Here is a 144,179-nt window from a genome sequence, read left to right on the forward strand (position 1 = left end):
TTTGCCCCGAGCTACAAACCTCCCCATGTTAAGATGTTTTCCTCAAACACAGGTGCCGTCACTGCTTCATCCCAGGGATATGAAATATTCGGGCATCATGTTGCAAAGGGGAGGAAAAACCCCTTTCCAGGGTGTCCTCCGTCTCTGTGGCAGTGCAAGCCCTGGCTCTAGAGCATGGATTTGAGCACATACTGGAGTCCTGGTGGTTTCAGTGCTCAAGCACTTTGCTGAACAGATTTGCCTTAAATATATGTTTAAGGTTAGGTATTTTCCCACCTGGGACCTGGCACTAACAGACACATCAGCACCTGGCAAAGGGTTTTTCTCACCAGGATCTCACAGCGCCTTGCAAAATGGGAAAGAGGCACTGATTTGCTTTCAGTGGAAGGTGAAGAAAGGAAGAAAAAGGGAAAGAAAAAATTAAAAAAGACAAAAGGAAAAGAAAAAAGGAAAAGGAGGAGAAGAAGAAAAAGAAGAAAGAGAGAAAAGGAAGACTGATGGCCTTTTGCATGATGCCTTCATGGTTGGTTGGCAGATATGAAAGATGTTGGTGATGGGAAGATCAGACCTAAACCTTTAGGGCTCATTTGCCCTTAAAAAACAACCGGGAGGTGTGGTCAGGTGTGAACTAGGAGCCCTGAAGCTACTTAGTTCACACTCAGGGCTAGTCAGGAACAGCCTGGAAATGCTCTCCTGGACCTCAAATCCTTCTCTAGCTGCGGGGAAGATGTTGCCCAGCTCCGATACCAGGCTGTGACACCTCTGAACTCCTCACCAAGTGGGTTTCCTTGCAAAGAAAAATCTGTTTTCTTTCTTTATTAAGCAACATTGTTCCTTTTTCTTCAGCCTTGCCGTTTCTTTTTCATTATGGCTGGGAAAAGGGAAGGGAACTGTAGACGCAGGAGAAACCTGCCAGCATTCCACTTGGTGGGGAATCTGGGGCAGTGTTTTGCTCTTAGATCTGTACCGCAACTCTCATCTTTATTAGAGAGGTTGACAACTGGGCTTATTTCTCTGTGTGATAAATCTACTGTAGTAAAAGGCTGTTCCCAGCTGATAATGGCTGGCATATGGGAGTATACACATATATAAGCAAAACAGCAGTACCCCCAACAGAAACCGTCAGCAGGCTGGGCAGAAATTCTTCAATTTTAATGGTGTGTGAAACGTCACGTGAAACGCATTTGCTCAGTAAAAATCACGGGGAATGTTATTTTCAAATGAACTCTTTAATTAAGAATTTTTTCTTTAGTCAAAAATGTTTATTTGGTCCTGGAAAAGCAAAAAAAAGAAAAGCCAACACAGCCGATCTCAGCAAGATGAAACAAGAGTATTGGAGAACTGGGGGAGGGGGAAGGAAGAGATAATTTAGGTTGTAAAATGCTAATTAACTCCTGGGATTGCAAAACCATTTGTTTGGGGTTTTTTTGGCCGCAGAGACACTTTCTGTGAACACATACCACTGCGTTAGAGCTGGGGGAGATGAGGCCAGGTGCCGAGGAGGTGCTTGGGGAGGAGATGGGGCAGGATGAACCCTTTTCTCCCCGAGGCGCGGAGATGAAGCTGTCGCAGCTGTAACGTATCTCTCAAAGCAGGTTAAACCTCCTGCTCTTTATTACCCTGTGATCTAGAGGAAGGTGCTGGCGTTTGCCCATTTGTTCCGCATCTGGCTGGCGTGGCTCGTGTTGGCACCTGCGATGGGAGGCATGCAGGACTGGGAAGTCGCGCCGCGTCCTCCCCTCCTTCCCTCTTGCTGTGAACTTTTTTCTCCTTCTGGCTGCAAATCTAATAAACCACCAACCCCGTGCATTTTGCAAAGCCTTTAATTGAAAATACTATCCCTAAATCTGGCCAGCTTTATTTTGAAATGGATGTTTTCTTAGTTATATTTGCCTCTTTTGCATCTTTCCTGGGGTCTCTGCTCTGAATCCCTTTAGACCCAGAGTCAGGGTTTGCTTTAGTGACCAAATCTGCCCTCGCCCTCCTGCCTTCCTTCTCCTTCCCTGCATGAGATCTTCGACGCAGCCACAGAAATGTGCTATATATTGCCTATGTACTATATATTGTCTGCTATGTGTGGTCTGTGTGCTATATATTGTCTATGTGCTATATCTGGTCTATGTGCTACATAGCTATATATTAGTGTTCCAAAAACACTTGCATACAGTAATTGTTATATGCACTTTTTGTGTAGAATCACCCAAGTTTGCTTTATTTTACAAAGCCAGCTCCCTAAGCCTGTCTTTCAGGGACACCCCAGTCTCCAGCCTGCAGGCGGGAGGGTTGTTTTCCCGAGGTAAACACTCTGATATCCACGCTGGCTCCTGCTCAGAATGTATTAGCCTATGGATTACATGTAATGCAACCCGTTATGCAATGCAGCCCGGATTACAGCCCGATAAACTCCGTGTAAGCGCGAAGCTTTGCAAAGCCAAAGCCGTCTTTAGCAGCCCTTGAGTGATAGTTACCGATGTGAGGCTGCTCCCGCATGGAGGTGTTTAAAGGCTCAAGCCCCGCGGTTTTTAGCTTTCCATTTCAAATAACCCAGGGAGCTGAGCCTCTCCCAGAGGAGGACACCTCGGTACGGGGTACCTGTAACCCGGGGGGAGGCATTTGCAGGGTTTCGGCTCATGGGCCACATCCCGGTGGGGATGGAGGGGGGGTGCATCCCTTCCGCGGGGTGCGATGCCTTTTTGCAGCATCCTCTTGTCCTTGGCAATTCCTCGCTCCACTCAAACACTGTCTGCCTGACCCAGAATTACACAGCTGGGGTGAGGTCTGCTGTAGGGTTATGATGTCCCCATGACCTTTTGTTTTCTTCTTTTCCCCCAATCCAACAACACTTTCTGCTTTTTTCCCCCGAGCTATAATAGCGCCGTCCTTTGCCTTTTCGGAGTATCATGCTAATTGGGTTGGAACAGAGGCTTTCATTACAGAAAGCAATAGCTCGCAAACAGAGTAGCACCAATTATTTTTCTACTGAACACAGAATTATTTAATCCGGGGCTGGATTTTGAAGCCAGCGGTAGAGGGGGATGGGGATGCCCCACAAGCCCAGCCGTAAGGACATGGGGCTGCTGACGATTATCTGGGAGAGGGGCATGGGCAGGGTATCCCCTGCTTTTCAGGTGGGTTTTGGGGGGCTGAGGAGGTGTCAGATCTGCCAAAAGGTGACCCACTACAGGAGCGAGCCGATGCCAGGATTTCCCGGGGCCGAGGTTTAGCCGGTTTGAAGCGGCGTGTGTCTGTCGTGGAAAATGAGAGAACCTGGAACTGCAACGGTCATTCATAACAAGAGAGCTGGTGGGGATATTAATCTTCCTGCTTTCAAGGTTAAGCTTAATTAACCTCCCACTATTAGATGCCAGGATGAAGCCTCGCAGCAGGGACGGAGCACCCGAGGGCTGCCAGTTTCCATCCCTTGGAGCACCGGGGATTTTTTCCAGCCTTACCCAGGCGATTTCAGCAACGTGCCTGCCCGGTCAGCCCAGCAGCACTTGGGATCCCTGTCCTTCCCTTCCCGAGCTGGGACCAAAGGATGCAAATACCGATGAATATAGGAAAAGCAAGATTTCCTACAGGAGAGGGGGGAATTCGGGGTTGCCACCTCCTCTCCGGGTTTGCCACAGCCAGCAGAAGCTGCAGAACAGATGCAGTAAAATATGCTTGGTCCAGGGGAAATACTGCTCCAAGCTGTTGTAGGGTATTAGGGCCGTCCAAAGCCAGGCTGTGCAATAGGGATAGAAACCTCGGGGTTGTACGGTGCCTGCAGAGCGAGACCTTTTCTAATCCCTGCTCTCCGTGCAGCTAATGCAGGAGATTAAGGGCGTGAGGACAGATGCTCCGCTCCCGCAGAAGCACCCGGTTCGGCTGCCGCGCCACGCGTCGGGTTCTGTCCTCCCAGAGAGCTGCTGTTGAAGAGGAGGAGAGAGGGAAAGCAGCAAGGAATCATCTCGGATTAATCAAATAGGAGCACACACGTCCGCGGGGATCAGATCAGCCCCGCACAGGAATGTGGGCGCTGCCGTGCCGGATTCAGCCCCCGTCCATCTCCTTCAGCATCTCGTACTGATACTGGCCAGGGCCAGATGTTTCTGGGGAAGGTGTAAGAAAGTCCCAGAGCAGTCAGACCCCCCCCCAATATTTTCTCTCCTCTGTCTCTCTGCCCTATTTCTCTACCACGCAAAGGGAACTGCGGTGGCTGTGTTGCTCCGGGCTGCAGGACAGGCTCTGTGTGCTCGGGGGTTTCTTTATTTCTTTTTTTTTTTTTTTTTTTTTTGTTTGAGTTGCTATTCTTCGCCATGCAACTGGCAGAAAACGCTGCATTTGTGGCTGGCAGTTGCAATGTGACCCATGACGCCCTGCCAAAAGCCACTGGGGACATGGTGGGGACAGCAGGCTCCAAGGCTGTGCCCTGGGCTGTGCCGCTCGCTCCCGGGGACACCGCAGTGCCCCAGCCCCTTGTCCAGCAGCACGGACACGGCCTTACGAAGTCCAGCCAGCTCAGGGAGGGGAGCAAGGCAGTGGCTGGAAACACTTTGTGGCATTTCATTTTGTATTTGAAGTTGTTCCTGTCCCCTGGCAGCTCGTTCTCAGCATGTTCAATCGCTTTGCCTCCGTCTCCTGGCACTAAGCTCGCTGCAGGCAGAGTCGTGGCCTCTGCTCCGTCCTGTCACGGTCCCAGAGGACATGGGACATGGATTTTTCTGAGCCGTTCCCTCCAGCAAAGGCAAACGATGGGCGAAGCCCAGGAGGGGTCAGCTGGGGACAGGCGCTGTGTCCCTGACATATATCCCTTGGTGGGCCTTGGTGGATAACTTCCCCACCTCCCGAGCCTGGGGGCAGGACCTTGTCTTCACCTGCCCCTGCTCTCACCTTGTTGCCCTCTGTGCCACCTGGGTCCTGTTGGTCTTTGCAGGGCGAAGGGCTGGTGCCCCCCACGCTGCTGCAGACGCATCTTGTGTTGAGCCCCCACAAGCGCAGCCGTGCTGCAGAGAGGCTGATTTTTTAATTTTTTTATTTTTCTCCAGAAATAAGGCCCATCTTTTCTTAGACCTGCAAGGCTAATTGAGCAGAGGAATTGATTACCATGGGCATGAAAAATTTCTTATCTCTTTAAATGCATAAATGACTCGCGCTGGTTTAGTTCAAAATTCCTGTAAAGTGCCGGTGGTGTGTTCTGCCAGAGAGCAGAGATGCTCGTGCGCTCCCTTCCCTTGGGAAACACCATATCCAGGGAGCGATGCCCCGTTGCCTCATGTTTCTTCAGAGGGGAGCTGTGATTTTTGTCTCAGGCTTTCCCGTGTTGCTCCAGCCAGCAGGGCTTTTCACCAGACCATGAGGCAGCTTGTTTTTCACTGAGGATGGGGCTGATGCAGGTACATCTCAGCTCACCAATGTTGTTCACCCTTGGTTTGCCGTGACCCACTGGCCTGAGATGCACAGGACTTGCTAATCCTAAACACACTGAAAGCAATGAGGTACGCTTGGTGTCAGGAAACTTGTGACAGCAAAAGACCGTGGTGCTGGTTATCTAATATCACAGAATCATGGAATGCTTTGCGTTGGAAGGGACCTTAAGGACCATCTTGTTCCACCCCGCTGCCCTGGGCAGGGACAGCTCCCACCAGACCACGTTGCTCAAAGCCCCGTCCAACCTGGCCTTGAACACCTCCAGGGATGGGGCACCCACAGCTTCTCTGGGCAACGCGGGCCAGGGGCTCACCACCCTCAGCATAAAAAATTTCTTCCTTATATCCAGTCTAAAACTTCCCTCTTTTAGTTTAAAACCATTCCCTCTTGTCCTATGGCTCCCCTCCCTGATCCAGAGTCCCTCCCAAGATTTCCTGGAGCCCCTTTAGGTACTGGAAGGGGCTCTAAGGTCTCCCTGGAGCCTTCTCTTCTCCAGGCTGAACCCCCCCAGCTCTCTCAGCCTGTCCTCACAGCAGAGGGGCTTCAGCCCTCCCAGCATCTCCGGGGCCTCCTCTGGCCCCGTTCCAACAGGTCTATGTCCTTTATATATAGACATATATATAAAATTATATTTAAAATATTATAATATATTATATTATTTTATATATATAATGTATTTTAAAGGTGTATATGTATTTTAATGTATGCTTTCAACATTTTTCAAATGTATTTTAACCCATGCAAAGCGTCTGAGCTCCAGGAGGAAATACGACGAGAGGCGCCATCCCCTGACGCATTCAAACAGCTCTGACGTTTGAACTCTGCCCTTTGCGGTGAACCTCAGCATCCCTGGCTGCCACGCGTGTCTGCAGACTCACAGAGAGTATCACAGGCACCAAGCGTTACGGTTTCAAGCCAGGCTTTGGGAGACTTGGTGTGTTTGTGATGAATCCCGGGCCATTAGCGATTGCTTCATTTATTTTTTTTTCCCACCAGGACACTACCAGCAGCCTAAATGGATGCTTTCTGTATCTTTTTCATGTACCCTTCTTTGTGGGCAGGACCGCGTAGTGAGCAATCTGTGCGCTCCAAACAAGATAATGCGATGATACAGTGGGACCCCTGCTTGGCTGGAGATTGCCAGATAATATATGGTATTCTGGTGAGATAATAACCCGAAACGGAGTGAGTATTTCTCCCTGCAGCGTTTACATCAAATACTTAAGGTAGCCCTTTGTGGACAGAGAAGTCAGAGGTAGTATCATCTGACTGGAGAACAGAAAATACTTGAAAAGGGGGGAAAAAAAAGAGCTAGTCATTGAGATGATTTTATTTTCTTGAGCTTGCAAGGCTGGGAGGCTGCGGGATGAAAGGGGATGGAGGGAATAATTGGAGTTATAAAGCGTGGGCAGCAAGCTCGCTGCTGGGTGAGTTAATGAGCTATATGAAAATTAAATCCCCGGCCGGAGAGCCCTGTGTGAAGAGGCTCTCCCTTGTGTTTCTTCTCACTGGCTGTCAGCAGGTACTAGAAAAAGGGATGCATGGTGGCATGGATTTCGCCGTAGATGGTGCCAGGCCAACCCGCTGTCACCCGGTTTCTTTCTTTGAAAGGCAGGGAACTTTGTAGGCAAGGAAAATACGGCGGCTGTGGTCTGCCTGCCTTCCCGAAAGCATCGCCCGTGTGCTGAGAGGAGATTGCAGCGTGAGTTTAAGGGTCCATGTCATTATTGTGGGCTGGGGAAGGGCTGGAAAAGCAAGAGGATGGGTTAGAGGTGGTATAAAATAGGGGAAAATGCCATATTGCAAAGGGTAAGCACATGAATTGGGGGGATGGAGCAGATTTTCCGCTACACTCAGGGCTCATGAGTGGGAATTGAAAGGAGGAGAAAGACCTCGATGCATTTGACCTTGGTGCGTTCCCTGTGTTCAATTTATGTGCGATGCTGCTGGGGAAAAGGAAAATATGACCCTAAAGTGTCATCAGCAAAATAGATATGAGGAAATATTTAAACGCCCCGTGAAACGCTGGGGAAACCTCTTTGGGAGTGTGCTGTGGGGTTCTGGTCTTTGCCCCAAAAAGGCCGAGTTTAAATCGCAGCAGGTGCCGCAAAGGGTTGCTGGGGAGAAGGGGCCTATTTTAGGCAAGACCATGAAAAATATCCTCTGTGTTTGGCCCCGGAGGTTGGGAGAGGACGTGATGCCTGTCTATAAATACAGCGGGAATGTAAACACCAGGGAGGGAAGCAATCTGATTTAACTCGAAGGGCGATGTCAGCAGAAAAACAAATCGCTCTGAACTGGGCAGGAATAAATCTGCGAGGAGATGGGCACACAATTATAGGATCCTGGGATGACTGGGGCTAATAGGATTGTTGGGGGTGAAAGACCTGAAAACGAATTTTGAGGCAGAGCTTGTTAAACTGATGAAAGATCTGACAGGGCCGTTCCTGCCAGCAGCAAACTGGGGGCTGAGCTGGGAAATCCCTTTCGGTGCATATTACCGTGAGCTCCCTGACTTTGCATCCCAGTGACCCGGAGCTCATGGTGATATTAATAGTGACTATTAATAGCATCGCATGATTTTAAAATATTTTTTTTTCCATGCCTAAACCATGAAAAAAAAAAATAAAAATTTTAGAATATCTGAAAATACTTCCTTGGACCAGACTGGAGCCAGCTCCTTTCAGCTGGGCGGGGGGGCTGAGCCGTGCCCTGGTGATGCTGGGAGGTCCCAGGGCTGATTTTAGGAGCTCGCAGAGGGTGATAAAACCAGTATGGCTTCAACTGGTGAGGCAGGCACGGAATGGAGGGTTTGGTGGGGTCTGGACATTGCAAAAGTGGGGGGAGCAGGCTGTGTGGTGCCCTGCCCCAGGGACAGGGGAGGCAGCGGGAGCTTGGGGGGACCGGGATGAAGGATGCTCATGGTGGGGGATGCTCAGATCTGCCTGAGAGAAGGATGAGTGGGGGAATGCAGGCACAGCAAAACCGTTCTGGGCTGTTGTGTGCTGCCCCTGTTATGGGAACAACATTATTGCATTAGTGCTTTATAAAACAGCAGCCCAGGAATGGGGAAAAATTGACTTTTTTGATCTTTTTTTTCCCCCCCAGTTAGTCTGAATAATTCCCGCAAGCTGAGAGCCTCCAGACAGATGAATTGTCAAGTCCTCCTGGTGCTTTTTGGGATAGGCCCTCGCAGGGACCTTCGTGGGCTGCCAGCCACACTTGGGATTTTGGAAAGGGTCATGCGAGGGAAGCAGGAGAGGCTTCCCCGGGGGGAAAGGGCGTTTGTTCCACAGCAGGAACAGACCTAGGAATGATTTCCCTATTTTTTTCCCCTAGGCATTTCAGTTTTGTTAATTGGACGAAGCTTGCAGATCTGTTAATTTGTTGGACTGGAATATGCTTAACCTCGTGATGAGGGTGTTTGGATAAAGCGTTCGGCAGGCTGTGCTGTTTTGGACACAAAGGGGTTTGCTAAAGCTTATATGGGGTCACAGTGACCTAATTACGATTTAAGGGAAACGCTGGTTCTGTAAATGGGCTGGGTTTCAGATAAAGGAAGGAGGTACCTGGAATGTGCTGTCAGATGTAGGATATAGCGTTAAATGAGCATGCAAATTAGATGGCTCTCATTATAAAAGGGCAAGTTTGATGAACAGTTCCTGAGAGCTTTCCCCAGAATGACGCCTTTGACTTCTGCCGCTCGCCTTATTACGGCAGGACGAGGAGGCCGGGCGGGCGGGCGGGATAATGAACTGCTGATAACGCTGTGCCTTGGAACAGCATGGCTTTGATGCCGGCAATAAAGAGCGATCATTTCGCCTCTGTGCCAGTAAATCTCTGCATCGTCACAAAGTTTAGCCCAGCGGCTCGGGAACACGGCAAAAGCCACCATCAGGCCCTGGGGAGCTGGGGTTTGTTTGAAAATGAAGGTCAACATGGAGTTGGTGAAGGTTTTTGGCAGGTCTTGTGCCTTGTGTCCTGCTGGGGCTGGCATGGGCAGGTGACTCTCCCCTGGGTGTATTTACAGTCAGAGTCAAGGTCGCATGAGAAGTTCCACCCAGCATCTCCCCAAATTCTCCCCAGGAGCACCCCAGCGCCCAGTGCCTAGGTGGAGATCAAGTCAAGACTCATCTCCCTGCACTTGGATAAGTCCTGGGGATGAAGCAGCTGCTTTTTTCCTGCCTAAAATAATCTTCACTATTAAACCTCAAGCCCTAGACCTTCTCAGCCTGATAGTATCACTTCAGAGGCATAAGATCATTCCCCTTGAGCTTCCTACTTGCTGGAACAACTGGGTTTCAGCTCAGCCTGTGTGTGCTCTTTTGTGGAAGCAAAATCCCATTTATCTTTTCTGAACACCAACAGTTGGGTGATCAGAAATGTCTATCACATTTGGGTTAGAGCAATTCCCACATGCAGGGGATAGATTTTGCTGAATAAGGTGGTTTTTGTTACCAGTCCTGAAACTGAAGATGAAAAGCCTGCTTCTCACCAGCCATGTTCCTGGCTTCAGTGGCCATGTCCTTTGGTTTATCAGAAATGGGCTAACAGACAGGAGAGCTTCGGGGGTTAACAGAGTGAATCTGTCTTTAGGGATCTGTGCTGGATCCACCAAGTGAGGCTGCAAAGGGTTTCCTCAACTCCTCTGCCCTGCTGGAAGAGGTATTAGGCTCGGAGATGCATCTCCATCCAAATGTCCCCAAGTGATGTAGATGTTCATGGTTCTCCTGGATAAGTTTTCCCTGGGACAAGGAGACTGATACCTTGAGCACCTGTGAGTATGTCAGACCCAAAGCATTTTCCTTTTGGACTCATGTTCTTCTGGACCAGAAATGAAAAGCTGTCCCGCACATCCTCCCTGCTGCTTTCCTTCACCTCTCTTGCACCCTTGATCTTTAGCCGTGGGTTTGTCAGGGCCAGGACTACCCCTCGCGGTGTGTCTCTGCAGGTTTGGGCAATGAGGTCCTGGTGGTGGTGACATCCCTCATCAGGAATCCGAATTCCCTTAAGCTGGAAACTACACGAATAAACCCTTAAATTGCAGCAGACCCTACACTGCTTTCCTGACTCCGCCAACAGCCGTTAGCAAGCCCTGTAATTGTCACCGTAATTGTAGGGGACTTGAAAACCCTGAGCCCTGCCAGAAACATAACTTAATCTTTTCTGAGATGTTGCTTTTGAGGGCTGAGCATGGGGATTTGCTCTTCTCACGCTGGCAGGGGACCAACCCCGAGCCCAGGACTGGCAGGGAGGGTCCAGGGGCTGCTGCACACCCCTGTTACCTAACGAAGAGCTCAGGTAAGGGTAGTACATAAGCTTGTTACAGGGGCTTATTCACCAGATGGACGAGCCGTTCCCAGGTAGATCTTTTTTTTCATTGATATGCCATTAGCCTTATTTGTGTGCCCTGCTCACCTCCCCATATCGTGTTCCTTCCCCCATCTGGCGGAGGGATTGTGTTTCCAGCTCAGCTTGTCCTTGGCACCGTGTTGCCGTGGTTCCTCACCTCTCCAGCTGAAAACAAGCATTGAGGGAGCTCAGACCAACTGGCTACAGCCATGCCAGCCTGCCTGGGGCTTAGGAGGGGTCCCGAATGTGGCACTGGGTGACAGTCCCAAGGTGATGGGGAAAGGCACTGGTCCCAGTGTGGGAGCATGGCTCTGCCATGCCCTCCCTGGCTGCGGGCACAAGCAGCCCCGGGTGACGTTCCATGGGGTGAGAGGGACGCTGCACCGGCAGGGACACCTCCTCCTCACTCCCCCTGCAGCCGAAATGGAGAGGTGACAAGCAGAGAGTGGAAAACCACCATTAAAAATGAATTAACTACATTGCCCAGAGAGGTGGGAGATGCCCCATCCCTGGAAACATTCCAGGCCAGGTTGGACGGGGCTCTGAGCAACCTGATCTAGTTGAAGATGTCCCTGCTCATGGCAGGGGCAGTTGAAGTAGGTGGGCTTTAAAGGTCCCTTCCCACCCAAACCATTCTGTGATTCTATGATTTGACTGCAAGAGATGCCCAAGGTTTCCATGGCTTCTCCAGGTGCGCTCTCCTAGCATTACAAAAATTCCTGGGAGCTCGGAGCCCCTGGAAAGGTGTTTGTGAGCTTTGCGATGTCGGGGTGAGGACGGGTGGGTTACACAGAACACCTCGACCTACGGCGCAGGGGAGGGCGATTCGGGGCGGGGAACCTGCTGGGTTCATCTGTAGCATCTATCAAACGCCTCAGAAAAACTGAAGCCTGGCAAAATCCCCCCTCCTGTGACATTCTTTCTTAAATGTTTTCTGTCAGTACATTTTGTTCTCCATTTTCCTCGGTACGTACTGAAGTGGGAGATTTTATAATGATTCACAGTGTTCTGCCGAGCGGCTTCAAGCAGCAACCGGGGAGTCTGTTAAATAGGCATCCAGCCCGGAATATTTTGTACACTATCTAAATGCAGTGCTGTAATTAAAAGACATGCTTGAAATAAATGACAGAGGGCTTGGGGTTGGGTGGGGGTTTTTTTCCCCCCCTTTTTTTTTTATCCCCAAGGGAGATGGAAAGGGGGAGTTGAAGTTGCACTGAAGTATCAAAAGGCTCAACAAGCATATTTGAACAAATAGTAGCCAACAATGCAGGCCGACGCAATTACTTTCAAATGCTAGATGTTCAGTTATCACCCAGGGAACTTTCTGTCTGATTAAAAATAATTATTGCTGGCGTTAAATCTGTTTAGAATTACTCGGCGCAATTCATCTCCTATTGCACGCCGCTACCATATGCCTGGTTTGTTGAGTGGAAAAATGTCTCTTTCGTTCAGATAAATAATGCTTTGTAAATATTTAGAGATGAATGTTCTGGATCAGCGAGCGGCTATTTTTTTCTGGCGATAAATATGTGCAAATGAGCTTGGTTTTGGCGGCGGCTGGGTTTGAGGCAGGCGCTATATGGGGCCAGATTAATCCCTATGTAGTTGCACAGAGGCCGTGCCAAGATGACTTACCACAGGGATGGCGGAAGGGACATTGCTGTTGCCCAGCAAGTGGGGTGAAAGCAACTCTTTTAAGATTTTAAGTCTATTAAGAGCAGTATCTGCAATGCCTTGTGGCCAGCCGTGGTCACAGGTATGTGGATATTTGGCAAATGCTGTGAATTTCTCTTCTTCCCACTGCCAAAGTCCCAGTCATGTCCAGATCTGACCCTGCTCCCCAATGCCTGGAAGAAGGGGCTGCTCGACGAGGGGGACACACAAATCCCTCCGCATGCTCCGGACTCCCTGTTTGCCGTGTCACAGGCTCGTGGGGCTGGATGGGACTGTGGGTTATTGCTCCTGAACCCCTGTGACAGGAAGGCAGCTGAGGCTTTGCATCTTTCCCCTTTTGCGCATCAAAACCGCCCAGCTCAGTGCCAAAGAACATATTTGCTGAGGACATATAACCACCAGTACAGCTGCTCTGGCTGGGTCTTGGTGATTCATGGAAAGGGAATACAGCGAGGGCTGTCAGAGGGTGCATGAAGTATTTAAAGAAATATGGTTTTCACATGTAGTGCTTTGTCCAGAGGCTTTAAATGGGATGAAAACTCTCCCACCAGTAAGACAACGGGCTTTGCGAAGGGTGGGAGTTCAGCCGAACACATCTCTCCACTCCTGAGATGCTTCCCAAGGAACAGGGGTCTCGGACAGCACATCCAAAAGATGAATTTCTTTCCCTTGGGATATGCATAGCAGAGGAGACGCAAGTCCCAAGCTTGCTGGTCATCTTCGCTGAGGTCCTGACACCTCTTCATCTCCATCTCCTCTTTCTTCCAGGCAAATTAAAACCGGCAGGAGATCTCAGTCCTGTCTGACTCGGGCTGACTGTCTCAGCAAACACTCTTTGGATGTATATTTGCTTTGCATTCGATTAAAACACGAAGGCAAACAATGGGCATTAATGAATTCATTCGTTTATGATGACAATACGCTTTCGAGTCCTCCAATTGATTTGCCGAGCAAGCTGATAAAAAGAGCAAACCTTGCATTATTTACCACCCTGCGTCTAAATGTAATGTCTGAATCAACAGAGCTTGTTTGCTTTTTAAAATTCAAATGAGGACGACAATAATCTCCTTTCCAGGGGGCTGGCAGTCCCCTGCAGGAGGGGTTTCACCCACCTCCCTCAAAAAGACGTCACGGCTTGAGGCCAGCTTGAAGGACCTGGGTTAACTCGTATTTCCCTGAGCTCCAAGGTCTGCACACGGGACAGGCGCAGGGTCAAGTTGCGAAAGCTCAAAACCAGAGCAAAAAGGCTTTTTGACAGTCTGCTGAGTCATCAACTCCTCGCGGTTAATTAGACACAGTTTCTAATTAAAGTCATTATTTACCTTGGAAAGCAGGGAGGCTGGGCTGCTCCAGTCCTCGTTGGGTGCAGGGCTTGGATTTGCCGTGTTTCCTGTGGATGCCGAGAGGGATGATGGGTGGGAAACGGGGGTACGTGGATCCTCTAGGTGTCTGGAGGCAAAGAAAAAAAAGAAATGAAGGAATAGGGGCCACTGGGGGGGTCCGTGTCACCTCGGGTTCTCCAGGGTTTCTTCCACACTGTCCCATGTGCAGCTTCAGCTGTGGGATGGAGGGGGATGAGCGATGGGAACCCGGCTGACCGTAGGCTGGATCAAAACCACCCCTGTGCAGGTTAACAAAAAAAAAGTAAAATAAAATAAGGAGGATTAAAGGAATTCCTTTCTCTCTCTGGAAGATCGGAGACCGTAGGCCATGCCTCTGCCTCCACGCTCGCTCCGAGAGCAGACAGACCAAACCCATCCTCTCCTTTCCACTCCAAAATGCAGCAGCATGTTCAAGCCTTGACCAATGAGGCCATCACAAAAGCAAGTCAAAACCTTGATTTAAACCAGCTTGTTTAAATATTTTCACGCTCCCTGTGGTTAGAGTCCAGGCTTTTCCTCCCTGATTACTTTAGCCTGGAAAAAAAAGCGATATGTCAGAGGGCGAAAAGAAAGGCCTGATTCATTGATGAGGGCATGGCACTGCTGAACACAGGGTGCTACAGTTTTCCCAGGAATGATTTCGGGTCTTAAAATGCCCTGTAGTAAATAAAAACAACCAAAGGTTGCCAAGGAGCAGGGGAGATAATTTTTCCTGACCAAATGAGTTACAGGGTGCTGTTTGGGTGAGTGGTGATACTCCCCGGCTCCAATTAGCAATCAGTTGTGGTTGCTAATGAACAGCCCTTTTTGGATTATTTTTGTTGAGGATCCTGAAGGGACTTTGGATTTCCTGGGCACCCTCTTTCCCACGTGCCCTGCAGGGGTTGGGAGGACCATTCCCACCTTGTTTCTCCCCCTGAAGTGGCGGCTCTGAGGGCAGGGGGGGTCTGGGGGCTCCACGATCAGCTCCGGCCTCACCCACAAATTGTTTATGGTCATTACTGGCTTCCTGCTGCAGCCAGCTCCTGGAATCTTTGGGGCATCTGGTGCCGTGGAGATGCTCAGCAAGCAAAAACCTCCCAGCGCATTTGTCTTGATGTCCAGACCTTATTCTTCCCGCAGCCAGGGATGTTCTTGCAGGAACCCCTTCAAAAGCCACAAACTCTGATGTCTGGGGAAGAGACTGGGAGATCTCCCTCATACCCTACATCTGACGGACATTTGTGTCCTTCTTCCCCTTCCTTGGTGACATCAGGCCTGGCTGAAAGCCCATCACAGCCATGAGTATCTCTCCAGGGCCATAGACCAGGCACAGGATCAATGTTTTTTGCAGAAGATGATTTTTAGGAGGAAGGAGGCAGCTGATGGCAGCGTGCGCCCTTTCCAAACAAAGATAAACAAGGGTGCCCCAAATATCTCCGTTCTTGCTGGCAAGGGGTATTTTTAACTAGCAACACGACACAAAAATAACACAGACGGCTGGAAAAAAATGGAACGGCTGCTTTGCAGGGAGAGGAGCTTGCTGTGTTTCATGGGGAAAGCAAGAAGCATCTTTTCTGCAGCCCTCTCCCAGCTCTCCATTAGCCACGCCATTCCCAAGAGGTGTCACCCATGGGGTTTGTATGAACATGGTGGATGTTTTTAAGTGGCTGCTATAAAGTAATCAAAGTTGAAAGGTCAGGCTTGAGTAAAAACAGCTCCCAGGAGCCTGCTTTTATACCATGGCCATGCCCTAAACCGAGAAAGAACTGGTCAACTTTATGGGTCTGTTCATCCAGAGACACCTTGGACATCTGGATGCTCTGGCTAACGCTGTCAGAAGGCAGAAAATACAGCTCTGACTCAGTCCCATGTGAAGAAATGACATTTTTGCGACACACCTGCCTGCAGCCTGCCTTCCCCATCATGCAGCAGAGCTGAGGTTCCCCTGGACAACGCCAGGAGCAGGACTGAGCCTGCCCATGGCAGGGACAGGGCTCTGACACCTCCTTCAGTGTGACCAGGGGTTTCTAGCTGTGATAAGAACCTTCGTGGCTTTGGGGTAATTTACGTACGTGCCTGTCAGCTGGCTTTTCCCTTAGTAAAGAGCAGGAAATGAGCTGGGGTAAGGATGGGATGCACAGCGCATGGGGGAAGTTTTGGGAAGAGGCTTAGACCCCTAGGCTACGCGAGGCGTGTGGAGGCCACCAGAGATGTTATAAATTCACGTGGAAAAGCAGGCATAGCCCCATGCAGATACACGCACACATGCGCATATGGGAAATTAAGCCTCTCTCCTGCTTGTCAGAGCTTCGTTTGCTGAGATCAGTCAGGAAAAAGAGCAGTTACGGAGGAAAATCCTGGCCCATGCTCACATAGCAGCCCCGTGCCGGGAGAAAATCAGGGCTCTGGTCTCGCCGGCCCCTCTCCGTGTTGCCATGATGTGAGTCAGCTGCTTCCCTCCGCCTTCCCCTCCAGGATGAGTAATTCAGCCGTGATAACCTTTAACGAGTCCCGGGGACTGTCACAGCTTCATATTTAAATGCAGGCTTGTGTTTTATTAGCAGAGCCCAGGATGGAGACAAAGTGCCGGTGTGGGAAATGTGGAGGTGTCTGCTGGGGGCTCAAAGGACACCCCCTCAAGAAATGCATTCAGTTCCGATAGCAGCATCTGCATTCGGTGGGGAGGCAGCCCCGTAACTCAGCCTTGTTGAAATTGCAGCAACTTACAGTAAATCTTATTTGTGTTTTAATGCTTAAAAGCTCCTGCAGCTGCGAGAGCCCTTGCCACAGCATTGCAGCACCTGAAGCCAGCCTTTGCCGAGCAGATCCTTGCAGTGCTGGGGCCGTGCTTGGAAGGGGAGGTCTGGCTGCAGCATGTCCCTGGAGCAACCCGGCAATTCGGCCACCAAAATGCACATATCTAGCTCAAAACTGGTCCCTCGGTTTGCTTAGGCTGTAGGGTCTTTGCAGGACAGATTGCTTTCATAGAACTATTTAGGTTGAAAAAGACCCTTAAGATCATCAAGCCCAACCGTTAACCTAACACTGCCAAGTCCACCATGAAACCATGTCCCTCAGCACCATGTTTCTGGCTCCTTTTATTTGTACAGAAGCTTGGAGAGGTGAGTCCTGGCCTGTCAGTGGGACCTTTGGTGGTTCTGGGGTGCAAATAATGACCCCAAGCATGATGGGCTGAGTCTGGTGGGCTCTGAGATTTCCCTGAGCAGGTCCTGCACCGCAGACGAGGGGAGCAAAACTCAGACCCAGCCCTCTCCCTTTTTGACTGGCACATGAAGTGTCCATACCACATAACTGATCTGCCTTAACTGCACTCAGGTTGCTGAATCAGGGAGGGAAGATGTCAAGAAGATTCCCCCCACCCCTTGCAAACTATAACGTACTATGTTGCCATTATAGGAGTATGATTATGTCTAATAAGTAGGAATTACGGGTGCTTTGTCCCGTGGCAAAGGCAGATGGCAAAGTCATGCGGACTGTGTGGAGGGCTGCAGGCCACCCAAAAGGAGATGGCTTTTGGAGGCCAGGATGAAAGAAGCCGTTGTGCATGCACGTCTGCTGCCCAGCATGGGAAAGGCTTGGCAGTCAGCAGGGCTCATCATGTGTCAGCTCTAAGCACAGTTGCTGCCCTTTGGTTTTGGAACTGAGGGGTTGGTTTGATCCCCTGAGGTAACGCTCAGTGCTGTGTTGGCCACCACGTAGACCAAGGGTGCTTCGGGCTTTGAAGTCATGGGGTTTTGCAGAAGTGTGTGATCATTCAAGGCAGTGCAAGACGTTCGTTGTGGTCTTCTCTCTGCACAAAGGGCCTAGAAAGATGCTGGTAGTGATGCAGATGGTGAAAAAGCAGATGTAAAGAGAGCAGGATAAGATGATAGCCACAGGTGAGATGTTTTAAAACCACTCCTGCTCCTAGCTGGCTTGTGCACGCTGGCCATGTTGTGCCTCTCTCATATGTTATAGGTCCTATGCTGCAAGGGCCTGTTCCCAAAGACGATGGGCACACGTGAGTCGTGTCACTTGGCCAGTGGCTGGTTGACTCCTTGGCATCTCTCACTGCCCATGAGCTGTCCTGGTTAGGGAAAATAACACAGGTGCTATCTGATACGTTAAAATATAAAAAGCCTTTTGGGTACCTGGGCAACAGGTTTCCCAGAGCTTCTTACCTAACTCAGTTCCTCCACTACCCGCAAAACAGCCCTGGATGGGTTATTTAAATGTAAAATTCATTTTTTCATGAGTAATGAGCAGTTTCAAAATACGAAATCTCAAAACACCAATGCCAAATTTAAAAAAAAAGAATAAAAAAAAAGGGAGTGCTTTCTGTAATCCAATTTTTTCAGTGTTGGTCTCAAGATTTTGGGGGGCTTGGTCTATACTTGAACAATTGCAGTTGGTAAGACTGATTTGAAGGACTATTACCTGTATATTAAATCTCTGGTATTCACTTACATGTCATTTGTGTGAAAATTGAAGCCACCTTCTCCCTCGGATCTCCTGCTAATAGCGTTGTTTTAATTTGGGCTTGTTAATGGGCTGTGTAATTTAAGGACAAACCCCTGTGTTTGAAGCATTCCCAATCACTTCAAGTTACTCATCAGTGCTAAGGACTGTGCTGCCTTTGCAGAAGGAGGCAGCTGGAAAAAATAGGGGTCTCCAGATCCAAACTACAGGTGGATGTCTCCATCTCAAAGAAGGGGTTATGTACATGTACATTTGAGTGTCCAAAAAATCAGGGGGCTGTGCATGCTTGCGAAGACACAGATGTCTTTGGGAACATCTATCTCCTTGCTGGAACAGCCCTCAAAACCCATGGTGTTGGAGTAAAGAGCTGGGGCAAAGGATCGAGTTAGTCATGCCCAGTTCAGCAGCTTGATGCTCCAGCTAGGATTTCTTCTTTGGAGATGTTATATCTCCTGGGTTTTTTCTCCCACTGCCTCCCTGATGGTCTGCTGGGCTCCTTAAGCAGGAGAAGGAAAAGGAGGAGGAGGAGGTGGAGGAGAAGGAGGAAAAGAAGGAGGAGGAGGAGAAAGTGGAGGAGAAGGAGGAGGCCAAGGAGAAGGAGAAGGCCTATCACACAGTGCTTGCTCTTCTGGGGATTTTACAGCACCCATGCCTGCTCCCTGAGCTTCCTGCCATGTCCTTCTCCTCTACAGAAGGATCTCAGTCTCTGTGCTGCTGTCTGGTCTTGTTCTTCCCCCACGGCTCCTACCTCACTCTTGGAAGAGAGGTCCTATATCTACTACAGCTTTAATTCATCCACCTCTCACCGTGCAAGACACAAGAGCAACGTTAAGCACATACACGCGTCTCTGCTAATTTACGGTCCAGCCTGGGAACTCCGTGGCTTCTGGATGTTGTTGAGTGGTTTTGCAAGCAAAATAAATATCATCCCTCCAGGATTCGGGCTGATAGCTTTATTTTAGGCATTTTCCCCACGGGGGAAATATAGAACCCACCCTTTAATTCCTTGCTGATACTGGTTCCTTCTGAAAAATGTTGCTCAACTGAGTCATGGGGAGAAGAAATACATCTAGTTGCAGAGTCAGTTCCCACCACTTGGAATTTAAGTCACAGACAACGTCATTCCACCAGGGTGTAGCTGCTGTGGGCACCTCGCTGGCGAGATGGGAAGTTGCATTGATCCTGTTGTGTGCATGCAGAACAGGTATCTTCACGATAAATCCAGTGCCAGTGCCTCACTGCAGGATTTCGTTTCTGTGGTGGGAGGAATCTTATTAGCACGAACTTCAGAGGAATCCAGCACTGCCAGCCAGAAGACAAATGCAGCAGTGCTGTTGCCATTTATCAAATGGAGAATGACCTTTGCCATCCATTAGGATGAAATGAAAAGCTCTGGGCTTTAACTTTGTTAAAATGCACGTGGCTGTCTTTTTCAGATCTCGGCGTAGGCGCATTGCTGAGATTAATCAAATTGTGCATTTTACTCGTGTTTAAATGGTATTGTTATATAATTCAATCTCTGCGTGATTTCAAGACAGCAGGCAGAAGAATTACACTGAGCCTGGCTGCAAAATCACCCCGCTGTGGTCAATGGCTGAGGAGGCAGAAGGGGTTTGGAGCCAAGTGCCAACCTAACGTTTTTAAATTACATTGCCCAAATTCAAGTTACTTTTGGTCAAAATTAAATATGTGTGTCTATAAAGCTGTGTGTGCATGCTTGGGAGAGCTCAACTGAAGGCAATGGGTGCAGCTCGCTCTGATCCGCATCTCACTTCCCGTGGGAAGAGGGTGTAGGGATGGTTTTTTTCTTGTATTTCACTTTGAAAAATTCTGATGTCCCAAGGAAAGGTGGCCATGCTGAAAAGAGGGAGAAGAAGGCATTGCTGTGCTGGCTTTGGCCATCAGAAAGGGGACCCACAGAAGGAAGCGGGGTAGGGGGGAGGTGGGTGTCTGTGCCGCTATGCCCCTTCCCTCCAAGGGGTGGGTGGGTGGAAGGGGCTGCCACACCAGTGCACAGCAAATCTGGAAAATCCTCTTTCCAATAGCTATTGAAGCAGGAGACCTCAGGACATCAGTCTCTCTTCTTTACTCACACCTTGTATCTGACAGTCATCCACCAACACAAATTTGACTGCTCCCTATGAGAAGGAATCAGCTGAATGGCCATGTCCAAAGAGTCACAGTCAACAGTTCAATGTCCAAATGGAGATCATTTGGTGGTGTCCCTCAATGGTCTGTATTGGGACCGGTGCTGTTCAGTATCTTTTTTAATGACACAGACAGCGGGATTGAGTGCACCCTCAACAAGTTTGCAGATGACACCAAGCTGAGTGCTGCAGTTGATACACTTGAGGGAGGGGATGCTATCCAGAGGGACCTTGACAGGTGAGGACTGGGCCCACATGAATCTCATGAAGTTCAACAAGACCAAGTGCAAGGTCTGCACCTGGATTGTGGCAATCCCCAGTATCAGTACAGACTGGGGGATGAATGGGTTGAGAGCAGCCCTGCCGAGAAGGACTTGGGGGTACTGGTGGACAAAAAATTGAACATGAGTTGGCAATGTGTGCTTGCAGCCCAGAAAGCCAACCGCATCCTGGGCTGCATCAAAAGAAGCGTGGCCAGCAGGTTGAGGGAGGGGATTCTCCCCCTCTGCTCCACTTTGGTGAGACCGCACCTGGAGTCCTGTGTCCAGCTCTGGGGCCCTCAGCACAAGAAAGAGGTGGACCTGAAAAACTATGATTCTGGTTAGAAAAACTATCATGTTTATAGGTTGTAATCCAACACGGATTTATTTCAGCGTAGGTCTGTGCAGATGCTTTATGTAAGTCTAGAAAGATCTTTTTTTTTTCTGCTTAATGTATCTGCTTATTTACAAACATAAATTAAAACTAGTTTACAGCATATGATGTAACAGGGTCTTATATTGAAATGATGGCATGTTTTGTGTTCCAGCTGGTGTAGCTCAGCTTGCAGATAAGATCATAATATTTTTGCATATAGACAAGCCCAGAAGCAAATTTATATGTATTTGTAGCTTCCATGCAAAAAGCAAGAAAAAGCAATGACCATGAGTGCTGGAGCTTTGTAAATCAACTGAGCACCATCAGCTGGATGACAATAGCCGGACAAAGAGAGGCCGATACCTGAGTGGAAATCAATCCGTTAATGGACAGGTTTTCTTGTCTCTTCCTAGAGTTAATGTGAGTCTCTGCAAGAGAGAGGATCTAAAACGATTAGCTGGAAATACATACGTTGTTTGAGAAGGGTCTTCGGGAAGCGTCTCTTTATCTAAAGGTATGTGAACTTTCAGTCTGCCGGTGACACTGATGTAAATCACCTCTAAAGTGGACTCGATCCTGGATTTTTGTTATACCAAATATCATGGATATCGGTATACAGGATGTGGCATTTATTTCTGGGTGCTTGTAATCAGAAAGTTTGCATCACTCAATTGTGAATCCATGTGTAAAAGTCATTCCCATTGTGGACCGTGAATACCTGGAGGAGCTGCGTGGCACCGGATCCATGTCTTGCTTGGGCCCAGCTCCCCCCTGGGAATGTCTCTGCTCTGAGAAACTGAGCTAGGAGGCTTGAATGGGGAACAAGTGACTAAATATTGACTCAGAAAAAACAAAGATCCCATTTAGATGTAAATGGAAAAGGTGGGGGGGGTGGGGGTGGAGAAGGAGGAAGGAAACAGAAATACATAGAATAAGAGTCTACAAGCAGAATTATCTTGTTGCAGAATCCGTTTTCCAGACTTCCCTTGGTGAGTTATTGGCAACACTCCACATATTTGTGTAGCCGAATAGCTGCAAGGCACAAGTACATTCTCCAGTAGCAAGTAATTCCCTTTCCTGATAACATCTTCAGCAGGGCTTGGCTGCAACGTGCAAGTGTAACGGCAAGGATTTTGCTCTGAAGGTGGGGGGGACCCAGCGTACTGTTTGTCAGGCAGCTCAAATTCAAAGCAAAAGCAATATCTGCACCCAGGTGGGGAAGCTTTCAAAGGCACTGAGGTTTTCCCGTGGGAGACAGGCACAGCGGTGGCTGGGGGACCTTTAAGCACCTGCCTTCGCCCTGTCTACATAGTCTGCATTCAAACTGCGAAGATGACAACCAAGAGGTGATGGGAGCGTTTCGGTTCTTAGCAGGATGGTGCTTGGGTACCAGCTCCACACACAATGAATTTTTTGGATGTGGAGAAGGCTGGGGAATGAGCTGCTTTGAGCAGACTGGTCTAGCGGGAGGTGTCCCTGCCCAGGGCAGGGGGGTTGGAACTAGATGACCTTTAAGGTCCTTTCCAACCCAAACCATTCTATGATTCTATGAAGAGGTACAGGGCAGGAAAATACATTATTTTTCGTCTTGCTTCCCAGCTGTGGTGTGGATCTGGGCTGCTCATAGGGTCCTCTAGCAATACCGGGATTTGGGCCTGAGATGTGTCAGGTGTTGGTGCTGCCGGAGCCAGGTCTGGACGCTGGCCTTTCCCATGACCAACCAAGTCCAGCCTCCCCCAGCTCTCCTCACCTGTCCACCCTCTCCGTTGCTGACTTTGGTCATCTGCAAGCAGACTGTAGCTGTATTGATAATTAAACGCAAGTGCTCCATTGCAGATATTAGCATAGACATCAGCGCCGGGCTGCTTCTGAGTTAGAGCAAGGGGAAGGTCTACCAGGGACAGCCTGCGAATTTAACAGAGTGGTTTCTTCTTTGCCAATAGCACAAGATGCACCTTGGTGGGAAGTGTCAACACTTCAGCATTTGCAAAACAGGGTCTGTCAGACCTCTCAGCATGAACATTAATTGCTTATACGTGGTGAGGCAGTGCAGCCCAACAGAGAGACCCAAATGATTCTGGTCCTGGTTCAGCTCCTCTGTGACCGTCCTGTCTTTGAAAGACAGGTTGTCCATCGGTGCCGCCCATCTGCCTTACTTTGGTCAGGGGGTTGTTACCCCTGGGTCTGAGAGTGCGTGGCTCCAGGAAAGGCTACAGCCAAGTTGGAGTAGATCAGATCTGGAAAGGTGGAGCTCACCCATCTCCCCAGCCAGCACGATGAGCACTCAGGACGTGCAAAATCAGGTTAAAACAATGTGATATCCATTGGTTCGGCTTGTTATTTCTCTTCTGTTGGTGTCACTAGCAGTAACTGACCAAGACAAAGTGGAGTACGTGAAGAGAAGGATAACTGCGCTTTCAAGGTCAATGGTTTTTCTGAGCTCCAGCGGGATAATAAAACACGAAGGAACAAAAGTCAAATCTCTGCTACAAAGCCCTGAGCCCACGTCGCAAAACTGTGCCACTAGCAGGGGCTCCTCCACTGCTGCTCATATCAGTCCAAGTTTCCCATCAAGGCGTCAAGCCTTGCTTGCCCACATTGGATTGGCTGCAGACGTGAGAGGTTACACGGGGTTACATGTATCCTACCCTCACCAAGCAGAAACACCTCTTTTTTCTTTCTTTATTTTTTCCACTTGCTGGAAAACGGGGGGAAACCCAAGAGTCTGTCATCCCGGAGCACGGGATTCAGCTGCTGCTCCGCACTGGAAGTACCAACACAAGAAAGATCGGTGGAAGAGCTCAGCCAAGGCACCCAGCTCCCAGCGAGTGCTGTTTATTCCTGTCTTGAATTTTCTTGCAAGATGACGAGCACGTTATCCTGGGAGATATGAGCCAGAGCCGTGCTTGCAAATTGAAATCCTGGGCCCTGCACACTTTCTGGGAAGCGGCACATCGGTGATGAGCGCCCGCAGCAGGCTGTGCTTCACGGGGGCACATCTGCAGGGGCTTCGCTGCTTGCAAGGGTCTCTTGCTCCACAGTGGGAGGAAAATGTGATTTTTCCTGTACGGTTTTTTTTGTGTTTTTTTTTTTTCTTTTTTTAGGGGAAGGCTTTACAGGCTGGGATTTGGAAGCTTTCCCAGTTTTTGCAAATAAAACTGCGAGTCTGTCTGTGGAGCGTTGGAGGAAGAATCTCAGGAACGTGGGAGCGTTCTCCCCGGAGCCGCTCTGGAGTTTCTCCTCTTGCTGCCTTGAAATACTCCTAAGGCGGTGGTTGTTTTGCACTTCTCCATGTGCTGGAAACAAAGGAAAAGTGGGACCTAACAGCAGTTTTATTTGAAATGGGCTCCAAAAATTGCAGAATTAGACCCTGCAGTTGCAGAATAAAAAGAAGGAAATACCGAGCTCATATTCTGCACAGGGCAAAATTAATACCAGCAGCAGTCCCGACAGCAGTCATTGCAGTTTGTAGAAGAGCTCAGGGCATCCTTGTATCCTGTTTTTCATGTCACCACACAACGGAGGCTGTCTATCGGGGCAGCTAACCAGCTTCCCAAACCTAATGGGACTTGAGCAAGCCAAGAGATATTCAATGAGCTGAGAAAAAAGGCTACAGCTGTCTCCCAGGCTGTATATATTAAAATGAGAGATGTTCCTCTCTTGTTGTTCCCCATCTATATGATGACTAATCATAGAATTTTACAGAACAAAAGCTTACGGGCATTGTATTCCCTATTTGTGAGTTAGGAGTCACAGCCAGTTCAGGAATGTGACGAACCCTGAAAAGAAGTTTTATCTTCTTAACCAAGGACTGGAGCCGCGCGGTGACACCAGTGGGATAATCTATTTCCTCCAGGCTGCTGCCTTAAAAATGTCAAGAAGTTAAAGGGATTTGAGTAAAAATAGAAAACGACATCCTGGATGACGAGTGAAGGCTTCGCGTCCGGCAGGGAGCTGGGAAAGGCAGGAAGGCACCAGGCAAAGCCCGGCACCAGGCAAAGCCCAGCACCAGCGAGGAGCCTGGATCACATGGGGATCTCTGGGCTGGGATGAGACGAGGGCGAAAAAACCCTGTGGAAAGTCAAAAATCCACCCTGGCCATTTTCCTGGAGGAAACATGGAGTTGCTTCTGCTTCTTCTTGCTACTCTGCCAAGCACATGGGGTTAAAATGAGACGGGGCCAGGGCTCAGGCAGGCTCTGGGGGCCGGTGGGGTGGAGGTGGAGGGTGAAGCACCTTCTTCTTCCCATGGCAGCGCCGGCATGCACGGCAACCCCCTTGATTTATTGTACGCAGACCATTTCGGCAAACAGGAGCTCTTGAAATTTCCTTTCCGGTAGCAGCCGACAGGCAATGGTGGCAACCCCGGGACAGAGATGTGGGGACACGGAGAGCTGAGCGGTGGCACTTTTCCAGGGCTCGGTGCTGAAATATCGTCTCGGTATAATTGAGTGAAGAAGACTCTGTCTGTCCTCTAACAGCAAATTAAACATAACTTTGTGGGTTTGGTGGTTTGCTGCCAAGTGCCAATACAGCTCCATATTAATAGCTTATGACAGGATTATTCTCCCTGTTTTTGGCAGGAAGGAGCTCTTTGGCCTTAATCCTGCTTGTGGCTAAGGGAAGAAACCCAGCACGTCCCCTGTATTTACCAATGGCGTAACTCTTCACTCCCAAATATCGTTTCCATCCCAAATTTTCAGAGATGAACAGTGTAGAATGACCCTACATCAACCCAAAAATGCTGCTGAGTGATGAGGAGGGGCGAGGACCCTTCAGATGTGTCCCAGATATTGTGCTCAGGCTTCCCCATGAAGATGGATTCCCCTGTGTCACCGTGGGCACCCATCCTCACCCAAAAATATAATATAATTCATCAGGTTGTTAAATCAAGGGATCTTTAAATATTTGTTTATACCTGTAGCAAGCTCAGCATTTAAATGCCTGAAAGAGGGGGAAAATAATAATAATAATAATAAAAGAATAGGGCTGGAAATAGAGATGTGAAAGGGATTTGAAGTGGTAGGTTTAGGTAAAGTACTCAGCACACAACCAGGTCAAAACCTCTTTGGGGGGCAACTGGATGAAAGCTCCCACTGCATTAATCCTTTTTAAAAATCACAGACTCCAGCCAGGGACCTCAGTGGTCACGCAGAATATATTTAAATGAAAATCTCCGAATTGCACATGTAAAATAGTTTCCTGGAAAGCCCAGCATCCCACCCTTCCCTGTGCTTGCAGAGATGAGGAACCGGCCAGAGACGCTTCAAGGGCTTGATTTTTGGGAAAAGCTGAGTTGTCGGTGCTAGAAACTGAGCTTTCCTGAATTGAACTGGCAGCAGCGCTGGAAATAAAAGCAGGGTTTTTCTCCAAGAAGGAATTTTCAAAGTTTGTCAAAGTTTTGACTGGGTAGGTCAGGATTTGCTGGTTTCTGTGTGGGCAGCAGGGCTGGGCTGGCACTGGAGGCTTTTGGACTGTGTGGGGGGGTGTACAACAAAGATACGTGTGTGCAAACCACCAAAAACCTCCAGGAAAAATGAGGACAGCCTTGAATTTTTATAAGGAGGTCAGTACAGCCATGGCTTTGTGCTTCCCACGGACCTGCGGACAATGTTCCTTCTCACTGTTACACATTTGCAAAGAGGAGGAGAGGAAAAAAAAAACTAAAAAAGTCAAACTTTGTCTCCTTCGCCCTGAGGGTGCCAGCCATACCCTGTGGGCACGGAGGAGGTGGTGGGGTGGCCGGGGTGGAGGTGACATCCTGCAGCACCGAGCTCCCATCCGTGCGGCACAGAGACAACGAGAATTTTGGGAGACAGAAGTATTTATCTCGACTTCACGCTGGAAACCATGGAGAGTAACCAGGAGTCAAAGCAGGAATAAATAACTACGGGGTGGGGGCGGGGGAAAGGCAACCCAAAGCCCCCAAGATGCTTGAGTCTGCTTTAAAGCTCTCACGTGGCACAAAACAGAGACATCTGCACTTTTTCTGTGTCCCCTTATCCTACCAAAAACACAGAGGAGCATGTACCCACCCGCACGCAAACATTTCTGAGAGAATCCAGGCAAAGACACACTAAAATATTTAAATGTAGCACCACGCTCAGTCCATGACCTTTGCATAATTAGAAACTCTTTCTCTTTCTGATCATGGAAATGCCCTGTGGCTTCTGCCTTTGTTTGGCTTGCTTATAGTCTCCATATGCTCCATTTGCATCCTGAAATTATCGATCGGCTGCGCGTCTCAAATGTAAAGATTTATAAGCGGCGGTGGTGGGGCTGGAGGTCCCAGGTGGTGGGTTTGCAGGTCACCGAGGCTTTGGCTGCTGCAGATGGGACAAGCAGAGGGGTTGAGCTGCGTCGGGCCTCGTTAACGAGTTGCAAGTTGGGCCAGTTCTTGAACGAGGAGGCTTCCTATGGCTCTGTTTCCATCTGTTCCCAAAAATCAGGCGAGCAGAACCACAAAATAACTCCCGGCTCGCACACAGGGCTGTCACAGCCTGTTCTTCCTTGTAAAGGTGTCAGCGTGTTCCCACCGATGGCTTCATCATGTGCCTGGAAATCAGTGGGTTTAAGAGCCTGTGGAGAAGAAAATGGTACGTGTCTTTTTCCCCAAGCAGGTCTGGGATGCTCGTCATATAATCAGCCTGGCAGGGGGCTGTGAATGTGGCCACAGGGCCCTCTCGCATTGCTTTCACCCTTTGGAGAACTGGAGCCGTAAGACCCCGTCCTTCCCCTATTAAGTCAATGAGATTTCGCCACCAGCTCTACCGTTCCTTTCTATCCAGCTGGGGATTTATAAGGTTGCTTTTGCTTTCCTGGACGCTTTGGTTTGACTAAAACATCTGAACCAAGGAGTCCTTCGTTCCAGAAGGCAGATGGCGATTTTTATCAGCAAGTGGTTTCCTCTTCGTTCTATTCCTTCAATAACGTATTTTCTGTGGCTGTAGTTGGTTGTATGCTATATATACATGATCGCTAACACTTTGTGTTATTCATGTTGATTTTCTTTCAGCTCAAAGGCTTTTTTCATTCATCTTCTGTCTCTTAATGGCAACAGCAGGTATATGTGTGCTCTTTTTGCACAAAAAAATGTCTCACAGTCTTTTCATAGCTTCTTCTACTGTTTCCATACAAAAACTTCCCTAATTTAACATAACTAGTAAATCTCAGCAACACATAACTGTGCCTTTTCCCTGTCCGAAAGGCAAGGAGCTCTCAACCTCTTCCAAGATAACTCGGCTCCTTTGTTAAGGAATGATATTATCTGATGAGGTACGAGGCATCTTCATCTCTTAACGATTCCAGCGAAAGCCAGCAGCAATCAGGGGGCCACCAGAATTGCATTTCTCAGCCATTACCTTATTGCTGTGAAATACAGTTTCAGCCATCCATCTGCTAAAGAGCCCATAATAATGACAACCCGACCAGCGTCCCGGCCGATCCTTACAATAGCGAGCCTTTCGGCTTACAAAGCTAATGACTTACTAATTACCCATACCGAGCAGGCGTAGGGGAAGTGACCATCCATAACCACCTGTATCCAGAAAGCTCCCATGACCAGGAGGAAGGCAGCGCTCGAGGTTTCGGGAGCCGCAGTTGCATGTTGATTTAACAGGATGTCTCAGGACATTGTTCCTTTTGCTGCATCTTCCTGACACCTGCGCCCAGCTGGTGGTCGGGATTTTTGGTGGGATGTTTGGTTTATTTTTTTTATTAGGTTTTGGTTTTTTTCCTCATGCTCAGATTTCAAGGTTTCGGGGGCAGCGACAGCCCTTTTTTTCCCGAGTTTATCCATCGCCTGGCTGAAGGCAGGCTGGAAGTCTGCCAGGAGCACCTGGCAATGCACTTAGTAAATTATAGTAATGAAAAGAATGTCAAATGCTAGGAGGTAGTTATAAGGCTTTACTGATGTATATACTTTGAAGGCCAAAGGCTGCTTTTAACATATTCAGGTATGACCTGGCACCTCTTTACCCTAACCAGATGCAGAGGAGCAAACTGATTAATTGTTAGGTCTTACTGCCAGTGAAGTCTGAACTCCCAAGTAGTTATTAATCACAGATCCTACAGTCATTAGCAAAAGGGGATTTTTCTTCTCTTCTAAAATTGAATGCACGTATTGGTGCTGCAAAGATTGCGAAAGGCAGCACTGAGGAGTCTGGGGACACGAGGTGTCCGGCCCCCCATTGGCTCTGTGCTTTTGGCCGTGGAGCCGAATCCTGCTTGGGAACAGCACAGGCTGGATGGCACTGGAGATGTGGAGGATGTGTCTGTAACCCGCTGATTATCTGCTGGCTGAATGGGAGCCAGGGGACCATTGCTCGTTTCTAATATGCGATAATTTCTAAAACGCATTTCATTCTCCGCAGCTGAAATATGGGAAAATGATGTTTCATTTTAAGTGTCTTTGTGGGTGTTCACGCTTTGCTGATGGGTGAAATACTTTGGCGCCAACAAATTGGGAAAGAGGTTCCCGACGCTGACATAGCGGAGCTCCCATTATCCTGGCACTCCTTGAGCATCCGCTGAAAAGCTGATTCCTTGGTTAATAAAGAATGATTGCGTGATACCAGCAGGTAGAGGAGGCTTTCAGCACATGTGGGGATCAGTGCAATTAGCTGACAAGCCCTTGCAACAGGAGCCTTTCACACATGGGCTGAGATCTCGCACTCAAGCTTTGCCAAAGTTTTATCACTGGAAAAGCAGAGCTCCTCTCCCACCTTATATCCTGCAATGATTTGGGTGTTTTGTTCTGGTCAATGGGGGAAGTCTGGTTGATTTATGGGATGGCTGAATATCTCTTTGTAGATGGGGACCCAGCCATCTGCTCTCGCAGCTGCTCTCCTGGGGGGTGGGGAGCATCATTGCCAGCAATGGTTCCCATAGTAGGATAGTGTGGTCCAAGCCTGGGGAATAGGTCTCACCAGCTTTGTCTGCTGGGATGAAAGTCAGAGTAGCAGAATTTCCCCTAAATTAGGTATGAGTAAATTGTAGGGAAACTATCCCCATCCTCTACGTCCCACCACTGTGGTAGTGTTAGCTTTCAAATGGAGACTAAATTTAAAAGCAAAAAGGGGCAGCATGTTGGAGAAAGAAAGCCCATTCCCAGCTAAGCAACTGGGGAGGGGGAGAGCATCCTGCAAAGAGGGACGTGGTGATTTTAGAGGGGACTCGGCTCTGGGCTGCAGGTCTTTGCCAGGGGTTGGAGCTGTGGATGGACCTGGATCCTCCTGGGGAGCGGGCAAGAAAGGCAACGCTGAGATTTGGGTTGCCAGTGCTTCTAATTTTGGCAGACACATACAAAATATGTTTATTCCCCTTTAGCTATCACAAGTCATTCAGGAAAGAAGCTGTGAAGAGGGTGCACAGTGCCGGTGCTCCGGGGACGATGGGTGAGCTATGGGACAGAGAGCGGAGTGCTACCCTTGGCTCCGCCCCACAGGAGAAGGGATACGGACCATCCACACAGAATAACTGATGTCATTGGAAAAGATGTACAGGAGCTTCTTGGCACATTTTATTTGTCTTTAAGACTTACGTTGATCTCTGAGCTGCTCTTTCAAGAGAAGGACCTATAGTGACTGTAAAACCTCAGGATGAGGTTGAATGATAATAGCTCAATTAGAGCCAGTCATTACACAGATATGGCTAAGGTCATCTTCTCTTTATGTACTTTACTTGGACATTTTCTTGCTGGGTCCTTCTATAACTCTTTGCAGTCAGCTTAAAATTTTTGGCTTCTCAGCAAACTTTCTCCTTATGATCCAGCTGCCTGGTCAGGGCCACCACCACCACAAAACCCCAGTGACAGCCTCTCCCCAACAGGAAAATGAGAACTTATTTCTAGCCTTTGGTTTCTCTTCTCGTCAGCTGCTAATCCATGAAGCCCTTTCTTTATCCCATGCTCATCTCTTTATTGCTTTGACACCTCTTACAGCGGCAAAGTTTTCATGAAACCCAGGTAGGTGATACACTTTCAGTCCCCTTCATAATATTCACTGAGTGCTTCAAAGGATGTGAATGCATTATAAACTTTGACTTCTTTCTGCAAAAGCCCCCTGTTGCCCTTTTCCTGGTGTATCAGATCTGCTAAACGCATCCCTCTGTATCCATATTTCCCTGTACTTTATTGTGTTTCCTACTAATTTGCCTATTGGTCAGACTGATTGGGTTACAGCTCTTAAGCTTGCCTCTTCAGAAGCGGGTGTCAAGTTTGCCGTTTCCCATCCGCTGCGGACAAATATGCTTAATTATATTTGAATCTCTTTACAAGTCTTGGGCCAGTGACATCTCACCCCAGCAATATGCACCTCTCTCAATTTACATGTTTATTCCAGAATCTCTGTTGGTGACACTTGCATTGAAGAAGCTCATCAGACCCATTCCAGATAAAGAGGGTTTTGCTGTGGAACCTCCAGCCCCACCTCCCACTGCAGACACCTGGAGGGCTCTTTTACCCAACCCACCAGGGTTTTATTTCACCCGAGACCTTTCACACTTCCACTGCTTGCCGGCCCCAACAAGTGCCAGGTAGACTTTCTATCCCTGCTATATTTTCACATGTGTTTTTATGCCTCTGGCAAACTGTTCTGCAACATCTTTTTCACTTGCCTGATTGTGGTTTTATATTTGCCAGTGTTTACGCTATGTTCTATTTTCCTCATTTAGGCGTAGCATTTTGATGGCTCTCTTTTTTGTTCCTAATAGCCGCCTTCACTCTGCTACTTAACTTCTCTGCTTTTAAAAAAATCCTTTAGGGTCTTTATTAAGAAGTGTTACATGTTCTGCTGGAGCCTGTAACATGTCTTTAAGCTGCTGCTATGATACTTGAAAGTATTGTATCCTTTTAGCTCTTCCATTTAATTTTAAATGTAAGTCCCCTTTCTAAATTGTAGGCGTTACAGTGAATCAAGACCATGACATGGCATGGTGGAAAATTAAGACAATAGCATGTCCAAAGCACACAGACAGTTTCCCAAATGGACAAAAAAGCAAATCTATTTTAGCCCGATATATGTTGGGCACTGAGCCCCTAAAACACAGGACTGAAAGGGTCTCCAAAACATGCTAAGCTCAGTACTGCATTATTATGAGCAATCACATAATATTTTTCCTGTAGTATATTTATCCAAATTAATTTTAAAACATCTACAGCTCTTCCGATGCTTCCACTTGGTGGCTGCTCGAAAGCCTCAGTGCCCTGCGAGCTGGAGACTTTCCAGCCTGAGAGGTCTGCACCCACCCAGGCGGCACCTCGTTGATCCTAACCTTGGAGCTGAGACAGTTTTTCTCCTTTAATGGGGTATATTCCCCACCCTGGAGCACCACAGACGGGCCGCTGCCACCCCAAAGATCAACTTTCCTATCCCCAACCACCCGCACCGATGGTTGAACACAGACCTCATCCCGCTCCTGGAAACCGTTCTATTAACGGCAATAATATAGGGCTGGGAATGGAAATCTTTACCCCCATTTTTGTGCCGATTCCATGTACCGTGAGCTCCACGTGCAGTATAAGCCGCAGGTACGATGCAAGGGTTATTTACATCTTTCCATACTTTCTCTCTAGTTCAAGCTGGGTCCCTAAGCCCTGATTCATAAAAGCACTGAAATACTTAATGCAGAGTCCAGCACATCTGTAAGTACTTTGTTGAATTAGAGCCTTATTAATCTCCCTGCATTTAAAATAACTTTTTATTGCTTTTTAAAAATAAATGGGCATGTACTATTTCTTCATGTTTGGGATTTTTTCGAACATTGATTTTTAACGATCTTCTGGCTCGAATGGGTATCCCTCCTTCCAGCCAAGCAGCTGCTCGCGATAAACCTGGGAGCAAACTCGCTCTTGCAGTGCCGATGCCACTGGGAAGAAGCTCCAAGTTATCTGCGATTCCCACTTCCAGGGGGAAAAGAACCAAACCTCCCTGAGGAGCCACGCCGAGCCATCCCAAACCCCAGACTGCAAGGCATTTTGAGTTGAAAAATAACGGAATGCAGCTGTGGGTACATTTCTCAATCATTTCAATGGATTTGGGGGAAAATGCCAGCCAAGCGTTGCTTGCACCAGTTGCAAAAAGAATTTTTGGAGCTGGAGGAAATAGCAGTGCTGGGGATCGGGGCTGTGATCTGTGTAGGACGGGGAGCCGTGTGACATACAGCAAAGCCGCTCCCTCCTCCTGGCTCCGCTTTATTAGTCAAAAATCTAAAATTAAAAATATTAAAAGCAGGTTTCCAGTGCTGGAAGAAATAGATCCTTGGAAAATTATGGAATTATAGAATAGTTTGAGCTGGAAGGGACCTTTAAAGTCCATCTAGTCCAACCCCCCCTGCAATGAGCAGGGACATCTTCAACTAGATCAGGTTGCTCAGAGCGCCGTCCAACCTGGCACGGAATGTTTCCAGGGATGGGGCATCTCCCACCTCTCTGGGCAACATGGGCCAGGGGCTCACCACCCTCAGCATAAAAAATTTCTTCCTTATATCCAGTCTAAAACTTCCCTCTTTTAGTTTAAAACCATTCCCCCTTGTCCTGTGGCTCCCCTCCCTGATCCAGAGACCCTCCCCGATCCAGAGACCCTCCCCAGCTTTCCTCAGCCCCTTTAGGGACTGGAAGTGGCTCGAAGGTCTCCCTGGAGCCTTCTCTTCTCCAGGCTGTACCCCCCCAACTCTTTCAGCCTGTCCTCACAGCAGAGGGGCTCCAGCCCTTTTATCATCTTCGTGGCCCTCCTCTGGCCCTGCTGCAACAGGTCCATGTCCTTCCAACAGGTCCATGTCTCTCCTGTGCTGAGGGCCCCAGCGCTGGAGGCAGCACTGCAGGGGTGTCTCCCCAGAGCGGAGCAGAGGGGCAGAATCCCCCCCTCACCCTGCTGCCCACGCTGCTGGGGATGCAGCCCAGGCTGCGGGGGTTTCTGGGCTGCCAGTGGCACGTTGCCGGCTCATGTTGAGCTTCCCCCAACTTCAGCACCCCCAAATCCTTCTCAGCAGGGCTTGTCTCCATCCCTTCATCCCTCAGCCTGGATTGATACTGGGGGTGGCCCCGACCCAGGTGCAGGACCCTGCACTTGTCCTTGTTGAACCTCATGAGGTTCACACAGACCCACTTCTCCAGCCTGTCCAGGTCCCTCTGGATGGGATCCCGTCCCTCAGGCGTGTCAACCACAATGCTCAGCTTGGTGTCACCTGCAAATCTGCTGAGGGTGCACCCGATCCCACTGCCCACATCATTGATGAAGATATTGAATGGTACTGGTCCCAGGACAGATCCCTGCGGGACACCACTTTTCACCGATCTCCATCTGGACAATGAGCCGTAATTGCAATGAGAAAACCTACGATTTGCTGCCCCAGCAGCTCTTAAAACCCCTCACAAGGCTGAACCTCCCTCTTTGCTTGCCAGCATAAATACCCCGTGGGGAGGCGCAGAATGAAGAGACTGTGCGTGTACAAATGAAGCACGTTTCCAAGGAAAAAAATACTGCAGCACCCAAGCGGCAGGGGTCATCTCGCTCTCTCCCACCACAGGTACAAGGCGGGCTGGTGCCTCCCCACCCCAGCACAGCTCATCCACCTCTTACGAATCCATCAAGTGCGAATATTCCCCTGTCAGTCCTGCTGGGCTCTTTATTCCAGGCCTGCACATTTATTTTTCAGCAATGGAAACCAGTCTAGTTTCTGTATTTAATAGTTTTTTTCAGCGATGCAAACCAGCGCATTTTCTGTAGTTAATAATTCCTGCATTTCTGTATTTAAATACAGCAAATGCGCTGGTTTGCACACCAAAAAAAATGTGCAGGCTTGGCAAAAGGGCGTAGAGCCTTGCAGTTACAAGCCTGGTGTGCAAGGCTCTGCACAACTTTTCTCTGTTCTGCAAAAAACGTAGCGTTAGAAAATGAGAAAGTGGGGGAAAAGGGGCAAAATCAGATCATAAAGGTCCTTTCTCGTCCCTCCATCCCCACGCGGGGTTGGGGGAGCAGGAGAAGATGCTGTAAATCCAGCCACGTTAATGGAAGATTGGATTTACAGGAAGCCCAGCTGAGCCGAACTGTTTGGGAGGGTTTTTTGGAAGAGGATTGAAGTTTGTTTGCGCCGTGCAAAAGCCAAGCTGCCACGAAGGTCTTGCTGTCAGGGGGAGAAATGGGAGAAGTTGAAGAGGATGCAGCCAGAAGGTTTGTTTTTCACACTGTTTTCGGGGCCGTATTTGTTTTCTTTGACAGTGACTTACAGCCCGGCTTTCTTTTCTATTTTGTTAGGGCAATAAAGAAGATAAATCTGTAATAATTCAGCTCTCTGTCTTTAATAAAATCTTGTCTTCTTCACACAGCCCCTGGGAAGATCTCCATTTCGCAGCCTTGTGAGATTGGCTGGGTTTTTCCATTTCACCTCTTCACCAGAAATGACAGAAAAATAACATTACCGGGAAAATTAATAGCTAAATACAATTTCAGGCAGAGGGAAAGCTTTCGGCAGGAGGAGCAGGACTTGATCCTGAGTCTGACCACACCGGCCTGGGGGATGCTTTTCGGCGAAGGCCAGGAGCAATGTGGCGGCTGTTGCAATTACTTTTGTCTTTGTTAACAGGCTCCTGGGTTGGAGACCTCAAACAGCAGCTAATGAGAGTTTCCATCCTCGACGTGGATCGATGTCGAGCTAATCTTTGTTGGTTTTGTGCTTGCGCCGGGTACCGAGGAGAAAGGAAATCAAGCTCCGAGCAGAGGGGGTGATGGGGGAGACACCGAGGGGGGAAAGTCCTTGGAAGTTGCTCTAAAAAGTTTTGGGTTTGGGGTTTTTTTAGCACCCTGCTGCCTTTTTAGCCTGGGTTTCTGTCGCACGAGGCCTTGGTGTCTGGGCACATGCCCTCAGATGTCCATCTGTCCACCAATTTTTTGTCATAATGACTCCTCTCCCCCAAATTTCTCAGAAATGGAATGAAAATGGGTTTGCACTTGAGCGCTGTGTGTGGGCAGGTGGTATTTCAGGCAGAGGCCATGGCCTCAGAAATGCTGTGGTCTCCCGCTTTCATTCCAGACTTTTTGCTTTACTTTTTTTTTTATGGAAAGTAAGTTTTTTGAAGGAATAAAGAAGCCCTGGCACAGCTTCGGAGCAGACCTGTGATGCTGGGGATGGCGGTGGCGCCTGGAGAGAGAAGTTGGAGCACTGAAAAGCGACAGCTTTGTAAAGCTCTTGTAAAGAACTTGTAAAGAACAAAGGCAAGGGGACATTTCTGCAGCCCCAGAAGAAAGCACCGGAGAGAAGAGGCTGGAAGATGGGCTCTACAGCTCCTTCCTCATCTAGGGACGAGAGACCCAAGAGCAGCCATTTCTTGGCCAAAGGTGCAGAAGCTGATGGTGTTTGAGACTGCCATGTTGGAGACTGTGGGAAAGGTGTAGGAGTTGGGTGGTTGTCTGGAGCCCCCTCCTTCTGGGGCAGGAGGTGACCTAGGAGCTCCTGGGAGGGAATCCAGAGCACCACAGTGACCCAGAGCCCCCCCATCCACCTGCAAGTCCCCCAGAACCACCCTCCCAGGCAGAAGGTGGCCTGAAGGCCCTGGAGATGATTCAGAACCCCGAGGTGATCTAGAACCTCCATCCCAGACAGGAGGTGCCCCAGACCCCTCAGGTGATCTAGAACCAGCCCTCCAGGCAGCTGTGGGTCTACACACACACACACACACACACACACCCACCCCCCAGGTGATCTGGAACCCATGACCCCCCAGGCAACTGACCTACAACACCCCCCGACCATGCTCTGGACCCCTCCGCGACTCAGAGTCGTCATCCCCCCCAGCTCCTCCCCCGGGCTCCGCCCCCTGCTCACCGCTCCCCCTCCCGCCGGAGCGCGGCCCCTTTAAGAGCGGCCCCGGCCCCTTTACTCTATGTTTACATAACACAGCGGGGCCGTACCACTTGCGGGCGGGGAGGGGGTGTGTGTGTGGTACCGCTTCGCCCCGCCCCTTTCCGCGGGCGGTGAATGGGAGCGGGAGGGGGCGTGGCCACGCGTGGCCTGGCCGGGGCGGGGGCGGGAAGGGGGCCGCTTCTCTCCTCCCGCCCCCCCGCCGAGGCGAGTTGGTACGGCCCCCTGGGTGCTCCGCCCCTCGCTCCCCCCACCCTCGGAGTGTAGTGGCCGTTGTCGGGCAGCCGGTGGCTCAGTGCGGGGCGCAGCGCAGAGCCCGGTCGGGACGCCGTGTCCCCGGTCCCCCGTCCTGTCCACTCTCCCCGCCCCCCCCCCCCCCCCCCTCCAGCCGGCGGTGGATGGGACTGTAAGCGGCGGGGTGACTTTTGCGGCGGCGGCCCCCATGTTTTCCCCCAGCCAGGAGGAGCACTGCGCGCCCAACAAGGAGCCCGTCAAGTACGGGGAGCTGGTGGTGCTGGGGTGAGCGCTGTGGAGCGGCGGCGGGGGGGATCGCCACCGTCCTGAGGCGGGAGGGAGCGCTGGAGGGGACCCGTCTTGAGGCGGGGGGGCAACCAGTGTTGAGGCGCTGGGGGAACTCGTCCTGAGGGGGTGGTGGGGCCCGTCCTGAGGCGGTGGCGGCGGGGGGGACCCGTCCTGAGAGGGGGGGTGATGGGGGGGGGGGGGGGGGGGGCGCATCTTGAGGCGGCGCGGGGTCCGTCCTGAGACGGGGGAGCGGCAGGGGGGTGTCTCATTTTGAGGCCGGGGAAGCGACGCGGGGGGACGGACCCCGTTCTAAGTCGGCGGCAGGGCCCGTTCTGAAGCGGTGGAGACCCGACCTGAGTTGGGGGGGGGCTCAGGGACTACCCCCGTTCTGAGGCGGCGGTGGGGCCCGTTGTGAAGTGGGGGGGACCGGCGGCGGGGTCCCCGTCTCCTCAGGGCCGTCTGAGGTAACGCTCGGAGGCGCGAGACCCCGGGGGTGTCGCGCGCCGCTTCCCGCCTTTCCGCCCCTGTCGCCCCGCTGCGTGGGGGGCGGCCCGGGGTGACCGCGACCGTGGGGGAAGAAACTTTGTGTGCGGAGTTGGGGGGCGCTGAGCTGGGGGATGTGTGTGTGCGGAGTTCGGAGGGGAGAGGCCGGCCCCCCCTCCTTCCGCCGGTGCCGCCGGCAGGTGCGACCCAGGAGCGCTGCTGTCCCCGCCGCCGCCTGCCGAGCTCTCCCTGGCGGCTTCTCCCCTCGTCCTCCGCCGCGCAGATTGCAGGGGAGATGACTTCGGAATGAGGAGGAGAGCCGAGGTGGGGGGGGAAGGGGAGGGAAGGAGGAGGGTGAAGCACTTATATTCAGATTCGTGGTGGAAATGTTTATTTTCTCAGCTTGATACGGATCTTAAAGTAATCCGCTTGGTATTATGTTCTTGCCCTGCTGTTAAAGCTTGAAGCCTTTCTGCCGAACGCCGTAGAAGCAGATGAGGGAGAAGCGTCTAAGCCGTGCTTGCTGAGAGCCCTTGTGAACCTTATAAGAGATGCTTGATTTTGATAGTTTAATATTTAGAAACATATGGTTAATGGAATAATTTTTAGTAATAAATAAAATAGAAAGGTTTCAAGCCAGCCGTGAAGCAGAACAGTTACAGCCTTGCTGCGTAATTCAGCCTCCCCCAGAATCTGTTACATATTTGCTGCAAGGTCGTGGAAAACCTTATTCTGGTTTGTTAGGGAATTTTTTTGTTTTGTTTTGGTCAAGTCGTTTCATAAAGAACTGTGTTCACCTCTGCAGAATAACTGAATTTCTAGGAGCAAATAAAAAGAGCAGTCAGGACTGGGTACTCGTGTGTCCCATGGTGTACCTTTTTTCCTTAAGGGATGCTAAATGTTTCTTATCATGAGACTGGGTCAAGATACAGTTACCATGGAATAAAATATGACTATTACCACAGATGTGGCATAGCTGTCACTTGAAAGACTTGAATTGAAGTCGAGTAACTTGATTTGGGAGAAATATCCATATCAAATTAAATTTAATAAAGAAACGTTCTTACTGTTTCAATTGTGGAAACAGAGGGTAACCTCAGCTGTGCAACACTGTCTCTAACAATAAAGTCATAGTATAATGTTGAATCTTTAATTAAATTAGAGTGCATAAATTGATGTTGTGCTGCAGAGGCTTTTTGTGCACAGCTGGAAGCATTTTCCTTTCTGTTGCTTTACTATTTTTAGCAGCAGTTGAAAGTACAGAAGTATGAAATGTTTTGTCTCTGATCTTAACCTAGCAAAGTCTGGTGTGCTTTTCCTTTAATATGGAAATGCATTGATCTCAGCTTATCAGTTCTGCCAGAGGTCTTGATCTTCACTGCTGTGTGTTGAAGCATGCCAATAAAATTTAAATAAACTTTATATGACAGAGTTTAGGTTTTATTTGAGTATCAGCTGTTCTCTAAAGCTATTGAGGTTGTACCTTCTGGGTGTTACAAGTACTAAAAAAGCAAACAAATCCTCTTGTCCTTGTAGTAGAATCATGAACAAGAAGTCTGCAAATGGGCAGCTGAAGCTCCCTGGTCATTCTGTCTCTGTAAGCTACGCTGAAACAATAGGGCATTGGCTCCCACAGCTTACTGACACCATGTGCTTGGTGGATGTGATGTAGAAATAAGTAGATGTGATGGAAGCAGTCCAGGAAACGCCATGACTTCAACAACTACATTTTCCATTTTTTTTGACTGGAGATTGGGGTTTTAAGATCCATTTGACGCTTCATGAGTTGATTACTGTGTTTCCCGTCAGATGTCTTAAATGTTATATGTAGTGCCATAAATAATACAAACATATCTCTCTTTTTCTTCGGTGACTCAACATTTGTGACTAGGAACTCTTGGAACAGCTTAAGCATCTGTTCAGTATTCTAAAAAAAATAAATTCTTAATACCTGTTTTGTATTAAAATCTTGTAATCTGGAGTTCTGTTTAAATAAGACAATGTAAATCTGCTCTCCTCTCCATAGTGAAACAGACCTGTGAACCGCAGAAGCGTAGCATTGCAGCTCTTGTTACAACTGCTTTATTAAAATTGATAGAGTGACCTCACAGCTAGGTTTTTTTTAAAAAAAGTTCTTTTGGGACACTGTGTGGTTTGTTGGTTTTTTATTTATTTTTTTTAAAAGCATTGATTGTGATGTTGATGAATAACTTCTGTCTTGAGCTGTGAGACTTTTAAATTAGGTGGTGAAAAGGATGATGAAAAAAGGAATTGGCATACCTGGCAAACTGCTGAGAGTCCTGTTTTTAAGATGACAAAACTTTATCTTTTGCTCTGACTCTCTTAGCAGTATTAAAGTAAGGTTGTTCTATACTTGACCTTTAAATCATGGGGAAGGCGTTCTTTTGGCAGTAGGTAGTTCTCCCACCAGAACATGTTCCTGTATTGTCTCGCAATAGTTGTGATTGCTTGTCTGCACGTTAATGTGATCAGAGGGTAAGGCCTAAGGCATTTAAAGTCAGTCATTGCAGCAAATACATTTCTAATAACCTTCTTGCAGTAGTCCGTTACGTATTTTCTGTCAGTGATGTGGCAATGCATGTTTGGTTAAGATTTTGTCGAGGTTTACGTAATCAATGTTGTAGTGAATAAAACCAGTTTATGTAAAACAAGCCAGACAGGTCAAGATGGATGTTAAAGAAGAGATCATCTGCTGATTGTGAGTCTGCTTGTGGAATCTGATTGTGTACATCTGCTTATAGCATCTCTGTTCACAAAAGGCTATGGGTTTCTTGGTGAAGCAGAAACATTCATATTCTAATTTTTTTTTGGGGGGGGGAGGGGGGAGAAGAGAGGAAAAAAAGCTGTATTTGAAGTCCTGTCAAAGTAATGGCCCATTATATATTCCTTGGAGCCTGGGGCTGGAGGGAATTTTGAAGGAGATATTGAATACAGTAAGGAGTACCTGAACAGAGCATCATGGTATTCGTATGTTTCTTGTCAGTAGCCTTCATTTGATTTGTCTGGTTAGTGTCTTGAGGTGTATGTCCTGTCTCTTTCCTCCTGCTAACCCTTTTCTCCCCAGTTTTGAATTGCACCGTGAAGAATTTATTCTGGTGTAATGGCATTCAGGCCAGTGTGGCTTTGTCTTGTGGTGCTAGTCCCTGACTGCGTGGGGTAGCTTTTACTGAAGGCGGGTGTAAGTGGCCTGCTGCTGTTAAATCTCCCTGTCTTGGGGACTGTGTGAATGTATCTTTGTAGACTTTTTCAATAATTAATGTTGGTGTGCAGTTTTAACTTCTCAGAAGAGTCACTTGATTAAAATGATATAAGTTGAAGGAGGAATACCAAAGAAGCTTATGTTTCAGTCAGTGGTTGAGTTCTTTAGTGATGAAAGAATTCTGTTATTAACATTAGATACTTTCAATGTAGTGTATTGCAACCAGTTCTAAGGAGTTTTGGATGGGGTTTCTAATAGATGCGTGCATGTAAGTGTAATATTTCTTACTAACCAAAGACTTCTATTAGCTAGGAGATGCATCATGGTGCATCCTCAGCTGAGGAAGACTTTGTCTTATAGACTTAATGGGTTTTGCAAACCTAATCCATATTTTTATCTAACTAGGCAAAACTAAGGGCTGTTGCTCATTGTTGTTACAGTGGTTGCTTTGAAATCACTGTCAACATTTGATGTATAAATTTTCCAGAGTCAACCATTAAAATAAATGAATATTAACTTACAGGCTGCAGTGCCCAAAGGAGGCACTATGAATTGGTATGTGAGCTTTGCTTAATGTGGACTGTTGGATATCCTCAGATAAATAGGATGTAGTTCTACTTAAATTTAACCTTTTGAAAAAATATAATAAAAGTCTCATCTGTGTTTACAGTGATAAATTCTACAGTAACTTTTGGAAAGTTTTTCTGATTGGTGGACCGCTTTATACTTGGAGCAAATCTAGATTTGAAACATGTCTTTTTGTGTTAGTCTGAAGGGACCTTCATTTTTAAACTCTTGTTTCTCCTACAGGCTTTCTCTGATGGATCAAAGCTCCTCCGTAACCGCTACCTCCTTGATGAGCTAAATAAAGTTACTGAAGCGTTTCCTCCTTTTAAGCACACTTCCAGTTTTTAACTCTTCTGTTTGGCTTTTCGTGGAACTGTTTAGTTAATCTCTTGCTGTGCAGTTCAGAAGGAAGCTGATGCAGTTTTCCAGTAGTGTTGACAAATACAGATGCAATATAGTATCTCTGCTTGTCCTTGATAGCTGTTTGTGTCTCTTTATGGACCAAAGACAGAGGAAGGGTCATCCTGGCTATGGCATTAAACTGGGGACAAATGTTGCATTTATATGGATTTGCTGTGTGATATCAAGCTGAAGCTTTGTTTAATGATTTTGTAATTTTTTGCGCTATATGGTGTAGATATATGGGTGAAACTGCTCAGATGACTTGGGTTCTGCTTTCAAGACTTATCTAAAAATATATTTTAGGCTTCATTTAAAGGAACATCTATAGCAAATGATGGTAGCCACCCGTTAAATACGTTCAAGGTCATGATTCTCTCTGAGAATCACTTGCTTCAAGAGTCATAGCTGGAAGGCTGCTGTTCTGGAGAAACTAATTTATTTTTTTATTTAATATCGACAGTGGCTTCTTGGAGACCTTTGTCTTGTGCTTAGTTTATGGTGGATCTTATATGCCGCATATTGAGAATATGCGATCAGTGCCAGTTCAGAGCTTGCAAGTAGATTAATCAAACACCAGAAGTATTGTGTCTGAATAGAACACTAACTGCAATGTAGAAAAAAAAAAATAGTAGAAAGAGTTATATTTGAGGGAAACATTTGTGGATTGTTTCAGTGAAAGCTTGTGTATGGCTGGATAGAGCAAAGCTTTTGTTTCAGTTCAGCTAAGAAACAAAACATACCCAAGTTGGTTCTCTTGCAACTATCCTGTTCCTTGGAGTACTTCTGACTTTCTCAGAGTGCAGATTTGTATCCAGCTATAGGCGTTATTCACAGCATCTTGTAACTGATGTAAAATCAGAGAACAGAAACTTCAAACTCTAAAAGCTAAAATCTATATTTGTTGAAGCAAGTCAGAGTATCAAACATCTGCATGTTTAATGCTCCTTATAAAAAGGAAACTGAGTGCACTGTGGAAGTTAAACTGTAATCCCTTTGGCATGTAGAGCCAGTAGGTCACACATGCAGAAGTGGAAGACTTAGTTGTTTTTTTTGTCTTAAAATATGGGAAACAGACTATTTACTCTGAGTAAACAAGTCTGAGAAATGTAAGACATTGTTGCCTTTGACTGGTGCACTTCCCATATAGAACCAAATAGCTGCTCCTTTCCTATCTTGGCAAAATCAGGGATGCATAGTTTTCTGTTTTCAGCTGAAATTTATAAAACAGTAGATACCGTGAAAGTCCACTTGGTTCTACTTTAAAATACGCATATAAACCTAGAAATTACTTTCTAGGCTATTAAGACTTTTTTGTTGTTGTTGTTGCTGAAAGCAGCATCTTGCTTAAGCTATTTCATGCTCTATCTTAATAGCAGGCTGTTTTTCAACTGTGATTACAAGGTTGCTTGAGAACAGATTTTTCCGAAGAAGTCAGGAACTTTTTATTATCCAGTTCAAATTATGGCTGGTTTATACTCATTTATTATGGAGCTAATGCTGCTCTCTAACTTGCTTAGTCCTTATTTGTTAGTAGTGATAGCACGTATCAGCTTGATACTTTGAGAAGATGCAACCTTCTTTTCCTGTACTCTAAGCTAATGAGCTGCTGTGTGAGCATAGTATGGCACTGAGCCTGAGCCAACATGCCTTGCTGAAGGTAGGGTTTATTAGTTCAGAGTGCCAGCAGAGAAGTTTTACAACTGTTTGCAAAATACTATATACATGCCTGTAGGCAGCAGCTGTTTAGGTAGGTTGAACCAGTCGTAATGTGCCATTTTTCTTGTTGGTATTGTCTGCACATGCTTTTGTTCTGAATCTGTCTTGATTATCTGTGACTAGTATGGGTATGAAACTTTCCAAAGACAACTCCTCTAGCATGTTGTACAGTTGCAGTCTGTCTTCACGTTTAGTAGAAGTGCTTCTCATGATGTCACCTAGAGTTGTGTTTGGTTATTCTGTGCTGTCATACTCATGGCATATTTGTCCTGTGGGCAGCAAGGCAAGTGAAGTAGAGGAGGACTCAGTCTGAGCTCCCAGCTTCAAGCAGAAGCTCTCATTGGTTTCCAGGTGTACTTTCTGCTGTCAAATCCGGTTCTGCTTGTACAGTTTGATAGCCTAAATCTCATTTGTGTTGAGGATGCTTTTCTTTTTATCAACAAATATCCTTATGTTTATTCTCACTCTGGCCCAAGGTGACCAGTGAAAAGCTCACATGTGACTTGTCACAAGCTTAAACCTTGTGGGACAGGAACAGGAATGCTGGCATAGAGAGCATGCCTGCTTCCAGAAAGACTTGTAAGGCAAAGCTTATCATTTTGTTTTATAAATACATCACTAAATGGTATCCTCACATTTTTTCGCTTTTATCACCTGCCTATGCTATTACTGTGTTGAAGGGGTCCCACTTTTCTTTTAGATGACTTGCTTCCTTCTTGACAAGGTGCAGTTCAGCATTTTATGTCTCCCTTACCTTTGCCATGTATTTTTTAGACACCTACTAGTGCAGCTTTCTGCAGATTAGTGCTGGGTCTTGAGATCATGGTGGTGTTCATATACTTTGGGGGACCAATTGGTAATTTCTCTGGGAAACTGTAAGTAACATCTGGGATTACGCTGTTTTAATCCTATTACTTGGTGGTTTAGAATAGGTCTTGGTCCTCATATTAAGCAAATAATACACTTAAGAATGCTAGAGGCTTCCAAAACAGCAGATTAGTGTGCTGTAGGGGTGTGTGTGGGAATAGCTGGAGTAGTGCTGTCCCAGCTCTTCAGCTGTGGGACACCATCATACATCCTCCCTGGATGACCAGATGTGCCCCTTCTATGAGATGAGTCGTACATTTAACTTTGTAATGTGAGCTCCTGTGCATGTACTCTCTTGCTGGGTCTCTGCGTACTGTTGATGACTATATAATGGCTGCACTTCTGGCTATGCAATTTAAAACCAAATAAAGGTTGAGGGAGGGGAAGTGCAGCAGGCAGTAAGCTGTTTGTAGGGTTTTCTTAGTGTCCGAGTTGGCATCATGGTGCTGGTAGGTCAGCAGTAAGAGTAACTTGTATTTTGGTTTGACTAACTCTTCAAAATAAATGCCTTTCTACTGCCCTTCCCACAAACAGCAGTTGTCAGCTAGAGTTAGTATCGTTTGAGATACAAGCAGACGGTCCTTATAGGAAATCTTTGCACAGCGAAGCTTTAACAGTTGCAATATAAATATTCAGTCTTTGAAAATTTGTTACTGAGGGGCTGTGTGGCAGGAGGACACGGCTTTTTAATACGATTTGGTTATGAATGATACGTGAACAAGGTATCACTGGACTTGTATTGTCTATCTTTAGCTTTTACTTGTTCTGATTAGTAAAACTTCTGTTCCTAAATATAGAGGGTTTCTGAACAGTATATGCAAATATCAGCTGTTTTGCACTGGAGTTTTGTTCAGCTCTTCCAAGGCTAGAATATGAAGTGTGGTGAGGTCAGTCAAAAACATGCACGCAGCTTCCTAGTAGCTGCAGTTATTAGCTTATGGTGAAGAAAGAATAATTCAGCTAAAAGCTTCCCTCTGTTTCACAATAGAAATGTCATGTAGACAAAAGATATTATAAGCAGCGGTTCTGAAAATGGATACAGACAACATCTACGCTGCTGAAGAGTTTGTTTTATTAAAAGCAAAGTGGTTCTGAGATGAGCTGAATTTGATTAGGCACGATATGAGGGTGCCGATTGCTGAAGGACCTATTAGGCATGCTTCTGTCAATAGGAATTTGTTTCTTCTGTAGGGAGGGGAAAGTAAGCAAGCCCTGTTCTGTGCTTCTGGAAGTGATTTACTTTAGGTGGTGGGTTTTTTTCCCCATTTAACAGTACAGTCTTCAATATTAGACTTGGGCACACTGCGTATCCTGACCTCACTGGAGATAAAACTAGCATGCTTCAAGGAGGATGAACTAGATGTGGGACTGTTCCTAGTCTAATGTAGCTGAAGGCTTCCTATGCTAGGGAATAGTATGAAGGCCACATGTGCCCTTATGAATTGTTTGGCAATAAAGACCTAATGTTCATCTGCCATATTTATTGCTTTTATTAACTATGATATAGCTGCATCTATTGTGTAGCAAGTGATTGTATTAAGCAGAGACGAAAGCAGCCAGTTCCACAGTGAGACAAATGCTAACTTAAAATGTCAGTTTACTGTGCTGCCTCCCCAAAGGGATGGGGACAGCGAAGAAAAGCTAGAGATAGCTGGCACACAGTATGTTAAAAAGGAGGAGGCCAAGAAGCATTATTTTCTTCTCCTTGAGTATTGTAATGTTAACTGATCCCAGTTGTTGCAAAATTCTCCTTTTTCCTTTTTACATTCAAGGAATTGCAGACAAAGGAGAAGTGTTGGCATAGTCTTTCTCTCTGACTGATTAAAAACTTTTGGAAGGCAGTCTTCATATTCAACTGTAGTGATGTGTCTAGTAGGCTTTCAAATTACTCTTCTGTGTCAAATATGTATGCTATCTTTATTTTAGAATCCAGTAAGTTCATAAACTGTCATGAAACAGTCATGAACTTCAAACTGGATGACATTAGTAATACCTAAACAAATAGGTAGGCATCAGACTTATGAGGTGTATCCTCTTAAAGCATGAGTGTCATGGATGAAGACAAAGTGGTACTGATTGTGAAGACAATTAGTCACTGTATGAAAGTAAACTAAACAAATTGAAGCATATAAAAGCTTAGATCTCCTCTTGCGTATTACAAATAAACTGGTGACCAAATGTGCAAACTCTCTAGCACGTGCCTGTAGGAAGAGTGGAAGAACTGTTTAGTCTAGACACAGAAGTTAATGGGCTGAAACTTTGATATAAGCACAGCTGTATTTCTTCATGTGCGACAGCATGACTTTATTTTGGTTGTTGATGTCTGATTTAGTAATGGTGGGGTTGTGGCCTTTGAAACAGGAGCAGTGTGCATATGTCCTTCTTTGATAGGAAAGACCGAACTGTTGAAAGATACCGAGAGCTGTACGGTTCCGGCTTCCCTGCATATCTTGTGACAGGGTTCTGTATCTCACAAATGACTGTTTTTTTTATGCAACATTGACTAATGAACCCAAATGTTGCCCTAGTTCCAACTGCCTTCCTCCTAGTCCATGCTTGACCTCTGAGAGCAGACAGCTGTGAAACTCAAAAAACATTTTGGCATTGGAGAGGAGTCTTTCAGACTAGGTAGGACAACTACAAGGTAATGAATCCTAACTTTTCCGCTAACAGATGTGTAAGACCTACTTTGAATTGCTTTCTGAATTTTAAAATTTACTGTAATAGTTTCCCAGTGCATCAGTGAGAGAGTTTTGAATTCATGAGTTTAGTGTGTGGCCTTTTGTCATAGGCTGTGGGCAGAAGTCCTTTTCCAGAACCATGTGTGTGATGTGAGGGGTAACAGTGCCTTACTGCAGGTCTGCACCCCCTCTGGCAGAATAGCGGTGGAGATAGAGGATTTCTTTGTAAGTGTGTTCCCATATCTGATGCTGCCAGAAGATTTAATTAAATGGGCTGTCAGTACTTTGGTGTGTTTTGCCAAAAAAATACCAGCAAATTGAACAAATTGGTCTTAGGGCAGATCTATGAGGAGGCAAGCTTTGGTTGACATGAGCAGCTGAGTAACTTCTTCCATCAGAGCTGCATCTGGAGAAGGCAGTTTGGCAATAGCAAACAAATCAGTCTTGTGTGTTTTTTTTTGTTTTGTTTTGGGTTTTTTAGTTGGTTTGTTTTGTTTGTGTGTTTTGTTTTTTTTTTTTTTTTTACTCCTCTTCTGTCTTTTGCTGGTCTTCACTGGATTAATGAAAAGTTTGAAACACAAGAGACACCTTTAAACACCACTGGCAAGGCAGCTGCTCTTGGGACCGTATGGGCATTCCTAGAGGTTACAGGAATGTGCCTCCATGGGCAGCGTCTGGAAGCTGCAGTGCTTTAGTCTTACTGGCTGTGGTGGGACTTTTTTCCTGAGGCAAGATGTCTTGCTGAAGGTGCCAGGGTCGAGACTGCAAGCTACTTACTTGTTTTTAGGGATGTGCGCTACAATTTTTTTCCACAATTCCAAAAGCATTTCTTAAATAACCCTTTTTGTTAGTGAGCCCCTGCACCTATTTAAAGACTTTGACAGAGTTTTCCCAAAAGCTGTAAATATGTTCTTCCTTTTGCCCTTAAGAGATAAATAAGCCATTGTTTACAGTATTTTCACAGTCTGCTTGCTGTCAGAGCAAAAAAATCCTTAACTTTGACTTTTGTTTTGTGCCTTACTTTCAGCATTTGAGCACAAAATACTGCTGTTACATTGCTGGCTCAGCCCTACCTTATCTCTTTGGTTGCACAATCACACTTCCAGCTGCAGTATTTGAGTGCTATATATCTAGTTTTATTGCAAGTTTTGAGTTTCCAGCATGCAGAGGCTGGTGTAATATAGCAAATACCTTTCCATGTAAGGAGGCAGGAAGACTACAAAACATAAAGCACAGTTCCTTCTGTAAGCAAAGCTAGGGTTTAAGTGATTAGCAGCATCTAAGTCAAGCTTAGTGTACCTTCATAGTTTGTTATGTGCAATGTGACTTTAAATTCAATTCAGGAATTGGCCTCTGATCATATAATGCTAGTTTGCAGCTTAAACTCTTTGGATGAGAATGGTTTATATTAAGGCTTTACCTACTGGAAATCTCTCAGTATAGGGAGAACAACTGTAAAATAGTACTTTGTTAACGGGTAAGGAGATCTTTTTGTGGCAAAAGTGATTTGCTCTTTTTCCTCTGGGCATTTCGTAGTCAGTACAGGCAGGAAGGAAGGAACTGGATTTGGGGTTGGCTAAATTCCAGTTGCAGATTCTATTCAGACCCAAGCCAGAAAGAGTATGGGCTGATTTGTGAGTCTTGGGCAGAGGTGGCAGTTGAGAAAAAACAGCTGTCTCAGTTTTGTGAACTGATGAAATTTTTTATGAATATGTCAGATGGTAAATGTGTGATGCTTTGTGCTATGTAGAGCTAGCTAAATGTGTTTAAAAACCAGTTGGACATGTATAGGTCAAGGGAACAAAACACTTAGTTGAGTTAAACTAAAACCAATATTGGTAGGTAAGCATGTATGATGCTCTTTAATATCCAGAAAATACGTGTGTTCATTTGTAAAAGCAACAACTCATTTGTTAAAACCAGATGTGCTATGTGACCTTCCCATCTCTGAACCCCTCCACCCCTTCTCATTTGTGCATGAACTAGTTGAAGCTTATGTAAGTGATTTGTAAGCAGTCTTTTGTTTACTTAAATGAAGGTAACTTCACACCTACATTCATGACTGAGTCTAAAGAGTAGCCTGGTTAGGGGTAATCTAAACTTTTCATTTTCTTCCTTCTTCCACTACAAGGTTTTACATGTGCTGTTGCCCATTTATGGAGAAAGAGGAATTTTATTTGATGTACAGGCCTATGCAAAGTGTGAAAGCTCTTGTCAAAACTAAAAAAAAGAGTGGTATAGCATGCAGTATTTGACAGGATCTTTTAGCTTCCTATTATCTGTTGTTTGTTTTATCTTTCTTTGCTTTGGAAGAAAAAAAGTCCAAATAATGACTCTTCAGGTGTGGAGTTTGTCTTGGCATAAATTAAGCCCAGTTAAAATCTAGAGAAGTTCTGAACAAGTGCCTGCTTCAAACTGATTGTCGTGGTTTGAGAAGTGCTTGGAAGTATTGAAGTGGTGTGGGCTGAACTGTTTAAGGATCTGATGCCCCTTTGAGACTTTAAAGGGCAGACATTGTATAGGGGCAGAACAAGGTAGTCAGTTTTTGGGATGATGACCCAAACAGATGGAATGAAGTCAGATGTCTAAGGTAGTTATTGCTCCTGGCTGTCCAGGCAGTTGTCTTGCTGGAGGACACTGCATCCCCAATCCTGCTGGTACTATTAGCTCCCTATTCCAGTCATTTTCCATCTGCCTCTGATGAATACTCAGTGATGTACTGAAAGATGTAGTGACAGGTGAGGCTGTAGTCTGTAACTGGAAATGAAGTATGTCATTGAACTGATTTCATTCCGAAGCCTCCCAGTGCTGTTTGAGCTCTATTAAGGAGAGTCTGCAAGATGAATGAGCCCCCACACTCCCCTGCCTCATTAGACATCAGGGAATCCACATGACTATGATTCTCACCTCTAAGGAAAAGCTTCAATTGGAGCTGTCACCTTAGTAGACAAAGAAGGAATCCCACTGCAAGACGTGTACCCAGAGGAAATCATGCTTTGCTGGTTCTCTGGCTTATGAAACTCCTTGGTTTTTGATTATTGTCTTTGTCACTATGATGGCTTCACCTCTACTGCATGCAGTAATGGTGGGATGTCAACTTTGAGTGAATGGGAATAGGCACAAACATTTGGGCATTTCAGCTACCTATGGTGAAGAGGTTTGGATGTAGAAGAGTGGTGTAATCTCTAGTGGCAGCCTGGGCTACACGTAAGGTCTGTTACAGGTGTTTGTGAAGAAAACTTCGGTATAGTAAATGTTTGTTGTGTTGTATGTGCCAGCCAGCACAGTGCCTTGGGGTGAGAAACTTTCTGGTTGTTATTGGGATACCTTAAGTAAGTGCTGCTTCATGAAGTGCTCAGTATAGAATATAGGTTTTGTGGTGATACGTACTTTTGCTTTGCATCAGTTAATCTCTGCTTTTTCAGTGGAAGAAGAGGTCCCAGAAGAGTAACTCCAAGTGTCTGGATCTTTTTTGGAAAATAGCTTTTTGGAGGCATTTTGAACACAACCTGAAACTGTTTTGGGAATTGCAAATAACGTCCCATGTAGTTCAGCAGCCTCATACTTTTGCCTCATGTATGAGCTCAGTTCAGAACTAAGATTAGTAATCTGTGTTACTCAACATAAACATTGTGTTTCTGGATGTAAGAAGTCTCCCTTTCCAAGTCGTTGTAAAATAGCTTAGTTGAGGATTTTTGTCCTTGGCCAAAACTCTGAAAGAAGTTTGTTTGGGATTTGTCCAGATGTGAATGCCTCTCTAGAGGACTTCAGGCGTGTCCCATTATGATGGGCAGCTCCAGAATATTTACTTCTGAGTTTTACAGACAAAGGTACTGAAACAAACTGGTGGGGTGTGAGTGTTTCTATATGTCATTCTTATCTTATATTCCCCCTCAAGGTGGTAGAGCGATGGCATCTCTTGCCTGAGAGATTTCTACATAATAGAAGCAAAGGCTATAGCTCTTCTGCTTTTGATAGGGCTGTAGGAGGAAAGTAAAACAGTTGTGGGAGACCCTTACAGATATTCTTATGCCAAAGTATTGACAGATTAGCAAGGGAATGTGCTCTTTATTTTCTAAAATGCATACGCAGTATCTTTAGCTGAGTAAGGGGAAAAAAAGGTAAGAATTTGGGTACTGCAAAACCCTCATAAAAAGGAGATAGGCTCAGATGCTGTCTGTACTTGTGTATCCTCATGCACTGCCAGGGGAGTGGGATGCAAAATTCCCTAGCATCGTACCACTCCCCTATTCAGTTGGAAACAGGGTATCATGGTCAAGGTGCCCTTATTGGAGAGTGATGTCAGGTATAAAAACTTGAGGGCAAAAGGGAAATCTCTTGAGCCAGCCAGCTGTAATCGATTACTTGATGTCTGTGTCTCTGAACTAGCTCTTTAGTCATGCTTTGCTGGGGAACCTACTTCCAATTTCAGTCTTGGGCTCATGAGCTTTATTTCTACAGATGAATTTCCATTTGGCTTGCAAATGCTACTTCTAAGTCCTGTAAATACTGTTTGGAATTATAGCCTCTACTTTAGGAAACATTGCTTTAAACAGATCCTCTATTTTCTTGGTCTGGCTTGCCCCATAGGGCATCCTTGCCTTTAAAATCAAAGAAATCCAAATAGAGAAAAACATATGGGGTGGCTTGTTTTTTGAAAGCTGGTGAACAAAAATAGTAATAGTGTGCTGACTGTCTTTGTGGGTTTTGGCTAAGAAAAAGAGCTGGATTTCCAAAGGAAAAAAATTTGAGGGAGAGCTATATGTGGCTTTAAACTTGTTTTCTGTTCTACAAACCATTGTGCCACTTGTGTGCATTACTTAATATCTGTTGGAATGTATAAATGCAAATTTTATGAAACTTCTGTTTGTAGAGTAAGTAACCAGAAGTAGGCAGGCTAGATTAGTGCTGCAAATAAGCCAAATGAAAATTTTGGTCCTCTAAGAACCTTGACCTCTATAGATCCTTCAGTGTGTCTTAGGGTTTCAATGGTTGCATCTGTATACAAACATAATCTTGCATAGTTAACTTGCATAAAACATGTGTGCTGCTGAAATGACGTGCCTTCCCATCTGGAGACAGCAGTAGTGCAAAATCTCTTGTTCAAGCCATTGCTGCAAGAAGCTGTATAGTGAGATACTTCTAGAGACCAGAATTTCTGAGCATCTTGAAATTAAACTTCAGGAATATATCCCTTCTGTGACTTAGTAAGTGCATGCAGATACCTCATAATTCTTGATATTTGTGATGGTTTTCTGAGACATGTAAAGGGTCAGGTCTTATTTGATATAACTTTTTGGAAGCCCTCTTAAGTGAAAAAAAAATCTCAACATTTTGTGGGTAGAAGAGTGAAACTGAAACACTTTGCTATCATAAAGCTAAATAGATCAGAACTAGTTTTGCTGATCAGCAATAAACATTTAACAGCCTTGCAAAATCTTCTCCTGTCTGGAGGTGACTGATTAACTTTGTTATAAATTATGATAAAAGCAAACACCTAAGGTCTCTGTGAGTTAGTAAGTTGTCAGGATGTTTTAAGTCTGAAGAAGATATATCAAAGTCTAGTTCACTGCATTGCTGCACTGTTAATTTCTGGTTCATTAAGACTTTTTAAAAAAACCCCACAGATTCAGCTGTGCTGTGATGCTTGTGTACTTATGGTACACACACTGATCTGGTAGATTTCAGGTAGTTCTTTAAAACTGGTACGAAGAATAATTTGTCCTATATGTTTTTTAGGGTGCATAACAAACTGCAAACAAAAATGCTGCTTTGCTTCATGGTGCTCTCCAGACTATTAGTGCTGTGTGGTTCTTCCAGCCTTCTGTGTGTTCTTTATGTCTCACTAGTTTTATTTCTACATCTATCTCACAAAATGCCCATTCTTTTATATTGTTTGGAGAATACAAATTAAAAGCAGGAACCTCTGACAGTAACTCACACTGAATACTACATGCTAAATGTAACCACAGAATGATTCTCAGCTAGGCTGGTACATCTGGTCCAGTGATATTAAGGAAACTGTTGTGTTGAGAGGCAGTAATGGTTGCAAGTGCTACAAAGAAGGAAAGCCATTTTTTTTTATTTTCTGTTTCCAAGACAAACATTTGGGATTCTTTTAAGCAGTTGGGATTGAACAGGGAGCTGTGCATTTGTAAGGCTTTTTCCCTGGGAAACTAAAAGGGATGTTAAACTTGATAGGATCTGACACAGATGTTGGAGGTCAAGATACGGTAGTTGGGTGCTTCACTTTCTATTCAGTACACTGCCTGCGTGATCACCTATATTCACAAAATGGATGCAAATTTTATCTCTCCCTCTGCGCCCAAGGATATTGGAATGAACCTAAGAAGATTCTTGTCATGCTTGAGTGTTCGAAAAAGCTCTAAGTAATAGACATCCTGGAACTTCTTGTCTGTGGAATCACAAAAATGACATTTCAACTGCTTGTATTTGGAGGATAACTGAAGTTATAAGGAAGCTATCACTTTTTCTTATGAAAATGTGAGCTGTCAAATAGTCCTTGATAGTGTTTTAGGGAAAGCATTTGATTGCTTAGGAAATGAATTGTCTGAATTGTGCATATTTTTTTTTAATGGCCCAAATGGTCCTTTGAATCAAATGTGGTTTCTCCATAAAGTTTAATGTAGTGAAGTTTCAGATGTAACATTGTGTTATTACTATTCATTCCTCAGACTAAAATTTGAACAGCTTGCTTTTGCATCTTCAGGCATGCATGAAGCACAAATAGATAAGATAGGTTGGGAGCTTGTTTGGTATGTCAGGGCAGGTGTGTTTTGACGTCTCTTGTCCCCTTGTGTTAGATGAAGTCTAATTTGTCTTAATTTTGAAACTCTCAGCTTTTTTTGATCTGGTATTTAAGAGAAGATTGTAAATTGTTTCAATACAAAAGTGTGTGGATCCTAAGCCACTGGTGTTTTGGATAAACAGTATTCCTCCTTCACTTCTTTCTCTCTTGCATCAAAACCCAGCTGTGCCTAGTACTTTCCTTTGAATGGGATTTTGTGTTTATCTGACTTGTTTTTAATGCAGTAAAAGCTAGATCTCGCTTTCTATAGTATCTATCTGTATTTAGTTTAACAAAATGCCATATCAAACAATTTCAGCGGCATTTGGCTAGGTTATAGATAGTTCACAGATGAATAGCACTTCCTCTATAGTATGAGAGGTTTAGGGTTGGAAAGAGGATTCACTAAATATGGTGTTTTGCCCACCTTTTATGCTCTTTTAGCTAGGATAAAAAGCGTGCTTTGAAATGAACTTGATTAGTTTATACCTTGTATTTTGCGGTGCACTAGCATTGTTGGTTCTATGCAGTGGTGAATGGTTTTAGTTGAGAGCTTTGGAGATGGGCTTAAAGCACTGAATAAAATTGCCTCCTTGTTAAATGAATGCTGGGGGGAGCAGTAAAATGTGGGAAATAAGGATTGTTAAGGAAGTCATTATGGGAAAGAACAGATTCCCTTACCCTTTGCTTTCTAAAAGGAAAACCCCTTGCATTCTGATGTTCTTCTGGCATATTACTTATATTGGAATTGTTGTAAAACTATCTTAAAAGTGGTTGTGTGGGGTTTTTGTTGTGTTTTTTTTTTTTTTTATTTGGGCGGGGGGTAGGTGGGTGTGTGTCCTGTTAAAGGTAGCTGCTCCTTTTCCCTGCTAGTATTATGGTTATGGATGGCTTCTAAGTAATCTGTGTTGTAGGTGAGACTATAATCATTCCTTTCTCTGGCTGTAGTACTTAACTGGTCTGCCTGTATATGTTTTCAGCTATTAAGTTATTTGGAACTATCAGGTTATTTGAATGCTTTAATTGAAGCTTATCCTGATGCTCTAGTAGTTTGCATCAGCATGCTCCTTAGGCTCTTCTAGCGTGTTAGCTTTTAATCAAACTCTTGTGCTGCTTATATAGTTGTCTTGCAGAAGCCTATGCAGCAAATATCCTCCATTACTGCCTCTTGAAATACCCGTTTCCATGTTGTCATTAACACATGCAATTGAAGATACTGAATTTCTTTAAACTGAAGTTGCAATGCTAGTTGAAACTTAAACAGAAACTTAGGTCTTTCAAAAGTCGTGTCAAGGGTCTGCCGTCTTTGATTTCACAAAAGAAAAAGTAACAAATTATTTTCCAGAAAAATAATCTGGGGTAAGTAACAAACCACTTGCTTAGGAAAATGTGGTCAAAGAGAATTATAAGAATTTTCTATAGTAAGTTCCTCCCACCCAAGAAGAAATATCAGTTAACTTACACAAGTGTCAGAACTATGCTCGTGACTAAATCTCAGTTGTCTCATGTTACAAGTAGGTAGAGATAATAAAGCCCTGACTCCTGTGGCCCTCACTTTGAGACTGGTTACTACTTTGCTTCTGTATTTTCTTACTTTATAATTTATTTTTTTCCCCCACATCAGTGAGGGAGAGAGTATCAAAACAGCAGAGAGGTTTGGGACTTTTGAAGGAAAATAGATGCGTAGTGTAAATAAAGCTGATTAAAAGGCAATTCTTAAACAATTGATTTGGTATTTGCAAACCAATAGCATCCTTTAACTTTTTGTATAGGATGAAGTTAATATGCATCAGGTGCATGTTTAGCTTATGTAATATAGGCAATTCAAGAAAATATACATGAGGATTAGTCAGCTGTATGTTCTAGAAATATTCTCCCTAAAACAAACTTGATAATTTTTTTTTAACTGATATGTTTCAGTTGTTACAATAGTGGGGTAGTCCTGCTGACAGTAGAGGGAATGCGTGGAGTGGAATAGTTCGAAAAGCAGTGAATTAATCTGAACTGTAGCATACCAGATCCTTTCGTCATTTGGTGGGGGGGGGGGAAAGGGAGGCCATAGCAGCCAGAAATAGGCTTTTCCCTGTGAATGAGAGTAGCAACCACTCTTGTTCCAGAACACCGAGGGAGAAGTAAGGTCACCCTGGAGAACCCCAGCTACTTCACATGTGATTTCTTGCGGTGTTTTCAGTAGATAAGGTTCTACTTAATTTGTATACCTCATGAAGGAGGGAAGTAGGTTCTAGCTTATCTGATCTGTTGTAGGTGCCTCTGAATTTTATTTTTTTTCCCATGGTGTGCATAACCTTTTAGCCTTGCGTTCAGCTAATCCACACTTTGGAATCTGATCAGAAAGAGGCTGGTTGTACTTGAACATAAAAGCACCATAAGCATAGTGTACAGCTTTTGGTCAAGCTGACTGCTAGGTTCCTAATGGTAGCAGGAACAATTAAGAGCAACTTTTGAAGGGAAGCTTAAAAATAATTAAAACCAACCCCTAATCACTAGGCAACGATGCAAAACAGCCTTCTCTCTGAAAAATCTGCCTAATAAGTGTAGGGGTTATCAGGTCAGACTGCATTTCACTGAACCACTGCAACCTCTTTGAAGGCTCTGGGGCTGTACAGGTCCCAGTAAACTAGGCAGGCAGTGCAAAAATATGGTGCTAGGGAAGAGGAGGCTCATGGTGAACACACAGGATTGATCACTATGCCAACGAGTATTCCAAAAGTACTAGAGAAGGCAATACTTTCCTAAAGTGTTTTGTGAGAGTAAAACGTCTTCACAGATGCAAGTTCTAAGAAGAAACTTCTCTCAAACAAAAAAAACCAAAACAAACAAACAAAAAAAGATGACTATAGCCACAATTAGCTACTCCAACATACCTTTCTCAGGGATAATCAAGTTCACAGATGCAGAAACATTGCTCTTAATTGGGGAAAGAGATGAGATTATTTGGGTCTTTGTAACTTGCTGGTTTGGATTTTCTTGCTCTGCAGGAAGACTGCTTTATTAAGCTGTACTGCTGGTAGTGATTAGGAAGCATTTATGCCTATAGAGATGTCTTAGCCAGCAGAGTCTGAGGTGGGACTGTTTCACTCAGGACTTCCTCCAAGGTTACATAAACCAAAGGTCTTGGATCAGAGGCTTTTGTTACTCAAAGGATGGAAGCCCAAGAGTAACCCATGAGTTACTTGTTGGTATAGTTATTATAATAACAAAAACTCCACTTAAAGCTACTTTAGTTTGCTTCTGTAACTTCTTAAAATGCTTTCCTTTAGAAAGAAAGAAAAATCAAATGGGAATCAAATCTTCTAGCATGTGAGCCTGCTGTGAGAAGGAAAAGAGAACAGGTTGTTTGGATTTGTTGGGAAGTGCAGGAGACTTACTTTGACCTGAATCTCCCTTGCTGCGTGCATGGGAAGAGTTTTAACTATAAAGATGTGGAAACAAGGTAAGGAGGCCTGCATTTCCCAGGCTGAAACAGAAATGTCATGAATGGATTGGATCAAGCCTTCGAGTTGCCGGTGGACTAGGTGACTACTTGAAGTCCTGTCTAGCTCTATTTTCTGTCCTTCTGTGATCAGGAGGCAACTGTACATTTTGCCAAAGTTGCATGTTGCATGTGATGCAACGGGGAAAGTGCAGGTTTGGAAGACAGAAGGGAACCTTCTGGTCAGTCCAGGCTTGTTGAGCTGCTCGTTGACTGCTGGGGGATGATGATGGCGATGAGGACAAACAGTACCCTCTTTCCAACCTCCAAGAAATTTAAACATTAAAGGGTTTTGGTGTAATCTGTTGTAGTAGTCTGTGAAGCACTACAGTGTTCAAGAAGCAGGCTTGCGTTCACTGCCAGAACTTCACCACAGGAACAGGCTGGTGATTAACAATACTTCTGGTGCTGGAGGCTGCTTCTGAGACAGAAATTGATGTGTGTAATAATCAGCTGGAGACAAGCTTAGACTTAAATGATTATTGAGTTACTATCTTTAATACTGATACACAGTACTGGAGAATAGAGTTCAAAGGAGAAAATAAACCAGTGCTGTCCTGTTGGTACAGAAGTACTACTTATCTTTGCTTTTCCTATTTGGCAACGCTTCCCGATGAGATTAAGTTCGTGTATAACTTCACTGTCCTATTTCACGGAAATTCTCAGATAACTGGCAGACAGCAACTACTGGTTTTATGAAGGTTTGATACAGAAAAATATATTGGGAATAAATACTGTCTTTAAAAAAAAAAAAAAATCCCAAACCATTCAAATTATTTGGCTGAAATAGTACCTCAGTTCTTCTAGATACAAAATGAATTGTTCAGTATGATACAAGGGGGTAGTGTAAAGAATATGGAATAGCAGCAGTGATATTACATAAAAGGAGACTTAAGCTCACTTATTTTGTTGTAAATGTTGCATATGTTGAAGCTTTCTGTTTGTGTTTTTATATCAACTAGCATGTGGCTTTTTTTCTTTTAATCTGTGTTCAAGGGAGTAAATGTTGGATGCTTCAGCAGATGAGGGCTTTCCAGTTAGTCAGGACTTTAGCATACAGTCGTGGAAAGCTCTGGGACTGGATATTGTGAAGGTGACTAATGTATCTTTGGACTTCTAATGTAGATGTCATGATAACTGTAGGCTTGCAATACTTCCAAAGGAATCTCTCCTGCCTTCTGTGCCTGGTTGCTGATAGAAGTGCTTCTGAGGCTTTGTGGTGAACGGGAGAGCAAGGAATTGATGTGGTTTAAAACTAAATTTAAAACATAAAACTGGTTTTGTTTCCTCTTCATGTGAACCAGGGAGAGACATAGCAGGAAAAAACTAGCAAATGGAAGGTGGGACTGCTGCTTTTGGCAGCAGTGTTGGCCCCCACTAGTTCAGTGATGGTAAAAATATGGTGTAAACAGAAACTGAATTTTTGATATGCGCTGAGTATATACTACTGTAGGGTACTGAACATGGAATCAGAATGTACTTAAAAGGAAAAATTCACTCAAGTCTGATGTCACAGTGGAAGCTGCTGGTAATACTTCTGCAGCTTTGTTGTATAGCACAGTAAAGATGTGCTTTCTCTCACGCGTTAGAGCTATGGTAACAACTGAGCTCTAACATGTCATCTGTTCAAAGCTGAGTCTGTGAAGCAGGGTAGCATCTAAAAATGACAGCATGTGCAGTAGAACTGTTAGCAGTAGGTGAGGAAAATAAATCAAAGTTACTTTTTTTGTCCAGTGGAAATACTCCCTATGAAAGTTTAACTTGTTCAGATTGTAGTCTTTTAGGAGGGAGTTTGCGTAAGTATGGAGAAGTATTAAAGTTTGCATTCTCATAGCATTGTTTAAAAAAAAATAATCAGCTACGTGCAGCAGCTTCTGTGTTTGGTAGCTCATAGATACTCCCCTTAATTTTGAGGATGACTTCCCTGAATTGAAGTCTAACTTTTCAAGGTGCAGATCAAGATTTTTAGAGCTCTTGTTCTGCATAACAGAGGTCTTGTTCACTCTTTGCCACTGGCTAAGCCTGATTCTTTTTAAAAACAAAACAAAACAAACCAAAAAAGCTTGTGCAACGAGCCCTCCCACAAATGGTTCAAAACTTGATGATGATCTCTGAAGTAGTCAAATATATTCCTACAAGACTTGTAGAAAAGGAACTCGCCACAGTGTTCGGACTGTGGGAGAGAGCGTGTGTGGTCTTGTTCTCCAGACAGCCATGAATCCATGCAGAGAAGAGGCTTTCATTACATATCCCAACCATGGGAAAAACTTAATTGGAGTTTGCATTTCATTATATACCAAAGTCCTCGACTGTTTGATGTAAATCTGTAGGAAACTTGCTTTGATAATTATGGTGCCCATAGCCTATGCCAGCACCACTCCCTTATTTGCAAGGAATAGTGCTATCAACAGAGATAATTATCCCACGAGGTTTCATAATGCTAGTTGTCCCAGTATTGCTGTCGCTGAGAAGCATTTGAAAAAAGTATAGGGCTGCTTTTATCACAGGCGTTGTTCTGATATTTTGGAACATCTGGAGAACTTCAGAAGTGCCCCTTAAGTCTGCGTGTGAGCAGGATGGTCTCAGAAATGGTCATTCTGTCTCTGTGAAATTTAATTTCTCCTAGTTTTTATTAGCTGAGAGCAATGTTTGTTCTAGGCTTTTTGGTGGGATGGAGGGTTCCAGCTTCAGGTTGTCTTTGGTATTGCTGGCCATCTTGTGAAGCAAGAAGTTGCCATGCTTATGTGCTGGTCCCTGAGGTGCATCAGGCTTCTGGAGCTATTGGAAGAGTGCAGGAAGAAAGGAAATGGGATGATGCTTGTGGAGAGGGGTTGTGAGAGGATTCAAGAAGGAGCCTCTGTTCTGTTCGTGAAGCTCCTGTTGGCTCTGGGGAAGCTTGGAATCTCCCGGTGTTCCGTGATGGGGAATTTGTGGCCTTAGTTCTTGTCCCTCCTCTTCCTGTGCAGTTCTGTCCTGCTCCTGCCTGGGAGGAGGCAATTTTGGCTCATCCAGGCACTGCTCAATAAAAGAGTTGAGGAAAAACGAAGAATAGGAGAGGGCTGCTTCTCTCGCTATAGGTCCTTGTGCCTGTGCTTAGAAAAGCTGACTTGGCAAGGTGTGGGTGGCCATGCCTATATTCCTGCTGAATGCTGAAAACCACCATGTCCTGTGGGACAGCTCAATTAGGAAAGACAGGGACTTGCCAAGAAGTAAACGTGGGTCTGCTGCCTCAAGAGATATCTTAGTTGTACACTTTATCGGGCAGAGATGCTGGGTGAGTGGGTGGGTGCAGGTCCTGTTGTGGCTGACAAGATCCGATGACATTAATATCAGTTCATTTGCTAAGTCGATTGTTTAGGTAGTGGCAAGGAAAGGTGTGGCCCAAGTGCCATGGGGAGGGTTGGCTTGTGGTGAGCAAGTTGAGGGTCCTGGCTGAGAAAAAAATGAAGGTGTCTGCTAGCTATGGAGGGGAAAGAGGCAAGTTTTCTGATATTCAGATTTTTTCCTGTAAAGCACGTACATATACCTAGTAATTGTCCTAGCTCTTTTTACCAGTGTCAGATCAAAACAAAACTTGCAGGTCTATAATTAAAACATAACAAACAGTAAAACTACCACTCAGTTTCTCCTGCCTTTTTGTGCAAATGAAATTTAGAAATTGGCACAAAGAAAACCTTCATGAAAACTTGTCAGTGCTAATAAAGATGAATGAGCTGAACTTTCACTTTGCTTGTATTTCCTTCCTATTTAAAGTTTCTAAAAGGCCTTTTAACCTTGAGAGGCTTCTTTCTTTTTTTAAAAGATAATTAAGCCTTTTCCAGTTACAACTGTTTTGTGAACATGAGAAAAACCAGACAAAATAACCCCACTAGCCTGGTTTTAACTTCCAGTGGGCCTACTTAAATTCAGTACTGCTTAACAGTTACACAAATACAAAAAAAAAATTGATTACAGAATATAAAACAAGTGATGATACTAGTTATGTATTATTTTTGAAGTGGTATTGCTTTCTCAGGTTTTCGGACAAAAATACAAGAATGCTGTCTTCAGGCAAGTTAAAACTTGCTGGCATGTTCACGGTAATATAGTGTCTCTGAAAGAATGTAGATTTATCTAGGCAGATTCAAGCTGGAGAATAAAATAATTCCTACTTTAAGGGCTAGTATTTAAGTTGCCTTTGGATTATATTGATATATCTTTCTAGGAATTGGTCTCTTATGATGAGGGTATGCTGTGTTAACTGAGTGCTGCTCTTCTCTTGTGTAGGGTTAATAACAAGTTTCCAAGATACGAGTAGGCCTGGCATGAAGTAATAGTGATTTACTCTTGTTTTTCTGCTGTGTCGGGGAATCTCTTAATATTTCAGAGAGATACAGTAGTCTTTCCTATGAAGATGGGAGTGAGGGAACAAGCTTAATTGTAGCCCAGCTGAAAAGCTCACAACTTACTATGTGTCCTTGGGATCATCTGTTAAATGTATATTTAAAAAAGTCTGCTTTTATGTTCTAGAGTACTTTAATTTGAGATTATTTCAGTCTTAAATTTGCTCTTGTTTGTGCTCACAAATATTCAGCAGTCCTGCAGTTCAGATCGATCACTGGTACTTAGACATTGTACATGTGAAGTTTTAAACTACTTTCCTGTATGATGCCAGGCGATCCTTGCCTGAATTAAGCAGTCAGCCTTCTGCAGGGCAGTGCTCCAGAACCTTAACAATGAGACCACTTGCTTTCATCCACTACTGATTTCTCATTTGTTTGCAAAAGGATACAAGCCTCTCCAAGTGCATTCTCTTGTTACACAAACTAGTTAGTTACATATAGAGAATATAATGATAAGAAAAAGAAAAAAATGGTTCTGGGTTACTTACATTGCTTTTGCTAGTCAGCGGTTGTCACAGAACTGCTCTTGCAGCCTGACCAGTGAGTGACTATTAGCCTTCTGCAGGGCTACAAATGATTTTCATCTGCAGATAGTGTGGTGGATGTAGAGCCGAACTGCTTCTAAGTGTATCTCTAAGCAGATAACGAGTTCTTCTAACTTTTTTTTTAAACCTCTTTTGCTTTGCAGGAAGTTAGTCACCTTTAAATCTTCCTCTTTGTTCTTTTCAGATTCTTTTTCTGACTGCGATACTAGCTTTTAATCATAAAGACTGCAGGAGAGGGATATATGGGATCAGTACAGAATAGACCTCACCAGTAAGACAACTGAGATTTATGAGTGGAGTAATAGTTGTAGTTCTTCAGGCAAAAGTCTGAAATGTCTGAAGATCAGGAATGGAAAAGGCATCTATGCAGTAAAGCCCTGAGAGTTTTTCATAGAGCAGTTGAGAGTTATCAAGAATGTTACAGGTGACCGTGCTGTGAAGAGAAGCATCTACTTGTCCTAAATCTTCGGGGTGGGGTGGCGGTGAACTCAATGCTTATGTGTTGCAAAGAAATTTCCAGTTGATTTCTTCCCTGTGGAAGAAGCACGTCCCCTTGAGGCTTAAATCTTCTCTGAATAATTAATCCGTTGGGTCTCTGTCCTCAGAGAGAGAGAGAGATGAAAACTGTTGAAGGCTACTATATTACACCTGAAAAAGGAAGTCATTAGCAAGTCTTCAGACATATTCACATAAATTAAAAACACTTGCATCCTCTTTCCTTAATAGTAGATGAAGCCTTTAGGATTAGAGTTTAAAATAAAAAGGAAAAAAACAACTAAAAAAAACCCCTATGTGAGTAAAATTCCCTTTTACTTAGTTTGACTTGCCCCTAAATGACTCTTTTTCCAGATCGCCCCCATTCTTCCTCTTGTCTTCTCCATTCCTGCATGAGATGTGGGGAAGGGAATACTAGGGTAATGACACTTTAAAACTCCCCATGTGCTGAAATTGCAGAGAAGACTTATGATTTGTTCTCCCAATTCCTTTAATTCTAGACCTGAAGTATTTTTCTGTGGCTGAACAGTATTTTATTTCTAGTTGATAACCGTGTTAATGATGAATAAATTTTTAACCATTGGTAGGGAAAGAATGTTTGGATGCTCATAGTTCAGGAAATAAAACTTAACACGGTTGTGTACTTTCTTTGGTTTTGACTTTGCATTTGATTATATGTGACCAAATTGCTGCTCTTCTTTTCTGTATTCCAGATTGGTGGTCTCTTATGCCAAACTCTTCTTGTTTAATTCTAGGTATAATGGATCCCTCCCTAATGGTGACAGAGGACGCAGGAAAAGCAGATTTGCCCTTTACAAGCGACCTAAGGCAAATGGAGTTAAGCCCAGCACTGTTCATGTGATTTCTACTCCTCAAGCATCGAAGGTATGTGGCAGTGGGGCAAATCCTGTTTTTTTTGAATGATCCTGGGTGGAGAACAACTCTCGTATTACTGTTGACGTACCTTGCTACCAGTTCATTCTGTGGTAGTCAGATGTATTTGTTTTAACAAGTCTGCAGTGGATTTTCTTTCTAGGTGTGTATATCTTTAATGCACTTACCTGTTTAAAATAGTGTTTAACCTCAGGTATGAGATAATCTGACCTTTGTGTCCCTGTTCAGACAGCTGACTTTGTCAATGCTGACGGTTTTATCTGAGCCATAAAGTAGTCACATAATACAAATACAAGAAGTATTTTAATTTCTTTCTCACTGGAGTGTAAGATCGGTATGTCTCTCTTCAGAAGGATAACTGACATGGTATAAAAAACTTAATGATCCCTCTGGGCCTTTCATTTTTGTTGCTATAATGATATTGTATATGTTTTCACTTGAAGTCTACTGTAGGTGAAGGATGAAAAGCAGCGAAGTAAATATATTAACATAGTAATATATTAATGTATAGAACTGTGTGTGTTAAAGTTCTGGTGGTGGAACATAATTCAAGCTGAAAAAAAAAATCATCCTATTTCTTCTCTCAAACCCTTTTTCCTAGAAGCAAAAAGTGATGAGAGTTCTGGCCAAACTGGAGGGGGAGTTCTGCGTTGACACTCACAAAAGTGGGTGATTTGTAGGAGCTGTACATCACTTTTATCAAAAACTACATTTTGGGGCAGGGAACGAACATACACCATTCTCAGAAACATGTTGTCTAATTTAGACAAAGATAAGAATATTGTTTATTAAATAGTACAGGATTATGTTTTCTTTTATGATACAGTACACTGTATATACCTAAACTTATCAAAATATACAATATCAGAGCTTGTTTGGTTTTTTTAAAGATTGTATAGGGCCTGCTTAATGCAGATAAACATGTAGTCTTTTGGGTTAAAAGTTTCTGTAAATATTTTTCAGTGTTCATATTCTCAAAATGAAAGTATTGGGGAGTTAAGTCTTCCTGATGAAATCAGCCTTCAAAATAGAAGGTTTGTAGTATATGTTTGTGTGTTGGTAACAGGTCTGTTGATAAAATGTAACAAATGGAGGAAAAAAAAAAAGGAAAGTGTTTTCCATAGCTGATGGAAATATACACGTGTTCTTACTGGATAATCTTAAGCATTGGACTGCAGATAGTATTTCAGCATTTGAGTTGCAAAATATTTAAACACCTGGCAGACACCGCAAGGTATCTGGTTAATGTTCATCTGCATTGTTATTGTAGTGCAGATAAAATACATGTGCTGTACAAATTAGTGCCTATATAGAGATAGCATAGGGTCTGAGACGTTAAAGCCCCTCCTTTAAGGATTTGAATTCAGGTAGACGTGTCAGGTTGAATGTATTCTTTTGCACTTTCTCTATACCCTTATAAAAGAGCTTTTGTGTATTTATAGTGTTGTCTGGGGCAAGACTGGTGGACATGTGCCACAACAGTGGTGTAGTGGATTTCAGTTAGTGCCCTTTCAATGCACAGAAGGGATGTTTGCGTTTTAACATGCTTTCATAGGCTTTTCTGACATCTTAAACTGCAGAGCCTAAATGTGTTTTACTAGGAATGGCTTCTGCATACGACTTCTGCAGATGGTTCCAGAAACACTGACTAATAGAGGAAAAGAGTGAGCTGCTTTGTTCTTAGAAAATAATGTGCAACTTGACCTTGAAAGTTTTGTTCTGCTCTCGGTCTTTCAGTCTAACCCTTATTTAAGGAAGATAAAACAGTGGGAGCTTGTGCTGCACAGGATATTAACAAGTTTCCTCCCTTAACATCCTTCCTTCTAACTTTTCGTATCCAGTTCTCTGCTTTCCTTTGCTTGTCTGTCACTGTGTAAACTGGATCTTTGAGTAGAAAGAAACATGTTACTTTTCAGAGTACTGACGTTTTTTGGGTGATGGATTTAGCAGAGGTGGGTAAAGCACTGACTGTCTCCATTTGTTTTGTCTCTGCTGTGGCATGGATGCTTGAATAAGGTACATAGCTGGTTTTGTGCTAATTCCATTAATGCAGCAGCTCAAGAACTGTAACTGTCACCAATTTTCAGTTAGTGTGTCAGCCTGAAAACTGCAATAGATCCTAAGAGGATGCTTGTCATGTTCCATTGTCCCTGCTATGCAGGTGTCAAGGACAGCTGGAATAGCAATGGTTTCAGTAGTAAATTTAGCTGAGCTAATTGTATATGAATCAATGCCTTTTGTTTTTTCCACTGAAGTGCTTGTTTTTTGACACTCTGCCTTCTGGAGGTGCTGAAGAAAATTTAGAACTGTTTGGCCTTTCTCAGGGTATATGGGTATATTTTGTGGGGGGGAAGCACTGCATGGGGTAGTAAGTCTCAAGTTTTTTCAGCGTATTGTTAATATACGCATGCATCTCCAACATTATGCACTTGACTTTAAAACCTATTTTATTAACTCTGTGCTTAGGCACCATTCAGGGAATTTTCTAGGGTCCCCTATTTTACAAAACTGAGTCTGTTTGAGACAGACACTTTCCAGCATTTTCAAAATTGGTGTTACCGTATTAAACAGATGATAAAGGAAGCTTTAACTCTTATGCTGTCTTTTTTTTTTTTCTGGTTACATGTCTGGGGTGTGTGTGAGACTGTTCATTAACTGCGTATGAACCTTATTCAAGATTTTAATAATGCCCTTTGCTAGGCTAGAGAGTTCTCTTTCAAAATCAAGTCACAGGAGAGGCCATTCCTTGTATTGACTTGAGTCTCGTGGTGAAGAGGAAGACTGTCATCAGTCAGGATCATATGATCTGTGAAAACTTTCCCCTGATTACCAAACTCTTAGGTGTAAGTTCGCTACTAGCCCATCATGACATAGGTAGGATTGCTGATTTTTATTTTCAAGCTATTAGAGCTATTTAAAAACCCCAAAAGTTAGTTGTAATGTTTAGTTTGGTTGAGTTGTCTTAACTGTAGCTTTCATGCGCAATAGGTAATGCTATGGAACTCAAGTCTAGGTCTGCTAGTGTCTGAGATGATTACAAGGTTTACTTATGCAGAAATTTTCCAGTGAGTGCTGAACTTCAACTGAGAGGGGAATGTAAGTTTTCAGAATAATTACCTGGAAATGATGGGATGCTAACCTAGAGTTTACTAGGTTTTTGGGGGGTATATGGGAGGCTTTTTATGTTTTTTTCGTATTTTGGAGGTTTGTGGGGATTTTTTGGTCTGGGATATACATGTCTGACAGGGGAAGAGGTATCTGTAACTGAAAAAAACAGCTTAATATCTCTGCAGCATAATATTTGAGGACAGTATGTCTTTCTTACAGATCATAAGTAGGTGAATAATATACAGTTTTATTCAGACAAGGTGTGATCCCAATTTCTGCCAAGCAAAGACGCTCATCTTCCTGTACACACCCAATCTATGGGTTGAGTGGGCTGTTAGGTTAACACTTCCCCAATGCAAACACAGGTGGATCTTCATTCCTGTTTCTTCCCCTTCATAGTCATCACTAACTCATTGTTGAAGATTGTTAGTTGGAGTTTTTAATTTTGTGGAACCATGGGAGAGAACTCCCCCAGTATCATATGAGGGGTACTGGCAGCTGGTGTTAACAATGAGGTTACTGGTGGTACTGAACACTCAAGTCATGTAATCCCCCATGACTCTAGGTATGTATGCATTTAGACTCTTCCTTGGTTTCTAGTGTTTTGGAATTACTTCCATGGGTGTGGAAGTTAGAAAAATGAAAAAGGAGCTTCATGTACATTTGAGTTACTGGAAGTATGGCATTAGGAAGCATGAATTGTTGACATTAGTCCTTCAGGATTCCCTGGGATTACTCTGGAAGCATGAATGAATTTTATTGTAGCAGCATGTGTGGTATTTGAGGCCTTCCGAAGTATTGAGTCAGTGGGCAAGAGAATATAATTAGCAAGCACTAGAAGTACTCATTTCTAACAAGTGAATGTTGTACTTTGATACCTAAGAGCTTGTATTCTTAATTCTGACTTCATAGAAGATTGTAAATGTCTTTTGAATTGCTGCAGAGTACAAAACAAACCCACCTTTAATACCTTTTTAGGGTGATATATCTTGGTATTTATTTTGTCTGCCTTTCTTGGGATCAGAGTTTTCCTTTGGTAACCTGTGGTAGATAAAGACAACCTATTTTCTCGTCTACGAAATTACTATTTCAAGCTGATGGGGGAAGATCTTCCCAACTTCAAGTCTAATTACCTGCCGAGCTGGCTTCTGCTTTATGCTGTCACAACAGCAGCTTGTATAGTCACTGGCTGGATTCCTGCAGCTCACATCAAGTTTCATGCTGCTACTGGAGAAGAACAAAATACAGCCATATGAATAATTATTAGATTGGGGAGAGAGATGCAATTTGTGTTTTGAGTGATGAGATAAAATGAACGTATAGGATTCTTGTGATTAGTTATCTACTGTAGATACTGCATCTGCTTTGACATACTTGATGAATTTTGAGTAAAAGGACCAGAAGTCCTTTTGGCACTGACAGCTTTTTGGTGTTCATTCTGGATGAGAGCTGTAGAGCTCAGCGGCTGTCAGGAGGCAACTGTGTCTGTCAGTGGCTTTTCTCTTTCCTATTGGGCTTATTTATGGTATAATCAGTTCATGGAGCACTAATTTGTTCTGAAGTAACTTAATCACATAGGTATCTTGAGAGCCCTGAGTTGTGCAGAGGCAGCTTTTTCTTGGCATATTGGACTGAGCCTGCTTGAATAATAGCTTCCTTGGTGTAGAGTGTCCTTTTCTTCCATTAAATGTGCATCATCTTAACACGCTAAGTCCCTGTCCCCTTTCCCTTGCAAATAATAGGGAATGGTTAGACAAAAGAAAATGGTTAGACCAGTTTCATTACTGGGGCTTAATAAATAACAACTGTTACTTGGTTTGAAGCTCTGCTTCCTGAGCTTTTGTGACCTATTGAGCAGAATGCATGTCAAAGGTTTTGGAAAATCGCTTTACAGTGTTTTCTAACAAAATCCAGATGTTTGGTAAAGGAAGGGGAATTAAAAATTGCTGAGGACTACAACAGTTATTTTTTTATGACTTAACATTGTTTTTTGTTTTCATGCTTTCCCTTCAGAGGGTAGACAAAAGATCAAAAAATGCTTTCCTTGTAAACTGTGTTTAAACTACATCTGCTATAAATCAAGAGCAGATTCTACTTGAATTTGGGTGCCCTTTGAAAGCAGGGGAAGGTGCAGTGATCACCAGGGCTAGTATTAACAAACTCATGAGTGTTGGGTTTCCCCATACACCTTCACTTCCTGCAGGGACCCAAGCTGTGTAACCCACCACTGTGCAATATCTATCAGTTTGCAACTTCCTGTTACCAAAGCATATCCTTGAAATCTTATCAGTAACTAGTGTTGAAAGGCCTTATGTGTATTTTCACAAATAATGAGGATTTTATCCTTGAATGTATCAAGCATGAGTTAAAGAAAAAGAACTCCTAATCAAAGGAGGCAAGTATTGTATCATTCTCGAGGAGGCGCATCGAGCACAAGGACCTTGAGGATGGTATTAATCGACACATTTTGAGAAATTTAACCAACTTGGCAGGAAAGTTTTTAGTGTCCTAAGCTGAACTACCTTCCTTATAATACTAAAAATTACACTCATAGGTCAAGAAGACCCTTGCCCAGGTGAAGAACCTTCCCCTGAGCATGTGTGGTTGGATTACACCAACTTGGTGGTGTAATTGTATGTAAATTACTAACCAATCAAACATAGGTAGGAGGTACTAATATTGTAATGATGTTGTAAAATGTGTATAAAAATCGTGTGGAGAGTTCTTATGGGGGTGCTTGATTTGTGGAAACCACCAAGCACCTAGCCTTGCCTGCAACTCTGAAATAAATAATCAATGTCTTGTCCTGGCGTGTGAAACTGGCTATTGCACACTGGGTAACGGATACAACTTTTCAGGCAACATTCCTTTACCCTGTCAGAAATAACCTGGAGGAGTTAAGTCTTTTGGAAATGGAGAGCTAGGGGAAGGCTGTAGTGTAAGGTCACATGCTGCAAACCTTTGCTGTCTATCAGGGAATGTCCTGAATTGTTTGTGCCACTAGAAAAGCTGCAGGTAGGATTTGTACTGCAGACAGCAGAGCCACTCATTTCACTGAAAAGTAACAATTTCACTACTTTAGCTTCAAGTAGCATGACTTGTTTAAAATGGTCTTGTTCCAATTTGACTGGTTTCTGCATGTTTCCCCACTATTGCTCAGGAATTAGAGTGGAAATTTTGGACCACCTACTGCAGTGGTGCAGCTCTGTTCTGTCCTGTTACACGTTTACTCTGTTTGGACTCTTAATTGGCTGGAATGGATCTGGTCTTAGAAGTGCACGTCTCCTGAGAGCTGGGCTGGTCTGAGCTTCCTAAAAGTTAGAAGAAAACCCGAAACTTTCACGTTAACTTTGAACTGCAAAGCCCCTGTAGAGAGAGACAGTTGGATTCTAGCCTGTATAGAATGTAGTTTTATAGAACATATGACAGAGAGCCTGTCCTTGACTAAGACTTGGGCCGCAGAGCTGAAGACACATGTTCTGGCACTGTTGAAGAGGCATAAGGCAGTGTGCATCTTATTCTTATGTTACCCTTTTTCAGTGAAATTGAAGGTTGCTGGAGTATTTGTTGCTAACATCATGTATATAGGTTGTTTCATGCTCAAAATAAAAATGTGGTGACAAGGGGAACATACAGCTAATGATGTATGTGCTTTTCCTATTGTTTCAAACTGTAGTGTCCAAACAAAATTGTCTTAAATGGATGGAGTGTTGTGTTTTGGAAAAATCAGGTAGCATATACTCAGTCACAGCAGTGTGTAACAGCTTTTCTGGAACAGAGGAGTTGGAACTGCATCAAAGAGTAGATGAGACTCCTATGCTCTAAGGCTTTGTTGAGGGGGGCAATTATTTTGAAAACACAGCGATTCAAGCTTCGTGGGCCAGCAGTAACTTTTCAAAGAAACAAACAGCTGCTATTCCTGTTTTACAAATTAGAAAATACTTATTTTCCAGAGTTCTTTGAGACTTTGTTGATGGAAAGAACAAAATCTAAATATTTCTCTTTCTGGGAGTCTTTTATGACTACATCTGTAAAATGAGTATTTTTATCTCTTCACTAAGTGAAATACTAGAGGGGTGACTGATTTGTCAGACTACAAGACTCCTCTTTCCACTGTTTGTAGGTCTCTTGTCTGAAACCTGTTTATGCTTTTAGTTGCGGGACTACTTTGTTTTGGAATCCTGCTGTCTTGCTCCTTCTTAACACCAAAGACCTCACAAAGTTTTCTAGGAGAAAACAGGGAGTAGTCCATCAGGATAATCTCTTTTGAAGGGATGTATCCCCAGCAAAGTGCTTATGGTGATGCTTCATTCACTGAATGCTCCAAGCTCTTGAGCTCTGCGTGCAGATATTTTTTGTTATCTGTGTTTGGCGGCTATAAGAGCAATTCAGAATTATTTAGTACTAGGGGTTTGCTTCTACAAGATCATTATCTTTTTTGATCATCTCAGAGCTGTCCTTCCATGAAAACAAGCTTGTCTAGCCATTGGACCTACATTAGAGCTTGTACTTACCTGACCTCCAATGTAAAGACCATGTGTGGTGTGTACAGACTTGTCTTTAAATTCTGCATATGTCTCTTGTCCATAGTGATTCTGCCAGTACTTCAGGAAGTTCAGGACTCTGCAGATGCCTGCTGTGAGGTAATGCATGTGGTAATATATACTTTGGCCTTCTAATTTCAGTAACAGCAGATGCCTATCACTTTGACTTAAGGAAATTCATTAAAGGCCCATCACTGCCAGCTTGCTTGGTTGTACAGTAGTCAGTTTTCCTCCAGCTCCATATCAGTGTGAGCTCAGAGTGATCTCTCCTACTCTGAGTTCACCACAGTTAGGGAATGATGGATGTTTTCTCCTCTGCTTTTTGATATTGGCAATCACGGAGAGGTATCAGTCTCTGTCAAGCTGAAAAACTGTAGATTTGGTGAAGTCAGATTCACTGAAGTCAGATTCACATATTGCCCCTGGAACTCTCACTCCAGTGACCACTGGCCTGGCATTTGGCTGGTTGGTCATGAGAAAAGTACCAGTGTCTTAACAGTGATCTGGCTCGGACTGGGATTATCCAGAAGTGTGGTGTGCTCAGCCTTGGATGTTGACAACTACTGCTTTTTTGTGGTTCCAGAGATTTCCCTGGGAACTATTCCTGTTTTTTAGGTTCATGATAACAAGACACAATTTCTTCTTCTTTTGTCCTAGCCCAGGGTAAGGAAAAGGGAAAGCAAACATAGGTTTGATTTCTATTTAATTAGTTTTATTTCATGGCTCCCATGTGACCAAAGAAACTGTGGTTCCAGGGCCTGTTGTATAGTAACTTGTAGCTGCACAATTCTGTTTCTCCTCCCAGATTTCTCAGCTGATTGGAGGCTTAGATGACGAAGCACCTCCCAGGTTGTAGCTTGAATAACTTCTGTGTCTACACCAGTACTGCTCTACTTCAGTAAGAGGTTTTGTTCTCAAGCAGGAGAATTAGAAAAGAATCTGGAACTTTCCCAGTGATATAAAGCATTCCTGTAGAATGGTTCATCTCCTGAGATTGGCCTTAGTTACACGTCACCAGCATAACACAGCGCTATTGCTGAAATATCTAGATGCTGTACTTGGAAAAAGCTGTCCTTTGCTGAAGTGTGAACTCTGGGAGGCTTTTTCCCACAACTGGGTATTCGGTTGGTTCTGCTTGGAGTCCCTCACTGTATGGGTGGACATAAGCTCATCACAGAGATAACCAGCCAGCCTCTATCTTTGAAGCTCTTTCCTTCACAGTGTTTTAACTGTGTATCTGTTTAACATGAAATCTCCTCCTGAGTCCAGATTTCAAGAAGAGGTAATTAAGGAGATCATGTGGTTGAGCGAAAGTGAGGGAGGTGCATTTTTTGTGCTTGAGGTTTGAGTGAGTGTTATTAAAGCAAAACTTTTCATCTGTACTGCGTGAATGCAAAAAAAGTGCATGAATGGTCAAAAACTCTTCAGCAATTATGGATTGATTTCTCTAGTTTGCACATTTGATGGCACTGTACTTCATATATCCAAACCTTACTAGTTTTGAATTTTCTACAAAGCAGGTTTGGAGGAAATATCAAATAGGACAGTGACTGCAAACCCACAAAAATGAAAGGAGGACTGAAAGGAACTTTGGGGGTCTTTGTGGGTTACTTTTGACTACTAACCTTCATAGGAAATGTCATTCTATTATAAACTTCAGACAATAGACTACTGTGTAAGATACGCAGAAATTTTTCCTCCTCCCTTTTTTCTTATGCTAGCATTTGGTTTTCCACAACATTTTCTCTCTGCTTCAGCCTGCTAAAGAAGGTCAACAATAAGGCAGTGCCTTGGTGGTCCAGGTGGGAGGCAGGCAGGAACAAAGCTGACCTTGCTTTAGCATGGGCAGCTGCTCTTATTTTGTTCCAAATGAAAAGCTAGCCTTGGAAAGCTGGATTGCGAAACTTCTAATTGCTCATAAAGTGTTCTTCCTAACTCATCCGTCCCCCTCAAAGCTTTCTCAAATCTTACTGTTTGGTGTTTTGTCACAAAAATTGACTCTATTGCTGCTTGAGTGTAATAAATAAACCATAAGTCAAAACAAAATGTTTGCAGTTTTGTGCAGGAGACAGCCTGTGTTAAATATCTTAAAGTATTGCTCTGTTACAATCTTGACTGTTACTGGGAGGATCTAACTCTAGTTTCCTTGGTTAAAATATCTTGGTTATTTAATGTTGTATCTTAGTATCTCTGTGCTGTAGTAGCAGATACTGCTGGAGTTGAGAGGATTACTGTGTCGTCATGTGATGCATATGGAAAACAGGACTCCTCCTGAGCAACTCTTCCCCTCTGCCCCGGAAATAATAGAAAAGGATTTAATAAAGGAAAGAAGTTGAATATCTATCTGTTAAGTTCCTTCTGGATATGTGAATCTACCTAAGGTCTCAAGCAGATTGTGAAAAGATCAGGCTATTGAGTTAAGGTAGCTCCATTCATTACTGTAATTCAAAACTTTTCCAGAGTGGTTTTGTCAAATACCTACGTAATCTACATATTTAGATGATGCAACATATGTTTTACATCTGTTTTTCTAAACTGGTTTTATGGCTTTTGCCATGGAAATATTTTAGAGATTGGGGAGGGGGAAAAAATTCATTCCAATAATTATTTAAAGAATACTGGAATTTTTTGACAAAAAGGATTTGTAGCTTTAGATCAGTGGATATAAAACTTGCTACAGTAAAACTTGGGTACAGAGTTCATTAAATAAGTCTAAACAGGAGTATATGTTCTATACCTTGTACTTTGTTCCAATACTGGATGTTGGACAACTACTACTTCTTTACAGTCCCCTATTAAGACCCTTTGGCAGAATGCTTTTCTTCCTCTTTGCTGTGGGGTTTAATCCCAGACCTTCAAGTTCAGAAGACTTTTTTGGGGAGTAGGTGTGAGGAACATCCCGAAATCCTGAGAGATCAGCCTGTACCTCCCCTGCAAACATGCTCTGTAACATCCAAGGCTTATTTCTAATCCTTAGTGCTCTAGGATTAATCTCCCTCTATACGAGTACCGGCACGCTTCCTACTGTCCTGTCTGCTGTTGCTTTAGTTCCAGTTTTCCTCACTTTGTAAGCTCTTGATGTGGAGCACTGCCTAATGCTTTAGAAAATCGATATTTGTGTGATGGTGGTGGTGAAGCAGTGGCATTGTATCGCTTGATTCCATCACCTTAAGGAGGGATTTCCCTTCCTGGAATCTCCTTCTCCAGATGAAGATCCTAAGGTGAAAATGTAGGGCCCTGATCTTTCTCTGTGACTGTGTGAGTAAATGCTCAGGAATTCTGTGTAGAAACTACTCTGATTAAACTTGAGCCATAATGATAAATAAAAATATATGTATGCATACCAAATACAGATGACAAGAGGGAACACCATATAGTGTGGCAGCATGAATGTACTGAGGTTTTTTTCAGACTGAAGTAGTAATTCGTTTTACCTGGTGTCAGTGAAGGTAACCACATTTAGCCGTAAAAGCACTAAACCACTTTGAAACCTGAGCATAGAGGCACCCTCTTAGGTCAAAGGGTTGGATGGCTTCAAACAAATCTCTGAAAATGAGAAGATTTTGGAATGTAACAAATTGTACCTGTGCCTTAGGTAGGACTGCAGGCTATGCAAATGCTGAGAGATGATAGTTCTGCCTCAACAAGCAAATGTTACAGCTTTCACAAAGCAGTAATCCTTTTGGTTCTAGTGTTTGCCACGTAATGCTTAGCTGCAGTGTTGATGGGAGAGCATTAATGTGAATTAGGTGATCTCTGATACCCAAATAGTCTTGCTCCCAGCTGTAATAGTCCTGCCTAGAATTGCTCTGAATAAACTGTTTTGTACTAGATAAAAACAAAACACCACAACAGTGCTCAAAGGTAGATACAGAGATGGTCCATCACTTTGGCAGCTTAGCTGTTTCAGCAGATCTTACTTGTGGAGGTCATTGAAAGGAGTGTCAGGGCCATTAAGGCTGGGCTTGAGCCTGAGACTAACACCTGTGGTGACACACTTGTGAACACACTTTGACTTCATACTTCATGTGTGTGAGGATGCTGAAGCCTTGTCTGTGCTGGTTTAGTCTGTATGTTAGTGGAGTCTAGAATGTGGCTCAGCTGAGCAGCATGTGCCTGTTTTAAAGCAAACTGATTTGGTCAAGGCTTCATTGACTCAGTAGCAGCTTAGACATCTGATGTATACAGTAGGTCACACCACTTTAGGCTTCTTAATTGCTGATTTAATGCCAGCTGAAGATGACTCCAGAAGGAACTCTAGCAAGTTTGGATACCATGGATGTTTGATGCTTTGGGACCCTCATGTAATCTGTTGTCCTTCAGTAAGTTTTCTGCTAAACGCTCAAGGACTGTTGGCAGAATCTCTTTCCCCCGCCCCCCCTCTTTACACCTGCCAAGATTCAGATACTCTTTGTTTTGAAGTCAAGGAAGCCTTCTGCAAGGAAACGTCATACCCGGAATCATTTGTTAATTGTGCGTAGCTCTGCTCATATTTAGAGCTGGCTTCTAGCCCTGAATGCTCTGTCTTAACAGCAATATTTTCTTGGCTTTCACTTGCCAACTTATGAATTGAGTTGTTAGTACTAGTAAAAGTTCATAAATCATGAATACCTCAACTCTGTCTAATCTAAGAGACATAATGTCTCTTTATCATGTGTAAACTTTTCCTGTTGTGTATCAATATGTATTTAAAGGACAACAAAGACAAAAAGTAGATTTCTTTTTTTAAATGGAAAACATCCTCATTTGAATATTAAGGACTCTCAGTCTCATTTCAGTGACTGGCCAAAGTCTTTGCATTAATTTGACATAATGGTTTGCTGTTTATGCACTTTCTTTATTTTTGGGCTTGGTTTTTTATTTTCACAGAATCATAGGGTTGGAAGGGACCTCTGGAGATCATCTAGTGCAACCCCCCTGCCAGAGCAGGGTCACCCAGAGCAGGTTGCACAGGAACGCGTCCAGGTGGGTTTTGAATGTCTCCAGAATCAGAGACTCCACCACCTCTCTGGGCAGCCTGTTCCAGTGCTCTGCCACCCTCAGAGTAAAGAAGTTCCTCCTCATATTTAGGTGGAACTTCCGATGCTCAAGTTTGTGCCCATTACCTCTTCTCCTGTCCCCGGGCACCACTGAAAAGAGCCTGGCCCCATCCTCCTGACACCCACCCTTTAAGTATTTGTAAGTGTTGATAAGGACCCCCTCAGTTTTCTTTTTTCCACACTGAAGAGACCCAAATCCCTCAGCCTTTCTTCCTAAGAGAGGTGTTCCAGTCCCCTCATCATCTTGGTAGGTCTCTGCTGCACCCTCTCCAGCAGTTCCCTGTCCTTCTTGAACCGGGGAGCCCAGGACTGGACACAGTACTCCAGGTGCGGCCTCCCCAAGGCAGAGTAGAGGGGGAGGATGACCTCTCTCGACCTGCTGGCCACACTCTTCTTGATGCACCCCAGGATGCCATTGGCCTTCTTGGCCACGAGGGCACATTGCTGGCTCATGGTCATCCTGTTGTCCACCAGGACTCCCAGGTCTCTTTCCACAGAGCTGCTCTCCAGCAGGTCAGCCCCCAACCTGTACTGGTGCATGGGGTTATTCCTCCCCAGGTGCAGCACCCTACACTTGCCCTTGTTGAATTTCATAAGGTTCTTCTCTGCCCAACTCTCCAGCCTGTCCAGGTCTCTCTGTATGGCGGCACAGCCTTCTGGTGTGTCAGACACCCCCCCCAGCTTTGTGTCATTGGCAAACTTGCTGAGGGTGCACTCTGTCCCCTCATCCAGGTCATTGATGACTATATTGAAGAGGACTGGACCCAGTACTGACCCCTGGGGAACACCACTCGTCACTGACCTCCAACTAGACTCTGTGCCCCTATCACTACCCTCTGAGCTCTGTCTTTCAACCAGTTATCTATCCACCTTACTGTCCATTCATCTAGCCCACTCTTCCTAAGCTTCCCTATGAGGATGCTGTGGGAGACCGTGTCGAACACCTTGCTTAAGTCAAAGTAGACCACATCCACTGCCTTCCCCTCATCTATCCATCCAGTCATGCCATCATAGAAGGCTATCAGTCAGACATGATTTCCCCTTGGTGAGTCCATGTTGAGTACTTCTGATAGCTTTCTTTTCCTCCACATGCCTTGAGATGACGCCCAGAACGAGCTGTTCCATCATCTTTCCAGGGATGGAGGTGAGGCTGACCAGCCTGTAGTTCCCCAGCTCCTCCTTCTTGCCTTTTTTGAAGACTGGAGTGACATTGGCTTTCCTCCAGTCCTCAGGCACCTCGCCTGTTCTCCAGGACCTTTCAAAGATGATGGAGAGCAGCCCAGCAATGACTTCTGCCAGCTCCCTCAGCACTCTCGGGTGCATCCCATCGGGGCCCATGGACTTGTGAATATCTAATTGATCCCCCACTCGATCCTCCTCAACCCAAGGGAAGTCTTCTTCTTTCCCTGTTAATTCCCCTAATGCCTGGGACTCATGAGGGCTGGGCTGAGCAGTAAAGACCGAAGCAAAGAAGGCATTCAGTAACTCTGCCTTCTCCGCATCCTCTGTCACCATGGCTCCTGTTTCATTCAGCAGTGGGCCCACAACTTCTCTGGTCTTCCTTTTGCTTCCAATATACTTGTAGAAGCCCTTCCTGTTGAGCTTGACATCCCTGTTCATACACTGGTCTAGATGGCACACTCCTCTTGTTACTAAAACAGATGACTAGTGTCAAAGGAAACTTACAATCTGTTGCGGGGGTGGCATGCAATTTAGAGTTGCAACCATTTTTCATGTAGCATCTCAGATACATTTGAATCTGTTTATTTAGTGTCTGCTAACTATAGCCAGTATGATGTTTGAATGCTCTTTCATCCAGACTAGTGGAAGACTTTGAGAGGAATAAGATTCACTTTTGATGGAATTCGGTAAGAGAACTTTGTTAACAGCAAGCAAATGCATATGGAGCAGAAAGGCCAAAAAAGTACTGTCTTGACACTGTCAGTGCCGTATTAATGTAATTTATGATTATGCCTTGCTGTAGTAGTTGTATATTAATAGTTTGTTACACTGAATGTATGTTTTGCTTCACATTAGAGGGAAAATACCTTGCCTTTAAAATAGAGATTGTGGTTCTATTAAATGGCATTTGGCAGAAACTAAGATGGATACCTTTCTGAGTCGTGTTGTCTTCTCATCAAGTACGCAGTTTGGCTGGCTGTATGTGTAAACAGAGTGAAGTCTTGCTCCCTGATGTGGTGTTTTGGGTGAATTACTTACTGCAAAGTTGTTAGGTTGGGAGTTAGTTCCTAGATTTGCCAAGACTTTAAAGCATTAAAAAATGGGTCTGAGGGACTTGCATTAAACTCTTAAATAATTGACATACAGGATTGGGCTGTGACATAGTTCTGGAAGAGCGGATTATAACTACTTTTTTATGAGAAGATGGCATACAATGTGGAAATAAGGTGATAAAGATGCTTGCAGTTTGTCATTTTCCCTTACGCATAATTTCCTGTGCATCTTATGAAAATAGATATAAAATATAGCTTAAAGAAGTGGACCTTTGATTTAATGAATTGGTTTGAAAGGATGGGTTAAAGACCTTCTCCAGTCACTTTCCTTCCCAACGCACCTCCCCTCTCCCATTCCCTGCCAATCACCCGTCTTGTGCTGCTTCTCTCCTCAGTGCTTTTGTCCCTGGGAAGTAAGGGACACCAGGAGTCTTGAGGCTGGTGGGGTATTTTTTCTAGTTGGCTGATGAGAGGTATCAGAGAGATGCCTTTGAGTTTTTTAGAAAAACACTGCTGAACATTTTCTTCTTGGAAAGAAAAATGTTAAAAGTGTACTCATGGGTGTTTTTTAAGGGAATTTTCCTTCTCATTTTGCATTTAATATATAAAACATATATGCAGTGTGCTTAGCACTCACTACTGTTGTAGATCGTTGTTCCTACTGGAATACATGAAGTAAAAATTGTCCAGTATGCTCAGGAATTGTAAGACTTGATGTGTCCCAGTTTTCATTCATACCACTAACACTTGCACTGTGTTGAGCCATCATTCCATGTTGGTAGCATTTTATTTATTTATTTATTTTCCTTTTGAGCTGGCAAAATGAGAAACTTGTTCTTACCACAGCAAGTTTCTTTCCCTGTCTCTGAACACAAATTATGGCAGCGTAGCAGTGAAAGGGAGGGGGATGTGTTGACAGAATATTCACATATAGCATTAGATCTGGAAAAGGTATTTTAATAATCTGAAATGTAGAACTACAAATTGTTCTCTTAATCATTTGTTTTAAATGCCTGTGTTCATGAAAGTAGTTGAGAACACCGCTGGTTCTGGCTTAGGTCCTGAAATCTTTGTTGAATCCTGGTTTTGAATCTTCATGAATAAATTGGTCTTAACTTTGTAAAGTAGGGAATTGCATTGCTGTTTGTTCATGTTTCTGTGAAGGGGAATCTTGGAGCAATAAACATGCTTCTGTAATTAGAATATTAGTTACACTAGATTATCTCTTCGTTTTACTATTTCATACTGAAAATCAGTACTTTATAGGCTGTGCTAAGTGAGATGCACAGAGGCAAGCATTAAAAATTACATGTTACAGTTGACTTGAAACTCTTCTGCTGGTTTTATATTTTCCTTGGTACTGAGACCTTTTGCTACTGAAGGGAAAAATGTAGGATACATGCTGTTCTTTCATAGCTGTCGTTTCCTCAAAACTATTATTTTGCTTGGAAGCTCGTCTGAGCAGAAAGTGTCAGTCATCTATCTGTGTGTCTTGCGGCAGAACACTGATTTGTGATCTCCTGGTGTCACAAATCAAATGAGTCTTTCCAGATCTGAACAGAATTTTCAGCTCGTTTTTCCTGTAGCATTTTCACTGGAGAAGCTTCATAGTAACAACTCAGCTTTTTTCCTCCAAGAGGAATGTCTGTCTTTTGTTCTTACAACTTAAGCACATTGTTCTTTTATGAATGCCTTTTACATAAGTGCTGTGTGGGTTTTTTGTTTGTTTTTTAACTAAAAATTGAAAAAAAAAAAAAAAATAAAAAATCTCACATTAATTTGTAAAATTGCATTTGAACTTCCTAACAGAAGTTAGTCAGGTTGATGTGCAGTGATACAAAGCTGCAATTATCTCTATCTTTGTATTCCTGTGGGACTTCATTAAAGTGGCTTCTCTTCAGCTGCTTCTGTTTCCCAGCATGGGAAAGTTCAGGATTCAGCAGACACAACAAATACTTTTTTGTGTGCAGTATTTTATACCTGTGGATGGAACATTTAACCACCCTTTTTTGCTCTTCTTGTAGCAACAGGAGAATCTGCGTGAGTTCTGACAGACCTGCTAGTATTTAAACCTACTTGTTTGATAGCAGTGTAGTGAAAGTATCAACTGTTTTGCTGCATCAGCTCATTCCATTGCAATCAGCTAAAGACAGGGAGAGTTGCATCTCTGAAATGGCTTTAAACTGGTGTATTTCTAATATTGCTTAATACAATTTGACTGACATTTAATACTTTAACTCTTAAAACCTTATGCTGTAACAACAACTTTATGATGGGATAGTGTGTGTTTAAGCAGGCTTTCCTGGAGTTTTAGGTTTGATAATCAACCCTGAGGGCAAGTATTTAATACTTCAGATCCTCCAGGCTGTTAGTTGTGCATCATAGTAATATTGTCCTCTTCAGGTAGTGCTTTGTCTTTTCATAACACTTAAACTTTCTTTCATTTGACAATTTTATCTATCAAATCTAAGTTTGCGCCTTAGCACAAGACTGTAATAAAGATGCATTGGGTTATGGAAACAAAAACTGTCTGATGCTTGTACTTTCCACTGTGTAAGAACGTGTCAGTTGGGCACCTGGTATTTCAAGACCCTTTAAATGATTAAACTCCATATAATTCATATTAGATTTTTTTTATTTACAATTAAATGCTCTTTTTTTACTTACGTATTTTAGTGGGGCATAGTTCTTTTTCCATAGTGTATATGGTGATACCTTTGCCATCATTTAAGTGTTGAGTGCAAGTCAGGGAAAACGAATAGTTTATACATGCATTTGTAGCTCCTTGTTAAGAGAATGTCTTTTGAAGAGAATAATCTTAAGAGAATGATCTTTTGAAAATAATATGCTTAAGTTGCTGTCTGCAATTCACAGTACTCTGATGCCTGCAAAATTAATATGAACTATTATTCAATATTTACATTTAGAAATAGAGCTGATATGGGGTGGTCTATCCTAAATATTTTTCTTAAAAGAGAACATGTCAATATACAGATTTGGCAGCATGCAAATCCTGGCTTTTTCAGACTCTCTCAGCAAGGAGGAGGGGAAAAAAAATGTACTATGACCAGTGAGAATTAAATGTTATAGCGTTGTGCATTGTTTTGTTACATTTCAATGGAAGACAGGACTATATGAAGGATGACCCTAATTTTTTTTGCAAATAGGATTATCATCTGGGTTGAAGACAATGTAGAGCCCCCAGGGGAGCTGCCTATGGCAAATGTGTTAAGCAGCATATGTGAGAAACTCATTCGGCAAGTTCTAGTCCTAAGCAATTCCTTTCTTGCCTACATAATAATGCAAGGAATCTCTAAGTCATCACTTGAGAAGAAACTTTCTTTGGCATTTCTGTAACTTGCTGAGGATTCGTGTAAGTGAAATGCTCATATAGTAAAGGACACTTTCAGAAAGCATATGGGGAAGTAGGAAGGGGGAATGTGGTATTCTAAACTACTTATCCTCCCCTTCGTTGAGGAAGAGGGCAGGAGCATAGCGTGAATGCCATGATCTAGTTTCTCATCCATTTCAGTTAGATTGGGCCCCTTATGGTATCTTTCCTATAGTTAAAGTAATGAGTCATTCTTTAAGTTTGTTAGGAACATGAGAGAGCCCAGCTGTGTTTCCTTCCCAAAGGTTGGTGGGCATGATAAAGCTTGCACAGTACCTCTTCAGAGCCTTTTCATCCCTGTTCACACGTATTTGTTACCTGTATTTGGGGTGAAAAGCAGAATGGTGTGTGTTTATTCACTGGAGGGTTATAAAGTGAGTCCTGGTCTATTGAGTAAGTACTAGGAAAAAAAAAAAAAAACACTTAAATGGGTGTGTTTCCAAGAATCCTAAGGGGCCTAAGAGAGAGAGAGTGAGAGGGCATGCTGGCTTGGTAATTGATTGCTAGTATTAGAGCAGTGGGGGAATTCCTGAAGAGTTTTAATGGTCCGCTAAGAGTGTGAAAAGGTAAACTGGATGATTAGGGACCAGTTCCCATCTACAGGATGGGAATACAATGCTAGTGAACACAATTCTGTGGATAACATGCTTTTATCAATAATTGTCAGATTTATACAGGATCTTGGCATGCAAGCTTGTCTGATTAACTGTATCAGTACCCTGTTGCATATAATCCTAAACAAGTTATTGTGGTTCAGCTGCCTGGTGATAACAGTCTAACTGTGCTGTTACTATGGAGAATGTGAGGAAGCTTGCTTGTTTTTAACTGAGAGGGATAAAATAACTCCTAGTGTCCCACAGTATTGTATGATGCTGTGAAGTGAGAATTGTGTACAAGGATGGTAGAGCAGTTGATTTGATGATGATTTTCCTTATTCTTTAAGATTATTTTTTTACTTAATGATATTCTGGTATGAAAGATCAAGAAGAGAGAAATAGGAAGGAGCACTATGAGGTATTATTATCTTAACCATTGTCAGCTGGCTAGTAATTCATTTAAATACCAATAAATTATTTGGGAAACTTAAATTCCTGATCTGATTACTAATGGGGTTCCATAGAGGTAAGCAATTTCCCGCATTAAATATGTCATATGAAACAAAGCTAAAAAAAAGGCAACAAAAAAAAAGGCAACCACCCCAAAACCCAAACCCACAAACTTCATTTGACAAAACCTGTAGCAGCTCCAACTGTTGGAAGGGTAAATAAAACAAATGTGGCTGCATAGAATTGTCTAGATAGCTTGGTGATACAGGTTTTTTAAAAAAGACATGTTTGTAATCCAACTGTAACCAAAATACTAGCCAAGCTAAATATTCAGAGGATTTCAGTAGGGTCTGTAGCTATCGCAACAGGGACTGTATCTCGGAAAGCAGAGTTTTCTACAATCAGTAAAAAGGTGTAGTAGAATTCTTGGCTTGGATGGAAAGGGAAGTAGTAGCATTTTATAGTCTGTTGATGAGGCTGCTTAATGAAATACTGTGTGCAGTTCAGCTGTCAAGTTTTCAGAAGCATTTTGAAAAACTGGAGAGGATGCAAACAGGAGTTGCAGAAATTATTTGAAGGAGGGAACAGAGAGACTCTGACTTATAGAGCATCAAATGAAAACTGGCAGCTTAAACTTGCTATTCTACAAGTTACTCACCACAGCTACTTGAGAAACTGCCATTTCCATGGCAGAAAGTGGCTCACGAATTTGCTTCTGAACTGCAGCAACTGCCTAGCCATTTCAGCTTGCTGCTGCAGGAAAGCTGAAGCTCCTTGAACACTCTTTTGCTTCTCAAAGACTATTGAGCTCTGTTAGCATGCATCCTGCGGCTATGAAAATATGGGATACTAAAAGACATTCTGTTCTAGCAGGAGAATCAATAACAAGAGCTAGAAGCTGAAGCCAGACCGACTCAAATGGGAAGCTTTTTAGGAGAATAGTTAACAATTGGAGCAAGCTAGTAAGAAAGATGACTTTTAATATCTCGATGAAATCAAATTATCATGGAGCAGATTGAAAGATCTTAGCCAAACACGGTCTACTTAAAAAAATCAATACAGGGACAACTTGATGAAATTGGAAGATGTCTGGTATGGGGAAAATTGGAGCTGATAAAGAAATGATAATTAAGATTTTTAAACTCTGAATCAGAGTGCTCTTTGGAGAAATAGTGTTAAGTCCACAAAGGTATTTGGTTATTCTAAAGCAGTTGTTCACTGTTTTCTTTAAAGTCAGGGTGTGGGGTGAGGTAAGTTGTGTCACGGTAACTATGGTGTTGTCTTGAGAATGATGGAAAATGTTTTTGTGTGTTATAGTACCCACTGTTTGCAACGCATGAAATGTGGAGGGTAATGGATGTTCTAAAAACAAATTAGGGCTGTTTGTGAGTAAACGATGAAATTGAGAGTTCCTTTTTTTTTTAAGGTGTAGAAAATGATAGTGCTTACTGAGAAAGAGTAGTATCTGTGTATACAATGTGGACTGAAAACCTGGGAAACGTTAGTCTTGGAAGATTAAAGGAAGATACCAGCTTTATTGCCCATATGGGATTTGTAGCTTCAGCTCTGTCTGCAGAGGCATCATATTGCAGGGAAGGAGGTAAAAGCCGATGCCTTTGTGGATGTGGAGAAACCTTCTCAGCTGCCGGGGCTTTTTGTTTCTGGTGCTTCATTAGACAAAGCAGATGCCGTGCATCTTTAACAGAGTAGAGATTTAAGAGATGATTTGCTACGTTTATAGAGACTGAACCTCCTCAAACTGAAGTTTTTATTTAATCTGTGGAATTGTAGATTTGGAATGATACTCTATGTAGTGCAAAGAAGTGATTTATAGTCTATTGTAAACTTCGATTTATAGCTTCCGCCACAACTTTAAATCCCTGTGTTATCCCTAGTTGCTGACCTAACTTAACAGTCAGAGGGTGAATCTCTGGAGTGACAATAATTTTAAATCATTTGCCATGTACAGAAACTAAAAGGCCAAAATCAGCTACTTTGATAAAAGATGTTCTGAATTACTTATTATGTATAATAGCTAATAATAATAATAATAGAGGTTGATAGAGCAGGACAGATTAATGTAGTTGAAAAACCTTCTAGTTGTGAAATGTTTTCTACTTATTACCTCACTTACTAGGCTTTCTGTTAATGAATGAATGCCATTATCCCAGAGATTAAGTAAAGCATGGGAGAGTCAATACAAAAACTAATGTTTTTATAGGACAAGACATGCTGAGACAATAAGTTGTTCAAAGACACGTTGCAGGTGGTGAGTGCATTGAGTTACTGAGACAGACTAAACCCCTTCCTTACATGTTTATAGAAGAATTAAATAGGAGTTCCTTTACAGTTTTCTGAAAGTAGTTCTTCAAATATAGCCAACTATTTGTGTACAATCTGTAAATAAAAAGCATTCTTGTTTTGGTATTGCACTCTGTGTGGTCTGCACTTCTCCAACAATTCTGTTATTTAATTCTTGTTTTTAAGGATCAGTGAATCTGTACTAGCTTGTTGGGTGGTTGTTATGAAAGCTGATAAGCTTTTTTCAGTTATATTAAATGTAAATTTGAATACATTCTTCAATTATACTGACTTTGAAGAGATTATCTTTTTCTTTGGATTTCTGTTTATTGTATTTGCTCTAAAAATATGTAAGTTCTTAATTATTTATTTTTTTTAATCTGGCATTTGATCTGCATTGCCATTTTCATCTGTTGTCATTAGTCTTCCTGCTGGTTTTTGTAGCTTTACAGTTCATACTTTATGAAAAGAATCAATTGGTTTCAGTGCAGATTCCCACATTAACTATCCTTAAATGACTTTTTTAGCTCAGCAGAGTGGTGACTGATCAGTTTTTGCAATTTGATCTTTAATGGTCACTGTTTATTTTATTTTTTAAAAATGTATTCATGATTTTTTTTCTACTGTTGCTTGCATCTCATCATTTACTTGCAAGTTTGCTACAAAGAGTCCCTGTAGCTGCTTCCTAATTCACCCATACACAGCTGACTTCACTTGCCATTTGTACATTCAGTGTGCTGAGGATTCCTTTGGATACCATCCAGATACTCCAAAAGTGTGATGGAATTTGACTAACATTTGACCCTAAGGCATGTGATTTCAATGTTTTTAATATGGTTTTTTTTCTCTCTATATATATGTAACTTACGTACATTTTCGTAACTTACACAATTTTCCAAATCGTGCAAAAACTGTCATTAGATATTTGATCAGGAGCACATAAAGTGCAGATAAGTGAAGGTAGGTGCAGAAGAAAGGGACAGTGCAATTTAGACGATTCTGGGAATGCTTTTATGTGGCAGCTCTCTGGAAAGTGATAATGGGGCTTTTTGGCAGAGGATTTGCAAAAGGGAATGTTTTCTTCTGCAGCATAATTTTTAAGCTGAAGTCATCAAAGCTCAGAAACTTTTATGAATGTTGGTCTGCAATACACAGCAGTTAGTATGTATTCGTTTCATGTGCTAAATAAGCTTAAAAACTGCTGTAATGTGAATAGCCAACAGACTAAGTTTCAGACCCAGCTGTGGGGATGCAAGAGGTTGCCCTTCAAACTGATTAGTCTGTTAAAAAGGTATTAAATGGTGGGTATCGGCTGGCTCAGCTCATGGATCCAAACAGGTTAGGGAACTTCTGCACAAACTGTTCCATTGGCAGCAGTTGTAGTCACGGGCTGCAAAGACTGAGTGAGTAAGCAGTAATCTCTTCAGCTGGATGCAAAATGTGTAGGTGTCTGTACCAGTGCTCTTTAACTGGCAATCTCCAGCTCACGTGCTGCCTGCGAGGGAAAACAATGAATGTCTCGCCAGCAGTCAAAAACATTAAACCTGGGGCAAAGTCTTTCAGAAGTTCACAGAGCTGTAACTGGAATGCAGTGTGGTGTCATACAGAGGAGTCTTTGTGGTGTGCTGCAGCATAAAGGAGGTTAAGAAATTAAATACTGGGGTTTGGGGGATTCGGGTTTTTTTTACCTACTTATTGGTAAACTTGTAAAATTGTGGATGGTGAGGTGGTTTGATTCTGAAACATGTCAAATATTGCTATTAAAACTCTTAGAAACATATATGTAAATGTAGGAATTCCTAAAGGTAAGCAATAATCTTGAACTAATTTATCATCTTTGTTATGGGCAGCCTAAAAAAGGGAGTTTCTCAGGTGGAGTGAGATTCAGAGCACTACCAGGAGAAAAGTTCAATGCAGTGAAGATTTTCCAACTTCTTAAAACCTGATTTAAACAAGTGATTTAAGAAATCAAGTAGTTTAAGACACCAAATTAAAAACATAATTCAAATTAGTTAATACTGCAAACATGATTAATTTTTATGTGAAGAACTTGGGGGGGGGTACTTGAAGTGCTTTTTTGCTCTATGTAATTTCCTAAGCCTTCTATATTCTCCACATAAATGTAGGCTGCTTGATATTCATTATTCCTAATTAAAACTGTGCCGTATTTATGCTGGGACTGCCAAGTGCATTGTGTCACTGTTTAATATTGTTTCTCAACGTTTGTTTCATTCAATGTAAAACCCCAAATCCCATGCGTCACTGAGTACTAGTCTGTACTTTTCATAGAAATAGTGACATACCCCATAATTTTGCTATTGCAACTGTAGTCTTGTGCTGTACCTTTAAAAACAAAAAAGTCTTTTTGACCATTTGTTCAGATAACCTGGGCCTTATTAAAGGTACGTACAGAAGAAATGTGTTAATACAGGACGGAGCTCTGCTTTGCTTATTTCTGAGAGCGCCTGTGTGTGTGTTTTGGGGAGGGAGGGAAACAGGTCATATCAGTGGTAAAATCACGTTGTATGAAGTGCATAGCTTTTGATGAGCTGTTCTCTTATCTAACATTACATATGAATATAAAGCAAGTTGCCTGTAAAGCTGGCTTTAAATTTTAATAAACTGCAGAAGAGATAAGTGGTAACTTCTGGCTATGAATGCATCTAGCGCAGGTTGCTAAAACCAAATTCCAGTATTATAAATTTTAAAACAAATCTTTGTGGCTTGAATTTTTAAGCTGGCATGATAGATTTAAATTTTAGGGACATAAATTTTCCTTCCTCCCTTCTGTATGAATCAATCTTACTGAAAAATGACAGAAGATGTGAATTTGAGAATACAATGAAAATAACAGGAACTGAGACCAATAGAGGCGACTAATCCTCTAATTACTTTCTCTGAACACTGGGAATTGTGCTGCAGAATATCCTTCAGTACAATCTAGAGTAAGCTAAATTTATTCCATTCCAAAGCTATAGAGGGAGGGATTTTGCTGCCAAATCGGAATAGTAATGGGCTGTGGTGGTCTTTATCTGATAGTGAAGTGAAACAGATGTGGCTACTCTGTCTGTCTACAGCCTTGAATTCTCCCGAGTGTTAATTTCCTGGGTGTTGATTGCCCTGACCTCACCCTTTCGCACCCTGGGTTTTGAAATTTAACTAGGTGATCAGGTAGATAGAGCACTCTGCTCTGGGGGGGCTGCGAAGGTTGCATATTTGCAGCAGTGACTGTTTATGTTGGACTGATCTATAAAAATTCTCTTTGGCTCCACTCCAATATCAAAGCTGTTTAGTGGCAGACGTGACCCATATTTTGGCTTAAGCGCTCTCAGATGGTTCTTTTGTACTTGCTTTACTCTGTAGTGTACTGTTGATAGTGACATTTTCCCCATCTGGTATTCCACACTGGAGTTAGTAAATAGATGAAGATGTTGAAGTTAAATACCTGGCTTTCAGTTGAACCTCCCTGTGCTACTATTGAATGAATTTTGTGAACGTAGCTGTTAGCTTGGACTGTAAAATTTTTGGAGTGGCAGCCAGGGACAAACCATTCTGATAAATGAATTCTGAATTTGGTTGTTAATGCTTTGTTATAGTTCTGGTGGGTGACTGAGGTGAGATACGTACTTGTTGCCTTCTTACTGTCTTTCTCAATTTGCAAGGTGGAGAGGCAGTGCTAGTTACTGCGTACTCCCAAACATGTGCCGTCTCCTGTGTGAAGAGATGGTCTGTTTTTTTTTGTTTTGGTTTGGTTTTTTTCCCCTGGATAATTTAAAAAACCCAAAAAGTCTGGGAATCGGAGCCAGACTTGTTTTCAGTTCTGTACGGATTCAGAGACGGCACTGGAGGGGCTTGCAGTCACTTATGTTTTGAAATGAGCTTGGCAACTGCACATATAGTGAAGAAAGCTCCTTGCTTCCCACTTGTTAGCAAGTTGATTTTTCAACTCCTGTGCAGCAGCATAAATCAGGATTGCACTTTCACTGCTGTTTAGTGTGTTATCTTGTTGACTTAAATCACTTAAGTAGCTCAGTTAAACAGAGTTCAAACACGGAATGTGTGCATTTTGAAATATACTAAGTTTTGTATAAGGAATGTGAATATGTTCTGAACTCTACCAGGAGTAGAGCTTGGTGATATGTACAAATAACTGGAACAATTAGAATTGCTTTCGGGCCTCTTCTATCGAAGAGTGCTTTCTATCAGCTATAGTGTGAAGTCTAGAAAGCAACTTCTGTCCTTTGTTGGGCTTTATAAAGTGTAATTGCTTTCTATGAGCACTAAATGGCTTTTTGGAAAGAGGAAGTTCACTTTTTTTTTCCTCTTGAGATTTTTTTATGCAGCTGCTTAACAGGTCTGTTAAGGTAACTGTCTGGAGAGTCTTTGGCTGTCTTAATATAAAATTGATTTGTGTCAGAGTGGATTTATGGTTTCTGGAAGCTCCAGAATGATATGCAGCTTTTCATCCTGTTATTGTGCGCTCTCCTTTGGCAGGCAGGCTTAGATTGGTGCTCATGGGTGCTTTGATTCACGGAAGCATTCACTGCTGATGTGCCGAGTGTACAAATCTTTCAGTCTGTGTATTGATAGAAGCCCTTGAGGGGACTTTATCACTGTATTTTTTGTTGTCTGGTTTTTAGTTAAGGATTCTAATTTGTGTCTATTTTGTGTGCTTGGCATACCCAAGTACATAAGTGTAGCCAGGCATCTGCTGCTTTTGTTCCTGATGTATATAAATGAATTGTAGACTGTTGGCACCAGAATGTTCAGCTACAAACGCTGTTGCATCCTTCTCTAATTACTGATATTTTTGTGGGTGTATCAAGAGTTTTGGGGGATGTGCTCCAGCTGCAGTGGCAAAATCATGTTTATGCCTTCATGTTTAAATTTATGGGCTTCCAGAAGAAATGCTACCCTTAGTGAACTAATGCCAGGAGTTAAGAGGTCAGAAGTTTTGCTTTCAGAACGTCACACATCATACGTGATCTTAGTACTGTAAACAACATATTCAACACAGCTCTTGGTATAGTAGGCTTTTTTCCAGTCAGCCATTTAGTCTCTTTCTCCCTAAAGTGACTGTAGCTGAACTGTCTCTTGTGCAAAGTCTCTTTTAGTAGACTGCTAGTCTCTACAGCTTCTCTTGCTTTTAAACAAGAAGATTTCTTAGACGCCTTTACTCTGGGGAGATGAGGAGAATCAGCTCCCCTGTACAAAGGTAGTAAGCCTCAGTACTACCGAAGTCCTAGCAGCATGTCCAGGATCAGGAGCTCTCAGCAGAGCTCAGCTGCTTATCTCTTCTTCTTCCCCATTTGCAGATATACTGAGCGTTTAAGGTTCTCTATGTATTGTAAGAGATCTTGTTCCAAAGCAGTATCCTGGCAGGAATACGTTCAACATTTTGGTCCTACTTTTCTGGGCTGTGTTGCTTCCTTTTCACAAACGGCTATAAAATACTTCGCAAAAAAGCTTTGCAAATTCATGCCCATGTGCATTTTTCATCTAGATAGTGCTATGACTGCATGATGGGCTGAAGCTGAAACAGGAACAGATGTGTCTTCCAAAAAGTATCTTAACTGTTCGGTTGTAATCTGTATCAACAGGTACATGTAACTCTAAGCTGTAATACAGTGGGTGGATGTCTATATATTCTTTAGTGATCAGCTGAGATAATGCAAAGAAAATACCTTGTGAAGTAAACGAGAAGTTGTAGTACAGCTTTTTCTTTTTTTGTAAAGTATGAATAAATTATTGTTGCCTACCAATACATGAACTGCAAAATTTGGAGGAATATGAACATACCGATAGTCTGAAACAATTGTTCAAAAATCAGTTACGGTCACATATCAAACAAATGAAACTCAGTGCAGGACAGTGACAAACATATATGTCTCCTGGTTTCCAAAGCAGGTGAAATGTGTCCTCAGCACAGGACTACAGCAGGCAACTCCGGAGCAGTTGCAATAGAAAGTGCAGCAGCAATGTGCAGGCAGTAATTTGCCCAAAGGAGGAGCATTCTGGAGTTTGGAGGTAAATGATTTATGCTGTGGGTAGCTGATGATCTGACACTGCCGCAGCTTTGTGTTATGCCTCTGAGCTGTCTCTAGCTCCAGTCTGCTTGGGGGAGGAAATGTAGCAAGCTGACTAAAGAAAGAAAACTACAGGCTTGATTTCAAAGATGGATGAAAGACCACTTGCAATAGAACATTACTGAACATGGATGGAAGGAAATGGAAAGGGAAAACAAAGGTTTTAGGGGTTAGCAAAACTAAAAGATGAGATTAGGAGGAAAATGATTCACAGGTTAGGTAGGTAAAGTGTTGATTCACAGCCACCAAATATTTGTGATTTACAAAGAATTCCAGAGCTACTGTGTCATATAGCGATGTCTGTTAGTATAAACTGCACCTATTTTGAGCTGCTTTTAATACTTTGAATGAAGTGGACCAACTTGGGTTGCTTTACGAGAGCTGGTCAGGAGTCCTAGGTATGAGGTAGGACTTGGGTCTAGTAAGTGACTGCAAGAATGATGGTTTTGGCCACCTAACTTTAGTCTGTGCAGTTTAGTCAACACCCACTTTGCATTTTTGAAGATGGGTTTTGAATACTTACTTGTGTGCAGTCTGTCAACCCCAGCCTAGCTTTACCATAGCTTATCTAGAAATACTTTTATGTTGTTGCCTCCTTACTTGTTGCAGTACTCAAAATAAAGAATTACCAGAATAGCATAATTTGATGCCCCTTCTGGAGAAAGGGTGGCGTGCGCTGTATTGGCTGGTTGTCTGAAATTGCACACCAACACAAATCCAGCAAATGGAGCAAATCATTTCACATCTGCCTATTGTGTTGATAAATGGTAAATTGCTTGAGTAGTAGCTCACAGTCTCACATGTACACTTGTAGCAGATGGCTTTGATGTATGCAAGAGACAAATGTGTGGTCCCTTCTGTCCCCTCCTCCTCAAATCCCCGAGCTCAGCGTGAAAGGGTACATGAGAACAAACTTGTGAATGCTTTGAAAGCCATAAAAGCTTGAAGTGTAAACAAACTGGAGTATATGCTGAAATTGTTTTTGCATAGGCACTGAGCCAGTGTACCATGAGTTTCAGGGGTTGATTTGCATTCAGCGGATGAAGAGGGGTGGCCTGCAAGTTACGTACATCAACTCATTTATTGTAACTGGGATCGCAGACAGTGCCATATACACATAGTGTTGAACTGTTTCTTTAAATGTCAAGTATCTGTTGTCCAATTGCTTGTTACATGTGCATTTTTAACTTTCCCCCAGTCTGTTAGTGCTTGGATCGTTTAACAGGGGAAGAAAACTATCTGAAACTGATAAGGAATTGGTAATTTTTTTTTTTTATAGTTAAAGGATGTTTTTCAGAAGGCAAGCATTGCTCTATTCAGTTTACCATATAATGAAGAAAAAGAATTTGCCTGTAGATAGCTGCAGCATCAGTATGTGTATTAAAAGTTTTTGTCAGAAATGCTCACTAAGTGCAAAAATTAATTTCTTTATGGTGGCATATTCTCTTACTTTACCTGCATTTGCTGACTCGTGGTCTCTTTTGACCGCTTCCTAGCACTCGTTTCATTGTCAAGAGAATGCTGACAACTGAAATGTTAGAGACAGACAAGGTCTTAGCATTGATATTCAAAAAATGTGTGCATAGATGTTGTTGCAGTTCTAATTTAGACACTTGTTTATAAGGGAAGGAAGGAAGACCATTGAAGGATGGGCTTGTACGGAGCTGTGCAGGAAGCAGATGCAGACTTGTTCAAGAGCTGGGCCTGTGATTCAGGTTGGAACAGTTGTTTCAGCCCCTCCTGTAAGCGTATAAAACCATAAGGTTTACATGATAATGTCTCTTATTTTCTTTGCAAAAGGCTAGAGGAAAATTACATATAATAGCTGTATCAGTAGCCAGAGGTCAATGTAGATTTTCAGTGTTACTGAAATTTAGCGTTACAAAAGCAGTAATTCTGGTCAATTACTGTTGGGTTTAAGTTGAGACAGAGTAAAATTGCAAGCAGGCTTTAGTTAATGGTATACAAATTGACATTTGTTATAATCTGTTGGGAAACTTCTGAAGTGGACATGCTTTCTGATGGCAGGCAAAATGTCACTGTGTCATGATCGTGAGCTGTTTTTGTGTTTTCTTATGGTAACCTAATGTCTGCTGGCTCTGGCAGTCAGTCTGTCCAAAAATCCAGTGGAAATGTGATGTGTTCCTCGCTTTAAAAGGATTCCTTCCTTGCTAGCTAAAGCTTCCTTTCTCTTAAGTTGCAAGATCTTTTGTTTGATGACCCTGAGTGTTGCTTGTGTTCTCTTTTTATAAAAGAAATCGAAGGCCGGCGGCCAAGTAAGAAAGCATTTAACTCGTGAAGCCACTGCTGTCATTAATTTTAAACACGTCAGTGTGGTGTCGGTCAGCTTGACTACCAACAAAGAAAACTAAAGTGTTCCCATAAATCATTTTATTGTCCTAATCCAACCTAATTAACTAAACTAAAAATCCTGTTCTAATGGAGCAGCCCTTCCTGTGAGACATCTGCCCCTCTCTGTTAATGGATTTTAGCCTCCACTTCTGCTATAGTGGAGAAGAATTGGTAACCAAAGTAACGTTAAGTCCCTCTCATGATCTTTGGGGAGCTAGCTAGGCACAAGTGAACTGTGAAGTTTAGATTTCCAAATGCAGAGCTCTCTTTCTTGCTTTTCTTGGAAACATTGCTTCCAGACCAAAGGAAAGTGGCAAAATCTCCATTTCTAGAAGTGGATTAGACCTGCTCCCTGCAAGCCTTGTGAGCAGCAGCCTAAAGGCTGTGAGAATTTGGGGATCTGCTTCTTTAGTTCATTGATGCATGCATTATACAGAAGGTTTGACCTAATAGTGTTAAGTTAACGTAGTCATGCCGTGAGCTCCTGACCTGTTCTTGAACTCTCGGGCTGAAGATGACGAAGGGAAATGAGCAACTTTGTCAGCGTGCGGGAGAGTGCTGCGGCACACCAGAAGATGCTGCTAGATAGGGAACATCTGGCTGAGGGTGGATATAAAGTCTGTGTAGTAGATAAATGTCGAATCTTGTAATAAAACAATTAGTGTCATTTTGGGGAAACAAAAAAAAAAAACCCAACAAATTACCCCTGTGTACTTTGCAAGCCTTTCTTCATGTTTGATCCTTAAGTCAGAATGTTTGCTATAGCCTTGTTTCTGTTGTTGGTCAAAACAGTGTCTTATTACAGAAGACAAATTTTAAGAATATACACTAGTTCATCATTGTGTGCAAAACAGGAGCTTTCAGAGCTCTCCAAGAATAGCCCATAAAAAAGGAGTGCAAGGAAAACGTGGGGTTTCTTGTTGTGCTTGGATAAATCCAATACTGGTATAGTTAGCCTCCTGAAAAAGAATTCCATCTTAGGTTGGATTATTTGACAGGCATTTTGTGTGCTCCTGTAAAAGGGGTGGTCTGCTGTTGTTTTGCCTCCTTGTGGCTTGCCGGTCGATAAGGGCACTTCTGGAGATGTTTGACACTAAGGTTTGACACTAATCTGTCGTTGTACAACAGAAAACAGTTAAAGTTTTTCAGATGTACTGACCTTTCTGCTTGTTTCCAGGACAGCAGCCGCTTACACTATCAGTGGTTAGAGGGGAGGTGGCACTCTCAGTGAAGTGGTGTCACTCAGTGCAGTGCATGCTCCTACGTAACGCTGTATGTTTGCAAATGCAGTGGTTGTGCATCGCTGCCAGTCCGTTGGGCCTATGTCTTGTCTGGAGATTATCTTTTTTTTTAAGTTTTGTGTTCCCTCTTTTTTTTTTCCTGTATCTTTGCAAAAGAAGGAGAGTACTAAGAAATACTATGTTTTTAAATGAAACCTTTGTGTATCCTTATTCCCCTTATCTGCAAAGTGTTTTTATATGTGGGATGAGGGAATTCTACTTTCTCACCTCTTGAAATGGTGGTAAAACTGCTAGCAGCTACCTCACCAGGGGAACGAGTGGAGAGCAAAGAATTCGGGTGGGCTGGGATGTTCCAAGGGCTGGCTGAGTTACAGCGTTGCTGCTGGGAAAACAGTCTCTATTTGATCTCAGTTCCTCTGAGACCTGACAGATTTGTAAGCCGCAGCCTTTAGCTGCTGCTTTGATTGTGAGTGCAGAGTGCTAGAACGAGGTTTTGTTCTCAAAACGGAGAGAAAGGAGCAAGAATTAAAAGTGTGTGTAAGGAAGCAGGGAAAAAACCAAAGCCAAGTGTAACCCCAGACAGCAGGAAGGATATAACTGAAAACTTGAGATACTAGTAAAGTTTAAAGATATAAATAAGTAAATAAGCTTGCTCAGGCCTTATTAGCATGGGGGTGAGATAGTGGGCCTTCAGATGCAGCTCCTTTCAGTCTCTGATAACATAGGGCAGTTTTGATGCACCTAAATCACTAGAACACAAATCCCAAGGCAGTGGGGTTAGCTGCAGGGTTTACTTTGCGCGATGGGGAGGAGAGGAGCCTTCCTGTTAAACTGGCTCAATGTATAGTGAGGCTTGAAGCTGTTGCATGCTGTTCTCCAACTTCAAAGCCCTATAGAGACGGATGGATTACTGTGCAAACACGAGCTCTGCCTTGGAAAGATGCTGGGGAAATGTGTCCCTTCATGCCAAGTGGAATATGGCACCTCAGGATTCCCTTGTTGCTTCCATATGGCATATGGACTTCCTAAAATCCCTCAGCCCCAATGTGGACATGGAGTCACTAGCAGTGGAATTATTCTGGAAAAATCTCTTGCTGCTGTTATTTGTTCCCTCTGTTCCTCTGCACGGTTTTTGTCAGTTAGTCTCCACTTTGCTATCTGTTTCCTCCAAAGGGAATTACTTGAATTCAGCAGTTTGAGACAGTTAACCATATAAAACAAACTGTTGTGTAGGCGGCGGAATTAATCTATCCTGTATCTCTCCACCAGCATTCCTGCTGGACAAGAGATGGCATATGCTATCGCCAGTCTGGAGCCACGTTTCTGATTTGTTTGGCAGAATAAGGCTATATGTGTTAGCAAGGTTTTTCCGGCATTTGTTTCCGTTGGGGTCTAATTTTAGTTGGTAGGGTTTTTTTTCCCCCCTATGTTCAACTGATGATTTTCATTAAACTTTTAAGAACCTAAAAACTATGAGAAAACTCTCTCAAACTAAGGTGAAGTTGGCCCACACGCTCAAAAGTTTGGTTGACTTTGTGAGTACAAACTTTGAAAATAAGTACTATTGCTTTGGTGGATCTTGGCAGCCTTGGGGTGGAGGTGAGGAGATAGAGGTGCTCAGTTCTTGTTCTTTTTGTGTTTTAATTCCTACCTGGAAGGTGGAGATGGTAGTGTCCAGCCTGAAACTCTGAAGTCATCTGCTAGAACTTGTGATGCTGCCATATGTCTTGCGAGGGTCAGCGCTTTTCTCACAACTTCAGGTACCACACTAGTGCAATTATGTGACAGCATCAAGGGGTTTTGGGGGGGAAATCCTACTGGCAGAAAAAGAATCTAGAAATTTGAATGGTAAAAGCAGTAGAAAGGCAACCTCAGTATCTTGGTTGCTACAAACCAATTTCAAGGGGGTTGGGTGAATCAATCTCCAGACATTTTTGGGACTCGTGGTGTGGTTCCGTAGCTCCTTAAGCTGTCAAAATCCTTCATGATTTTGCCTATAACTGTATTCCACTTACCATACTGTTTTATTAAGATATTTACCTTTCACTTGTCTTAGTCATTGTGAATAGTTCATAGTTCTTCCGTTTTGTGTAGCTCCTGAAATACTGTTGTTACCTTTTTCTTTACTTGGAAGTGGCCAATTGCTTTGGGACCAGCAATTAAAATGCCTGTAAAATGTCTTTGAATTGGAGCAACTGTTGGTGCTGAGCAGACTGTGAAAACACACAAGTTGAAACATTTCTTATAATGTTCTTAGCTTTTTGAAAAACGCTTACACAATTCCAGGAAATTAAATAAGGTATTTCACACTGAAAATAACAGGATTTAAATAGTGGCAAACAAAGAGGAGGGGAGCTAAGATGAGGAGGAAGAATTGGAAGGGGAAAGGAACATGCACAGGAAAGAAAAAGATTATGTTCTACCCTAATATTTCAGAGGAGATGCTGACCCTGGTCACCCTAGTGGGAATTATTAATGTGTCTAAGCCCTAAGTTCTGCAGGCATAAGACATGACCTTACTAAGTAATTCTGGAAGGAATTCTAAGGAATTCTGTCTTCCATTGTATCCTCAGCTGCAACACAATTTTGTGGAAACGAATGAAAATTTTGTGTGTGAAAGCTATTGCTTTCTAATGTTTGAAATGATGATATCTGATAATATGAATATAAGTTGATTATTGCCGTATTATGCTTAAAATTCAGGGTGTAAGGGTCTCTTGTTCGTCAAGAGAGGTCTCTTGTTCGTCGTCTCATTTATATTGCAGTAAGACCTGAGACCTGTAATAAGACCTGCTCAGGGCTCAAGATCTGCTTGATGGTTGTCAAACATTGAGAAGCTCTTGATACATGGTTTGGCCCTGTGGTTCAGTGTCCTAGCAGGTCACAAAGTGTTAGTGACTTTGTTTGAATTGCATCTCAAGATGCTGTTTTTTCTTGCAACAAACTCTGTGCCAGCATAATGGTTATTACAGAACACTGTAAATTTAAACTGGGAAACTTAGAATCTGCGTACTGCTGATTACCAACTATGTTTACCTCACTTCTCAGGTGTTGTTACAACTGTTGGAACAAAATCAGGGAAACTAGACTTTATGGCTTGAAGTTTTGTTAAAAGCTTCATCGTAGGAAAAAAAAAAAGTACGGGAAGAAACTGGGAAAGGTCATCTTGCCCCAGTCCTTTGTCTCCAGGTATTATCACCTAAGCCTGAATCTTTACCAGGTGTTGGCACTGCTAAGAGCTTTCAGCAAGAGGCATGTTCTAAAAGTAGTCTCTAATCTGTTGCTATAAATGCATGAGGCTTACAAAAAAGAAATATTCCGTTACGTTTTTTTCAATAATTCTGTATCAAATACTTTTACTAAACCTTAGTAGGCTTTTCGTATGCACATAGGTGTTTTTAGTACCTCCAACATTCAGTAAGACTTCTTAATGATTTCTTTAATAATTGATCATTTGGGATCATTTAGACTTTTGTGAGAGATGACAGACAGATGAGTAGAGTATATTTAGTTACTTAGTTTAATCATCCCTATCTGTGAATTTTGTAGGTGAAGAGCAGCATGAAGGAATGGAGATAGCGAGGGACCCTCTTCTAGAAAATTACCCTCCCTTAGCAGAAAACGGGAAGAAGCATTAATTAACCTATTAATTCAATACTTAAGTGTCTGCAAAGTGTTTTCTGAGCCATAATAGTCATTACCTTACATAATTGTGTGCAGTTATATGGACCTTGTATTTACATCTGTTTTCCTGTTAGCCAACAGATTTAGTTTCTCAGCTTGTTCCCCCCTGTCCTGGAGCTTTTACTAGTGCATTTACATTGTACAGCTACTGCAATTACACTTTGACACCGCTTAATCATTTGAAGTGAATGTTAGTCTTGAAGCTTGTGAAACGATCATCAGTGCCACAAGGATTTTGTGTGCTGAGTCTCAGAGGTTCTGGAAGGATTGCCGTACCCCTTCTTGGGGGTCTCTGCTGCAGCAACCGCGCCGTGTGTTTACTTATCAAGGAAAACTCATTCTCACTCTTTCTTTCTGCATTTGGGCTGCTCCTGTGTTGGGGTTATGTCTCTGTTCTGTTCTCTGAAGTAGTTTCTGGACTAGTAAAAAGATAACTGGGCTTTTTGAAAAGGACAACCTAGAGATGTAAACCTGGGAAGTCTTAACAAGTAAAGAATTCAGTCTTAGTCAGACACAGTGGAGTTGTCCTTTTCTAGTCTTGTTTTAAATACCGTTTAATCTTTGATGCTATATCCATAGTTACAGAGTTCAGTTTCTTTTGACAGGTAGTAAGAAGTACCCTTTAATGAGGTTGAAAGTGCTTGCTCTTTGTCACAATTTCTAAAAAATCACTAGGCTCTTCCTGATATAAGTAAAAACCTACTCAACTGTAATGATATCCCTCAAATCCTGGCACTTTTAACTGGAAATCAATTGTCTTGCTCACTTGCTTTAAAAAAACAAACAAAAACCCGAAGAATCCTAAACACCGAGTCTTTGCTGGGGTACAAGTTCCTATGAGGGATAGGAATTCAATATAATTTCAGAGAGAAAACCATGTGTTTGGAATCTAAACTATGAAAATGATAGGTACTTCTGAACTAGAAACAAACAAGTGCAGCTTGGGGTTTTCCATTTAAAAAAAAAAATTCTATTGTATGTGTTTACCCAGCCTTGTAATAAAAACTTATGATACGCTGCTTTTTCTGATCCTAATAAAGGTGTTTATATAGTGAAATGAATTTGATTATAATATTTATGTGAAAGCTGTGTGTAAATAGACATATTTTTTTTATTCAACAGGCAATCAGCTGTAAAGGTCAGCACAGTATCTCCTACACATTATCCAGAAACCAGACTGTTGTAGTGGAGTATACTCATGATAAAGATACAGACATGTTTCAGGTAAGACGCTATGCAATATGTGTATTGTTTTTAAAAGCAATGTATGGAACCACAGATCTGGATTGATGGGCCGAGGCCAATAGTATGAGGTTCAACAAGGCCAAGTGCCAGGTCCTGCACTTGGGTCACAATAACCCCATGCAACGCTACAGGCTTGAGTAAGAATGGCTGGAAAGCTGCCTGGTGGAAAAGGGCCTGGGGATGTTGGTTGACTGCCAGCTGAATATGAGCCAGCAGTGTGCCCAGGCGGCCAAGAAGGCCAACAGCGTCCTGGCCTGTATCAGAAACAGTGTGGCCAGCAGGACTAGGGAAGTGATCGTGCCCCTGTACTTGGCACTGGTGAGGCCCCACCTCAAGTGCTGTGTCCAGTTTTGGGCCCCTCACTACAAGACAGACATTGAGGTGCTGGAGTGTTTTGAGAGAAGGGCAACACATCTGGTGAGGGGTCTGGAGCACAAATCTTAAGAGGAGCAGCTGAGGGAGCTGGGATGGTTTTTTTTCTGGAGAAAAGGAGGCCGAGGGGAGACGTTACCACTCTCTACAACTACCTGAAATAAGGTTGTAGTGAGGTGAGGGTTGGTCTCTTCTCCCAAATAAGAAGTGATAGGATAAGAGGAAATGGCCTCAAGTTGCACCAGGGGAGGTTTAGAATGGATATTGGAAAAATTTCTTCACTGAAAAGGGTTATCAAACATTGGAACAGGCTGCCCAGGGAAGTGGTGGAATCGCCATCCCTGGAGGTATTTAGAAGACAGGTAGACATGGTGCTGAGGGACATGGTTTAGTGGCAGTTTTGTCAGTGGTAGGTTTATGGTTGGACTTGATGATCTTAAAGGTCCCTTCCAAGCTAGACGATTCTATGATTTTATTCTTCTGGGTATTCTCTGTGATCCATGGAACTTTTATGGTTGAATCTAGTTGTATTAATATGGGAGCATTTGAAATTTTGCATCCTCTGCTCTTATCAAACCAACACCAGTATCTGTTAGTATCCCTACCGCTTTTACTGTACTCTGCTTTTTCTACAAGGACAGTGTAGCAACTGTACTAGTAGTACTAGAAAGAAATGTGTGCTGTGTTTGGATTCATGAATAAGCACAAGAATACACCCCCTCACCCTCCAGTTCATCACATAGCTGGAATAAAAAGGAAGTGGATATAGGAGTAGGACATGGAATGGGGAAGGAATAAGGTAAAAGCAAAGGTAGGGAGGAGAATGTGGGAGCTGTGCACTAAAGGAGAGAGACTGGTAATGGAATCATAAAGAAAACTGTACGTGAAGGGTATGCAAATATATCAAATGGTGTAGGGGACTGTGCTGAGTTTCTCTAAGCTACCTTCTATCCAACATATTTTCACTCTCCCATATATGCATTTGTGTTTTTCTGCATTATCTAACATTCTGGTAACCTAAGTTATTTTCTTGTGCAGCGCTTATTTTTAATTCTGTACAAACTTAAACCTCAAGCTCAGAGGAAAACAAACACCCACAACCTCTTCCAATCCAGACTAATCAGGTCTGTCTTGTCAGTGACCTCTGTAATTAAAGCATCTTATCATGAATTATCTCTCCTCATTCAGTCATTCATATTTAGAAGGGTCAGCAGTTGAGCATTGTTGACAGAAGAGGAAATGGCTCTGTCAATATGAAAGTGTTTTTTCTTCATGTGGCTTCTGTTTTTTTGCTGTATATAAAAAATTTTCCTATTGTGACTTTGGAACAACTAGGCCCAAATAGGTATTGATAAAAACCAGTCTTGTTCATGTGGTGCTGCATGAACAGGTAGTTAGAAAAGGGTCACACAGCAAGAGTGAACTGAAATAGGTTTTTCTATGTTAACTAGTAAAAGAAAAAATGTAACCCATCCTTTTGGGTTACAGTGTGATACTTGTTTATCTCTGCCAGATGCTTTTGTGCCTTGAGTGAAACTTTTTCTGTATGTAAATTTTGAAAAACCATTTTTGAAAGCTGGAATTTTTCCACTTGTATATACCAAAAAATGAATAAAGAAGAGTTGCAGAACAGCTGCTTTTCTGGCCATATTGTATAGACAGCTCTTTTCTTGATTGCATAATGTCCTAGTGGTGGTTACAGCTTTTTCTTGGGGGGCATATTGATGAAGAATTAGGTAGGTTGAGGTGCTTAGCTGTCACTCTAATGAAATCTAGCAGCCCCAGGTGAGGAGATACAGCATAGGCAAAGCAGTGCTCCACAGACCGCAGTTCAAGTGACCCTTGTTTAAGGCAGTAGGTTAAGGGAGCTAATTAAGGATGCTTTGGATCTAAACCAGGGTTTTGGCTCTGAGGAATGAGCTGATTAAGCATAGCGTAGCCCAGGTAACAATGCATCTTCCTCTGCTCCCCTTTGAGATTCACTGATGCACAGTAGAGGAAAAATTTGCACTACCCAGTGCCCTGAGAAAGCCTGGGCTGCCCTGCCTGACCCAGAGACCTGCTGAGCTTCCGTGGCTGGCACCGGAGTGCACATCTCTTACTGCCACTTGACAAGCATAGATCATGCTTTCTCCTTCCAGCAGCTCTCAGATGGCTGGTGAAATGTCATAAAAGCCCTAATTTTGGCCCATGTACTAGTTCACCTGTCAGAGGCTGCTTAGTTCAGGCAATTATCTGCCACACATCTGTTGTTACATGACTGGTTTGGCTTGTAACAGGTCAAACTATCCAATCTTAATAACAATAAAACTTTTTGAGCTGAATCTTGTGTTGGTAGAGTGGCTCAGTCCTTTTGGTGTCCCCTGAAAGGGCTGATGTGTCAGGGTTAAAGCTTCCGTATTGCTAAAATTTCTCTTTTCAGTGCAGTCTGTTTCTTCTGTCTTGAGATGTGTAGGCTGTCATGCTGTGACTTGCTCTCAACTTCACCTCGAGCACTGTGTCCTGGTTTGTGTTTCCGCTCTCTGTAGCTGCCTTCTGAGAATTGCACTGTAAGCACTGGCCTAGAGGGGCTGACAGCTGTGAGAAAGGGAAAAGGAAAGTCTGTTAGGCTCTGGCAGTATTTTGCTGCTGAAGAAATGCCACGTAGCTGCTGAAGAGGCTTCCGTTATTTAGATAAGCCATTAAGTTTTAATTATTCTCAGTAATCTTATTGTAGGAAGTCAGAGGAAAAGTTACTTGAGGCCTTGTGTTGTGCAGATCTGTGAACATGATGGCAAATTCCATGTTGACTTTATTGATGCATGGAGTAAAACCTTACTGCTGATCAAGCATCACTTGGATAGACAGTCCTTGGAGTTTGCTGTTTTTGTTTCAAGTGTGTCTTCCTGGCTTTTGTAGAACACTGGCAAAGATGAGAAAGCTGAAAAGGGAAGGATAATGCCTGGACTGCAGGATTACCTTGAGGCTTGAGACCCCTTCTTGGCTGCTGATAACATGTATTATCTTGGGCAAATCACTTAGTTGGTTTTTTGGGGGTTTTGGTTGTTTTTTTTTAATCTCAATCTTCCCCTCTGTAAAATGGGCTAGTAGCACTGCATGACTTCACTAAGGAAACCATAGTAAGGAGTGGGATAAGCTTGGAATGGTGGTGGTTAGTACCACCTTAGTCACTGGGACCTGAAATAGGGAAAAGAGAGAACAGAGTTCTTGCTTTTTCTTGGCCAGGGTACCATTTCTAACCTGTGAGGTCTGAATCCATTGGGCTAGAGCTGATTTCCTGTGAAAGTGTGAGGGAGATCCACAGTTGACCAAAAAGCTGTCACCTTTTTCCTTATTCCACTTTGAGTCTTTAGTCAGTTCTTTTCTTTGAAGGAAAACGTGAGAAAAGTTGTGTTGGTGACTTGTATTGTGCAATTTTTCCAGAAACAAAAGTTTGAAGACTGCAGACCCACAACAGCTTCTTTGTTTATGCTTTCCAAGCTTATAACCAAGAAGCATGAGTAGATGTTTATCAGAAGTGAGGCACATATGGAAAATGTGAAGGTACTATACAAAGGGTGGTAAGAAGATTCCAGAAGGCATTGAAGAGCAGCATCCAGGCTGTGTAAATACCAATTTTCTTGACATCTTCGGTAATAAAATGACAATATTTTCATGCATATAACAGTTAATAAGTGGTTTAAATCACCATACATGTACTCTACCCACCCCCCATGCAGACACGCATCGTTTGTTAACCATGCAGGTTATATGTGTATTCAATGCATGCATGATGAAGTTTCATATAGGAGTAGTTCTACCCCCTGTTCTTCTACTAGATTTTTTTGTGAAGATTACCATGAAGAGTTATTTACAAGTAAGCGTACTCTTTTAAGAATGTTTTGAAAACGTTACTGAAAGCACTAACCTGGAATGTTCTTGCTTCTTGAAAGCTGGAGACGATGCAAACATGGGTGCTTTTATCTTCCCTGCTTACTCGTATCCTGCTCAGTCACCTGGCAAACTTCTCCTGCTGGATCACTTTAAGAAAATAATTTCACAACCTCCTTTGGAGATGCTCTGGAAGGTTGTTCTGGACGTCTCATGATTCTGTTCTTATGTCCTGTACTTGGTTTTGAGAATACTCTTTTTTTTATTCGTACTGTACTTAGTGAACAGACTGGATATTAGGAAGAAGTTCTTCACCATGAGGGTGGTGAGATGCTGGAACAGGTTGCCCAGAGAGGTGGTAGAAGCCCCATCCCTGGAAGTTTTTAAGGCCAGGCTGGATGGGGCTCTGAGCAACCTGATCTAGTGGGAGGTGTCCCTGCCCATGGTAGGGGTGTTGGAACTAGATGATCTTTAAGGTCCCTTCCAACCCTAACGATTCTATGATTAACTGTTGTCCTGCTGTGTTGTGTGTGTTTTTTTTAAATGTAATTCTCAAGTCTATAGTGAAATTAGTGTACAAATGCTACTATGTAGCTCTGTCTTAGTGACATCCAGCTCAGATTTCTTCATGTAATAACAAAAAAAATGTACTAACGTGTTCCACCTGGCATCTCCCGAAGTCTATATGCTGCAGTGTCTGTATGCTGCTTAAAATTACTATTTTCTTCAGAGCTCAGTAACCCAGTAACCATTCTGTTGATGATGCATCAGTTGGAGTAGAACCTGGTTCCTCACAGTTTGATTAGATGAGAATGGTTTGATTATACCTGTTCGTACCACTACAAGGAGCTAAAATGTGTAGGCAGTACCCTAAATAACTACAAGTTTATACAAGAAGCAGGTACATTCAATATGAAGAATTGATTTTTTTTTTCTGAACAACAGCCCTTCAGAAGATGCATGGTCCCATTCTCCCTGCCATCAGAGCGAAATTCTGTTGAAGTCCAAGAATCTGCAGCTGTTAAATTATCTGTTGGCAGGTTGTCTGGTTTTTGCCTTGTCTCAGGAGGGAGCGTTTTTAATAGCACTTCTTTGATTGACGGTAGACACTCACAAATTGATTGACTGCCTGGTTTTTACACAGCTTTTAACAATAACCTGTAGTGTAGACAACAGAAGCTGTCTTATGCATCAGTTGAAAGATTTATGGTTTGTTACTGGAAGTAACTTAGTGAAATAATATAGAATATTACACAGTTAACAAGAAGAGTCCCAAAATACAGCCTAAAATTACTAAAAAGCAGAAAGTCTCCTGTGCTATAGAGGAAAATGGAAGAAAAACAAATAATAAAGTCTGCAGAGATCATTTTTGAATGGTAGTACTAGGTCTGTAGTGACTGTAGTCTGACTGCAACATCAGATGAGTTAAAATTTTTGGTGGGTAAATGTTGATAGCATAAAGTTCTTCATTTGTTCCTGAGGGCTTTTTCTTCTTTTGAATTTATACGGAGCATGATGAAATTGTGTGTTTTGAAGGCTACTTCTTAAAATAATTTCTGATGTTGAAACATAGCACAATACATGAGATTTGATCCTCTAGAAGCCTTTTCCAAGAGGAAAAAAAATAAAGTAAATACTTAAAATATTCTACTTTGTATAGACATAATTGTGACACAAATGATATAAATAATTACTTTGTTGCTTAAAATATTGCATGTAATATCAGAGACTTAAAAAAACACCTAAAAGCTTTGTAGGTGGATTTTAATGCTTATATCCAAACATATTTGAATTTCATGTTGGCTGATTGGTATGATGGGAGGAAACACTTGCATGTTTTGTCATCCTTTCAGGGAAAATAAGGCAGGTTTTTCTCTAATTGCATCTAAAAGCTTTGAGAGTGATCTATTTGAGAGACTCAACAGGCAGAAACTTGTTATGAAGAATTTTATTTCATGTTCATTATCGATTATCCTTTAAGAGACTTTGCATACAGATAGAGAATAGTCAAATGTTAGGAATGAGCTTCCTGCTGCTGATCAGTGCTGACTGTTAGCAGGACTTGCAGTGGCTGGGAAATAGAAGCCTGTTAGAAGTAATACTGTACAAGGAAGAAGAATATAGCTTTATAAGTTTTAGCTTCAACTTGTCAAGTTATTTAAATCAGAAACGTCCCATATTAAATAGTTTCTGAATTCTGTCTCTTGGGTATTCTAGTAGTCACTTTACTTTTTGTGAAAAATTGAAGTGCATACTTTTGATTAGGCCTTTTTTAGTATTTCCATAGCGCTTCTTCTGTGGCAAGCTCATAGCGTTTTATATTTGGGTTGAGACCCGTTCTATGGAGAAAGTAACTGGATATGTCACTTATGAATTTTGGTGTGTGTTGGAGTTTAACACTGGAAAGTAGAACTGAAAGCAGAACTACAGCAGAGATCCCTGTACAAGGGTTAAGTGCATTAATAATAGCACTTTCCTTGACTCTTGAATAATGTTTCTTTGCTGTTCAAGCAGGCACAGCAAATTTAGTTTGGAACCATATGTATGGAACCATATGTTCCATATATATGTATGGAACCATACATGTGTTCCCACAGCTGGCTTTGAAGAGCAAGAAGCTAAGCAGAGTGTAACTTTTTGGGGGACAATGAGATCGTGTTTAGGGAGGAGGTTATTTTATATAAATGCAGATTCATGATATTGAAGGTAGTTTCATGTGAAGAATATTCTTAATTTTCTTCTTTGATCACAAGGTGTCTATAAAATTCTGTTCCATTCCTTGTTCCTCAGCTCCACCTTCCCAGTTCAGTTAAGCTTAAAGTTGGTGTGACGCTGATTTGCCTCTAGAAGTACTGATAAAGGTCTCACTGTATGTTTGATTGGCAGTCAGGTCCCTTTGTCCATTTTGTAATGAAGTTTTCAGTTCCAGATGCCTAGATGTTTCCAGTTTTAGAATTAAAATTTATAGATATCAAGATAGGAAAAATATTATTGTCTTCTGATCAGCTCTGTTTTATTTCTGCTGAAGAAGGTTTTTTAATTTCTTTAGTCATGCATGTGCATGATTAGGAATAAATTTAATCATATTTTTGGTTTTACCTGAAAACTCTTCTGTTCTGGAACTACAAATTCAGAAAACATGAAAGTGGGTAGTTTTTTGTTATGAGGCATCAAAATAACCAAGTTCTGGGTCTAAACAAAGTCCTTTATTTTCATGGCAAATTAACTTGGAACTAGAAATGCGAATAAAACTTGCCTTTTCAAGCTAGTGTTTTCTTAATTGACAGAATATTGTGGTAAGTAATGTGCTGTGGTTGGATTATGAAATATCAAGGTGATAATACTTTCACACTGTTGACAATACTCTATCAAACAATTCATTGCAGCTGCGTTGGGCAAGCCTGTACACCAATTGTAGTAAGTGAAAATTTGTCTTGCCATGTCAGTGATGTATTTCTGCCTAGGACAAATATGAAAATACAGATTAGTCTCTGCTTGGATCTTGCCATACAAAGATTCAGTAGACAATAGTTTACTGGTGTCATCAACTTTAACTTGGCAAAATGGTGTCCTTAATGCTTGTTATTTCTATGGTTCTTTCTAGTTCTACTATTATCTTGTTTTTATTATATTTTTGGCAGGTTGGGAGGTCAACAGAAAGCCCCATAGACTTTGTAGTAACAGATACTATTTCTGGAAGTCAAAATAATGATGAAACCCAGATTACGCAAAGCACTATATCCCGTTTTGCATGCAGGATTGTTTGTGACAGGAGCCCACCATATACAGCAAGGATTTTTGCAGCTGGATTTGATTCTTCTAAAAATATATTTCTTGGTGTAAGTACTACTAATAATTGCTATGTACGAGCAAACTCTGGTTTTATTCTCTGTTACTTTCAAGTCCCCAAATTCCCTTTTACTAGTTGATAACTTATACTGTCATTAGACTTTTATTGCTTCAGTGTACCAGCTGCAGTGTTAAGTAGAAACTGCAGTTTTATGTGCCTGATTTATTAGCAGCATGGACCCATGGTCATAATTGTTGTTAACAATGCAGCTCTACTTTAGTAACTTTTAGTCGATTTTCTTTAGGCTTGTTTGATATATTCTTGATACTCATTGTGAATAAGCTGCTGTTGCAGTACAGAGCGCTGAAGACCAAGGAGCACATCAGCTGCTTTATGGAAAAGGATTTGCCCATTGCAATGGTATTCCATTATGGTGGTTAGGAGTATCTGTACTGCTGACCTCTGAGGCCATAACTCTTACCTGACCTGCAGTCAGAGGTACTCAACTGAGTTAAAAATAATAATATTTAAGATAGAATAGTAATTGAAGATGCATAAGCAAAAGATGTTACCACCCTGGCACAAGGTGTTCTTAAAGATGTTGGGTGGGTTTTTTTTGTAGGTATATGTCTAAGCACTGCCAGCTGATGAGGAAATATTGTGTTTTAGACAATGCTTGTGAAACTTTAGTCTACAAACTTTTAGACAAACTCTTTTTTCTTTTTCCTGGAATGGTTGTCACACACAGGAAAAAGCAGCAAAATGGAAAAATCCTGATGGCCACATGGATGGATTGACAACTAACGGGGTGCTGGTCATGCATCCAAAAGGAGGGTTCACTGAGGAGTCCAAACCTGGCGTTTGGCGGGAGATCTCGGTCTGTGGTGATGTGTACACTCTCCGGGAAACCAGATCTGCTCAACAAAGGGGGAAACTGGTAAGTTGAAAGTAACTGGTAGTTAAAACAAGGGATCCTTGTTTTCCTGGCACTGAAGGGAGACAGTCATAAGGTGACTGCAGAGTAATAGCGTTGTCCCTACATAGTGAGCACTGAAATTATCTAAGTTACAGTAGGTTCTGTACTGCTATTCTGTTTCTGCCTAGACAGGAGAACACTCTTACATTTTCTGCTAATGTCACATTTCCAACTGGAAAAGCATAGAGTGTTAAAGCTAAATAAACTTCGCTCTTGAATCTCCATCTATGAAATGTTCTCCTGGGACATGGGGGCATCTGGAAGTTTGTGCATAGGGAGCTGTCTTTTGCAGTACTGTCTTACAAGGAAGAGTCCACTTGAACTCAAAACAAGTTTGGATAACGCACCTTCTGTTTGATTTACCTGTCACCAGGAAGATAAGAGAAGCCCTGCTAAATATATTCCTGTTTTATCCTGTGGAGCAGGATGGGCTCTGCCTTTACCAAAAGTGAAAGGTTTTGGACCTGTGGCATACGTAACCAGGAGAGAGGTTCCCATGAAAGACTATGTTCACGTCTCCATAGAAGATGGAACGGAATTCCCATAGCGTGCTCATTCTTTCCCCTTCCTGAGATCTGTGGGGCCTAGGAAGGAGAAATGCTACTATCACTCATCCTTTTTTTTTTTTCTTTTTTCCCCCCCCTACCCTCAAAGGGAGGGAAATCAAACACCCCCATATAGAAGTAACCCAGCAAAATACACAAATAAGTGTATTTTTGGTCAGGCAGATGAGCTTCCCCAAAAGTCCTCCTCGCCTCTGGTAGGTTAGAATGCTCTCCTGCCTGCAGACCTGGAAAAGCCTTTGATTTCATCAGTTTTGCTCTTTGTTAGGATTTGGGAGGTGAGAGGATATTTAAGGGTCATCTTCACAGGAGCTGAAGGTGTGCCTTCTGTTTTATAATTTCATCATCCAGCTGCCAGAGTTTAAAGACTCTGTCAGTGCATGGAGAGGGGAATATCCTTATCTTCATGCCAAAGTTGCTTTTGTGCTGCTACCCTGAGTTCCCATTAGCTTGATGGTGTTAAAGGTATCCCACACACTTGCACTGAACTGACTTTCCAACTTTGCCATTGACTTTGCAGAAAACTGACTGTTTAAAGGAGTTAGGAAAATGGGGTTTGAATATTTTGTTCTGCTTTCAGTAGGCAGCCTGCAGTACATAACCTGCTTTGTCACTTTAATGGTGGCAGGCAAACATCGCCTCGGGGACTGGGACAGATGATGTTGCAATTGCGCCCTTTGTACATGGTTAGCAAAACACCTTTTTAGTGCTGCTAAAGAAAGGCAATGCTAAAACAAATAAATTCCCTTCTCTGCATCCAAAATGACTTGAATTCTCATTTAAATAAAATTACATGGCATGTTGGTATTGATGCGATCAGTATTCGTTGACTGGGTTCATAAAACCAAATGCACACTGTATAATGAATTGAACACATTGCATATGAGAAAGCTTTTGCTTTGCTGTTTGTGAAGGAATTATCTGAAAAGTGCATCAAATTAAGGCTTCTCTCATCACTACTGGAACCACTGAATTTTTTTGCTGGAAGTACTTTACACTGGTGACCTTCTAGGATGTCAGGTAATGGTAGGACTAGAGGGAATAGATTAAAACTAGAGATGGGACGATTCAGACTGGATGTTAGGAAGAAGTTCTTCACCATGAGGGTGGTGAGACACTGGCACAGGTTGCCCAGAGAGGTGGTGGAAGCCCCATCCCTGGAAGTTTTTAAGGCCAGGCTGGACGGGGCTGAGCAACCCGACCTAGTGGGAGGTGTCCCTGCCCATGGCAGGGGGGTTGGAACTAGATGGTCTTTAAGGTCCCTTCCAACCCTAACAATTCTATGATTCTATCTGTAATCTGTATTGTACCACCTAGGTACTTTGTGCAAGGATGATCCACAGTCAGTCTGTAAATGTAAACTGGATTAAAATATAAATGCCAAATTGGTTGTTATTTGTAGAATTCTTAGGCAGACGCGATGATTTCATGTGACCTACTTAATGTGCAGGTTGTTTGTTTTGCTTTAGTGGTATTTTCTGTGCACTTTCTATGTATAAAGCCAGGCAGTAGGTCTGTTTTCCTCTTTAATTTCGTAAAGAACCTTTTTAATGTATTCATCACTACTGATCTGGTAGCAATAGCATAAGTTGTTTATATGTTTGTGACATTAAAATACATTAAAATAAAGAATACTTCAGCAAAGTGCTATGTGTGTTTGGCATAATCCCTTGAAAACGTTTTAAGTACCTGCTTTTAGTCAGATGAGAGGAGCCTTCAGGCAGCGCACATTGGGGCTGTATTTGCATGGAATGCCTCATTAAATTAAGAGCCTAACTACTTGGGGTGGTTAATTGTTCAGAAGTTGAGCCTGTGTGGCTTCAGTTGCAGAACTTGTCACTTGAGAAGTTCAACTGGTAATTCACTCTGCTGTAATGATAATCTATGAAAGTACCTGTGCATGTAGCTGCTATTGCGTTTGTCATTTATCCCTAATGTATCTGTGGAAGAGCTCTGCTCTTGATGAGGTAGGCGGTGGGAGTTCACGCTTCTGCAAAATGCTTTACACTTGCCACAGACCAAAAAAAAAAATGGTATGTGAGTAGCAGGACAGCTAGTCTGTCCTGAGTAGCAGTTTTTAGTCCAAAAAAAGATCTTTTGCTGCATGAGCAGCCTCTGCCAGTCTTCGTGGGCAAAGAATTCCAGGAGAGCAATCTGCTAATACAGCCCTTAAGGAATGGCAAGTTTCCTCTTCAGTCTTGATAGAATATTTCAGCAAATATTACCTTAAACATGAGAGAGGCATGCAGAGAACCAGTATTTGAGAGGAGAAACAGGGCTCTCAGAGGTACAGGGTATTTGTGAAGAAGTTGGTGATTACTAATGGTAATATCTTTCCCAAAGAATTACAGGAAGGAAACATGTATAATAATTAGTATTGCCATAGCACGTAACAGTTGCAAGTTTAGGACCTGCTGTACAAGCACAGAATAAGAGACCAGTGCTCATTATAACCTTAAATATAGGATAAGAGACAAGAGATGGATTCAGACAAATGGGTGGCCACAAGGAAATGATATGACAAAATGAAATACTAGGGAGGGTAATGATTTGATAAGAAAGACTACACGTTTACAGAACTAACTCAGTTGGCTGTAAAAGCTCTCAGGCTTAACTGCTTATTCCTGTGTTCTACCACTAGGTAGAAAACGAGACCAACGTCCTACAAGATGGCTCTCTCATTGACCTGTGTGGAGCCACCCTTCTGTGGAGAACGGCAGATGGACTGTTTCACACTCCAACTCAGAAACACATTGAAGCTCTGCGACAGGAGATAAATGCTGCCAGACCACAGTGTCCTGTTGGGTTAAACACTTTAGCATTTCCCAGCATCAACCGTAAAGATGTGGTAGAAGAGAAGCAGCCTTGGGCGTACCTCAGCTGTGGTCATGTTCATGGCTATCACAACTGGGGACATCGCAGTGACACAGAAGCCAATGAGCGGGAATGTCCTATGTGCAGAACCATTGGCCCTTATGTGCCTCTCTGGCTTGGTTGTGAAGCGGGCTTTTATGTGGATGCTGGTCCTCCAACTCATGCTTTCACCCCTTGTGGACATGTGTGCTCTGAAAAATCTGCAAAATACTGGTCTCAAATCCCACTGCCTCATGGTACTCATGCATTTCATGCTGCCTGCCCTTTTTGTGCAACACAGCTGTCTGGGGAACACAACTGCATCAAGCTAATTTTTCAGGGTCCAATTGACTGATACCACTTTGCAATGACCACAATAACATTGTCTTTAACAATTTACTGTGAAGATTTTGCCACTAACTCTAGATTTTACCTTTTTTTATAATGTTATTAATAAGGTGGTAGGGTGGGGATGGGGAACTGACAAGGAAATTGTGAGGGACTGTGGTGGAATTGGGATACATTGATACCTGGAACTTGACAGATATCAGTGGTGTTGCATGCTCAAAAGCAGCATATTCATGAAGTCTTCTTGGTCAAATTGTAGTATATTTGTAATCTTTTTATTAGTACCCTGGATCAGAAAAAGGTGTCTTAATGATTTTTTTTAAGCTAAGATTTTTTTAATGGAAAGGTTTTTTCTTCTAAACTTTGACAAGCCTTTAAAAACCTATTTTTCAAATCTAGAAGGAACATGCAGAATGTAACTGTCTTTAATTTGCAATATAATTTAACTTGAATAGTTTCTCAAGGAGCTAACACAGAATGTGTGGACAACCATAGGTGAATGTTCACTAGAGATAATTGGGTACTTAAGAGAAAAATTAGCTGCCTAAATTGTAGAGTATAAAAGCTATTAAAATATCTATTATGGTATAACACAGCTGGCCAAAAAGGCATCAAGGATTACTTGAAACTGAGGAAATCCTGTTTGCATTGATTTCCTTTCAGTGTAATAGATATCCACTGTTCATTATGTATGGTATATGGCTGATTTATTTTTTCTTTCTTCTTTTTTTTTTTCCCTGTTTAACCTGCATCTGGTGAAACTGCTTTACTTTTTACATACTTAGTTCTGTTTTTTTTAAGCCAATGTTCTGTATATGTATAATCTGGCCTTTTTTATTTCTGCTTAAGTTAGCTTGCCCTAACCGCTCCTTGCATGCCCAGGACCATTGGGTTAATTGAGATGTAGCGAGCCTTTAAAAACTGCATTAATAAAGGGGTAGTGCTGCAGCAAGACAGAAGGTTTAGGTACAACTTATACAGAACTTACTTACATAAACCTGAATTCACAAGAGCACTTAGTTTGTGTTTAAATATAAGCCCATGGATGGGACTGTTTAAATTCTCAAGTGCTTCAATGGATTGTGGTTATATGCTGTTATGTTTTGAAATAAAAAAGCAATTAAGAATAAGTTAATTTTTTTAAGCTCACTTACTAGCCAGACTGCTGTAAGGAGAGCATCATTTCTAGTTCAGCTGAGTATTTTTGTTCAGTTTTCAACTTGCTGCCATCTGTCACCTTTTTTGCAGATTGAGATGTGTTTGTATCCATTTTTTTTTTTGAATGTTTGCAAATCAAACAACATTCAAATGTAATCAAATATATGCACCAGGGTGGTACATCTGAAATGGATCACTTGAAATTCCTGACTTTTTAAGAGAGCTGGTAAATGTTTACTATGGAAATAATTAAATCAGAATTTCATATGAGATGTACCCTGCCCACTGTTAGTTTCATTTCATACAGAATGATAACTCTTTGATTTGTGGGTTTTTTCTTTTGCTTTCTGTACTCTTGGTATCTGAGGTATCAATCTATCCAGGTTAAAAAAAAAAAGAGAATTTGGGAGAAAATTATAACATCTCTAGATGAAATTGATCATTCAAGCTCAGTTCTGTTTAATCAACTATAGCTTTTTGCTATACTTGTGCCCTTTGTATAAATATATAATTTATATGATTTTAATATATACTGTATATATATACTTGAATTGGCCTGTTCATATTTTGGTTGTAAAATTGTTTTATAGTTAACCTTATAAACATTTTACATGTCCCTTGCCAATGGTGATGGGATGTACTTTGTCTGCTGCTGTTTTTAATATAATTTTGCTGTATAAATGTTCAGCGTTTTAATAATTTGAAAATAGCTTTACTCTTCTTTTTATGCTTTTGCTGTTAAAAAAAAAAATTTTTTTTCTGCAGCATTTTCTCTAACAATCCCAAACTGTACAGGTTTTGTCCTACTCAGTGATTGGAAATAGGATGAGTCTCATTAACCTAAAACTATATGCTTCTTCCTAGTGCCTTTTCAATGAGATCCTCTTGTGATTCTGTATTCCGAGTCCTTACTCCCACAAGACAACCTTGTGGCTAATCTTCATCAAGAGTGGCAGCCCAACCAGACAGGGAAGAAACGCCTTTGGCCTTCAATTCCTTGTCGTGGTTTCTGTCATAAATGTGAAGGTGCCTCTTCCTTGTTGCTATTCAGTACAAGTTCCTCAGGTCCCATATGCATACTGCAGCATTATTTCTATTTAGCATATACCTCATCTGTGAGAGGCAGCCTCACCTCCACCTCCTTCTTACTGGACTCTGTGAAATACTTAACTCTATTTCTCACAAGAGATACTATGAAAACACACTTCTGGGAAATATTCCTTGTTGAATTAAGGTCGTGAGCCCTGTGTTAATTCTGGTGGCCGGAGGTCTTGAGCTCCATGTACGACAGCTTCCAAGGTCTGGGGTGGCAACTGTATTACTGAGCTGATCAGGACTTGCATGTGTAGTCTTTCTCTGAGCGTAAATGGATTGTAAATGCGCAGGTTCCTAGGCATCTCTGCTATCGAGCTGCTTTACTTTTTTCCTTCAGTCTTGCAGTTTAATTGCTGCCTCAGGGCTTCGTATAGCTACGCCCTGTGCAAAGTGAATGTACGGCATTAGAGGAATCCTCACTGGAAATACTAGCACACCATCTGGTTGTGGTGCGTCTGGCTTGCGTGAAGTGGTAGACTGGCTAATGGTTTGTATCCAAGGGAAGTGTCCATTTGAAAAGACTGTTTTCAGTGAGATTTTTGTTTCTTTCACTGTTGGCAGTTCTGTATAACACAAGAAATACTGCAGGAAGGATAATACTCCTCTTACCTGGGAAACAAACTTCCATAGTTCTTTTGTATGAATCCAGGTACTTTGCCATTAATTGGTATTGAAATCTAGGGCGAATCCCGCAGAGCGGGATTTACTGGGAAGGCAGGAGACCTTGTAGCATTGTTTTTCTGAAACGCTGCTGCCACATCTGCGGCTCTGATCAAATGAGGGACCTTTTGGCTGCTTAGCCTTTTTCTCCTCTTCAGTAAACACACACCTTCACTGGTCTGGTAACTCAATTGGAGGAAGGTGTTTCTGGATAAATAAGACCGGTTCTGTTTGGAGGGAGTAAACTTGAGAACCACCCTCAAACTTTGTTTTGAAAGTTTATTTCATGATTTCGGTGTAATGATATTTTTTGCACACCATTTCAAATGCTGGCAATGTATTCTGTAAGGATTTTTTCACCTGTTACTGTTGATTCCATTTGAATGCTTCAAAACCAGGTTTGACTGCATAACTTACAGCTAAAAGTATTTTTCTAGTCTAATCTTAAAAAAAAAAAAAAAAAAAAAACACACCACCAAACACAAAATGTCATATCCACGCACGCTGAAGCTATAACACTTTCCTTTTTCCTGGCAACTTTTTGATAGTGCTGAAGTCTAAATAGATGACTGAGTGGTGAATGTTGTTCTTATTTTGAATCATGGTCCAAGTTGTACAAAAGAGTTGGCATGATACTGCATTTTAATCACAAATTTTTTTCAAATGTGGTCACTCTGTGCCTCAGGGTACAGTAAATTGTACTGTACTGGCAGAGTAATTAAAGGAAGATTTATTTTTTTCTTTGTGGGGGTGGGAATGGGACTCAGAAAGGACAAAAGCCATTGTCAGGCTGGTTCCAGCAGGGACAGAACCACCTTGAAGCAAAGACATGCCAGGAGCCGATCAGAAATGTGATTGTAGCTGTTCCTGCTTTCAGACCTGGTTCATGCTCTAAAAAGGATTCTCCTTGGGTTGTTAGAAGCTGCGGGATGACATGGAAAGGCTGTGATCTTCCCAACAAAACACTCTGGTGTTTTAATGGCGGTTCCTGGAATTTGAGGGTTCCGCTTCACAGCCTGAGTGAGGAGCAGAGATGCTGACTGAATCACAGTGAGAAACTTCAATAGTCTCTGAAGGGAACTTACTTGTTTTTTAACTCCACACACCACCGAAGAGAAACTGTGGGTTTCAACTGTGGTAACTCTCCCTTCAGTGCTGTTGCAGTAGCTGATTGCTTTGATCACCATTTTTTCATTCTTCTGGAAGTGGAAGGAAGCTTCTCCAACACCATCATGTTTTTCTTCATCCAGCTCACCGTCTTGACCCTTTTCTGGGCCCAGAGAACTGTCGGCAGTGATCCGGCCATCTTGAGACCTGATAGAGGCACTTAAATGCATTTTTAGTGTGGTAGGAAAACTGCCCTGGCTTGGCTCCTCCTTTTGCTTAAGAGCTGCACATATGCTTTTGAAATGAGCTGTGCTTGTCTGCTTTTTGCAGAGGAACGCTCTGTCACAGGTGGTTGAGTCTTGTTTTCCCCGAGACTTGTTAACATGCCGCATTTGATACCGACTGGAATAGCCAGGTAGAGCTGTTGATCGGAACAGGTAGGAACAGATGTCTGTTAGGTGCTTGAGCTGTGTAGGTGTGGGCAGCCCAGCTATTCTGCAGTGTTCTGGCCAAGGATTCCTCCTCCTCATTTGCTCAGTTTTCAGCCTCCTGTGAGTTCTTGGCTCCTCTCACTTTCTATTTATCCATGTAGTTGCAGGTAAACAAGTAAATACAGCTTGGAAAGAAAACAAGGAAGAGAATTAAAAGATACCTTCAGGCTTGCTTATCTCGTCAAGGAAAATATATGAATTGGAGTTGCAAATGTCTCTTACAGACTTTTCTCATTATTATGATTTATTTTTTTTTTTTTTATAAGCACCCTTCACAAGCCTCCACACTTGGTGATGTGAATTAAAAGGCAAAACTTAGAAGGTAAAGCTGGTTTGGGGTGGGTGGTGGGTGGAGGGGGATAGTTTCTAGGATGAAGTCGCAGTAGTTCTGCAGGCCCCGTGCAACCTGGTCCCATTGACTGCAGCAGACGCTTCGGTCTTGAAAGAAGAGTAGGGTCAGCCTCGACGGGTAGGAAAGTCAGAGCTTTACTTTGTGTTGATCAGAGTTTTAATTTATTGGCAGTGGAACAAAAATATGAGTTGCTTGGACCACCAAACTACAGGCAAAGCTGGTGGCTGTCAAGGTTTCCTCTTAACGGGGCATATATCTACCTTCCTGGTGGGCAAGCCAGTCTCCAGGTCACCTGGAAGTACCTTCTGTTTGTGTCATGGTGATTAGGGATGGGTATCACTTTCCTCTCAGATTAAAGATGCCATGGAGAGCCCCTGGAAGGCTCCTTCTTGTGGCACAACTGTAGGAAAAGTCTCGTTCACACACAGCGAGCCCTTTACAATGGAGAAGTGATGTTTACCTTTAAACAGTGTTAGCAGCTGTTAAAACTTCTGGGTATATTTGTAAAATTGGTCTTTTATACACCATGTGAAATGGACTGAAATAATTTCTTTGTTGTTGTACCTGTGGAAGTACAAGCCATTTTACAGGGAAAAAAAAATTAAAAAAAAAAAAAATTAAAATATTATCTCAGTATTGTCCCAGACTCCTTCATTTTTTTTCCCCTGCTGGTTGGTTGTCAGGGTTTAACTTTGATTTGCAAAAACTTACTTCAGAAATAAACAGTTTCTCTTACTCTTTTTATCCCCTTTCTTCTACTCCTCAACAAACAAAAGCCTTTGAGGATTCTTAAGTATTCAAGGTAGTGGAGTGTATTCAGGTGTGAGTGCCCTGAAATTTCAGTTAATTCACTTCCCTGATTTTTAAATTGAACTGTTTGTTTTCAATGCCAACTGCCTTCTTGCGGTGTTAACATAATTGCTAAATAAAGCAATTTCCAGGAATAATATGCTTTGTGACTCTTAAAATTAATTTCCATAATGGTAATTCAGTGTTTTGTTTGCATCTGTGTATTCATCCCTTTTTGTGTGCTGTCCCTGGGAGTACATAAGCTTCATTTTTTAAAATGAGCTAAAATGAATTGTCTTTTTTTGTTAAGTAGAAAAAAACCCAACATTGGCGTGAGCATAGGAAAGGGAAATAAGGATATCGGCAACTTTCTGTGGATGTGGTTGTCTGCCAGCTGGCGATCGGGCTGCCTTGTAATTGAAGAGCGATAAATACTTGCCAGGGAAGATGCTCCCAGATGAACGGGAGAAGCTTTTGGGTTATTTGTGTGTTACTGTGTCCAGCTCTCGATAAAAGAGCGAAACCTCTTTCCTCCGGGACCGTTGCGGTCTGTGTAGGGAAAAGCTTCGTTTCAAGACATCTTAAATGGGCTCAAAGTGGGCAAGCGCTGGATGGATGTGCTCAGACTGGTCTCTGCCCCAGTGGGTTTCTGAATTAGGGATTCTGTGCTCGAAGAAAAGCAGTGCCTGGGTGAGGAACAACCGCTCATACCTGAGCGAAGATGGGGGTGAGCCTGTTTTCTTTAAAACAGTTGAAGGCAACCTGAGAGAAGTTGTTCTGCTGGGGACGTTGGTGGGGAGAGGTTTCTGCTGACCCTTAGAGGAGACAAGCCTTGAGGCAGGACAGGAACTGAGGCGGTTGGCAGTGTCTCTCTCTTCCAAGACAAGTGTTGCAGCTCAGATCCAAAAGCATCCCGATAGTACTCCTCAGTGGTAACCTTTTCTGGGTTTATTTATGCCAATTGTGCAGATTTTGTATCAGTTCTGTCAGACAACACCACAGGCTTTGGTTTTTGATTCAAATGTACAGCTTTCAGTCTGTTCTCAGTTCACTCTACGCAGGACAACAGGAGTAAACATCACCCTAATGATCCCATTCCCGTGCTGCTTTTCTCCTCGTTCCTCCAGCTCCCCGATGAAAGATGCTGTGCTCTTCTTCCCCTCCCAGCTGAAGAGAGTGTGTGTTCCTGCCTCCGTCTATAACCTGGCTGCAAAACTTCACTACTTAGTTACTGCAGCTTGTGTTGCCGGGAAATGATCTTTGTGAGAGGTTTCCAGAGCGTTTGCGATACCCTTTCAAGGTATTGCCATATGGATGCGTAGTATTTTTAGGAAGGAACTTAAGAAATCTCTTTCATGTAAAACTAAGGCGGACAGAAGTTTGACACGGGAGTCTGAGCCTGTTACTGCTTTTTCTTTTTAACTCGCTGAAAACTCAGGTCTGAAGACAGGCTCGAGATGAGGGAATACTGAACAGCAGAAGGGCATTCGGTAGAACCCAATTACATCAGTGCTTAAAATTATATATATGTATCTGTATAACTACATATGTATAGAAATACATTTTGTGGAGTATTTGCCTTAAACGCTGTATTCTTAAAACTCAACTAAAGCAGATGGCAAGGGCCCTGGCCTTTGAAGTGAGCAGGAATTTGATGCTTTTGGTAGTGATTGTCCTCTGTGAGAGCAGCAGAGGCAGGCAGGGATGGGAAGAAGGCCGTACTTACGTCTAAAACTAAGTTTGGACTCCCCCAATACGTGGTGAGGCTTTGGGGATTGCTGCCACCCTTTCCAGGGAAGCGGCTCCGACTCCCCTCCTCATTTGGGGGTTAAGCCGCGGAGGGTGGAGGGGGCTGTGCTGGCCATGGGGCAGGCTGAGCCTGCAGACGCTGCTGGGTTTCATCACGGGCGGTTTCTCTGTGGTCCTTCTATGCGACACCTTGTGAAGGCGAAGGAGGTGTGCTGTGGCATATTGGCTGCCGAAATCCAGCTGTGGCTCTTGCGGAGCAGCTGCGCAGCCAGGTGTTGTTAGCAAGGAGAGGAGCTGGGGCTTGGCCTCGGCCTCAAGGGTCACCTGGGATTTGGGCCAAATTGCCTCTTGAGCCCAGACCACAAATCCCGCTGGGCAGGCTGGGGAGAGCCATGAGTAACATCTGGCCCATCTCAGGTCTGTGGTGCGTCCCCTCCCCTCTTTATTTCCCTCTGATTAAATAGAAGCGAGGAGCCAGGGAAGGGGTGGAGGGAGGGAGAATGGGCCAGAATAATTCTCCTGATGATGGTCCAGATGAGGAATGGGCTGAGCTTTGTTCAAGCAATGTCTGTACAAAGTGGAGTCTCCTTGTGTTAGTTGTGATTCAGCAAACCCTGCCTGTGTGTGTACCACTGCTTGGTGTGTTCCCCAGCCCCCGTTGTTGCCTCTGCCCTGCTTCATAGTCTTGGGAAAGCTGCTTCGCTTTTCTTTTCCCACGGATTGTCTTGTCCTGTTTGGAAACCTTGACCTCCACTGAAATCCTCAGGTCCATGTAGAAAGGCACTCGAGTGCCACGGCCACCCTCGCCATGGGGGCTGTATGGCAGCAAGCGAAGAGGGAGAGCAGGTCTGGCTCCTGGCTTTCCCCTGCTGCACCCTTGGGGTGGGCGTTTTTTGTTTGTCCTTTCCTAGCTAAACAACTACAGGACTACCCAGCCCTGCCTCGGAGGCTCGAAACAACGATTTGAGGGTTTTCTGAAAGAAATCTGGCTTTTGACTAAAGGGTTTTATCCCCCCTCCCTGCAAGCAGAAAACAAACGTTTCCCTTTTCATGGGAATGTTCCCTGCAGAAACCAGTGTCTTCCTCCATGTGTCTGTTCTTCCTTCAGCGACCGTGTCCTCCCAGGACAGCTATTCCTCCGGTAAGATTTGTTTTCTCCCTCCCCCTCCCTTCCCCTCAGGATACAGCACCTCAGTCCTGGAGTCCTCTGGCTGGGCCCTACATCTCAAGATCCTCCTGCCTTTCCCTTGGCCGGGGAGAGCCAGCCCCTCCTTGGGAGGAGAGCCAGGAGGGTCGCTCTGAGCCAGATCAGGAGCGGCTGGGGATTTGCGCGCATGTAATCGAACATGTCTAGACAGCCAGGAGCCTGCAGCGGAGAGAACAGCGAGTTTTACAGGCGATCCCTGATGTACAAGGAGAAATCATTCCTCCTGGACACATGTGTGGGCCAGATATTCTGCTTCAGTTTGGCTGCTGTGATCTTCAGCCTTCCAAACTGCGTGGACAGCAAGCAGCGATGGTGGGCTCCTGGTCTCCTGCCCAAGGTGAGATTCCCCAGGCAGGGACACGCACGTGTGCAGCGAATGCAGAAAGGACTCGGATGTGCCAGGACGGACAAGGAACACTCAGGGAATCTGAGAAACTTCAGGTTTGGTCTGTCCACTCGTGGTTCAACCTGGGAGCAGTAGGTCCGGTGTGTCCTGATGGCTTGCTGCAAGCCATCGGGTTGGAAAATGCATGCCAAGCAGCTCTCTGTATGGGACTTCCAGCATACGGAAACACACAAATATCCAAACATCTTTTTTCACTCAGATAGAATTTGCAGGGGAAGGAAGAGGACATTTAAATTAATATAAATAATTCATAGCCCTCTATCAAGAGGCATCTCTAGCCTCAGTGGAAGGCTGGTGTATTTAAGGCAAAGGAGCAACTTGCTTGTCTTCATCCTAAGCATTGTCTCGTCTAATTTCCAGGAAAGGTGATTTCTTATTGGTCTTTGCTCACAGATACAAAGCTCCGCTGCTGTAGTTGGCTTTAAATAGAAAAAGATCTGATTTGGATAGTATTCCCCACTCAGAAAACTACAACCAGTTTGGTGTGAGTAAACTCCGCAATGAGCATCATCGCTCCGCCATCAACATCTGGACAGAAGCGTCGGGAAAGGCTTGTTCTGCAGAAACTCACAGCGTTTTAAACTCCATCGTGAACAACCAAATTTAAATACTGAAAAAATCTCTAAGATGACATTTCCAGCAAGATTCAGAGGTTCAAGGTAATGACTCCACAGTGGTTCTGGTCACTGGAAACATCGCGTGTGCCAGCAAATACACCAGAGATTTCCTCAAAAGCCCAAAGTCTTTTCAAGTGATTCACGACGCCAGGCCGGCTGCGGGGAGAACCCAGACGTTGTTTGCAGATTCGAAGGACTTGGCATATTTCATTTTCAAGGCCTGCGATTAATAAAGACAGGGCCTGCTAGGAAATAGGGCCCTGGCCCCTCATCTCGGCAGAGGCAGATCGATGCCCTGCTGCAGGGGCTGCGAAACTACCAGGCTATGCGTCTCCGGAGCTGGCTTTTTTTTTTTTTTTTTTTTTTTTTTTTTAAGGGAAGCTTTTGGAAATTGACCTGCGTTTGGGAGGAATTGTCCAAAGCACGGCTGTGGTTAGGCTGGGAGGGTAAAGCACCATTAACATCCCTGCCTCTATGGCAGCCTCCTTCCTCTGCCTCTACCTCACACGCTCACACTGATGGATTTCTCTGAAAATAAATAAATAAATAAATAAATAAATCCTGGTTTTGAAGCAAAGAATAAATTCACAATGGGAAACCAGAGCTGCTAATGGATGCCAGAGCCCAGGGTTCGCTCCGGCAGCCCTGCCTGACGCACAGGTTTCCTTCGGTACCCTGATGTGCGGAGCACGGAGCAGCACTAACTAACAGCTTCCAGCCCTGGGGCTTGTGTAAACGCTTCTTTCAAGAGAGATGTGGCGAGGGTTGAACTCTCACGTCCTCACCTGCTGGTGAAGCTGCACCGGGCTGTAACAGGAGTGGCTCGTGCGTCTCAAAGTTCGAGGTTTAAGTGTTCGGTTTTCCTTTTTACTAGAATCAGCGGTTTCTGCTGTGGTGTTTTTGTCTCTGTTGACAGTGAGAGTATCCCTGCGGGATTATGCACTGGTGTGGAGTTGCCTCCTGCTTTCCTTGAGAGCTGCCCTGAGCCCCCGCAGGGCAAAAACCCAAAGCACCAACACCCTCAAGCAATTGCTCTGTATGTTTCTGATGATCTACTGGTTTCCCAAAAAAACCCAGCCTGCGGGCTGTGTTGAAGGGCTGTATGGAAAGGGCAGTAACTATCCCAGTGGCCGGGCACAGCAGGATGCTGCTGGCGGAGGGAATGAGGGGAGATGGACACATGGATGGGAAGCCAGGTGGGATGAGCCACCACCATCAGGTTTTTGCTGGGGTTTTGGTGGCTCTAGAGGCTTGTGGGGCAGAGGACATTTAGACAACGCTTTGCTGGTGTGTCTGAAAGCAGAGGGATGGTGAGGTGGCTGCTGAGAGCCTGTGCCACCTATGATGGTGCCCGCTCCTGCTGCAGTGGCACTCCCCAAACCTCCCTCCTCAGGGTACCGCTTGGGAGCTCAGCCCGGGATCTTAGGGGCCACCTTGATCCACAGGACCCACACGAGGGATCAAAAACCCAGCCCAGGCTGCTGGATTCCAGCCTGACTTGAGTTTGCATCCAACCAACACATCTCTCCCAAGATCACCACTCATCTTCATTTTTGAGCCATTTGGAGGAGAATATCCCTGAGTTTCCCTTGGAGGCTGTCCTGCTGTTACTCACCCTCCCCGGAATGATGTTCACCTCCTCATTTCATCCAATCCGGCCCTGCTTTTCAACCGTCCTCTTTCCAAACAGGCTACGAGCCCTTTTGCTCTCAGGTTTTTCCTGTTCAGGTGCACAGATACAGTCAAGCCACCATCAATCTTCTCTCCCATTAGCTTAAGCAGGATGAGATCCTTTATCAGCCTTTCTACGTGGTATTTTCTCTGGCCTTAAAACTATTTCTGTGCTTTTTTCTTTCAACTTTCTCTACTAGATCTGTGCATGCACTTTCCCGCTGAGCTCCTCAGTGGGAGATGTAAGATCACATCCCATCCTTGCAACCGCCCTGTTCGTACCCGCGAGGCTCGGGGCAGCTGGTAAGTGCTGGCAGTTACTGGTTTTGCTGAGCCAAACCGGGTGGGATTGGGGTTCTCCTGGCTGCAGACCCCCAACCCGTGGGGCTGGCAGCCTCCTCCCGCCCCCGAAGCCCCCCCACTGCCATCAGCCCCGCTCCCGGGGCTGCGCTCAGCCTGTGAACGAGCCTGTTTGCTCCAACAACCATCCTGCCTCCCGCCTCGCTCCACACTCTGCCTGCGCTTGGCAGAGATGCTCGGATGGATTTCCAGCTCGTTAATAGCAAAGTCCCCTGGCAGCGGCTCAGCGCGGATCCCCCAGCGCCCCGCGGGGCTCCCCCACACCAGGGGCTGGTGTTGACCACTCCGTAAGCCACTTTGCCTGTCTTTATCGATGTTTTACAGTCCTGCTTTCAAATGTCAGGGTGTTCGAAGTCAGAAGCCTTCTGGACGCTGCTCTGTATTCTCTACAGCGTGCCGGGCTGTTGGTAAACCTGAGCGTTATCTCATTAAGAATGAGAGTACGTGTGTGTGGTGCTTATTTCCTACACAACCACCCAGCAGAACCAGTTGTTTTTGCATTTCTGTATTCTTTGGGTTGAATCCTGCACAAATGCACATGGTTTTCCACCCGAGACCGACATCTGGCGGGGAGCAGCCTGGGTCGCCCCCCTTATTTGCTCCTGGGTCTGCCTTAAACCACTTCTCCATTTTTCTAGGATATCCTTGCTATCCGCAATTAATTAGATATTATTAGCAGCGCCGTGTTGGCTGCCACTTGGCTCCATGAGGTTTCTTGCCTCCCGTTTTTTACAGGAGTGGAGCCGTGATGTGCTGGGGTGACTGACTGCTGCTTCCACTAGCACCAGTTAAGAAATGCCCTTCTTCACCCAGCCCGTTAATGCACAAGCGCCCTGTACCCGTGCTGTGCTTTTTACTTCTCTGTTTTTCTCTTTTCTTTCTTTTTTTTTCCCCCAGCGATAGCGTCAAACTGTGTACTCCAGGATTTACAAGGTAAAGCTGCTCCTCGGAGAATACTACAGCAGCGATCAAAGTCCCGGAGCTTTTATTCCCCGGTGATTAGCTGGGTGCTCCCACCGGCCCCGCGCGTCCTGAGCAGCACATCCATTTTATTTAATCGGCTTATGCAAAGCGTTTTGCTGTGCGACGGCGAGGTGAGGCAGGCACCTGGTACCGTGGCTGGGATCATCTCCGTCATCGCTCGGATTCGGGGAGCGCTGCGAAGAGCTGGTCAGGGATGGAGGGGCCCATGGGGAAGGCTGGGTGCTGCTGGGGGGCACTGGTGCGCTCTCCGGGGATGCTCACCGGGTCGCTGCATGGGGTTTTCCTTTAATTTCCTCAACGGGAGCAGGAATCAGAGTGTTTTTTTTTTCCTTTCTGCCTGGTCCTCGGTGCGGGATGCAGCCATGGGAAATGAGGATTCGCCTGTCCCTGTATCCAGCTCCTGGGAGCAGCGCTGACTTGTTCAACAGACATCCCTGTCACCTAAGAAGGGCGTTTTCCTAGGATTTTACCTGCAGTTTTATGGCCATCTCCTGCTTTTCTAGCAAATCCAAATCCAGCAGAGCAATGAGGTACCTGACACCCACTCCATCACGGCCCCGGCCACCGCTGTTGAGCATGGGATGGGGGACCTCCGAGGTGCCTTGGGTACCAGAGGGAGCTTTGGGTGCAGAGGCAGATTCCTGGAGCTTCCCACCAGCTATTGTGGCTTCATCCAGATTTTTCTTCCTCCCCTCCCCCTTATCTGCTTTGTTTTAAGGATTAACATCTGGAGCCGCGTGAATGTATCAGAATTGCAGCTATCTTTTCTTCTTCTTTTGCTTTTTTAAAGCCCATATGGTTGCAGGGAGAAAAACAAACCAGAAGAGAAGATACATGAAAAGAAAGCCAAATATAGAACACTTAAAAAAAAAAAAAAAATTAAGACCATTTTGAATAATAGCAATGTACGAGTGAGTTTCTAAAAAATCTGCCGACTTTGAAGCCAGTCTCATGACTTATGAATATTTAGAGCTGACAGTCTTGGATACAGGCGTTTCCTTGAGTTTGTTTGGAAAAGTGGAGCCAAATTTGTGCAAAGCTGAGTGTGCTGAGCTCAAAGCACCCCGACCCGGTGGGGTATGTTGGAGTTACATGAACATGGTTTCTTTAGTTTTGGGGTTTTAGCAGGAGGGTGATGTTTCTCCCAGATGTGCTGGGGTTTTGGGAAGGAGCCCACCCTATGAAATCTGTTCCGTTAGTCCTTTGAGCGCTTCTGGGTGACAGTCCTGGGCTTGGAAAGGGGATGTTGGGGCTGCTTTACTCTTGGCCACATCCTTACCTGCCTCAGGAGACCCATGTGGTCTTCCTGAAATGCCGTAAGGTGTGAGAAAAGAGCAAGCTTGGGCTTTATTTCCCCTTTGGAGCATGGGCTTTCAAAGGGCTTGGTGCTTTGGAGACCCAAGACTGCAGGCAGGTCTTAATAGGAAGGAAGGCCTGGAGGAGATTGCTGAGGAACAGGCTGGATTTCCCTCTTTCCCCATGTATCTCCAGCTTTTGGATCCGGCATGTGTCCTGGGGGCGGTGTGGGATGCTGTTGTGGGTATCATCTCTGTGTATGACATTTGTCATGTGAAGTCCACCAGAATCAAGCTGCTGGTAGGAACACAGCTTGCTGTGAAGAGGCGTCACCGATGAACTTTTAAAATACTTTTTTCTTTTTTAAGGTTGAACTTCTAACACGGATGTATGAACATGCAGCGTGGGCAGAGGCCAGGTGTTGGGGCCGCAGGTGGGTGTAAGGGTGCAGGAGGGCTTAGGGCTGTTCGAGTCCATGGGGACTCGTTGGCTTGGGCACGGGATACCCAGTGATTTTGTGCTTCTCCCCTCTCGGTGTACTGGGCTGGTTTGCAAAGCTTATACTGGGGCATCTCTGAGTGGCTTGGTGAGTTACAGTGGAGTCATGGCAGTTGTGTGGCTGCTGGTGTTGGGCCCGTGCTCTATGGCACCCTGCTGTAATGCTGTCACCAAACGTCATTGCACCCACCCAGAGAGAATGCGGGCCCCCAGGCAGCCCCACACTGTGGCATGGGAGATGCTGTGGGACCATCAGAGTGGCATTGCTCGAAAGTGAAGCTCAGATGCACCATTGGGGCCAGAGGAGGCCACAAAGATGATCTGAGGGCTGGAGCCCCTCTGCTGTGAGGACAGGCTGAGACAGTTGGGGGGGTTCAGCCTGGAGAAGAGAAGGCTCTGGGGAGACCTTAGAGCCCTTTCCAAGTACCTGAAGGGGGTCCAGGAGAGATGGGGAGGGACTCTGGATCAGGGAGTGTAATGATAGGACAAGGGGTAACAGCTTCAAACTGAGATTTAGTTTGGGTATCAGGAAGAAATTCTTTGCTGTGAGGGTGGTGACCTCCTGGCCCAGGTTGCCCAGAGAAGTTGTGGCTGCCCCATCCCTGGAGGTGTTCAAGGCCAGGCTGGCTGGGGCTTGGAGCAACCTGGTCTGGTGGGAGGTGTCCCTGCCCAGGGCAGGGGGTCGGAACTGGATGATCTTTAAGGTCCCTTCCAACCCAAACCATTCTATGATCCCTAGCTCAGCAGGACCCTGCCAGCCCGGGCAGAAGAAGAGATGTGCCAAGTCCTTTTCCTCAGGGATTTACTGTTTTCCTCCCCTCCCCAAAGCCACTTTGCTTTTACGGCGAGGGCTGCGTTGTCACCGCTGCGCCGTAACTCACAGGAGAGCATCAGCACCACGGTGGCCAACAGCACTGAGCCTTCAGCAGATGTTCAGCTCCTGCAATATACGGCCCTGTGTGGGCGACGCTCTCGCTGTCTAGCACTGAAAACTAGACACACGCACACCCCACCCCCCAAAAAAGAAAATAAAAAAGTCCAGAGGGGTTTTCCCAGTGACTTTGGCAGGAGGAAAAGTGGAGCTCAACAAATAACGCAACGAAGGCACAGCTCAAGGTCTTGCCGGCTACAGGTCTCGGGCTGCTGGGAGAGGGCTGTATTTCCAACAAAATACTTGCCATAATAAATTAAGCAACTATATGTGTTTTTTTCCAGATGTATTTAGGGCTAGGAGGCTAAGAGGGAAATTCCTAGCTGAATTCCCATCTGTGGGATAACGCTTTTTCCACAGTTTTCCCTGCCAAAAATCACTTAATTATGAGTAATTAAATAAAAAAAAAAACAACCAAAAATGCAACCCAAAACAGGGCTTTGATTTGGCTTCGAAATGCTGAGGGATTTGGGGATGGGGAAAATGGAAGAAGGGAATAAACAAATAATGAACCCAGTGACCTCCAGCGTGGGCTGGACACGGCACAGAGGGGGATGCAGGGATTTTGGCCACCGAGGAGCCGCATCTGGTATGGCACCATCCTGCGCCCCTCCTGCTGGAGCCAGGGATGCTTCTCCATTCCTTAAATAAGCACGGCTCCCCCTCGCCAGAAGAGTTTAATTGTGTCATTTCCCTCATTATTCTCCCTGGCAGAGCAAAACCCTCGGATTGCTGCTGGGATTTGGGGTTGCTGTGAAGGACTCGGGGCCAGTGGGGGGAAAGATGCAGCTTTCCCAGGAAAACGTGATGTGTTTGGATGAGGGGCTGGTTCCTGGATGAGGTGAAAAATCTGAGCCCTGGAGCATTTACGGCCAATGCCTTTTTTTAGGATTCATTTGATTTTCCTTTCCCTGCCAGGGATTTGAGTATGGACCCTCCAAAATGCTACACTTAAAGCAGCAAAATGATGCCAAGGTATAACTTTATCCCTGAGAAATTAAAGATTTTGCTCAACCCTCATTTTATAGAAAACGGTTCAGTTTTCTGGACTGGAGTGTGTGTGTGTGTCCAGTTTTGAGATTTCCATCCCTCAGCTCCAAGTCCCCGAGGAAAGCTTGGACACTTTGAGACGCTGGGTTGAAAAATGTCCTTTGCCGACTGTTTGCCCCTGAGATGCTGTGTAAAACGGTTTTATTTTGGAAGTGCTGAAAAACCATGCACGGGTCTGGGGCTGTTGAACACCTGTGCTGGTTTTGGGGGAGCCCCAGATCCCCACACATATGTTTAGCTCTGCCAGGGCTGTGGGGTTTAGCTCCTGGCAATAAATTTTCCTGTTTCTCCTTGGCATGGGTGCCCTGGACCCCGCACACGGGTGAATTTGCATCGCAGGGTGTCCATGTGATGAGATACACATGGACACTGTGCATGTCCCAGCCCGTTGAGGACAACCTCTTGGGCCGGTAGCTTTGGAAACGTTTCTGGTTTCATGGGAGAACGGGAAAGAGCTGGAAGTGGTCGAGGGAAAATGTGATGTTGAGGGAAATGGGTGGGGAAGGATGGAAAAGGAGGGGCAGGCTGATCCTTTCGCCTCTTTAGGTTACAATAGCCGTGAGGGCAATAAAACAAGCGTGAGGTTGGGATGGAGCCCATGTCCGTAATCTGTTTCCCCAGGGATTGGTCCATCCATTTTGGTGTGTGGCCCAGCTCCCGTCCAGCCGATGGATAAGGCGGGGAGGGGGCGATAAAAAGTGGTTGCACTGATCACACCTCTCCAAATTCAGTCATGGCTGCAGAATTTGCTCCCGGCTATGATGTTGCTGTTTTGCTTTGGGTGTCGAGAGATTCAAGGGCAACAGAATAAAGTCATTAGCGCAGAGCTGGAGCAGTAAGTGGTCCTGGAGTGGCTCCAGGCACGGATCACGGAGGGACCGGGGATGCTGAGCATGCCTGTCCTCGCCCGATGTGCCCATTCATCGCCCAGAGGTGGTAAATGAAAAGTGACGGGTGTCACCCGACGGCTCCCATGGTACAGACCCCCAAATGCTAGTGTCCAGGTGGGTGTTTGGGTGCCTTATACAGAGGGCGTGTGATAACGTAACGTGTATGAAACGAGAAGACGCAGCCCAACGGGACCGCGGGTTCCACGGCAGCTGCCCAGACGCAGCCGCGGGGCTGGAGAGGGGACGGCAACAGCAGCGGGGGGGCTGGCGGCCGCTCCAGGAGCAAGTTTTACAGCAAATACTGAGCTTTGCCTCATCTGCTTGCGCTAAAGCTGCGGTCTTCTTCAAAAGAGACCGAAATCCAATGCAACCAGGACTTTTGTGCTTGATGCAAGGTACGTAATGTTCCCATTTAATCTGGGCAGGGGTGGAATTGCACGCGGCTGGGCTGGGATGTGCTGGGCTTGCTGGGTGGGGGCAGATACAACTGTTCGCTAGACGCCGGGGGGGCAGGACACCCCCACACCCCCATGCACCCCCAAAACTCTTCCTTAGCAAGCATACTGGGGGGATTTCAGTAGGATGCTGAATGTGGAGATGGGGAGGAGGGGTGAGGAGGGCAGCCAAATGCCTCCTCTTCGTTTAAACCAGATATTGAGGCAGAGAAATCTGGGCAAAGCCAAATATTTCCTGTCCCAATGGAAGACTCTGGTTAAAGTGTGCACTTTGCTTTGGTTAAAACAGCCGTGCGCATCATCTCGGAGACTGACTCAGTGCCTGCCCATTGTCTCTCTAGGATTACCGGGAATAACAGCTTGTATCTTCACTCCCTGGATGTAAAATTCTTTTAAACCTTTTGCAAAAAGCCTGTAGGTTTTGACAACGTATTCCTTATGGGGGAAAAAAAAATAAAAAGTCACAGCGATGGTCTCGAGCAGCCCTGGCTGTGATCTTTAGCTGCCTGGGAGCGAGCCGCGGGCAGGGACGCGGGCTGAATAACAAGGACTCCCACGGCTGCGGAGGACAGGACGATATATTTTTGCAGGGCAGTAAAACCCGCTTGATGCCGGGCTCGGGCAGGAGCTGAGGCTCTGATCTGCTCCTTCCCTACCTCCAGGTACGGCATTCCATGGCTCCAGCCCCGCGCCGGCACAGCACATTCCTGATATCCCATCCTCGCGGCGGTTTTCGAGGCGTGAGCGATGCCGAGCAGGGGCTCGCCTGGACCCCGCAGGTTTTGGGCAGCTGTTGAAAGAGACTCTATTACAGAGCGCTCTGTATTTAATCTCCCCCCTGCCTACCTAAATCATGGGGAAAGGTTTTACACATGGCTCTGACAGCGCCGAACAGCTCTACCGGAGAGGGATGCGGGGAATTTATAGCGCACCGACTGCTGACGGGTAATACGCAGGCGAGGCTCTGAGCGGGGAAGGATTTCTGGGTTTATCGGAAGGGGAGTACAAACCTAAGGCAGGAGCCGGCTTGGAATCTTCCCAGCTCAGGGGGTTTAACCTGCGGGACCGAAGGCTTTTAGGGCTGATGCGGGGGTGTGGGGATTGCCCTGAGGGGTGCCCGGGTGCCCCATCCCCCCCTGGGGACCGGGGAGGGCATGTCCGGGGGGGATGCACGATTTTCTGATGCCAGACAGCTGCACCGGGGAGGGGGTGAGAGATGAGCTGGGTTTGGGGAGGTGGGAATTGATGCCCAGCATCCCAAGAGCTGCATCCCGACCCTGGGCAAGGCTGGGTGAAGGCGCAGGACGGGTGCGGAGGGCACCTGCCTTTCCCTTTTTGCCCTCCCAGGCTCTTCCACAGCATCGGCAGTGCCCTGGGTGCTGGGGTCCATCGCCTTAAACCAAAAAAGCAGCCCGTTTTTGAGCCCAGCTGGGTTTCTGCAGGTGGAAGGAAAGGCTGAGCTTGTCCTGAGCTCACCAGAGGCTGTTCCCTCCCGGGATGGACTGTTTCCCGACCGCACCAAGAGGCTGAATCTCTGCTTGGAGGGTGGTTTGCGTTAGTGCTGGGGGGGGGGGGGTCTTTCCTCCAGCATCCCCTGCTCTGCACCTCCTCCCTAAACTCTGCCCACCAGTCCTGTACCCAGAGACTCCCTTTGTGCCTGCTTTTCTGTTTTAATCTCTTGTACTCCCACTATTTTTGAGTCGTCTTCGGCTTGGAGATATCTCTTTTTTTCCTCCTTCTCTCTCTCTTACCCTTCACGCTACCATCAGCTTTCTGACACAGGAGTTTTATTGGAATAAAAGTAGATTTTTATCTCCCAAGCCTGTTTATTAAACTCTCTCCCTTCTTTCACAGTAAGCTACCACCCACCCTCCCGGACGTTTGTCGATTCAAATCAGGTTTAATCAACTCACAATATTGGACACAGTAAAATTGGATTTCTGAAAGCCCAATAAAGTTGTGCCACCGCGCTGTACCGTAGCTCGAGGAGCTCAGATTTCATCACATCATGTCGGCAGCCGCAAGAAACAGCCCATAAGAAACTCATCTACTGCGCTCCGGCAAGCTGCTAAAAATGGATGAAGCCTCTCCCGAAGAAATATTGACTATTAGTATTCTTATTAACATTCTGCTGTCAGAAATGACCAGTGGTAATAAATACAGCTGTATCTTTTCATCGTCCTGCCCGTTCATCACTGTCTGGCTGAGCTTCCCTCGGGGCTGGGCATGGTCCCCGTCGCCCCGTCTCCTTGCCCAAAAGGAGCCGTTTGCCCTCACGCTGTAACCTTGATTATTTTTGTTGTTATTATTATTATTATTATTACTGTTATTTCCTTTTTTTCTCTTTGACACAGCAAACAGCAGAGCAAGATGGAGCACCTGAGAACAGCTCGCTCCGCACCTCCCCCGGCAGAAGGTCTCCCGGCAATGGGAAAGGGCAGGATGCGGTCCAGACGGCCGCGATGCTCCTGCTCCCCTCTAATTTAGAGTTCTACGGTTATAACGAGAGATATTGGTAGCCTTGGATTATCCTCACGTCTTATTTCTTCCCTAATCTTGGGTGAGCTTTAGCGCCGGGGTAAATCAAGCTGTATTTATGCCATTGCTTTGCACTAAGCCTGGCAGAGCTGCCCTTGCCCTCGGTCACCACCTCCTTTTGCCGATGCAAACCTTCCCGGGGCCGCCCCGTAAACCTGATCCAGGAACCCATCCCAACTCAACCAACCTTTTTTTCCTTTCTTTGCAGGCTGGTTTTCATCCCGAGGAGCTCCCTGATCCGGCTGGATGTGTCTGCAGGTTGGCACTGGTCGTGTACGGGAAGGGGAATAAGCCGTGGTGGGAGCAGAGGGAAGAAAACTGCCTTTTTGGCGTTATTAATGGGACTGGGATGCTGGTGTGAGGCAGCAGGTCCGGGCTTGACTCTTTGCCCAGAAGCGTTACCTGGATGAGAGCAAATTGGCAGCAAAATCCCTGTTTACAAACTCATTTAAAGGCAGACCAGGGCCCCGTGTCTCCTTTAATTCTGGCATTTTCCCTTGCTTGCTGCAAAACCAGCCGCCGAGCAAGTGTGCAATAGATAACGATGTAATTAACGCCAAGGGGGAGCAAATCCATGTATTAACAAACGTTTTTTTCCCAACGCAGGGCAAAGGGAGGGGGAATTTACTGCTGCCGACCCGGCGATTTCCTTCCTCCCAGATTCTTCCGGCTGTTCCATTTCACTGCTCCTTCTCGCAGGGCTTGCGGCGTTCAGCTTTGCCTGAGCAGGTGGGATTGCAGGAGCCTGGACCGCTCCTGCCTGTGCCGGAGGGGGAATCCAAGGAATGATTTCTGCATTTAACACCAACTGATCATGAAGCATCTGCAGCTCCGTGGAGAGACGGCTCCTGGAGACCAGCAGCTCCGGGCAGGCTCCGCTTTCGGTGCAATCGATGGCTTAAGGCCTGGATGCCCTTCAGTGCCGTTGGTGCGACAGAGATGGAGGATGCTCCGAGGGTGAGAGGCAGTCCCTGGCCATGTCACGGCCGTACCTTGTCCCATGGGGTCAGAAGGGGGTCCCTTGGCCACATCCTTCTTCAAGGTCTCTGCTCACTGCAGTGATGTTTCATAAATTCATCTGAAGGCAAAAATCCACCACCCCCACCCCCCTCCCTAAAAAAAAGTGGGGCTCAGCCACCAGCCCCTCTCGTGGTCACCGTGGCCATGTCCCCACGAGCGTGGGCAGTGACAGGAGAGTGACCATGCCCTGATGGCAATACAAGGGAGCAACTGGGAGATAACACAGCCCTTGCTGGTTGCCAAAAATAGCCTTTTCTTAGTAAATTTGTATTAGCATTGCCTCCGCAGCCCGGCGTGCTCCCCCACCCCTGTGGCAGCACAGCGGGTCCCCAGGGAGGGGACACGAGGGCTTTCTCCCATATTTAGCCCCAGGGGGAGGCAGCATCCCATTGCGCCCTGTCCTCCACCTTCTGCTGGGCTGGGAATGGGGGCTGAGGAGCCAAATATTCCCCCGTGGATAAAAAGACAGGAGCTTTTGTGTGTCTGTGCCCATGAAACCAAACCTCAGGGCGTTTGGGCTTGGGTCTCAGCACCACTCGGGGATTTAGCCGTGGGGTGATGGCATCCCGTCCCCAACGCACCAGCGTAGCCCTGGCCAACAAAGACCAGCTCAAATGGGGCTTTGCTGCTCTGGGGGAATTAAATATTCACTGAGCAGCGAGCGAGCTGTCTCTGCTGCTGAAAAGCAGTGTTTTAATGGCTGGGAACCAATGCTTACTGGCCAGTCTGGGGTAAAAACTGCCGTAAAGGCTGCTTAAAGCCAAGCAGGGGGGGTTAGAGCAGGTTTCCCCCCAAGGCATCGCTGGCCATTAATTATCCAGAGACAAAAGTATGGGGACGTGGTGCAGATATCCCCCTTGTGGTGTGTTTTGACACACTGGACATCTCCAGCAAACCCCCCTGGCTCCCCTCCCAGCGCTGGGAATGAAATCCCAGCCAATTTCCAGGTGTCCCGACCCACCTGGTGCAGAAACTGGCCGCTCCAGAAGAAATCAGCCGCGGCGCGGGGGCAAGGGGATACGAGCGGGGAGATTGGATTAAGGCGCGAAGGTGGACAAGACAGATGGCGGGGTGGGAAGGGATGAAATGGGCTGGTGGAAATCGAAAGGGAAAAAATGACAAGGACGCCGGGCTCACTAAAAAAGACAAAGTGCTGGGATTTTCCTGCAGGGAGCTGGGAGAAAAGCAAAACACTGAGGAACGTGTTACGTGGACATCAATGCTGGATGCTTTTGGGATATGATGGGCTTTGCTGGGCTGAGCACAGCAGGACCTGGCCCCACCACGGTCCCAGCCCAGCAGGAAGAGTTTGTAATTTTCTAATTAAGAAGTACTATAACCCATTTATTAAATATGTTTTGAATGGCTCCATCGTAAATTAAGGTCAAAATACAATTTCTAAATTCTCAAGCTATGACGTAGGATTAGCTTTATCGATCTTCTGTGTAATTTGTGGTGGCCCCCAAACATTATTTTGACAGTTTTATCATACAGTAATAGACTTCCTTTTAGATAATTACAGTTACTACATTCGATTTTGATCTTCTGTAGGACTTTTCCCTAGATAACCACACTTAGATCATGTTTCTTTCTTTAGTCACACGTACACGATAAACTTTGGAGAAGAGCCGTAATTATTTTAACACTGTAATTTTAAGGCTTACCAAAACAAGTTCAAAGGTTAATTGTACAAGAAAACTTTCAACTTTAACATCTGTTGCAACGCTCATTTTGTAAGTAAGTGACGAACAGCTACTGCAGGGAAAACAAAAAAGCAGAATGGGTAAATGTTGATACGTAACAGGAGTTATTGGAAGGTGTTAAGGTGTACGCCTCTCGTTTCCATTTATACCCGTTTCTCATCCAGGTCCATCCCCAGTGGGTCACAGAGGGGTCCCCAAGGGCTGCCAGGGAAAATGCTGCCGCCTCCTTCACCCGGACGAGCTCCCGGCGTGTTTGAGACCATTAATTAGGCTTTGCCGTCAGTAACGAAGACAGACTCCCCCTCCAGAGCAAGCGCGGGCAGGTGCTTACAGCCGACGCTCCGGCCACCGCCGGGGTCAGAAATATCCTTGCATCTCCCAAACTGGAGCGATCTCTCCCTCCGGCCCTCGGTCATTAAAAGGAAATTAATTTCACTGGGCACCAAAGTAAGTAAATTCTCTGATTTCTGGTCTGTTATGACTGTTAACCAGCTAGATCTCACTTTAATAGCTTATTTAAAGCACTGGGCCTCTGACAGCCCCGGTGATGGATGGAGCTGTCAGCGTCTGCTTCGTTTGGAGAGGAGAGGAACATCTCTTAAACTAGAAGCTCTATAAATCAAAAGGATGAAAATCAGCGAGTGCATTTTTCTGGACAGGGGCGTCCTTCTCCCTGTGGAGTGTAACAGGCACTAAATTGAGGTTGGATTTATCGGGTCTGAAACCCCTTTCGACAGGCGCTTTCACAGCCGGAATGGAAGAGAGCCCGCCACGGAGCAATGAATCCCAGCGGCAGCCCAACCCGGTGCCGTCTCCTTCCCAAACCCAGCAGCCCCTCGATGGTGATTTCGGAGTGATTGTGGGTGGATACAGGGCACTGCCGCTTTTCCCCATGGGCAACGCTCCCCAAATCCCCTGTGCTCCCTGGAGACACGGGGGCTCATCCCGCCCGCAATGCCAGGAGGTTTGGCAGCTTCGCACAGGGACATGGCTCTGCATCTTCCCTCGCCGGGGAAAACACAGCCCCTTCCTTCAACCCCTGGCGCTCAAGCAGAGAGCAAACTCTTGGGTTTTTCCAGCATTGACGCAAACCCACCACCACAGGGCATGAGGCTGGGCAATATTATCTTGCGAGTGCCTCCAAATATGAGCAGGGCAGGGGCTTATTATCACAGAATCATAGAATTGCCTAGGTTGGAAGGGATCTTTCAGATTGAGTCCAACCATCAACCAAACACTGACAAAAAACATTACTAACCCATGTCCCTCAGCATATTGCTTCGGGCTCTGCCAGATTTGAGACCCCGGTAGCACGAGAGCCTTTCTTCCGTGTATTTCCAAGGCTGCCTTTCCCACAAAGCTGATGGATGGGAGCAGAACCACCTCCCCGCTCCCCCCCCCCCCCCCACATGTGTTATTTGCAGCGCCTGAGTTTTGTTTAATATTGAAAGACGTTTAAAGCGTGGCTCTGACCTAGATTGGGAGCTCTTTGGGGGAAGGCTGTCGCTGGCACAGGCGGGTTGGGGAGCCGCCGGCGGAGGCAGGGCCCATGCCTCGTCGAGGAGTGCTGCTGCGATGAAATAATCATTTAGGGGTGGGAATTAACCCACTTAATCAGCGGCGCTCTTGGTTTGCTTGGAGGTGACTTGAGGTGCACTGCTCCTGCTTGGACACGGCGGTCCCTGTTGCTGCTCCCATCCTTGCCTTGTTTCCAGGATTGCAAAATCTTTGAGCCTTTCTCCTTTTCCCCTTCCTTATCCTTTACCTTTTCTCCTTTTCACACAGAGTTACAGAATCCCAGACTGGTGGGGGTTGGAAGGGACCTCTGGAGACCATCTTGTCCAACCCCCTGCCAAAGCAGGGTCACCCAGAGCAGGTGGGACAGGAACACGTCCAGGCGGGTTTGGAATATCTCCAGAGCAGGAGACTCCACACCCTCTCTGGGCAGCCTGTTCCAGTGCTCTGCCACCCTCAAAGTGAAGGTTTTTCCTGTTGAGATAGAATTTCCCGTGTTCCACTCTGTGCCCGTTGCTCCTTGTCCTGTCACTGGGCACCACTGAGAAGAGTTTGGCCCCATCCTCTTGCCCCCTGCCCTGCAGATATTGATGAGCGTTGATGAGATCCCCTCTCCTCTTCTCCAGGCTGAACAGCCCCAGGGCTCTCAGCCTTTCCTCAGCAGAGAGGGGCTCCAGTCCCTCATCATCTCTGTAGCCTCCGCTGGCCTCCCTCCAGCAGCTCCTTGACGTGGGGAGGCCAGCACTGGCCCCAGCACTGCAGATGTGGCCCCACCAGGGCGGAGCAGAGGGGGAGGATGACCTCCCTTCACCTCCTGGCCATGCTCTTTTTAATGCGCCGCAGGAGACCATTGGCCTTCTTGGCCACAAGGGCACATGGCTGGCTCATGGGCAACCTGTTGTCCACCAGGACTCCCAGGTCCCTCTCTACAGACCTTTTCCTTTTCTCCCATTTCCCTTTCCCTTGCTTTGCTGGGGCTCCACATCTGCAGCCCCCAGCTCCACCACAACCACCCTGCCCTGCTGCACCAGGCAAGCCGTGAGGGTCTTTTAGGCTTGAAGGACGGTCATTTTTTGGAAAGCACACCCAAGGTGCTCTTTTTAGGTCAAAATTTGCATTTTTAAACACTTCCCAACGTGAAAGCCCACCTTTAAAAAAATTCAGAAGCGCGGCCACGTCACCCTGGTCTGGGTGCCTGTAATGAAATGGCCTTTTAAAAAAAAAATATTAATTTTACTTTTTCTTCCCCGAAAATGTAAGCTGGGCTGCCAGGGCTGTTACCTCAGGGTACGTGTAAGCTGACCCCCACCTCAATTTGTGCAGAGGATGCGAGGAAGAGGTTTCAGGGGTTCCTCCTAAGGGGAGCCGGCACTGGGGAAGGGACACAGGGGTCGGCTGGGACAATTCCCCCCCCCCAGCCCCCTTTGCCAGCCCTGATGTCTTGCACCAACACGGGGCTTCACCTTGGAGGCTGGTGATGTGCAAACCCCCTTTTGGCTCCGGGGCGAATCTCCCGGCCCATCACAGCTGAGGTTTGGGTTTGACACATGAACCCCGGGATGCTCCCGCAGCTCTTCCAGGCTCCTCTTAAATTGCTTCAACCTTTCCTTTTCAGAAGGAGGAGGCATTTCGTGCCATCATGATGGCAGAGCGCATCTCCCTGCCCGTCAGGTCTGGGGTTTCACAGCAGAGCCGTCGAAAGGAAAGGGAAAAACTAGTGAACCACATAATTAGTTTTTGCTTCAGTGATTAATATCGTTTGCAAACAGGTAATCTCAGCCCGAGCAGGCTCCTTTGCCACGCTTTTCCTAACGAATGAATGTAGTTGGCTGGTCCTTTGCCTTCTAGTATGAATACAAACGCAGGCAGCTGCCTCCGGAATAAAACGGAGCATCTCGCAGGGAGAGCGGAGCTCTTCATTCGGCATCACAAACTCCCTGACATTTCCCCAGCAGCTCATCGCTGATGCCTGATCTTAAACCATCCCCTTGCAACCTCCCCCGGCCCAGCATCCTCCCATCGCCCCCGCCGTCCGGCAGCGATGCTGGGGGGCCCTTCCAGCCTTCCCTGAAAATTGATCATCCCGGTTTGCCTTCCGCACGCGGCAATCGGCCGGGAGGATCGTATTTGCTGGTAGGAGCAGGGGCTGCAATTCAGGGTGCGGGAGAGGCATTTGTACTTAAGTAATTGGATAGCGGCGGCGTATAAAATCGTAATGGCTCTGTAATCTTATCCTACAATAATCCTGCGCGTGGCTGTGGAGCGTGGCTCCCCCCAACGCCCCCCCCCCCCGCCCCCCGCTCCCCAGCAGAGCGCTGCCCTCGTTTAAATGTGATTTAACGAGGCTGGAAGAGCAAGCTCTGGTTGCTGGGTTTTTTAACGAGCAGGTGGTGTGGCCACCGCTGCAGAATAATAATCATTTTTGGGGAATGTCACGCCGTCTCCTCAGCCCGGGGACCCCAAGGTCGGCCGCAGCGTGTCCCTAGATGGGATGGCGGGTGACGCAGCTCGGTGGTCCATGCCGCAGCCCCCACACCGGGAGCCTGGGGCTTCTCTCTTTGTCATTTCTCCTTTTATTTTTAACAGCCTGGGTAGTTGTCCGTGCCAGTTGTCCTCAGGGCATGAAGAACTGCCTCTTCCCATCGATATTTTGGGTGCTGAATTTCCATGGACAGGCTGTGCCTCTCTTTACGCACCCCGGTCACCGATAACGGGGGTCACAACTCTGTGAAGCCGGGGCCGCGGATGACCCTGTTGCTATTATATCCCGGCACTTCTCGCGTATTTAAAAATAGAAATACCAATAATGATCTGTCTCCCTGTCAAGCCCAGAGGGGGAAGCAGCTTGATTAGCTTATAGATCCCCTCATTTACATGCGAGTGACCGCGGTGTCCGGGGATGGAGGAGGTGGGGTTGTGCAGGGAGACTTTGGGAAGGAGCCAGGGGAGGGAGACCCCCCTGGCCGTGTCTGTGGGTCATGGTGTGGGTGTCTGGACAGTGCCAGTGTCCCCAGGTTTGTGTCCCCAAAACTCCCTCGCAGGCTGGTTTTCGGCAGGGTGGCGGACAGATGAGTGGGAGCCTTTGGGGTGCCGTGCCGGGCTGCGTCACCGTGATGGATAGCGGGGAGATGGGGAAATATGAACAGGGAGAAGGATCAAAAATGTAGGAGTTTGTGAGCTGCTCAGTGTCAGCTTGAGATGTGCCATACGTGGTGTGTGTCGCCTTCATGTCCCTGCATCCAAACCCAGTGTCCCCAGGGAATCCTGCCCCCAGCTCTCTGCTTTTTTATGTGACCAGGGAGAAGTTGCTTCATCTCCCTTCCCAAAATCCAAGCCGGTATCATGGAGCAGGTTATTTTGCAGCCCGCGGTCGCTTCCCTCTTCAATCCAAATGAAACCCCAAATCAGTGCAAGTGGGAAAGGAAGAGGGGAAGGCGCTTGGGTCCCATCCAGCCGGCGAGGGGGTCGGTGGTTGCAGGCATTCCCTGGCATGGATTTAACGTATGGATTTGCCGCAGGTCGGTGCGTTCAGCTGGTGGGAGCCAACCCTACGGAAATCGGGAGCAGATCCGGGCAGTGGCGTTTCCCGCTGCACCAGCCGGAAGCACGCAGGATACAGCAAACATGTCTCTCCATGGTCAGGGAGGGACCCACTACGTTTTAAAAAAGTGATTTATGCTCTAATCGGTCTTGAAGCTTCATTATTCCAAGCATTAGCGTGTCTGAGCCAGTGGCCTTATTTGTTAATGCACTGAAAGCAGCAGCAGATGTGCTATTTTTCATCTGTGACCCGATCAGCTCGCTGATTCATCTACTTCCATTTTCATTCCCCTGTCACTGATTTATTAATGATGTCTTACTTATCTGGGGCTCTTTCGGAGGGCCCCTATGGCTCAGCCCCCAGAGAGATGCCAGAGGAGCCCTCTCCCCTCCCCAAATATCCTGTTTTTCAAACCATATTCATCCTCATCGCTCCAGAGATTAGACACTTTGATCATTTAGTAACTGAAACAACCTCTGCGGCTTGTACAATTTGTGGATAATTTGCTGACAGAGCAACCTTCCTTTTTTTCCACCACAGACAGGGTACCCCATCCTCTGGGATTGTCTTTGGGCATGGGGGGGACACAGTGGCTCCATCCAGGAGCTTCAAGGAATGCAGAGGGAGGATGTCCAGGCTGCAAAAACTGACCGTTTTTTCTTGCTTTTCTATACTCTCTGGGTTGGTCCAGCCTGGAATAATCCCAGGGGCAGAATTTGTGCAAGAAGCACAATTTCCCCCTTACTTGGAAAAGCTGGTGGGGAGTTCGATCAAACCGTGGGGAGCTTGTGGGGATTTTCTTGAACAAGCAAGTCCTTTCTGCGCTGCCTATTTGACCTGGACCATGCTGGATCCATGAGAAATTATTTTTTTTCTGCCTCCTAGTCTGAAAAATGTCTTTATTCCCACATCTCTCCTAACGGCGAGCCTGGAGCAGGTTGTTGGTTTGCCTTTGCCGTGTAAGGGGATTTTCCTCCTGCCTCTCTCCCGTTGGTGACTCTCTTCTGGACAAACCACCAAGCAGAGGGAGCCGCGGGGACCCTGGGAAAAAGCTGTGGCCAGCCCTGTCCCACAGTGTCCCCAGGGTTGTCTGTCCGTGGCTGCTGCCAGGCTCTTGGCACCCAGCATCTCTCAGCCTTTTTTCCTCCTGAAACCTTTTTTCGCTTGGCATCACGCTTTGCCAAGCTGCCCAGAGTAAACCCATGCCTAAAAAGCCCTTCTTACTGAAAAGCGCCTTTTTGCTGAGCAACTCTGACCTTCAGGGCTTTTCAGAAACCTAATTCCACCATTAAACACACACGCAGAAAACCCCTGGATTTGGGGAAAGTCATTCGAGGTTTATTCATAAATCCTCTGTGCTCTCATTCAGCCATCCCTAAAGCATCATCCCTCGCATGATACCAAGATGCTCCTATAAATGGCTTCTTGCTCCCGCTTTTCCTGCTGGGAAAGGCTGGAATAGGCTCTCTGTTCCCAGCTGCTCAGCTGAATCCCTGGGGAGAACCATCTTTTGCTTCTGGGGCTATTTGAGGGATTTACGGTGTTGTTCAAGTAACTGATCCCTGAGCCTCAGATGTGCCAGCGATCTCCCGGCTCCATCCCATCACTCCTTTGATTTCCAGCCCGGTTAACTCCTTGGCTCTTTGCAGGATGGTTGGCTCATTATACAGTATCTTGGCCTTTACTGAAGACGTGGCTTAGCCTCCTTTTTTTTTTTTTTTAATTTTTTTTCCCAGGGAAAATAAAGTTTCCTGTTTTTTTTTTCCCTTTGCATCCTTCTCACATGACGAATTTTACGTGCTGATAAGGGACTTGCAGGATGAGAGCCAGCAGCTCTGCGTTACGTTATTGGCACCCCAGACAAGCCCTTGCCGCTTTTATAAATGTAAGTACCTTTCCAAATCAATAAATCAACATTAACATTGCTTTAAATTGGTACAACGCGCCGAGGGAATTTGCTGGGTAATTTTTTTTCTTCCCGATTAATTTACTTTGTCCGTGTAAAATTCAGAGGCTTCAGGGGCAGATCCTCACCTCGATGGCCGGGATTTTGTACTGATGCCATCTCCGAACGCTCGCTTGGATGCTTGGATGTAGCCCAACTTCAGCTGGGCGCTGCGAGGGAGGGGGGAAAAGCAGTCTTGTGGTTTTGTTCCCTTTCAGAAAGGAAAATATCCAGAGCCACAAATAGGGATAAAACCCTTTCCTCAAACCCTCTGGGAGCAATAGCTCGGGAGGTGCTATTCTCTCCCCCTGAGCCACACATGCTCGCTCTCTAAGGCTGCCCAAATCTGCATTGAAATGGAAGAAAGGAGCTCAGTGTTTGGGTCGGGGCTGGGAATAATACGCGTTGTGAATGGCCTGGGGAGCGCGCTGCACCCCACCTGCTTCCCCCCCACCATTTGGAGCTGCTGAGCTAAAGCCGCCCGCTTGGAAATGCCCCGGAGCCACGTTTGCACATCGGACACGGTCCATTACCCGATCTCCGCCGGTTTTATTGGCACTATTTATTAAAGAGTCTGGAAACGTGCGAAGCTGCCTCTTTCTGCAAGGACGAAGGCTTTTAGGGGGTCAGGGCAGACCAAAATCCCAGCCACCCCCCTGAAAAATCACTGCCCCCCACTCCGAGGGGTGAGAGGGCCGAGACCTGCTCCCGGGGTACATAAGCCCAGTTTAACCCCTGCATAGGAAACTTTCCCTGCTTCTTTTTTCCGTAAAACATTTTGAAAACAAAGCATCGAAGCATCTTGGCTGCTGGCCCCTTGGGTCATTGCTTCCCTGGCAGGGGGTGAAGCGCAGCCGTTGCATCGGGGCACCGAGCTTCAGCTCATCCCCTCCCCCTCCATTGTCCCTTATTAACCTCGCATGGATGGAGGGTATGGATTAACCTCTTTCAAAATTTTCTTGCCCAGGCAGTTTGCAACCTCATGGCTTCAGCCTCTCCATCCCTCCAAAGCTGGGGTCTCCTTCTGCCTTCCCCCTGTGTTTTCTCTCCCAGCGTTTTTGCATCTGATTTTTGGGCTGGAAATGCCTTTTTTTTTTTTTTTTTTTTTTTCTGCT

At 44.5% G+C, this 144,179-nt stretch overlaps 1 protein-coding gene across 1 annotated transcript; it reads left to right on the forward strand.

Moving 5' to 3' along the window:
- The first annotated feature begins 37,307 nt into the window (after positions 1-37,307).
- PELI2 (pellino E3 ubiquitin protein ligase family member 2) lies at positions 37,308-118,834 on the forward strand. The gene is made up of 6 exons (XM_054199576.1): positions 37,308-37,437; positions 63,855-63,984; positions 100,142-100,243; positions 108,148-108,345; positions 109,045-109,233; positions 112,477-118,834. The coding sequence occupies exons 1-6, from the start codon at positions 37,361-37,363 to the stop codon at positions 113,041-113,043; spliced, it is 1,263 nt and encodes a 420-aa protein (XP_054055551.1). The 5' UTR covers positions 37,308-37,360; the 3' UTR covers positions 113,044-118,834.
- Positions 118,835-144,179: the final 25,345 nt, after the last annotated feature.

The sequence above is a fragment of the Rissa tridactyla genome, chromosome 4, assembly GCF_028500815.1.
Source record: "Rissa tridactyla isolate bRisTri1 chromosome 4, bRisTri1.patW.cur.20221130, whole genome shotgun sequence".
Taxonomy (NCBI): domain Eukaryota; kingdom Metazoa; phylum Chordata; class Aves; order Charadriiformes; family Laridae; genus Rissa; species Rissa tridactyla.

Bases quoted from the DNA above. Each gene is read 5' to 3' on its own strand.
- PELI2 (XM_054199576.1), top strand. From the start codon at position 37,361: ATGTTTTCCCCCAGCCAGGAGGAGCACTGCGCGCCCAACAAGGAGCCC. The intron at 63,985-100,141 runs GTATGTGGCAGT...TTTATTCAACAG, and splicing joins CTACTCCTCAAGCATCGAAG to GCAATCAGCTGTAAAGGTCA. The intron at 100,244-108,147 runs GTAAGACGCTAT...TATTTTTGGCAG, and splicing joins AAGATACAGACATGTTTCAG to GTTGGGAGGTCAACAGAAAG.